The sequence below is a fragment of the Dipodomys spectabilis genome, unplaced genomic scaffold (assembly GCF_019054845.1).
Source record: "Dipodomys spectabilis isolate Male_0828 unplaced genomic scaffold, ASM1905484v1 ptg000095l, whole genome shotgun sequence".
Taxonomy (NCBI): domain Eukaryota; kingdom Metazoa; phylum Chordata; class Mammalia; order Rodentia; family Heteromyidae; genus Dipodomys; species Dipodomys spectabilis.
This window is the reverse complement of record NW_024870772.1, coordinates 42691398-42835576: the sequence shown is the minus strand read 5'-3', so window position 1 is coordinate 42835576 and position 144179 is coordinate 42691398. Positions and strand designations below refer to the sequence as shown.

General features: G+C 41.0%; 1 protein-coding gene and 2 pseudogenes across 4 annotated transcripts; 1 reads left to right on the top strand and 2 right to left on the bottom strand.

Annotated features, from left to right (window-relative positions):
- Positions 1–26174: 26174 nt before the first annotated feature.
- LOC122112511 lies at positions 26175–80817 on the bottom strand. 4 transcript variants are annotated; one of them, XM_042685311.1, is made up of 19 exons: positions 80535–80817; positions 75384–75478; positions 72364–72417; positions 71245–71301; positions 70180–70230; positions 68478–68531; positions 65744–65785; positions 64699–64749; positions 62218–62274; positions 53303–53347; positions 48016–48054; positions 45992–46033; positions 44166–44210; positions 41889–41942; positions 40168–40203; positions 39201–39271; positions 38080–38185; positions 28323–28361; positions 26175–27321 (listed from the first exon to the last, which is right to left on the bottom strand). In XM_042685311.1, exons 2-16 carry the CDS (start codon positions 75440–75442, stop codon positions 39214–39216), a joined length of 744 nt encoding a protein of 247 aa, XP_042541245.1. In that variant the 5' UTR covers positions 75443–75478; positions 80535–80817; the 3' UTR covers positions 26175–27321; positions 28323–28361; positions 38080–38185; positions 39201–39213. The 4 variants fall into 4 exon arrangements, with proteins under 4 accessions (XP_042541245.1, XP_042541244.1, XP_042541242.1 ...); XM_042685310.1 differs by lacking the exon at positions 28323–28361 and adding an exon at positions 28185–28294; XM_042685308.1 differs by lacking the exons at positions 26175–27321; positions 28323–28361 and adding exons at positions 34798–34992; positions 37198–37268.
- Positions 48957–49515, top strand: LOC122112515 (annotated as a pseudogene).
- A 14689-nt stretch (positions 80818–95506) lies between the features above and the next one.
- On the bottom strand, positions 95507–127147 carry LOC122112512 (annotated as a pseudogene).
- Positions 127148–144179: the final 17032 nt, after the last annotated feature.

Below are 144179 nucleotides of genomic sequence, written 5' to 3'. Positions count from 1 at the left end.
CAAGAGACCGACAACAACAAAAAGATGAACACTCAGAGAAAAACAGGAGGTGCAAAATAACAAAAAAGAAAGAGAGGAAAATAAGAATTTCAGAACAGATAAGAGCGAAGACCCCTCCCCCAACCTTTACTGGCCGCGCGGCAGTGCGCCAAGCTGCAGCCAGCCGGTCCGGCAGGGGTTGCGGAGCCACAGAGACACAGGGAGCGGCCTGCAGATCACCCGCACAGAAGCCGCCTGAGGTACCAGTTTGCAGACCAGTTGATCACCACGAACAGAGAAACCTACCAGCCGGGAATCTCCACGAAGATCCCACCCCCACCCCTCACTCTCCACCCGAGCAGAGAAGCTCCATCCTGCCAGAGCCTCCTAGCACCGGCAGCGTGAAAAAGGGAGCTGTTAGCAGACCACCCATGCAGAAGCCACCTGAGGCACATGACCTGCCCGATTGCGACGACCAGGCGGGGTCCTCCTGGGTCCCAGAGGCACAGGGGGCTGCCTGCAGTTCACCCGCACAGAAGCCTCCTGAAGCACCGGTGTCAGACCCACTGATCTCTACAACCCAGTGTCCCAGAGACACAGGGGGCTGCCTGCAGATCACCCGCGCAGAAGCTGCCTGAGCGTGGACACTGTGGACCTGACAGCTTCAATAGAGGCAGAGACAGAAAAGAATCACACAGAGCCACCACTGCCCAGCTCAGCCCGCAACCACCCCAACTGAACTCGGATTGCAACAGCAACTGACGACCTACACCACACAGAATCAACTAGCTCCAGGGTGAGTACCCCACAGGGGACAGTGTATCCCTCAAGGGAGACCAGAGCTGGAGGGAATCCCCAGACCCTGACCCAGACTTCCTACCCCAACACCCGGACCACAGGACCCACTAAAACTGGGAACTGTTCGAGAGCTCCACCAGCCCATGGAGCACACTTCGCTGGCCAGGCTAGAGCAAGAGCGCCCCTGGAAGGGAGCTTAAATGCCCAAGCCAGCAACAGCGCCCCTGGGTCAAGACTACCAACAGTAGAAGAAATTTGAACTGTGTCCTCCAGGCTGCATAACCTAGGTGGTATACACAGCAGCACAGGCCTAACGAGCACGTTCCAGGCAGGGGCCGGAACCAGGCCTGGGGATCTGGGGCCCGAAGAACACAACCAACTCCTCCCAACTGAAGTCAAAAGCTGAGCATACGCCTCAGCAGAGGGGAGAAAAACAGGGAACAGCACTCCCCGGGAAGCACGCCTGTGACAACAAAAGACCTGGAGGCTCAGGACAAGAGAAGCCCAAACCCCACCAAAACGCCACCCATATACTCTAGGCTGGGAATTGGGCAACACAGGCCACCAGCACCTGATAGTAAGCAGGAGCTCAGGCTGATAAGGCGGCTCAGCAGTAGAGTGATAGTCTTGGATGTATGAGGCCCTGGATCTGATTCCTCAGCATCACAAAAGCAAAAAGGGTCAGAAGTGGTGCTGTGGCTCAAATGGTAGGGTGCCAGCCTTGAGCTGAAGAGCTGAGGGACAGCACCCAAACCTAGAGTTCAAGCCCACAACCAGCCCAAAACAAACAAACAAAAACACATCAGGAGCCCATAGCAGACGCCATCATCTGGGAGAGTGCATCCAGAGCATCTGATCTTCCCAAGAGCACCCGTAGGAGCAAACACAAGCAGTCTAGGCTGCTCAACCCTTCCAAAGGCGGGAATTGCCAGCAATCTACAGCAGAGAGCCCAGAATCCTAAGTAGATCAGAACAGCAGCTGGAAATAGGCTCCCAACAGAACCCAGATCAGGCACAGACTCTCTCTACCAATACAGAATCAGCAACCAAGCAAAGACAGACACACCAAAACAAAATTGAAGAGCAGTCTCCTGAACCCCCATGCGAAAATCACAGAGAAAAATTACAAGGTTTACCACCACCCAGGACAGCAAGCTAACCTCAATAGCCAGCAGCCAGGCAGGCGAGAGCCCCAGTGGGAGCAAAGCAGGAATGGAAGACAAAAGCTACATCCAAGGGTTGCTGGAGGCAATGACTCAAGAAATAAAGTGAGAAATTGATCAGAAATTGAAAGAGCACAAGGATGAACTATCAAGAGATACAGGATATCAAACAAAAGTTGGATGCAAAAATAGAAGCTGCACAAACCTCAGTAAGAAGTGAGATAAACACCAAATTGGAGGTAATGCATACTGATCTCACCTCATTAAGAGATCAGTACTATGAGAACCAACATTGAATCCATAAAGGGATCCATTTCCTCCATGCAAACCACAATAGAAGCCACGGTCAACAGAGTGAATGAAATGAAAGGTAGAGTGTCAGATACAGAAGACAGAATACACCAACTGGACCAAAAAGTGACAGATATGGAAAAATCACTCAAATTAAACCAAAGAGAAATTCAAGAGCAAGCAGATAATGCCAAGAAATTTAACCTTCATATAATTGGAGTGGACGAAGGTGAGGAATTCCAGAGCAAGGGAATGCAACACCTATTCAACAAGATAATCTGTGAAAATTTTCCCCACCTCAAAAAGGAGCATCTTACCTACATAACAGAAGTATATAGAACACCCAACAAGCAAGATCCCAGGAGAAACACTTCTAAACACATTATAGTAAAAATGATAGATCTGAATAATAAGGAAACAATCCTGCATGCAGCAAAAATGAAGAAGGAGCTATACTACAAATGGGAAAAAATTACAATCACTGCAGATCTCTCCACACAAACAATGAACGCAAGAAAGGCCTGGGAAAGCACCATACAAGCCCTGAAAGCCAATAACTGCCAACCCAGACTAATATACCTGGCAAAGCTAGCATTCACATTCGATGGAGAACTAAAAACTTTTAATAGCAAAGAAAAACTAAATGAATACATAAACATTAGGCCAGCATTGCAAAGAATTCTAAGAGGGGGGGACACAACCTGAAGAAAGCAACCAGGAACTGGGACCTGCTCCAGACGGGCATTACTCAAAGTCTAACTGAGCAAGCACAGGAGGAAAGGAAAGAAGAAAAACTTAGGAAAACAGAACGACAGGGACAATGCATCTCTCTATACTTTCTCTTAATATAAATGGGCTGAATTTGCCAATTAAAAGAAAACGAACTGAGGACTGGATCAGAAAACAAGACCCATCCATCTGTTGCCTTCAGAAGACCCACCTCTCAGCCAAACATACAAACGAACTCAGAGTGAAGGGTTGGAAAAGGATCTACCAATCAAATGCCCCCAGTAAGAAAGCAAGTGTAGCTATCCTGATATCTGACAAAATAAACTTTTCATTAAAATCAGTACAGAAAGACAAGGACGGAAACTACATATTAATACAGGGAACAATCCAAGAGGAGGATATTACCATCATCAACTTATATGCCCCAAATATTGGTGCACCCAGATATGTTAAACAAATGCTCTCAAACTTACAGAATAAAATAGATCCCAATACGATAATACTAGGAGACTTTAACACACCACTCTCACCAAAGGACAGGTCTACCAACCAGAGGATTGGCAAAGAAGCTACCGAATTAAGTGAGGCCATACTTCAAGCGGAATTAACTGACATCTTCCCAGTATTTCACCCTAAAATAACACAGTACACATTCTTCTCAGCAAAATAGCAGGATACAAAATAAACCCACAAAAATCAGTTGCCTTCCTGAACACTGACAATGCACAGGAAGAGAGGGAAATAAAGGGAGCAACCCCATTCACAATAACCTCCCAAAAATATAATATTTAGGAATTAACCTAACCAAAGATGTAAAAGAACTATTTAATGAAAACTATAAAAAGTTAAAGAAAGAAATTGCAGAAGACACCAGGAAATGGAAAGACCTCCCATGCTCTTGGATAGGCAGACTTAATATAGTAAAGATGGTAATACTTCCAAAACTAATATACAAATTCAATGCAATTCCTATTAAAATCCCAATGACGTACATCACTGAAATACAGAAAACAGTCCAAAAATTCATATGGAACAACAAAAGACCTAGAATAGCCAAAACAATTCTAGGGGATAAAGACAATATGGGAGGGCTATCCATGCCGAACTTCAAACTCTACTACAGAGCTATAATAACAAAGACAGCATGGTACTGGCACAAAAACAGACCCGAAGACCAATGGAACAGAATAGAAGATCCAGAAATAAATCCACAGGCCTACAGCCAGCTGATATTCGACAAAGGAGCCAAAGACATACAATGGAAGAAACACAGCCTCTTCAACCGCTGGTGCTGGAAAAACTGGGCGGCCACATGCAGAAAACTAAAAGTGGACCCCAGCCTATCACCATGCACCAACATCAACTCAAAATGGATTAAAGACCTTAACATTAAACCTGAATCTCTGAAACTACTGCAGGACAGAGTAGGAGAGACACTTGAACTAATAGGCACAGGAAGGAACTTCCTGAACAGAGTCCCAGGGTCACAACAAGTTGGAGACTCGACAAATGGGACTACCTTAAAATAAAAAGCTTCTGCGCAGCTAAATCTATCGCAGCCAAGCTAGAAAGACAACCAACTAATTGGGAAAAAATATTTACCAGCAATATATCAGACAAGGGGTTAACATCCTGTATATACAGGGAACTCAAGAAACTAATCCCTCCCAAACCTAACAAACCAATTACTAAATGGACAAGGGAACTAAAGAGAGACGTCTCAGAAGAAGAGATAAAAATGGCAAAGAAACACAGGAAATGTTCACCATCCCTGGTTGCAAAGCAATGCAAATAAAGACAACCCTGAGATACCACCTTACCCCAGTCAGAATGGCCCACATCCTAAAGTCAGCCAACAACAAATGTTGGAGGGGATGTGGAGGGAGGAACCCTATTGCACTGCTGGTGGGAATGTACACTTATACAACCACTTTGGAAAGCTATCTGGAGGGTCCTTAGAAAGCTAAAGATTGACCTCCATTACGACCCAGTCATACCAGTTCTAGGCATCTACCCTGAACAACAGGAACCAATATACAAGGACACATGCACCTCCATGTTTATTGCAGCACTGTTCACCATAGCCAGGATATGGAAACAACCCAGATGCCCCACCACAGATGAATGGATCCAAAAATTGTGGTATCTATACACAATGGAATATTATGCAGCCATTAGAAATGACAAAATAATGGCATTTGCAGGGAAATGGATGGAGCTAGAAGGAATCATGTTGAGCGAGGTAAGCCAAGAGCAAAGAGACAAATGGTACATGGTCTCCCTGATAAGTGGATGCTAAATCCAAAATGTTAGGTGATACGACAAAACTAACAGGACTTAAGAAACAAAGAACTCCCACTCATCTGGTCGAACCACTACTAAATATCCCCATGCTGCTGATCACATGTATGGTGTATAACATGTGAACACTGTTATATGTTATAGACTGTGATAGACAATTTGCTCCAGGAAAGTTAGAATGAACTTGTGACTTTAAATGAGCATCATTATTCCACAATACTGTGAAATTCAGGAAATTATGTAATCAATCACAATCAAAAAAAAAAAAAAAAAGAACCTGGGGAAGGTAGGGAGGGAAGGGATGGTAGGGGGAAAACAATGGAGGGGGTAACAATGTTCAAGAGGAAGTGTACTCATTACCTCACTCATGTAACTGTAACTCTGTATAGTATCTTTACAATAATAAATAAATAAATAAAAATAAAAAGGCTTGTAACCGCTGCTCGGCACTCTCTCCCTTCCCGAGGCAGGGAGTCCGTTTGCGCAAACAACAAATAAACTCCTCTTGCTTGTTGCATCAATCGGCCTGGAGTCTGAGTTTCTGGGGCACCCTCCCACTGACGAAAGTATCCTAGGGTACTAGGGTCTTTCATTTGGTGCGTTGGCCGGGAAACCGGCGCCCCCAGACCCCAGATTCCAGGACCGGCAGGAGGTAAGATAGAGCTCTTGTTTTCCGTGTTTGTCACTTTCGTTTTGCATTCTGGGATCCAAAAGTGGCTGTACAGGCTTGTATCTGAATCTGAATTTGGGCCAGTGGGGAAGGCAGACGTGCCCAGACCCCTGGTCCTGCCCTGGAGTCCTTCTCTAGGGTCATCTGGAGGAAGGAAGAGATCCGAGTGTCTCTCTGTTCTGGGGAGTTAAGGCACGGCCGACCACTCCCATCTGTAATTTCCTTCCTCATCTGTACTCACTCAGTTGCCGCACGGCATTTGTCTGGTTCTGTCTGTCTCTGTTTAGTGTTACTCGTTTTTAGTATGTGTTTTGTATTCTCTATAGAGATGGGACAACAAGTGAGTCTACTCCGAGGACACCCCTAGACCTTGTCCTTGTTCGTTTAAAACAAAAACAAAAACTGCTGGTTCTGCTTTTGTAACTTGCTTGTTTGTCAATTATGAAGCTGCCACTGACCACCTGCGAGTGGCCCCAGTTAGATCTCAGCCTCAGGCCTTGGCTCCGGGGTCTGAGCGTGGGGGAGAACCGGTCAGTCTGAGGGGACAGCCGCTAGGGATTTTTTTCCCTTGCCCCAAGATGACTGGGAATTCTCCTCCACCTTGGAAGGCCCCTGAGTCAACATCTGCAGGAATCTAAAAGAAAAATCCTCCGGAGGTGAATAGGGGGTTGAGTCCCCTGGTAAGTAAATGGTGGTGAGATGTCGCCCCATTCACTGAGACCTGATTTTGTCTTTGTGGCCACTTGTCTGTCTTGTTTACTTCGGTGTGTTTTCTGTTCTGTTTCCAGAGATAGGGAAGTTTTGGGTGAGCATGGCAGGCTCATTCAGTAGACTCTGGATTCAGCTTGCTGAGTGGGAGCAGCACAGAGTTTCGGTAGGGATAAACTGGGGCCCATTAGTCCCCAACTCAACCTTCAGTTCTTGTCTAGTTCTGTTTTAGAATTGGTACCAGTTTTAAATGTGGATCCTTGGTTTTTGTGTTTATCTGTGTTTTTGTTATTTATTTGAACATCTCTGGGGGAATAAAAGTCCCAGCCTCCCACCGGGAGGTCACAGACCTGCTAAGTCCCCCCCTTGTGTTACAGCAGCCAAGAGGCGGGGCATGGACAAGCCTCAGGCTGCACCTTCTCCCAGTGGAGGCTGCTGGAGGAGAGGCGAGGGTGTAGATAGCAGTGAGCCTGGTCTGGACTTTCAGCTGCTCCAGACAGCTTAACAATTTGTAAAGTGCTCTTGTCAAAATTGGGTAAAAATCTGGTCAGTTTAGTTTTAGGTGACCCCTATCCCCAGCCCTCCTCCAACAGAAGGGATTCAAAAGACTAATTAGTGAATTGTCTTGCTAAACAAGCAAGCTCTGGGAAAATAAAGCCCAACAAAAGTGCCTAGTTAAAAAAAAACACTGTCTTAAATTTTTGTTTAAAAACTTTAAAAGGTGTACGTACAACTGATTTTGATTTTTGCGCGCTTTAAGATCTGTGTGAGTATTTTGTGTGTGTTTGTAAACATGTTCAAAGATAAGAATTGTCAGCATGCTGTAACAGTTGGCTGAGTTTAAATTTAAAATTCAAAAGGTTATGATGTTTGGACATTACCAAAAATTTTAAAGAATCTTCACATTGTTTTAAATGGCTTTTTAAAGTTTCTTTAGCTTGCAAATGAGAAAATCTGGTATTTTAAAAACTAATATTTTAAAATGCATAAGACTGTTTATACTGTAATCAAGTTATCTGGCTTAACAAAAATGCATTGGCTGTTTGGGATTTAGTTCCCTTGGCTAAAATTTGGGGATAAATATTAAAAATTTAAATGTAAAGGTTAGTTTAACATTGTCAAAGATGTTACTTGTTCTGTCTGTCTAAAACTGTGTATTTCATTCGAGAACCAAGAGAGAGAAAAAAAAAAACAAATTAGAAGGCAACAGAAGGCCTGTCTTTAGGGGTGAGGGGTGAACAGGCAGAAGTACAGTTCAGCTGGTCATGCATGGTGGGACAGGCCCTGGGAGGAGTCCACACATGGTAAAAGAGGGCAAGTTGGCACAAATGCAGTTCATCTAACCCTAAAGAGTTGGATTGGATGTGTGCTCATTCCATAGGAGGGGCCAAATGGCCCATCTTTGTTCTGTCCCTTTTTCCTATAGATAGACACTGAAAACATGATGGTTAAATTGAGTGATGTGATAACCTGATTAGTGTTGCTAAAACTATCCCTTGGATGTGTTAACATTAAAATTAGGAAGGCCTTAAAAAAAGGGTTAAAAAGTTATTTGTATAATGTGGCTTACTTTCAATTATGTTCTACAATTAGGATGTTTTAAAAAGTTATAAAGGTAGTATAGTGATGTGGTATTTATTTGAACATCTCTGGGGGAATAAAAGTTCCAGCCTCCCACCGGGAGGTCACAGACCTGCTAAGTCCCCCACCTTGTGTTATAAGAGGTGGGGCATGGTATAGTGATGGTGACTGTAATTCTTGCATTAAGGAAAAATTGTCATTTGAGTTTAAAAGTTTTAATGTATAAAAACAAGCAGCTAAGAGACAATGAGTGACACTTGGCCTCAAGATTTTAAGAGATTTAAAAAAACACAAATTAAAACTAAAGTATGAAATACTAAAAGAGATTAATAATAAGCTTAAAAATTAAAAATGGATTTTTGGATATAAGGTTTAAATATAAAATTGTTCTTAACATTGGCCTCAAAGTGCAGGGGAAAAAAATTAGGATTACTAAAATAATTACTATTCTAGTTTGCTCTTATAGGTTTTTTTTAAGTTTCCAGCAAAGTCCAGAGCAAAGCACAGAGGATTCTTAAAAGTTTGTCAGATGTAATTTTGACTCTTAATAAGTTTCAGGTAAGAGCATGCTTAAAAGCTACTTCTATGTTGACCACCTTGTTGCTTTTAATTGGAGTAAAATGGCCTTTTGTAAGACTCATTGATCTGAAACTGGTTCAAAGCCAGCCCGGGCACAAAAAGGTTCCTGTGAGACTGTCACCTCTATTCAGCCAGCAGAGTGCTAAAAGAATAAGCAGTTGCTTTGGGACTCACAGTAGCAGAGTATTAGCCCTGGACTGAAGAGTCAGGGGACAGTACTCAAGCTCCAAGCTCAAGACTCACAGTGGCAGAATACTAGCCCTGGACTGAAGAGTCAGGGGACAGCATTCAAGCCCAGAGTCCAGGACTCAAAATGGCAGGGTGCTGGCCCTGAGCTGGAGAGCTAAGGAACAGCACTCAGGCCCTGAGTTCAAGTCCAGCAACCAGCTAAGGGAAATGCCAATGAGGCATTTATCCAGTGTAGAGAAGACACTCCTGGGACAAGAAAAATGGAGAAGAATCCAGAGGCAGTAAGCCACTGCTTGGATGGCAGAAATGTCAGATCCTAGAGTCATTTGTGTGTGGCCCTTCAAAACTGGTCAGAGCCAGGAGGTCATGCAAAGAGTTTGTAAACATGCCTAATATCCATGACTATCTACCTTCTAAGGGACAGGAACTTGCCAGTCCTCTGTGATAGTAGTAAAAAGCTAATGTTATAAAATATGGGAAATAGTTTAAATCTCAACCCCTTTATGTGCCAAAAGCTTTAATTGGCAGTAACTATTGAGCTGACATCAACTACACGAAATTCATCTGCTCAGGAAAAAGTTTGTAAACCTGAGAGTCCATTGATCTCTTTCTAAAGGCCTGCAAAGGTAACTTAGGCATTGTTAGGGTCACTAGAGATCACATTCCTAAGCCATCTAAAAAGATGTTTTTGCAAACCAGAGTGCTAAACAAACTACACTGCTGTAGCTGGACAAAAGGTCTGTGCAGTTGTCAAAATATTGTTCTTAATGACATCTAACCCTGATAGCCTCTTTGTAAAATAGGCTAAGGTTATAGGTTCCTGGCTAGGTAGGATCAACGCCCCTGAAGTCAGCTTGAAGAAGTTACAGAATATGGACCTTCACTCATCAACCCCCTTTTAAGATCAAGAGTCTAGAGTCAGTTTTAGAAAAATGAGGCAAACTAAATAAAATAATATTTTTTTTTTAAAAAGGCATAAAAAATAGTGTTAACAGGTGTGCAAGTGTTGAGACTGCATCTGTCGGAGATGGTTACAAGACTAAGCCTTCTGTGTCTGTTTACAAAAATATCTGGTTAATAAAAAAGTTGTGATTTTGGTAAGTTGTCCTGGGCTATTGTTTAAAGGTCTTAAAAACCAGTGGGATCAAAACCTGCCAAGCCTACGTATTACTTGCATCCTTAACCAGTCTGTGTAGGAATTTACAGCCCAGAATGAGGTGTGACAGTCCTTTGGAGCCACTGAGAGATCCTGCTGCTGCTGCTGCTGCTGTACACCCTAATGGGTAAAGTTCAACAACGGCCTGACAGTCACCTGGAGGAACGCCTGCCTGGTTCCATCACCTGAGACTGCCTCCTGGTTAAAAGCTGCTAAATCTAAGATCTTGTGGGACATTCTTTTGGATGATACCCAGAAATCCTCTCTATTCCCACAGTGGATACTGGGGACAAGGATATCACTGGCTTGCTTGCCTTAGGCACTTCAGTGCATAGTGACTGGAAATCCACTCTATAGTAACAGCCTAGTTTGGCTCTGGTATGGTAATAACCCCAGTGCATCACAGTGGTGCCTTAAGGCTGTTCTAAGATAAAGGTTCCACAAGCCAAAGGAGGGAATGGCGCCCTGCAACTCATTCAAAATCAAGTGTGGAGACCCCTGGCAGCAGCCTACGCAGCCGGGAACTCCACCGTCCCACACCCCTTCCAGATTGGCGATGAGATGTATGTGAGGAGACATCAGTCCAGGACCCTCGAGCCTCGCTGAAAAGGCCCGTATACCGTACTACTGGCCACCCTCACAACATTAAAGGTGGACGGGATTGCGGCCTGGATTCACACCTCCCACGTTAGACGTGCACCACCCGAGGTCAACGAGAATCCCACAGCATCACCCAGATGGAAGCTGCAGAGTACTCAAAATCTTCTCAAGATAAGACTTAAAAACTGCTTAATGTTTTTTTCTATTGTGGCTTTGACCGTAACAGAAGGATGCAGTGTCCATCCCTTGGCAGGCATAAACCCACACTTTCCCCAAAACCAGACATGACAAGTAGTGACTGGGCAGGGGGCCGTAATATGGTCTACCTCTACCATAGCCCCCTGTGGACTTGGTGGCCAGATTTGTATTCAGACCTTTGCATGGCTACTGGGACCTAGGGCAGTATTTTGACCCGGTCAAACCCCCCTCAGGCCCTACCCCTAAAAACAAAATGGGGGGCTGCGGGGAAGCAGAAGGTAGGAGTGACCTAAGATCCCACTTAATATACGTTTGTCCCGGATATCATGGGTACCGCTCCACCAACCGCTGTGGGGGAAGGAGTGACTACTTTTATAAGGCTTGGGGCTACGAGACCACAGCTGACACCTAGTGGAAGCCTTCCTCCTCTTGGGATAACATAACTGTAAAGGCAAACTGCACACACCCTCCTCTGTGGGATGGGTCACTGGTTTTTCTTGGGACATCAGGTTGTACAAGGACTTACATGATGATGGGCTTCTCATAACCATCCGACTACGAGTAGAGACCCCCGCACCCCAATTTTTAGGGCCAAATCCGGTGCTGGGAGAACAAGGTTCCCTCAAAATGAGACCACAGGAAGATCCCCCGCATGCCCCCCATGCTATCACCAAACCCCTGGCTATAGGTTTTAAATCTCCCCCACCACCCCAAGCCAGCCCATTGCCTTCCTCCACAGGGCAGCATTTATTTAATCTGGTAAATGGTGCATATTTGACTCTAAATCAGACTCTGCCTTCGGGGACTGAGTCTTGCTGGTTATGCCTAGCTTCAAGCCCCCCTTACTATGAAGGCATTGCAGTCCCAGGGCCTTACACCAGCACTTCGGACCCCAGTAGGTGCCACAGCTCCCCACCTACGCTAACCTTGACTCAAATATCTGGCCAAGGAACTTGTATAGGACATCCACCCCTGCCATATAACAACTTTTGCAACTCCACCAGTCCCAGTCCTGGCACAGGTCCCTACTTGTTGCCGCACCCTGGAGCTTGGTGGGCCTGCAACAAAGGACTTTCCCCCTGCCTAGCCACCCACGTTTTAAATTTTACCAGTGATTTCTGCATTATGGTCCAGGTGCTCCCCAAAATCTTTTACCACCCAGCTGGAACCATGGAGGCCCGATACAAACAACACCCCCACCAGATACCGTAGGGAGCCGGTGTCCCTCACTGTAGCAGTTATGTTGGGGATAGGAATGGTAGCCGGGGTGGGTACCGGAACGGCTGCGTTAGTACAGGGAGACCGACAATACTCCGCCCTCCAAGCAGCGGTGGATGAGGACTTAGAGGCTTTAGAAAAGTCAGTAACAAAGCTTGAACAGTCCCTGACTTCCCTTTCTGAAGTAGTGTTGCAGAACTGGCGGGGTCTAGATTTGCTGTTCCTAAAGGAAGGGAAAATAAATGTGTGCTGCCTTGGGAGAAAAATGCTGTTTTTATGCAGATCATACAGGAGTAGTTAGAGACTCTATGGCAAAACTTAGAGACAGGCTTAACACGAGACACAAAGACCGTGAAGCCCAGCAGGGTTGGTTTAAAGGATGGTTTAACAAATCACCCTGGATGATTACCCTAATCTCCACTATAATGGGACCCCTGCTTATCCTTATTTTACTCCCCACCTTTGGCCACTGCATTTTTAACAAGCTATTACAATTTATCCGCAAAAGGCTTTCCGTTGTACAGGCCATGGTATTAACCCAGCAATATCAGGCATTAAAGATAACCCCCTAAATTTTAAGATTAAAATTAGTCAAAAAAAGGAGGGAATGAAAGATTAAAAATTAGAGTTATATTTTACCATTGCTAACTGATGATTTTGCTTTTGTAAACTTGCTTGCGCTAACACCAACCCTCTCCCTGGAAATAAGGAATTGGGTAAAGTCTCAGAGCCCAGATGTCGGCCCCAGGACAAGGTCAGTGGTCGTAGATAAAGAACAGACAGTATGTGTTTTTCAGTTCCCATTTAAAAATTCCCCAGATGGGACCTTGAGATAAGGACCACCTGGCAGGACCAGCAAACTAGGCCAAATGCCAACCAATCACAAGCCTGTAACTATGTGAACCCCCCTAACCCTTATTGTCCAAAGTATCCATGCCCCCCCCATGAGTCCCCCGCCCCGCCCCCCCCCACGCCAGTCATTTTACAAAGAGTGTTACAAAATTTCCCGCATAAAAAATGATTGCTAGGGTATATGGTGACCTTTAAATGAACCAATCACAGGACGCTTTGTGTTATGCGTTAATCTTGTGGTTTTTGCTTTTAAAAAGGCTTGTAACTGCTGCTCGGCACTCTCTCCCTTCCCGAGGCAGGGAGTCCGTTTGCGCAAACGCCAAATAAACTCCTCTTGCTTGTTGCATCAATCGGCCTGGAGTCTGAGTTTCTGGGGTGCCCTCCCGTTGACGAAAGTATCCTAGGGGACTAGGGTCTTTCATATTAAAAGAGATTAATAAGAGGCTTAAAAAATAGGAATAGATTTCTGGATATAAAGTTTAAAAGTAAAATTGTTCTTAACATTTGCCTCAAAGTGCAAAAAGGAAAAATTAGGATTACCAAAACAATTGCTATTCCAGTTTGCTCTTATAGGTTTTTTGTAACAGTTCCCAGCAGGCCCACAAAAAGGAGTGAGGATTCTTGCAAATTTGTCAGATATAACTTTGGCTCTTAATAAGTTCCAGGTAAGTGCATGTTTAAAAGCTACTTCTATGTTGACCACCCTGTTGCTTTTAATTGGAGTAAATGGACTTTTTATAAGTTTCATTGGTCTGCAAACTGGTTTGAAGCTAGCCCAGGCAGAAAAAGGTCCCTTTGATACTGTCACCTCTAGTCAGCCAGCAGACTATTGAAAGAGCAAGCAGAGTTGCTTTGGGACTCAAAGTGGCAGAGTGCTAGCCTTGAGTTGGAGAGCTGAGGGACAGCACTCAGGTTCCAAGTTCAAGTCCAGCGACCAACTAAGGAAAATGCCAGTGAGGTATTTATCCCAGTGTGGAGAAGATGCTCCTGGGATGAAATCAATGGTGGGGCATCCAGAGGCAGTAAGCCACTGCTTGGATGGCAGAAATAATGTCAGATCCTAGAGTTATTTGTGCATGGACCGTCAAAAATTGGTCAGAGCCAGGAAGTCATGGGAAGATAGTTTGTAAGCATGCCTAAAAGGGACAGGAACTTGCCAGTCATCTGTGATAGTAATAAAAAGCTAGTTATAAAATGTGGGGGATAGGGGCTGGGAAGGTGGCTCAATGGTATTGTGCTTGCCTTGCATGCTTGAGGCCCTGGGTTTGATTCCTCAGCAACACATAAGCAGAAAAAGCCAGAAGTGGTGCTGTGGCTCAAGTGGTAGAGTGCTAGCCTTGAGCTGAAGAGCTGAGGGACAGCGCCCAGGCTCAGAGTTCAGGCCCCACGACTGACAAAAAAAAAAAAAGAAAAAAACCCAAAAAACCAAAAACAAAAAAAACAAAAGTGGGGGATAGTTTAAATCCCAACCCCTGCATGTGCCAAAAGCCCTAATTGGCAGTAACTGAGCTGACACCAGCTACATGAAATTTATCTGTTAAAAAAAGGGGGGATTTATAAACTTGAGAGTATGTTTCTTTTTTTATATCATTCTTTTCTTTCTTTACTGACTTAAATCTGTTTTTTTATTGTGAAAATACTGTACAGAGGGATTACAATTACATGGGCAAGATAATGAGTACATTTCTTATCAAGCATTGAAGCCTCCTCCTTTGTTTCCCCTTCCCATCCTCCCCCGCCCCCCCCCACCCAATCCTTCCACTGCTCCCCCTCCCCCCCTGCACAAAAGTTGTAAAGTTTGTTTTCAACATAACGACTTGTACATCTCATTGTTGCAATGGGTCCACCTGTCTATTAACATCTATCTGAAGACCTGCACAAGTAACTTAGGCATTGTTAGGGTCACTAGGGATCACATTCCTAAGCCATCCAGAAAGATGCTTTTGCAAACCCGAGTGCTAAATGAGCTACACTGCTGTAGCCAGAGAAAAGGTCTGTGCATTTGTCAAAAGTTAAAATATTGTCCTTAATGACATCTAATCCTGGTAACCTCTTTGCAAAATAGGCTAAAGTTATAGGATCCTGGCTAGGTAGGATCAACACCCCTGAAGTCAGCTTGAAGAAGTTACAGAAGATGGACCTTCCCCTATCAACCTCCTTTTAAGATCAAGAGTCCAGAGTCATTTTTGGAAAAATGAGGCAAAATAGATATCTGGTTAGTAAAAAGTTGTCATCTTGGTAAATCATCCTGGGCTATTGTCTAAATGGTCTTAAAAACCAATGGGGCCACAGCCCCAAGTTTTTGTAATATATCCTTAGCCAGTCTGTGTAGGAATTTGCAGCCCAGCATGTGGTGTGACAGTCACCTAGAGGAAATCTACATCGTCACCCAGATCACCTCCACCATGGAAGAAGTAGACTCAACTTCTGACTGATTCCATCACCTGAGACTGCTTCCCGGTGGAAAGCTGCTTTGAGTCTGCTAAAAGTAAGATCTTGTGGGACATTCTTTTGGTGATATCCAGTTACCCTCTCTACTCCCACAATGGATATTGGAGGCAAGGACAACATCACTGGCTTGCCTTAGGCACTTCAGGGCATCGGGACCAGAAATCCACTCTATAGTCACAGCCTAGTTTGGCTCTGGTATGGCAATAACCTGCTCCCTCCTGGGTGTGTATTAAAGAGCAGTAACCCCACCAGATTAGTCCCTGTCTCATTGGATGTGGGTGACCTAAAATATCATACCCCTTACATGTCCTTCTACCTTGTGTTTCCTAAGGCATCTACCAACAATGGCTGTAGAGATTCTTATCAATGGAGGTAGTAAGAAGAATGAGACCCAGCCCTGCTCTTAGCCTTAAAATCTAACAAGCTTCTCCACCCCAGTGGTGCCTTGAGGTTGTTCTGAGATAACTAACTTGGTTCCACAAGCCAAAGGAAAAGAAAAAGGGAAACAAGGCCGTAGTAAAGAAAGCCTTGGGAAAGAAATTGGGAAAGAAAAATGGTCTCCTCTAGATAAGAAAAGATTTGAAAAGCAAGGATTATTTTAAAATGTTTGTATCAGTGAAAAAGGGAAGAAGACAAACCCCAGAAAGTTTAAGTATGTAGCAAAGAGTATGAGTGTGTCTTAGATTTGGAGCTTATGAGTAAAGCTGGTATAAAATTAAGTTAGCTGTGATATACACAGAATCAGGATTGAAACACTGATGTGGAACATTCGTTATGTCTATCTGTATGTTGGGGAGGAAGGATGGGCCTACTGCAATCTAGATGCTGGTTTAGTTAGAGCAGCCAGGTAGACTCACTGGCCGAGGTAGTTCTCTAAAATCATCGGGGACTGGACTTCCTTCTCATGAAGCAAGATAGCCTTTGTATGGCATTAGGAGAAATGTTGCTTTTACACAAATCAATTTAGAATTATTAGGAAAAGTTTGGCCTTGGTTAGAAGAGTTGGAGGGACTGAGTTGTGCTATCAGTCTCTCTCCTCATGGGCGACAATCCTAATAACTGCCCTGGCTGGCATAGTTCTCTTGCTTCTGACATTAATGGTTGGTCTTCGTGGATGATGACCCTGATTTCGGCCATTACTGCCCCTCTGGTTCTTATCCTCCTGATGTTACTGGTTGGCCCTTGTGTTATAAATGCATTAATGTCATTTGTGCAGAAAATAATTGGCACTGTAAAATGGTAATGGGGACCCAATAAAACTCTCTCCCTATGGAGGAACTGAGTCATTGATTCCACTCAAGAACAAGTCAAAGGGGGGAATTGAAGTGGACATTGAGATGGGGCCCAAGCTTGTATGATTCCATTTTGATATTTGCCTTTGTTTTAGGGATTTTAGACTCGATGGGCCTAGTTTCCTGAATAAAAATAATGCATCTGGTCCCCCTCCCCTTAACAACATAACCCACCCTTGATTGTTGAACTAAAGACTGACGGATAAAACAGATAGGGTGTAATCTGGCTTAAACTGGTGACACCACCTGCTTTTGGTAAACCCTGCCTTTTGCCCACCAAAAGGTAGACCCCTACCTTACTCGGTAAATTTGCATGCCATTTTAAACCAAGATGATAGGCTGGTTTAAACAGCCATTACAGACAAACAGTAACCTCATTGGCCACCTATGTATGGTCTGGTATGACTATGCAATCCTTTGTGTGTGGTACAATCCCATTGGTCACCTGCGCGTGACCAGGCTCAACCTCATGGATTTTGCCTTTAAAAACCAAAGTATGTGGGCCGGTTGGGGTCACAGTATCAGCTCCCGAGCCTGTGCTGTGGCCCTGACTGGTCACTGTAAGAACCTTCTCAATAAAGTTGCTTCTTTGTTAACAACTTACTAGGTGGGCTTGCCTGCCTGAGTACGGGTCTTCCTACAATTTAAATGTACAAAATAAAAAAGCTTAAGAAAATAAAAAATATTATCTCTCCACAATCATTAATATGTATACCTATTATCTTCAACTAACCTAACTTAAATTGAGTCAAATTATATAGAATTTCCCCTGAGAATTACATACTTATATTTAAACATTGATTGAAGCTTTGTTATTATTTTTTTTTTTCATTTGCTGATTTTTAAGGAGGATCTCATTATGTAGCCCAAGAGGGGCTAGGAACTGTTGATCTTTGACCCCAGACTTGCCAGTTCTGGTATTATAAGTGTGAACCACCAAACCTGGCTTTAAGTTTCTCAGCTTGAGTTACAAATCCATTTTCAAAATTATGTTAAAAACATCTTTTACTGACAAAATTATGACATTCATAATTTAGCAAGAAAACATAGGTGGACGAGTTTGTATCCAAGTTTTTCTTAAACATATATTTTAAGCTGATTTGCCAGATAAAAGCTGACATCGAATAATGCATAGCAATTTCCATATTGAAATATTTCGGATTAATATTACCTATGATAGCTATTTTGCAGTTGATGTTTCACATATGACGTATTCCTCCAGAGTTCAGAGTATGAATTATTTAATCAGAAAGCTGCTACCTACTTAATTAAAAAAAAAAAGTCGTATAATTATCTTTGGAGAAAAACAATTGCTTTTAAACTTACATTTTAGTCATATTCCAGAAAGTGAAGTGATTTCACTGTGTGCATGAGATTTTACTGTATGTGTGATGTGTGTTTGTGTGTATTTGTGTGTGTGTGTGTGTGTGTCCATAAGTGTGTTTTCTTTTAGGAACGGTGATGACAACTGAATTGCTGGCAGTTTTTCTTTCTCCCTTTGCATTCTGCAGAGGGGTGCCACCTGGTGGAAATGGGAGCAAATTTGAAAACTTACCTTCCTGAGAATAAAGGAATGCACTCCTAACAGACCTTGAGAATCTCAACATTATCAGAGACAAGTGAAACAAAGACACTTAAATTCATATTGTATGCAGAAGGATCTATCTCGATAATTTTATACTACTTAGATCTTAAAGGTGATATAAAGGTAACTTTAAAATGTCAAGCACTATTACAGTAGAAGCTTTAAACATATTTTTCATCCATTTTACACAGTGTCCTGTGCACACAGGTACAAAGCAACACTTGTGATTGTACCACATTTTTATAAAAGGAATGGGTTATATTGTTATGTGCATAATATAGGAAGAAAGCCTTAAGACAGATTTGATCTCCTGGCTAAGTCTCAAGTCTACCATTTCTATGACTTCTCAGGCAAGCTTGGTTAGGTTGCTTAACTTAATACTCTGTATCCTCGTCCCTACAAAGTGAAGAACAACAGGATATACCTCTAAAAAGTTGGTTTAAAAGTGGAAAGGACAAATGCATTTGATACAGGGTAGCTTATCAACCTCAAGCGCAGCCCACGGACCCTAGCAAACAAACATTCAGGAAGGGGTTGTTTTCAAGCAATTAATTGTATTTAGCCACTCAAGATTTGGGATCTGTCCATGGAAAATAAGACATTGATCGTGTTATATGTAAATGATTTTCTCTATTCATGTCAAATTATTTACATTTTTGACATTTTAAAAAGGTGGAAGGATACAGAAACAAAAATAACTGTTGCAAAGCATCAATGAAGCTTTAAAAGATCACTGATATAATTTAACTATTTTCAATGATAAAAATATTTTCAATGATTCAAAGAGTAAAGAAAATTATCCCAAAGCAGTATGGAGGTTCCTCAAAAGACTTCACATAGAACTCCCCTATGACCCAGCAATCCCACTTTTGGGCATTTACCCTAATGTTTACAAAAAAGACCACACTAAAGCTACCAGCACAACTATGTTTATTGCAGCATTATTTACTATAGCTAAGATATGGAACCAACCCAGATGCCCCTCAGTAGATGAATGGATCAAGAAAATGTGGTATATATACACAATGGAATTCTATGCCTCCATCAGAAAGAATGACATTTCCCCATTTGTTAGGAAATGGAAAGGCTTGGAAAAAATTATATTTAAGTGAAGTAAGCCAGGCCCAAAGAAACATAGGTCCCATGGTTTCCCTTATTTGCAATATCTAGTATAGGTATGAGTCAAGCGGAAAAAGTCAGAGAATGTGATGTTAGGAAAACGAGCCCTCAAATATGTATTTTAATGTTTTTGTTTCTTTCATGCATGTGTTTCTAACGCATTTATAAGATTATTTCTTTGTTGCTTTGTATGTCCCTCCCCCACAGTGTAACCCCCGCTTTCACTATATTTGATGTCAGTATAACATGTGGAGGAGACGGGGACAAACAAGTCATTTAAGGATTCAGGTGGACCTGTTGTAACAATGAGAAGTACAAAATGTCATGTCAAAACCAGCTTTACAATGTCGGTGTGGGGGGGGAGGGGGGGAAGGATTGGGTGGGGGGGAGGGGGGAGGCTGGGAAGGGAGGTGAAGGGTAAACAAAGGAGGAGGCTGCAATGCTTGGTAAGAAATGTATGCATTATCCTGCCCATGTAATTGTAACCCCTCTGTACAGTATGCTCTCAAATAAAATAAAATTAAATTAAAAAACAAAAAACAAAAAAAAAAAAGAAAGAAAATTATCCCAATCCTGCTCTTTCTGAAAGTGGGGATGTCTCTGGTCACAGCTCTTTGAGACAGAACAGTCACAGACAAGATGAAACACACACACACACACAAACCAAGCCCTGCACAGCATGACAACAGTAACCAAATTACATTGTTTCATATCATTTTTACTCCAAAGAAAGGCTGGGTTCTTTGACTGGCTAAATAGAAACAGGTACTTACTGGGTGGCTCAAGATAAGGTTAATAATGATCTCTATCGTGGAAAGTGAAAGACTTTTTTGGCAATCTTCAAAAGTTTAAGTCATTCAAAATCAATACAGATGAATGTTGTAACCTCAGGCAGAGTTTCATAAAGCTGAATTTATGAAAGTGAATTGAAGTGAATTTGTGATTCTTCTTTTTGAAATATCATGCAAGCTAGGATAATCAATAGCATCTTTATAGAGGTATAGTAGCTAGTATTGCATAAAAGTTGTGAGACCATGACAAAATTAAACCACAATGACTGAATCTATTCATAATCGCGCAGTCATGTATTGAAAGTATGCAAGCATCCACAGCAATCACCCACATTCCATGGCCATCAATTCAAAGTTAGTCCTTGGCCAAAGAATAAAATAGATATTGATATTTCACTCTTTCTTTCTCTTTTCATTCATCAGTCTCTTTAAACACATGTATAAAAATGCACACCAATGACATTTTAAAATCATGTAAGTGCTCAAGAAGTCACTTGAACCTACTAAATTAAAATGAGAGTTCTTCACATGTCCACTCCCTGAATATTTGAATTGGCCATAAAAATATGAATACTAGCAAGAAAAAATGGATTGGAGCTTGAATTAATCTTTCCCTTTGAATTTTAAGTACCAGATTAGTCCTGAAAGAGGGATCTGCTTTGCATATACAACATGTCCATTTATTTGCATAGACATTTTCAGTTTCTGCTTGTTCTGCCTTGCCTTTCCCTCCCTACCTCCCCTCACCATGGCTGTACTGTTTGCAGCACCTCAAGTAACCAGCTGGTGTCACAGGTTAGTGAGCAAGGATTTCATGTGGGAACTCTAACTTATTCTTATGGCAAGCATTATCGTTTCTTTTCTACAGTTTTTATTGTAAAATGTTGTACAGAGGGGTTACATTACATGGCTAGCATCATTCTAAGAGCAGCAAAGAGGCTAGGTGGCTTGTTAATGAAGTTTGAGGGCCGTCAGTCTGAAAGAGGATGTCACATCCATGCTCTTTTAGAAAAATTATTTTTATACATCTCCTAAGCAGTTTTTACATGGTGCTGTGTGCTGGGCAGTGGGAGGAGGTATAAAAAGGAAGGGAAACTTGGATATAATATCTTACTTGTGCCCTTACCTGTAGGTATGGAGCAAAGAGGCTGGTTTAAGGCTTTAATCCAAACAACATTGAGATACCACCTCACCCCAGTTAGAATGGCTATAATCAAGAACTCTAATAACAACAGATGCTGGAGGGGATATGGACACAAGGGAACCTTACTGCATTGTTGGTGGGAGTGTAAACTGTTCAACCACTTTGGAAAGCAGTATGGAGGTTCCTCAAAAGACTCCACATAGAGCTCCCCTACGACCCAGCAATCCCACTTTTGGGCATTTGCCCAAAGGTTCACAAACAAGACCACACTAAAGCTACCAGCACGACTATGTTTATTGCAGCCTTACTTACCATAGCTAAGATATAGAACCAACCCAGATGCTCCTCAGTAGATGAATGGATCAAGAAATGGAATGGAATTCTATGCCTCCATCAGAAAGAATGACATTGCCCCATTTGTTAGGAAATGGAAAGACTTGGAAAAAATTATATGAAGTGAAGTAAGCCAGGCCCAAAGAAACATAGGTACCATAGTTTCCTTTATTTGCAATAACTAGTATATGTCTGAGTCAAGCAGAAAAGGTCAGATAAGTTGATGTTAGGAAAATGAACTCTAAGATATGTATTCAAATGTTTTTTTTTCTTTCATGGGATTGTTTCTAACACATTTATAAGATTATTTCTTTATTGCTTTGTATGTCTCTCCCCCATGGTATAACCCCTGCTTTCACTATATTTGATGTCGGTATAATTTGTGGAGGGGAAGGGAAAAAACAAATGGTTTAAATGGAATACAGGTGGACCCATTTTAACAATGAAATGTATAAGTCGTTATGTCGAAAACGAACTTTACAACTTTGGTGGGGGTAGGGGAGGAGGGTTGGTTGGGGAAGGGAGAGGAGGAGGATGCCAAGGGATGGGAAGGGGAAACAAAGGAGGAGGCTACAATGCTTGATAAGAAATGTACTCATTATCTTGTCCATGTAACTGTAACCCCTCTGTACAGTATTTTCACAATAAGAGGGAAAAAAAACAATGCTTTGTAAAGCAGCATGTACCCCCATTAACAGGAAGGAAGCTTGAAGGGATTGAATAATCTCCACCACCCGTGTGAAACATATGTGAGGAAAATGAAAAGGGAAGGAAGGGGGCAGAAGCGACCACAAGCCAGCAGAGATGACCAAGACTGTTCTGTGGACTTGACCTGGGGGTAGCCCTGCTCACCTCTCACCACCGCTGTGGGACTCCCGCAAAAGACCCCCACCCCCTCCGGCCCCAAGGAAAGATGTTTCTGGAGACCCTGTGAAGTTCAGCCAGTGCGCTTGGACTTGAACCTGGGGACGGCGCCCCGCGCCCCTTCCTGGCAGGGCACAGGGCACAGGTGGGCTCTGGGCCTGACAGTGCTCTGAGCCATGCCACCGGTGCCCCTCCCTCCTCCCTCCCCAGGCTCCTGCTTCTCCTGCCACCGGCCTGACCTTTACCCTGCCGGGCACCCCAGGAATCACGCCGATCCCCTTACATCTCTATTCCAGTCCACGCACATTTACCCCGCTGCCAGCACTAAGGGACAATCCCTATCACCCCCATGTGATAAACAAACAGAAAGGTTGGGGGAGTGGAGCGCAGCGTCTCCATATTATGTGCACAGGCCCACGAGGGCCAGTAGACCTCTGGGACTTCCGGTGAGCGCCTGTGTCCTCACTTCCGTTTCTCCACTGGCACCGGCCCAACTGCCTGGCCGCCACCCATTGTACCGCCCTCATCCGGGGCTCCGCTCGCCTTCCAGGACCGTTAGGGCCTTCATCTGTCCTCGTGGCAGGGGGAGGTCTCCCTCTGAAGGGCAGGCAGGTCACGCCAGGCCCCGGATCAGCGGGCTCCAGGGCCTAAAATGCTGGCTAGCTCCCAAGGCCACCTGTGGTCTCCTCCTCCATGCTTCTCGGCTTGCTGAGCCATGCCTGCCACCACCCAGGAACACGGCATCCTAGGCAGCCGGCAAGGGGGAGCCCGGGTTCGGAGAGACCACCACCGCCATGGGGCGTGGGATGTGGGGAGCTGTCTCCTGCGAGAGCCCCTTGTCTACAGGACAAAGATGGCCTGTGCACACATAGATGTGCACATCTGACGGAAGCTAGGAGGAGGGCATAGAATCAGAGGGAAACAGGGGAAAACATACAAGAGAGCAGCCCATCAGCTGCGCTGGACATGGATGAAAACGAACTAAGCAACTCAACGGCAGCGATGGGAGGGAGGGAATGAGAGGGAAAGAGCAACAGGTTATACTACTAAGCAAAAGGAAAGAAACGCACATATCACCCGCTGTGGAAGAAAGAGTTGTATTGGCACAGCTCATAGAATTTACAAACTTTATAGACCAAGATAATGACAGAAAAAAAGATTACATATATACATATATATATATATATATATATATATATATATATATATATATATATATATATGTATAAAGGAATGAGGGTTATGGATTGGGAATGGACATACTTGATCTGAGAAAATATGAAAACAAACTTTTCTGTTCCTGGTTTGCTACTAAAAGTAGAGTGTTAGCTTTTTGTGTTTCTCCTCTAACCGTACTGTCTTTTGTATGTAAAAATCCCTTTTGGCCTATGTTCAGTTGCTGATTCTCCAGTCCTTGTGCCTACTTGTCATGTCCATCAACATATATATTTATCTTGCCTTAACATTAAGTCAGGCCTCAGATAGGATCAGTTTTCAGTGTATTACAGTCTTGGGATGGGAACCAGCCTTGCATAATGGTAGAGGTAGACATAATGACAATGTAATTAACATATTAATCTTTATAATTTGGAACATGATTTTATTATGAATCGTAGTCATTACATGTCAAAGCAGTTACAAACATGTCATAGTGCCAGGGATCAAGCCCTTTTCCAAGACAAATGATGTTAGAAACCTCGAAATCAGACTCATAAACTAGCATTAATAATACAATCTTCACCTCATAGATTTATCAACAAATAGCAAAATAGGGGAAAGAAATATGGAAAGATTCTTCACAGTTCTGAAAAAAGAGCCAATCCCACAGGCATTTTGACATGAAACTTCCATCCCCTAGGTCTGTGAGATAAATTGTTAGCGTATGAGCTACTTGGCTCCTGAGAATTTACTACAGTCATAGAAAAGGTACACTACCCATTCCAGTAGGGCCTCATACACAGGCTATATGACAGCTTTCTAAGAGTTTTCCTCACTGCTCACTGAAATAGCAAGAAATTTTTCTTCTAACTGGGTTCTCATTCATTCACCTAACTTGGAAATGGGAAGAGTGGTACAGACTTAAGCTGCATTGCCCATCTTTTTGATGTAGCTCCCAGAAAAATCTAGCTTAATACCTGTGTGGCTTAATATGCATGTGTGTGTATATACATATATACACATATATGCATGTATCAGACCTTTCATTGTTGATACCCTCCAATGTAGGATCTGCTAGTTCATTTCTCTCCATGCTAAAAGATTAAATTATACTCAGTCAATCCCCATGTGAATTCAAATTGGCTAAAATTTACATAAAACTAGGAAGTTAGTAGAACTTGAAACTTATACATAGTTATATGAAAAGGAAGTATTTCTGTTTTTCCCTAGAAATGAGGTTTCTTGTGGAAATTAAATGGTGACATCTGCAAAAGAAAGGTCTTTTGCAAGGTTCAAGATTGTTTTTCCTGCCGTGCGCTGGTGGCTCACGCCTGTAATCCTAGCTACTCAGGAGGCTGAGATCTGAGGATCGCGGTTCAAAGCCAGCCCAGGCAGGAGAGACCATGAGACTCCTATCTCCAATAAACCACCAGAAAACCGGAAGTGGCGCTGTAGCTCAAGTGGTAGAGCACTTGCCTTGAGCTGAAGAGCTGAGGGACAGCGCCCAGGCCCAGAGTTCAAGCCCCACGACCGACAAAAAAAAAAAAAAAGTTGTTTTTCCTATTAAACCTAACCCAATATTTAATGCCCTATTGTTGTTTAAATTCAAGTCGCTTCATAAGAACTTAAACTTTATATGCCATCTAATTTTCTGCTTCCTATTGCCATTATTCCCTCCTTCCTTTCACTAATCATAGCTATCTTTTCTGCCTATCAGATAGGGACAAGGAACAGCATGTTAGAAGCAGACTCCCATGCAATGTGGTGTTTGGCCTTTCAGTGTAGCACAAACCTGAAGAATGAAGGTTTGTTCCTGGGTTCTTAGGTTCTTTTTTTGAAAGGGATGATCACCTGCTTTAGATCATTGTGTGATGCATGCACGCACTTTTACATCTAAGGATATTAGTTGCTAGTATATGAATTCAGCAAAGATCTTGAACAAATTTCTCTTGACATGCTCTATCATTTTCTTTTTAGTTTCAAAGCAGAAAATGATCACATACAGATACTGATTAGAGGGCTAGGAATGTGGCTTAGTGGTAGAGTGCTTGCCCATAGTGCATGAAGTTTGGGTTTGATGGGTTTGATTCCTCAGTGGCACATAAAAAGGAAAAGCCAGAAGTAGTGCTGTCGCTTAAGTGGTAGAGTGGTAGCCTTGAGTAAAAGAAGCTCAGGGACATTGGCTAGGCCCTAAGTTCGAGCCCCAGGACTGGCAAAAAGAAAAAGAAAAGGAAAAAAAGGAGCAGAGAATTGGCTTTAGTATTAGAGTGCCTGCCTAGTATGCATGAAGCACTGGGTTTAATTTCGTAGTACTATATAAACAGAAAAGGCTGGAAGTAGCACTGTGGCTCAAATGGTAGAGTGCTAGACTTGAGTAAAAGAAGCTCAGGAACAGCGCCCAGGCCCTGAGTTCAAGCCCCAGGACTATAAAAAAGAGTTAGCACCCAACGTCCCTAAAGAGGTTTACATTCAAAATAAGGCAGAGCTGGGCATTTGGTGGCTTATGCCTGGAATCCTACCAACTCAGTGAGATCTGAGGAATATGGCTTGATGGGAAGGATATCCCAGGGTTTCTGGACTCCAAAACTTAGAAAAGGCCAGAAGTAAACCTATGGCTCAAAGGGAAGAGCACTATCCTTGAGCAAAGCAAATTCAAGGTTAGTGTCCAACTGCTGAGCTCAAGCCCAAGACTGGAACAAAATGATTAAAAAGGCAGAGAGCTAGAGAATGAGTCTATATGCCAACAAATAGGGAAATGGTAAAAAAAAAAGAATTATAGAAAGATTCTTTTTCATAGTTGATAAAGAGCTAATGACAGAAATTTTGACATGAGACTTCTTACAACCTTAGGGTTGTAAGATAAATTGTGAACAATTTTGCTTGTAATAATCTGTTACTGCAGTCATACAAAACATATATTCCCCAATTCAAATAGCTATCTGATAGTTTTCTAGAAGTTTTCTTTGCTGCTTACTGAAATGGCATAGTCTGTCTTCTCATTCATTCATTCATTCACTTAACTTGAAAAAGGAAGGAATGTTACACACATAGCTGTAATGCTCAAACTTTTGATACAATTGCCAGAAAATCTGGCTGAATATGTGTATCTTTATGTACATGCATATATACACATAGGAATGCATTTCACCTTTCAGTGACATATTGCACTATATACTCTGTTGGCTTATCTTCCAGTGTAAGCTCTGTTGGTTTAGCTTCCAAGGTGATCTCTGTTGGCTTATCTTCCAGTGTAAGTTTTGTTGGCTTATCTTCCAGGGTAAGCTCTGTTGGCCCATCTCACCTTTCACTGATATCTTCATGTACATACTCAGTTGGCTTATCTTCCAGTGTAAGCTCTGTTGGCTTACCTTCCTGTGTAAGATCTGTTGAAGCATCTCACCTTTCAGTAATGTCTTCATGTAAGATCTTCTGGCTTACCTTCCAGTGTAAGCTCTGTTGGTGCATCTCACCTTTTGATATCTTCCAGTATAAGGTCTTCTGGATTATCCTCCACTGTGAGCTCTGTTGGCTTATCTTCCAATGTAAGCTCCTTTGGCTCATTTTTCTCTGTGCTAAAGGATTAAAATATACAGAGTCAAATACCAGGTAACTTTCACCAATGTTATGTACAATTTACCTAAAAGTAATAAGTTGGTTAGTTGTATGAAAGGGGGGCATTTCTGTATTTTCCTAGGAATGAGGCTTCTAAGGAATTTTTATACTAAACAAAGGTTTCATGCAAAATTTAATAATTGCTCTTTACTAGGCCAGGAGTCTGGCTCAAACTTGTAATCTTAGCCTCTCAGGAGGTTGAGATCTAAGGGGCACAGTTTCTACCAGTGTGGACAGAAAAGTCTATGTATCTTCAATTAACTAACAAAAAAGCTGGAAGTAAAGCTGTGGGTCAAGTTGTAGAATGCCAGATATAATCAGGGACATTGCTCATGCCTTGAGCTCAAGCCTAAGGATGGCACATTTAGAAAGAATATTTGTTTCCTAGTAAACCTGACAAAATGTTTAATGCCCTTTTGCTGTTTAACTAATTTTAAATTCAGTTCAACTTCACAAGAACTCAAACCTCACTTACCATCTAATTTTCTGCTTCCTATCTGCTCTATCCCCTCCTTACTGAAGTAATCATGGCTGCCTTTCCTGGCCTGTCAGATACAGATGAGGAACAGCAGGCTAGAAGCAGGACTCTCATCCTGTGTGATGGTGGGCCTTCAGGATTACTGAGTTCTGGAGAATGAAACACTGATCCAGAGTCAATGATCTCCATTCTCCTGAGATCTACAGAATAGTAGGACTGCCTGTTTCTGAAAGGAACTCACATCCCTTGGCTCTTTATGAGTTGCATACATGCACTTGGATACTCCAAGGATTGTGGCTTCCAGTCCTTGAATTCACAGCAGACCATGTCCAAGTCTCTTCTGACCTGCTCTATCATTTTTCTAAGTAGTTTCAAAACTGAAAATCATCAGGTGCACTTTTTGATAGGTCATCATGTATTCTGTCAACTGTTGTCATACTCCAAAATGGTTTACCCTGCAGATGACAAAAGAAGACAACTTACCCAATATTCAGGTTTTTATCATAATGGACCAAAATGTCACTGTGAACAAATGAAAAAGAGAAAATTAAGTTGCACTATGTAGCTGAAATCCCATTGTTTTTCTACAGTCATGACCACTGAAACCATGGCCTTGTGCAGGCTATACAAGTGCTCAGTCACTTGACCTAAATCTCCAGCTCTTCTGTCTCTACCACCACCTCTCTCAAGTACTGAGGTTTGAACTCAGAATCCTGCTTGCTAGATGCACATTTGGAGTCATGCTTTAGTCTCTGCTGGCTTATTCAGTGATCTCCTTGTTTGTGTTTTCAGCATAATCTGGGATGGATGGGCATGCCTCGGTCTCACATCTATTACCCTAGCTACTCAGAGGCTGAGAACAGAGGATAACAATCTGAAGCTACCCAAATATCTTGGGGAGTTCATTTGCAATTAACGAGCAAAATGCTGGCCTGAAAACAGGTTAAAGAGTTAACACATCAGAATAAGTACTGTAAGCTTATTTACCCCCACTTTGGGTTGACAGCCCTCTCCCTGGGTCCTCCATAAGCCAGGCCCTGCCATAGTTGTCTATTCCCATGGCCCTGGCCATGTCAGCAATGGAGTCTGGATACTAGTTTTAAATGTGGATCCTTGTGTTTTTGTTATTTGGACATCTCTGGCGACTCAGTTCCAGCTTCTAGCTGAGCCCTGTCATAGACCTGCTATGTCTCCCTCCCTGTGTTGCTGCAGTCAAGAGATGGGGCATGGAAGGTTGCAAGCTGGCTTGGTCCTCTATAAGCCTTAGGCTGCATTTTTTCCTGTGGAGGCTGCCAGAGGAGAGGTGAGGGTTTAGATGGCTGTGAGCCTGGTGTGGACATTTGGCTGGTCCTGGCAGTGTAAAAGGCTGTAAAATGCTCTTGTCTAAAATTGGCTAAGAGACAGTGTCAGGCCAGTTTCAGGTGACCCCCACCCAGCCTTCCTCCAACTGAGCGTATTCAAAAGGCCAATGGTAATATGCCTGGCTAAACAAACAAGCCCAAAAAATATGTCCCACCAAGTGCTTTGTTAAAAATCTTGTCTTAAATCTTTGTCATCTGCAAGAATATAAGACTGGCAGTAAAAAAAGATCTCTTGCCACTAAAAATTTGACAAAATGTACGTACAACTGATTTTCCTTTTTTTGCGTGCTTTAAAATCTGTGTCAGTGAGTGTGTGTATGTGTGAACATTTTTAAGATAAAACTCAGAATATGAAAAATATTTTGGGTAAATTAAGTTTAAAATTCAAAAAGGTCATGAGTTTGTACACTTACCAAAGATCTTAAAGAATTACTGTGTTGTTTTAAAGAGGAACTTTAATTAAAAGGCTTTCTAAAGATTTTTTAACTTAAAATTAGAAAATCTGGTATTTTTAAAATACATAAGGTTGTTTACACTGTAATCAAGTTATCTGGCTTACAAAGAAAGGCATCAGGAATTTGGGATTTATTTCCCTTGGCTCAAATTTAGAAATAATTATTAGAAATTTAAATGTAAAGGTTTGATTACCACTGCTAAAGAGTTTACCTGTTCTGTCTGTCTAAAACTGCTTGAACTCAGGGCCTGGGCATTGTCCCTGAGTTTCTTTTGCTCAAGGCCAGCACTCTACCATTTGAGCCACAGTGCCACTTTTGACTTTTTCCTTGTATGTGGTACTGAAGAATCGAACTCAGGGCTTCATGCATGGTAGTCAAGCATTCTACCACTAAGACGCATTCCCAGCCTAAATCAAATTCTTATTGCATGACAAGAATGTTGGCTTAAGCCCTTGATTTTCCTCACAATTCAACAACTTTTAAGACACATAAATGTATTTTATCATTTAAAAAGAAGGAAGAAGGTGAAAATTTCCTGTCTCATCCTTTTTCTTTTACTTGTGTAGATCCTTAGCCCCAAAGAAATAATCTCTCTCACCATTTTTCTAGGCTAGCCTGGAAAAATGTGTGACCCTATCTCCAAAACAACTAGAGCAGCTAGGTATTGGTGGCTTTTGCCTTTAGTCTTACCTGCTTGGGAGGTTGAGATTGAGAGGATCACAGTGTGAGCTAGCCCAGAGGGAAAACTGTCAACATGGTCATGGGTGCCTATCATCCCAGCAAGGATAAGAAGCCAGACACAGGCAGTCTTATTTCTTTGGAAGTAGGCAGCATCTTGGTAGTAGCTAAAGGACTCTGGTAAAACACTACTTTTTCCTACACTTCACTCTTCATGGTGATTCAGGTGGAGGGGGGGAGAGTTTCCAAGCTGCTCTTCAGGAAGCTTCTCTGTAGTACCTATTCCTGTGTTCCAAAACTGTTTTCAGTTTTTTTCTTTCCTGGCACCAGAGTTTGAACTCAGAGCCTTGAGCTTGCTCAGCTTGCGTCGCTGACACTCATCACTTGAGTCATGCCTCCAACACTACAGTCTCTGGATATGTTGTACAGGGAGACTCAGATTTTTCTGCCTGGGCTGGCTTCAAACTGATTCTCCAGAGCTCAGCCTCCTGACTAGCTAGGATTTTAGGTGTGAGCCTTACCAACACCCAGCTTGGAGTTGGCTTTTTAAAAACCTATGCACTGATTTCTCTTTTCTGCTGACCACCCATGCTGAATGCTAGCATAAGGCCTATCCTGTCAGGGGACTCAGTTATGTGACAGCAAATAAAGCATCTGTGATCAGATGTTTAAGGCAGGTGCTGGGGATGTGATGCTTAGAAGGAGGAGGGAAGAGGGAAAAGAAAGATTGGTGTGATTAGGAAAAAAAGGACTAGATGAGAAAATGATACAGGGACACTGCTGCTGAGAGAAGTGGGTCCAGAAAAGTATCTCAAGGGTTCACGGGTCTCCTCACCTCTAAAGGCTCCAACCCTGAAAGGCCTACCCTGAGCTGAGACTGGGAGCCATGAGAACAGAAGGCAAGGGGATGGAGCCCTACCCTCAAGTGGAAATAGGCAAAGGAAGAAGAGAGACACCTAAGAGTTGCTGACATGGCTACACATTGCCTGCCCAGTGGGCAGCTCCAGAGAGGAGTTCCTGTGTGGGGAAACTTAGATGGCTAGGAGTTATGACCATCTATGTACATAACCATGAGAAAAACTCAGAGTGGGAAGACTTGCCCTCAGGTCCTATCTCTCAATTCTACAGCACTTACCTTAAATTGAATAAATTACAATCTTTGTAATTTTGAGGTTCTTTCAGGTGGTAAATTCCAATTATGTATGTTTTTCATTTCAAAATATGGAATGTAATGACTTTGTGGTAAAACAACAGAAGCCTCGATTTTAGTGGATTTAAAGGATTAAAGTTAGTATCTTAATCTTTCTTTTTTAACATGACAAAAGCAGTTAAAAATTAAGCAAACATCGAGTTCCATTGCATAATTAATAGTCTTATGTATTTGCCTCATGACTAATTATCTACCATGGGAAAAAGCGCTGACCTGAGACCTGCAGGGAGGAACATGGAAGGAGCAAGTCCTGCCGATGTCTTGCTTATGACTGAAAGGACAACTACGGGGATAAAAATGCTTTGGTAGTAGCTGCTGTAATGAGTTAGAGGAAGGACTGTGGTTTAATGGATGGTTCCTCATCATGGGAGAGAGAGACCTCCACTAGGTGCAGTAGATAATTATAGGTCATTTCTGGATGTCTCTAAGAGCTAGAGTTTCTTCATCTGCCCTTTTCCCAAATTTGTTTTTGTAAGGAAACCCTGGAATTCTCTAAGTCTCACATTCCTCCTCTACAGAAAGTTGCTCACAAGGGCTTTCCTGGGACCTCTCTTTGAGGAACTGAAGAGTTCTGGCACTGTGCATTAACTATCACATCTTCAATTAGTACAAGCAATATGCTGGGTGTGGGAGGCCCATGGCTATAATCCTGGCTACTCAGGAGGCTGTGTGGGGACTGAAAAGTCTGGGAGAATCCATCTCTAATTAGCAAAAATTTGGGCTAGAGGTGTGGCTCAACTGGTAGAGTGCCAGTTATAAGCAGGGAAAGCCTACTGAGTACACGGTCGCTGAGTTCAAGCCCCAGTACTGGCAAAAAAGGAAAGGGCAGTGGTGAGAAAGTCTCCTGACAGCTTTTAACTCTCAGGTAGCAAGGGGAATGGCCACAGGAAAGGGCAGAATGTGGCAGTGTGTAAGAAGGATCTCTGAGCAGAGAAGACTTGGTTCTGCAGCCTCTCTACCCTGCATTGCTCTCCCAGTGACAGCAGAGCTGGGTAGGACATAAACCAAGGCCATGGAATAACTTCAGCAGGGCCACCAGGAAAATCCTTCACTCTGGCATTAGTGCTTAAAGTGCCTTTTTACTCATTGCATGCTTCACACAGCCTGGGTAGGTAAGCACCAACAGATATGGAACACTGACCAAGTCCAGGCCTTCGGCCCAGCCACCCAACCAAGCCCTGGCAGATCTTGTAAAGCAGAGGATCCATGAACAGCAGACCATTGTCCATTGCTTATTCTGATTGCTCTATGGAGTTCCAGTAGAAAGCCAATCCAGACCTGTCAGCCTGAGCCTCCCCAGTGCTCTTGGTGGTGTGTCTATTTCCATGGCTTTCTGTCAATCCACAAACATAGGAGGTGCAAAAGTTTTGTTTGTGTGCAAACCAGAAAAAAAATGTGGCAACTTGTAACTGTCAGAAATGTGGATGAGTCTTAACATGGAAAGAAACCTCAACTATAACCTTATTTCTAAAAGAAGGTTTTTAAAAATGAGAGATTGCTTCCCTTATCACTAGTATTGAAAAAGACTTTACTAAACCAGCTATTCTACCGCCTGGTTGCTTAAGCTTGCCATGTTGTCTGACTGGATTACTGCTGCTTGAATTTTAAATGTTGAGCCACAGCACAATTCTGTTACTGGGATTAAAGGGAGTAATACTGTGGAAGGGTCTTGAGAGCATGCTCCTTTAGAGGAGTCAGATTCAGGGCGGGGAAGGAAAAGCCTTTATGTGGTGGCTCTACTGGCTGTTGGAACCCTTTTTTTGGATATTGGTGGTAGGGAGACCAAGGGACAGAGAGATGTAGGCTGCCTGATGTATTTTCAGGCTGCTGGCTCGTGCCCATCTTCCATCCCACAGGGCTCTGAGCTCTGTCTGTGTCACTTTGGCATCCATATTTCCATTACAAAAGTCCACATTGGCAATTGGCAGACTTCCCTGACCATTGTGCTCCAAGTGGTCAATGTGTTGATTATAAGGTTGCTAAATTGGAATGGTCTGCCCCAAATACTTCCCTTATCTTTATGAATTCTTTGTAGAGTGTGTTTTCTGCATTGTAGGGGCTTGAGAATTGAGTCAACCTTGCCTGCATGATGTTTCTGTCAGTGAAAAACCATGCATGATGGTGGTCCTGTGAGATTTTATTGCCTAGTGACACCACAGCTGTGGCCATTTGTGGAAACACATCCTGATATTTGCACAATGATTGTAATCACCTAGTGACTTGGTTCTTAGAAGGTGGCCCTGTGAAGCAATAAAGCAAAACCATTCAAGTAAGGACATCATTCCAGTCATGTTAAAATAGAATTCTTTTTAAAGGCAATCACGGCCTTAAAATAGTGTGGCAGTAAGTAAGGTACTTAAAGTACCAATCTGTACTAACGAGAAAGTAATGATGACTGTGTGTTCATGGGGTTAGCCAGTGTTTGGAAAGGTGTCTTTCCCTTCTCAGTGTTACCAAGGCTTAGGTGAAGTTGGTTATGAGCAAAGGTAGTGAATTTTCAAATAAGAACTCTAGAGTATTCATTTTTGATGTTACACAAAAGCAGAAGTTAATGAGATTTATAATTGTTTCTCAAAGTCCTTTTGTCCTCCCTCGTCTGTGTGTCTGTAATCAAAGATGGTTTGTTACATAAGCCTCTTGTGTCATGTGTGGTATTGAGGTGAGGGGTAAGTTGTAAAACACCTCTCCCCTTTAGCTTTAAAACTTTCCTGACAGTCTGACATAGGAATAGTTTGTGAATCAAGCAATCTGTTTTCTGTTTTCAGAAATGACAAATAAACGACTTGTGTAAAAACATGGGAGTCCATAGGTATTGGAAGGATTACAATTTTTAGATAGCTTTAAGCTATGTCAGAGTTCTTTCAAGTGATCCCCACTGCTCTTCTGTATGCTGTGTTCTCAAATTAAATACAAGAGGGAGACTATGTGAAGTATATGCTTTCAAGAAGACATCAGTGAAGCTGGGCCTCGCTGACTCACACCTATAATCCTAGCCACTCAGGAGGCTAAGATCTAGATGATTGAGTTCAATGCCATCCAGGGCAGACAAATCCTCAAGCCTCTTATTCCAATTAACCATCAGAAATCTGGAAGTAGAAGTATGGTTCAAGTGGTAGAGCATCAGCCAGGAGTAAGATGCAGAGTTCAAGCCCTAATGCTAGCACACCACACCAAAACAAAACAAAACAAAATCATTAATGATACTTTTATATAAAATTTATTTAGTGGGTTTCTTTTTTTTTTAGTGGGTTTTTTTTCTTAATATATACCGAAATATAAAGTATCATGAATTTAGACATCGGTGGTGTGGTGCCTCAGATAGTGTGCCAAAATAGAATAGTTTATGTAACTACTCTTCGAAGTAGATCTCTACAGCAAAATCAGTGGGATAAAACCCACATATTTTTGGTTTATGAAGATTATCCAGTTCATTACGCCTCAGGTAAAGCCTAAGGATAGGAAGAAAATCCATTACCTTTTATTTTAGGGCTAACAGAAAAGTCATACAATACAACACTCTTGTTTAGAAAGAGACTTGCTCCTGCAACCAGAAACTAAGCTCCATTTGCTTTCCTTACTTGGCTAATTCCACCTCTTGGAGGTGACATAGATACCTTAATTTTCAGATGCAAACACATTGGTCCCAACATGCTTCCAAGGGAATTAGTTACATCCAGTTTGAACAAACTATGAAAATGTCTATAATTGGTAGAAATTACCCACAAATATATTAGGTATGTAATGAAACTCAGTAATAAAATACTGTTTTGTTTCTTTTGTGTCAATAAGGGTCTTGTGATATCACTTAGCCTTTTCTGCTCAAGCTAAATCTATCACATCAGGCTATTTCACTGGCTAATTGAAGAGTCTCACAGACTTTTCTGCCTGGGCTGGCTTCAAACTGTGATCCTCAGATCTCAGCCTCCTATGTAGCTAGGATCAGAGGCCAGTGAGACACCAGTGCCTGTCTGTATCTCTTATTTCTTTTGTTTTTTTACATTAATTTACTTTATTGTTATTATAAAGGTAATGTACAGAGGGATTACAATTACAGGAATCAGGTAATGATTACATTTCCTGTTGTACAATGTCTCTGTTCCCTCATTCTCTTCCCAGTCCCTTCCTCTCTCTACACCCACAAGTTGTATAATTCACTTTCATCTGTGTCCAGTGAGCTCCACTGCTGCCCTTTTTCACCCTTTATCCCTCAAGTTCTGTACTCTTCCCACTCCCTCCTTGAGGTATAGATGTGAATACACCATACAAAACCAAGAAAGAATCATCACAAATTGATTTTTTTAAAAAGAGAGCTCTTATTTCTATATCATGAAGTACTAGCGCTCTCTCTCTCTCGCTCTCTCTCTCTCTCTCTCTTTCTCACACACACACACACACACACACACACACACACACGAGTTTTATATAAATATGAAGAGGCATGTAGGCATTGTGTCTTTGTATTTCTATCCTAGGAGTATCTTCTTTTGGTCTCACTGTGTGTAAGTATCTAGAATCCTGATAACTTCCCATATCCCAGCGTATTTTAGATCTAATTCTATCTCTCTCTCAAGTGACAAAGCTGTGTATTTGTCTCAATAACAACCTCATAACTCTTAAAGGAGCTTTACAAAAGCAAGGCATGAAACGATACCAATTCCTACAGAAATGTCTATGAAATGAGGATAAAACATCCCCACCATCTCTCATGTGACCCTGGTGACATAAAGGACAAAGCTGTGCTTTACAACAACCACTTGGAGAAGGAGCAACGAGTAAAGGCCCCTCGCCCCAAGCCCTGCCTTTGTTAAGAATTTTGCTCATGAGTCAAAGTTTGTTCATATACATCTAGAAAACTTGGTGAACATTTTGTCATTAAATAGTTTACTCTTTCCCAAACCAAATTGTGTGTGAATCACAAGTGTGTAGAACTGGTGTTTTCTTGGTGCTGTCTTACTAGACTAGAGGTATTAAGCTCAGTTCAGACTTGAAGAGAAGATTAACATTGGATATAACAAATACTATCAGTTCACACACACACACACACACACACACACAAACGATGACACAAGGACAATCTCTTCAACTCTGGTCTTGAGTAGTGTTCACCACCTCAGGAAAAATACTCCTAAAAAGTGGAGAACTTGTAGGATCAGGAATGTGTTTCTAGATATGGTACTAGGTTCTTAAGAACAATGAACTTCTTTTTAGAAGCTCAGTTCTTAGAAAACGTTTTTAAATGGGAGTCTATAAAATTAATGGGTTTCAGACTAATTAATACTTATCGAGCCTCGCCATTTCTGTCCTAGATGTAAATGTGCCAGTGTTAGCTTGAGGCCATCTAAAGCCTTCCTCGATGGATCACACCTTCCTTCAGTATTACCATAGTACATCCACACCCACTCAGGACCTGGCATATTCCAGGAACTGAGCAAATGTAGACTTCCCTGGGAGGAACTGTTCATCACTAAGATCTGAGTAACTGCATTTTAACTTACACACCATCCCATGACTGGGGTTTTGAAATGGTTGCTCAAGGGGTTCTTTGTATTTGTGGTAAATGTACTTAGGACAGTGGGCAAAAAGACCTGCCACTGTAGTTTATACACAGATGTGGAAGATGAAGCTGTTTCTATTGGATTACATCATATCCTTACCGATTATTCTTTACTAACGAGGTGTGGAAGCACAAAAAGAAAGCACAGCTCTGGTAGTATTTTGGAAGGTTCTAAAAACATAGGGTTAAAGAAAAAGGTTATTTTCATAATAAAATGGATACCAAGAACTAATGATCCCAAGAGATTAAAATTACTCCCTTATTTCTTTATGTATTTATCAGCTGCAGCCTTCTATACAAAGTACTCAGGGACTTTAGGAGAACACTGTTTCAATTAAACTGTAAAGGGTCAAGCTTAGTGCAGTAAAATAGTAAAAAAATTTTTTTTGTTTGCTACTTCTCTCTTTCGCTGACCACCCATGCTGAATACCGGCAAAGGCCTGCCCTGGTCAGGATGCTTGGTTGTTTGGCAGTAACTAAAGCATTTGTGATCAGGTATTTAAGGCAGGTGCTGGGGATGTGATGCTTAGAGGAGGAGGGAAGAGGGAAAAGAAAGATTGGTGAGATGAGGAAAAAAGGACTAGATGAGAAAGTGATACAGGGACACTGCTGCTGAGAGGAGCATGAAGGAGAAATGGGTCTGGGAAAGAAGCAGTGTCAATGGTTCATGGTTCACCTCTAAAGGCTCCAACCCTGAAAGGCCTACCCTGAGCTGAGATTGGTAGCCATGAGAACAGAAGGCAAGAGGAGGGAGCTCTCCCCTCAAGTAGAAATGGGCAAAGGAAGAGAGAGACATCTAAGGCTTGCTATCATGGCTATGAATCGCCTGCCCAGTGGGTAGCTCCAGAGAGGAGTTCATGTGTGGGGAAACTTAAGAGAGCTAGGAGTTATGATGATCTATATACATAACCGCGAGCAAAACCCTCTCAAAGAATGGGAGCACTCGTCCTCAGGTCCCATCCTTCAATTCCAAAGCACTTACCGTGAAGCGAATGGACTACAATTCTTTCAATTTTAAGCTTTCTTTTTGGCGGTAAATTCCTGTGAAACACATTTTTTACAATTTTGAAATATTCCACATAACGATGCTGTAAGGCAACAGAAGTCCCAATTTTAGCGAGAATGCAAAGTTTAGAGTCAGTATCCTAATCTCTCTTTTTCAGCTTAAGAGCAGGAAGAAATTAAGCAAACATTTATTGTGTTCCATTATATAATTAATATTCTTTAATATTCTTATGTATTTACCTCATGACTAATTATCTACCATGGGAAAAAGCACTGACCTCAGACCTGCAGGGAGGAACATGGAAGAAGTAAGTCCTGCCTATGGCTTGCTAATGACAACTAAGGACAACTAAGGGGCTAATACTGCTATGGCAGAAGCTGCTGTAATGAGTTAAAGGAAGGACTGTGGTTTAATGGATGGTTCTTCATCAGGGGAGAAAGAGACCTCCACTAGGTGCAGTAGATAATTATAGGTCATTTCTGGATGCCTCTGAGAGCTAGAGTTTCTTCATCTGCGCTTTTCCCAAATTTGTTTTTGTAAGGAAACCCTGGAATTCTCTAAGTCTCACATTCTTTCTCTAGGGAAAGTTGCTCACAGGGGCTTTCCTGGGACCTCTCTCTGAAGAACTGAAGAGTTCTGGCACTTTTTAGAAGCTCAGTTCTTAGAAAAACTTTTTAAAATGGGAGTCTATAAAATTAATGGTTTTCAGACTAATTAATACTTATCGGGCCTTGCCATTTCTGTCCTAGATGTAAATGTGCCAGTGTTAGCTTGAGGCCATCTAAAGCCTTCCTCGATGGATCACATCTTCCTTCAGTATTACCATAGTACATCCACACCCCCTCAGGACCTGGCATATTCCAGGAACTGAGCAAATGTAGACTTCCCTGGGAGGAACTGCTCATCACTAAGATCTGAGTAACTGCATTTTAACTTACACACCATCCCATGACTGGGGTTTTGAAATGGTTGCTCAAGGGGTTCTTTGTATTTGTGGTAAATGTACTTAGGACAGTGGGCAAAAAGACCTGCCACTGTAGTTTATACACAGACGTGGAAGATGAAGCTGTTTCTATTGGATTACATCAAATCCTTACCGATTATTCTTTACTAACGAGGTGTGGAAGCACAAAAAGAAAGCACAGCTCTGGTAGTATTTTGGAAGGTTCTAAAAACATAGGGTTAAAGAAAAAGGTTATTTTCATAATAAAATGGATACCAAGAACTAATGATCCCAAGAGATTAAAATTACTCCCTTATTTCTCCAAAAACTACAAGAGAGAAGAACAGTGACAGGTTAGGGGTTATGTATAGGGAAGTAGAGTGGGGATGGATAAGTAGAGACAGAATGCTCAGTGGAAACATCTATATAAAATTTCAAAGATACACTGTACTCTCAAGGTTCCTCAAAGGATAACTTTACAAATTCCAATCATGTTTCACCCTTTGTTTTATTAGTTGGTACTGCAGCTGGATGTCAGGCTAAGCAAGGGCTCTACCATCTGAGCTATGACCTAAGTTCTTTGGTGCTTTAGACATGTTTTCAGACGAGATCTTCATTTTAGGCTGGAAGTGACCTCAGATCACAATCTGATTTCTTATGCTGTTATAAGGAGTGGGGGAAACACACCAGTGAGCTCACATGTCAGGCTCATTGGTTTAGGAGAGGGTCTCAATAACTGTTCACAAAATGGCTTGTAATTGAGATTAATTGCAGGTTCCACTTTCCACATAGCTGGCATTAAAAGCATGGATGACAAGAACCACCTTCCTGATAGATAGGTCCTTAATTTTACTAGTGGTACTGCTGTTTGAACACAAGGTCTTTCATGTTCTTACACTCTATATATCTATATCACACATACCACCAGTCCTTGTTTGCTAGTATTGTTTGTGTCCAAGTATTTAGTTCAGGGTATAAGTATGTAAATATGTATGCATCTGTACATATATATGTATACAAACATATATATTTATACATAGGTATGTATATAATTGGCATAAACTTCTACATGTACACTTTTCTATCCATATATATATAAAACGGGTGTATTTGTATCTCACCTCTCACGACCCTTACAAATTTCGTATGGACATGGCCTATAGGGAAAAAAAAATACATAAAAGTCAGATATCACAGGACTTCCTAGAATTCACATTCTGGTACAAATTATTCTGCAGATCATACACTAGTGTAGTTTTATTTAAGTTTTACATATATCTGTTTCTCTTCTCACCCTTTATTTGGAACAAGGATAGCACTAAAGTTTCAGGTCATTAAAGAGGCATACTTGGTCATAAAATACTGACAATAACATGAACCACTTTTTCATAGAAATGAGTGTTATTGATTGGTAATGGACATATTTAGCCTGGGAGAATATAAAACTACTGAACACTTATGTTCTGTGTTTGCTACTAAACAAAAGCAGAGTGTGTTTCCCCATAAGTGCACAAATCTCTTCTACCCTATCTAAGTTCCTTATTGGCCAGTCCTTGTGCCCTCTTCTTATGTCCAGCATCATAAATACCTATCTGTCCTATTGCATGGTCAGGCTGAGGTAGGGTCTTGTATAGTGTCAGAGCTAGACAGAATGACTTCACATAGTGACAGAGTACTTTATTATAAGGGACACCTCTATGAGCTAGATCTTTTATGCACACGGTTCCGTTGTTCATTATCCTCTGTTTTTCTTTTTCTTTCTTGCAAACATGATTCCTCCTTTGATCCAATCCACCAGAGACTCAAAAGTAGGAAACCTGATATTTGCTAAAGGAATACATTACCAAAATGACCAACATAGTAGAAGCATACTTCTCATGACCTATTTCTTTCTTATCATCATTGATGTTATACTAACAGAAAATTATCCACAAATGTCTCGTGAAAGCACTTAGGACACCTTGTTAAAGAAAATAAGGGACTTTGGGGCTGGGAAGGTGGCTCAATGGTAGAGCGCTTGCCTTGCATGCTTGAGGCCCTGGGTTCAATTCCTCAGCACCACATAAGCAAAGGAAAAAAGCCGGAAGTGGTGCTGTGGCTCAAGTGGTAGAGCGCTAGCCTTGAGCTGAAGAGCTGAGGGACAGCGCCCAGGCCCAGAGTTCAGGCCCCACTACCAGACCCCCCCCCAAAAAAAAATAGAAAGAAAATAAGGGACTCTTTTCAGGGTGATTTCACACATCTTAACCCCTTTTTCCTTTCACTCCTAGTCTGAGTTGGGTTTTTTAAATTGGTTTCTTGTCTTTTCTTTTTCCTTCCATTCTCTCCTTTTCTTTCTTTTTTTCTTTTCTCTTTCCTTCCTTCCTTCCTTCCTTCCTTCCTTCCTTCCTTCCTTCCTTCCTTCCTTCCTTCCATCCATCCATCCTTTTCTTCCTTCCATCTTGGCTTCTTACTTCCTTCACTCCCTACTTCCTTCCTTATATCATTCTGTTTTGGGGGACAGCAATTGCTCTGGTTTGAATATAGATCCCTTATCTACTAGCCAGTTGCTCTAACACAGCATCACAGCTTTATTTTTGGTGCTAATCTAGGGAGTTTTTGATAAGGATTCCTGTTTGGATCAGGTCTAACACTAGATTAACATCTTCCTAAGATGTTTCCTAGTAGCTGAGATCTCAGGCCTGCAACACTCTTTTTTGTTCAATTATTTTAACATCTCTATGTCTGTGTTATGTGTATGTATGTTCCATCTCATACTGTCATATGTTTCATCTCTGACTGTCAAGAGACATGTATGTGTTGAGTATATAAACATATTTAATGGTCATATTGGTTTTGCACTCACTCATCAGTTAGGATTCCAAGGAGAGGTACTGGTAAAACTTCAGAAAGATCCACGCTAAGAGAAAATATATAGTTAGGCATGTCACAAAGTCTTAGCACATATTTTTAATCAAAGAACTAGCGACTCTAGACACGAACAGGTTGGGTTGTAGATACTCATGTTCATATTTCCATCTGTACATAGTTCATCATTTATTTACAACTGAATCTTTAGAAGATAATAATATATCCCAATGCCTGTGAAATTAGTAAACATTTCACCTTTTGAATAGTTCTCTCTAGTATTACCATAGACTGGCATGGGGAATTTATTTCACATTTCACTACAGGTTTTACATATGAGAACTCCACAGATATTAGCAATTCTAAGGTCAGTCTTTCATTTACTTTCATCTTCAAGTGCTTTTTACTGCCAGTCACATTGAGTGAGTCCATAGACCAGATAGGAAAAAGAGACAGGATTTAATCTATAACTGTAGAGACAGCCATAAAGCCATAAAGTTGAATGTGAAGGAACAAAGGACACATTAAAAAAACAAATAACATACGACTTGAGAAATACGTATTTAGTGAACAATAAGAGCCCTAACTCTATCTTAGTTACAGATTGTCTAAAGGATTAAACTAAAAAACCCTTGACCCAATGATACACTTCCTACTAGACATGTAATTTAACAGTAAAGTCTTAGAAAGACTGAAACTAAAGCAATAGGACTGCTTTACATTTCCTGAAAACATAAACCAGCAGCAATCATAAGTCACAGTATTTATACAAGAAAAAACAGCCTCTATCACAAAAAATCCCCTATATAATGATACAAAGAAAGACAGGACATTATTCAAAAAGTGTCAGTAGAAAATAATAATTTTAAATATACAGTCACTCACTGACAGACAATGCTACTATATAAAAACCAACATCATTCAATGTAAAAGTACATATCAACTCAAACACAATAAAAGTTGGCAGCATCAGTACCCACTGTTGCCAAAAAAAGGATCTTTCAGACAACAAATCAATCACAAAACATTATAGTATATTGAAAACCAAATTGACAAAAGATACTTAAAATATTTCATCTAAAGGGATGGGTTCAATCAAGTTGCATTGAATTCACTGAATGACTGCATTGAATGGATTGCAATTCTTTCATCTTTCTTCTGGAGTATTTTCCAGACTGTCTTTATCTGAAAAATCATTTTCCAATAAAGTACTAAAAGTTGAAATTATTTTCTATATCTTATTCACTAATGAAATGAAAGTATAAGGGCTGGGAATGTGGCTTAGTGGAGAGTGCTTGCCTAGTATGCAAGAGGCCCTGGGTTCAATTCCTCAGTAGCACATAAACAGAAAAAACTGGAAGTGGTGCTGTGGCTCAAGTTGTAGAGTGCTAGCCTTGAGCAAAGGAAGCTCAAAGACCATGCTCAGGCTCTGAGTTCAAGCCCCAGAAAAGTAGAAAACAAATACATTAAAAAATTTATAAGCACACATAATGTACATAATATTCATTTGAACTTTCAAAGGACTGATGAAATCATGAAGAAAATACAAACTTTCTCAGACTAATGAAAATGAAAACGTATTATTGTAAACACACTTCCATGTGGATCTTAAAGCAATACAAGCTGGTCTCAAAGTAATAATAGTCATGGCCTGAACAGGATATGCAAGAAGAATGGAGAGGGATATTACTATATAGAGATGTGTTTCTGAGAAGAAAGAATGACTCCTTCAAGAGCAAAGAAGAGTATCTATGCTAGAAAAAAATGAATTCAAAATTTTCTAAGTGCCATATGAAAATACTATTGAATAGTCTGGCAGAAACCAATTATAAATAAAATCACAGAAATGCCAATTATGTAAACTGATCACCTCAGTGTATTAAGTGTGTCAAACTCTTATACTACACACTACACAAATGGGTACCTACTACATGTCAATTCAAAAGATAAACATCTATTAAAGCTAAACTAGAAATGCCTAACATTTATGTAGTACAATGGTACAATACTGGGACCACAGGCCACAATGATAGCATAAAGAAACACAATGACATTCTGTACTACAATTCATCTCTCCATCAACTTCTCAAATTCATCACCTTTTTCGGTGTGTTGTTGTATGAGCCAGATTTCATATGTATGTATTGTAAGTGTATGTTCACGCATACACACACACACACACACACACACACACACATACATACACACTGGTATTTAAGATAACCATCCATCCATTTCACTGCATGTCTATTTTATGGACTCATTTATCTCTTACCTCTTGTTCAGTGCTGACAACTCAAGTGCCCATTCAGATGATGTCCTATGGGATTTAAAAAGAATATAGACTCAGATATCACATGATTGCTACACTTCACATCTGGTTCTACTTACTCTGCTACTTATATACTCTAATGGAAGTTCATCCCCATGGTTATCAGCTTTTTGAAATTTTACTACTTTTCAAGAGGTTAGTTTTTATTCATTAGCACATATTATTCAGGAAATAGTTCAATTCAAGCTTTCTGTTCTATATTTCACAAATATATTAAATAAAAATGTCACATTGCTATGGTTTTAGTTTCTTCCAGTTCAACTCAACGGCCTAGGTAAAAATCCCTTCTACTCTAGGCAATTCTCTGCTGCACAAGTCAATGCACACTCTTAAGTTTATGATCCTAAAAGTTTGTCTTGCTTTAACACAAAATAAAAATTGTATGTCTCTGTGAACAAAGTGTGCAGGATTTCAGTTGAAAACTAACTACCCATATGGAAAAGCTCTATGCTCCTCTTGGCTCCTCCTCCTCTAGGCTCCAAACAGGATCACCTCCTTTGGTCCAATCCATAAGAGATTCACAAATAGAAAACCTGGTATTTTCTAAAGGATTGCCTGATATTAGGAGTAACAAAACCACTGATTAAAAACAGATTACTTGGGCTGGGAAGGTGGCTCAGTGGTAGAGTGCTTGCCTTGCATGCATGAGGCCCTGGGTTCGATTCTCCAGCACCACATAAGCAAAAAGGAAAAAAGCCAGAAGTGGTGCTGTGGCTCAAGTGGTGAAGTGCTAGCCTTGAGCTGAAGAGCTGAGGGACAGCGCCCAGGCCTAGAGTTCAGGCCCACAACTGGACCCAAAAAACAAACAAACAAAAAAACCAGATTACTTTAATGACCTTTCCCTTTCTGACTCCATTTGATCAAAATATAGAGATCATCCACAATCTCTCAGTGAAACCTTTCAAAGACACACTGAAATCCCAAGTTTCTCTAGGAGACAACTTTACAAATTGCAATCTTGTTTCACCATTTTTTCATTACTTGGTACTATAGTTGGATGACAGTGTGTCCAGCCTGCTTACAAGACATGGGCTCAACCCCCGATTTATGGTCCTTTTGTACTTTGCCTGTGTTTTCAGATAGAGTCTCCTTTAAGGCCTGGAAGTGACCTCAGACCATATTCTGATTCCTATGCTGCTAGAAGGGGTGGAGGGCAATACAACACTAAGCTCAAAGGACAGATCCATTGTTTCAGATGAGGGTCTCAGTAACTGTTTACAATATGGCTTGTAAATGAGATTACTCCCAATTTCCAATTCCCACCCAGCTGGCATTAAAGGCATGTGCGACAAGCAAACCCTTCCTGAAAGACATGTCCTTAATATTTTTGAACTCTGGGCCCGGGCACTGTCCCTGAGCTTTTGTGCTCAACGCTAGTGCTCTATCACTTGGAGCCACAGTGCCACTACTGGTTTTCTGGTGGTTACTTGGTGATAAGGGTTTCACAGACTTTCCTGCCCAAGCTAGCTTTGAACCATCATCCTTAGATCTCACCTCCTGAGAGCCAGGATTACAGGTATGAGCCACTGGCTTCTGGTTGACATGTCCTTAATTTTACTAGTGGTACTGCTGTTTGAACACAGGGTCTTTCATGTTCTGACACACACTGCATTACACATACCACCAGTCCTTGCTTGTGATTTCTGTTTATGTCCAAGTATTCAGTTCCAGTCATATATTTATGAATACACATGTCCATATATACACACATAAACCTCTACATGTACACTTGTCTATCCATACACTTTATGGGTTTATTTGTATCTTACCTTCTGCCTTCAGGAAATGAACGTAACTCATAAGTAGATATACTATAGGAATTAAAAAGAATACGGTCAGTTATCACCTGACTTTCTAGAATTCATATTCTGATTTAAATTACTCCACAGGTCATACACCAGTGGACTTCAATTTTTTAAACCTATATTTTCCATTCTCTTCTCATCCTTTATTTGGAGCCTAAAATATCAGATCATTAAATAAATGTGCTTGCTCATAAAATACTGATAATAAACATGAACAAATTCTGAGAGTGAGTGGGTTTCCAGTTCACTGAGTTGGAAGAGATTCCTCTTCCAAGTACAAGATTCTCTCCAAAGGAGAAGAGAACCACATTACTCAGTGAGCCACAAAGTATTTGGGCTTCAACTCAGGGAAATGAATGTTGGTCAAACAATCATGTTCTTCATCACAGAAAATCAAATCCATCAAGTTTTCAACATCATTGTTGATAGCAGAGTACAAGTAACTACAGACTTACTCATTGATCTCTAAGATGATTACAGTGTCCTCCACTCATGTGGTGGGAAATCATCAGAGGGACTGGTGAAGCAAGGAGCCTTTCATGTGCTCCCACTCAGCAGTGCATTTATATTCTCCAGTAAATCAGTTATTCTGAAACTTGTGAACCACCTTCCCATAGAAGTGTTACTGAGTGGGAATGGACATATTTGGAATGGGAAAATATTAACCTACTGAACATTTTGTCCATGTTTGCTACTAAAAAAAGTAGAGTGTTAGCTTTTGATTTTTCCCCTGTGTGTTCTAAATTCAATCCCTCCTACCTATATAAGTTCCTGATTCTCCAGTCATTATGCCTGCTTCTTAGGTCCAGCATCATAAATGTCTATCTTGCTCTAACACAGGGTCAGGCCTAAAGTATGGTCTCTTTTAGGTATGTTACAGACTTGGGATGAGAACAAGCCTTGTAAAATGTCAGAGCTAGAGATAATAATATTTTGGACACTAGCTTCACACAGTGACAGGATTCTACATTAAAAGGGACACGTGCATGAGCTAGATCTTTTATGCACAGGGTTCTGTTGCTCACCATTATCTATTTCTCTTACTTTTTCATTTCTGTAAACAGGATTCTCTCCTTTGGCCCAATCCACTGAAGACTCAAAAGTAGGAAACCTGATACTTTCTAAAGGAATATGTTACTAAAATGACCAACACAGAAGAAGTATATGGGCTGGGAATGTGGCTTAGTGGTAGAGTGCTTGCCTAGCATGCATGAAGCCCTAGGTTCGATTCATTAGTACCACATAAACAGAATAGGCTGGAATGTGCTGTGGCTCAAGTGGTAGAGTGCTATCCTTGAGCAAAAGAAGCTCAGGGACAGTGCTCAGACCTTGAGTTCAAGCCCTAGGACGAGCAAAACAAAACCAAAAAGAAGTATACGTCTCATGACATATTGCTTTCTTATCCTCATTGATCTAATGATAATAAAGTCATCCACAAATCTCTCAGTGAAAGAATCTATACTCCTTGTCAGAGTGTGTATAATGTCCAGAGATTCTTGATGAACAATTCACACATCTCAACCTCCATTTTCCTTTTGCTCCCAGTTTTTAATTCCTTTCTTTTCTCTTCCTTCTTTCCTTCCAATTATTCATTCTTTCTTTCTTTTCCTTCCATTTTCCTTCTTTCTTTCCTACTGTCCCTTCTTTCCTGTTTTCCTTCTTTCTCTTTTTGGAGGCAGGGTGACTGTGGTCCCTTGTCTACTAGCCAGGTATGCTACAACAGCATCATTTCATCATTCTTAGGCATTGCTCAAGGAATGTTTTTCATAGGGTTTCCTTTTGGGGTCTGGTCTGGCAGCAGATCCCAATCTTTCCATGTTTTCTAATTCCTGAGATCTCAGACATGCACAACTATGGCTTTTGTTTTAGATACCTATATATGTATATTATGTGTGTGTGTCTATGTTTCAATTCATTCTATCTGACTCTCTAGAATCATGGATGTGTGTGCGTGTGTATTCAGTTGGCATATTGGTTTTGTTACTCACTTTTCACTTCCAATATGAGAAACTTCAGAAGGTTTCACACTAAGAAAAAATATATAGCAGATATAACACACATTTTACCACATTTATAGCTATAGATAATGCTTCTAGACATGAACTGGTTGGGCTTAAGCTACTCATGTTCATATTTGCATCTATTCTTTTCATATTTTAATAAAACTGTATATCTTTATAAGAAAACACATTTTCTACAGCCTGTGAAATCAGTAAACATTTCACACTTAGAATAGTTCTCTAGTGTTAACATAGATATTACCATTGGACATTGACTTCAAATGCCACTACATGTTGTACACATGAGAATTTCACAGACATTATCAATTCTAAAGTCATTCCATCATTTACTTTCATTCATCAAATGTTTTCACTGCCAATCACATAGGGTAAGTCCATAGACCAGCTAAGCAAAAGAGAAGAGACTCACTCATCAATACAGACAACCATAAAACCATAAAGATGAACAAAGGACACATGAAAAAAGATACAACAATGTGAGGAATATGTCTTCACTGAACAATCAGACCCCCAACTCCTATTCAGATGCAGATTGAAAAATAAGTTAAGTTTAAAAACCAATAATATACTTCCTACTAGACACATTTCACCAGTGAAGGCTTAAAGATCTGAAACTGAAGTAATGGAAGACTACTTTCTCTGCAAATGTAAACCAAACACAATCACGAGTAATCATGCTATATGAGAAAGAAATAGATTGTTTAGCCAAAAAAACTAGATAATGATACAAAGAAAGACAGCATATTATCCAAAATATCGTCAATTGGAAATAGTAACTGTCCTGCACTCACTGCAGGAAAATACTACTATAAAACTAACAACATTCATTATAAAAGGAAACATAGCCTCAAACAGCATAAAAGTTGGCAGCAGCTCTTCCTGTAAGCGCCCAGAGGTGACGTGTGAAAATGGCTTGCTACTCTCTAGACCCAGAAAACCCCACAAAATCATGCAAGCCAAGAGGTTCCAATCTTCATGTTCACTTTAAGAGAAACAGCACTTTAGAGAAACAGCACAGGCCATCAAGGGTATGCATATCTGAAAAGAGACTAAATATCTGACAGATGTCACGTTAAAGAAGCGTGTGCCATTCCGGCCTTACAATGGTGGAGTTGGCAGGTGTGCTCAGGCCAAACAGTGAGGCTGGAACAGGGTCAGTGGCCCAAAAAGAGTGCTGAATTTCTGCTGCAAATGCTTAAGAATTCAGAGAGTAATGCAGAACTGAAGGGTTTAGATGTAGACTCCCTGGTCATTGAACACATCCAGGTGAACAAAGCACCTAAGATGCGCCACTGAATTTACAGAGCCCATGGTAGGATTAACCCATCCATGAGCTCCCCCTGCCACATTGAGATGATCCTTACTGAGAAGGAGCAGATTGTTCCTAAACCAGAGGAGGAGGTTGCACAGAAGAAAAATGTATCCCAGAAGAAACTGAAGAAACAAAAACTTATGGCACGGAAATAAATTTAGCATAAAATAAACTCAAATAAATCGAAAAAAAAGTTGGCAGCATCAAAATCCACTGATAACAAGGAAGGATCACTCAGACAATAAATCAATCACAACATATTACAGTATACTGTAAGCCAAATTGGTCTAAGAGACTACAAAACATTCCATTTACACAGAAATGGAGACAAAAGGTGATCAAATGCAACAGTAATATTCACTAGACATTATGTTGAAAATGAATTATAACACCTGTGGGTGGAGACAGGAGGGAAAACCTGGGAGAGAGCAAAAGAAGGGGTAACATTGTCCAGAAAGAAATGTCCTCATTACCTGATCTATGAAGCTCTAACTCCTCTGTAGAACTCCCTTATAATAACAATTTTTAACAAAACATTTCACATAAATGGATGACATTGATCAAGATGCATTGTATTCATGAATGCGTTGGCTGAATGCTAACTACTTTGTACAGCTCTAACAAATGCACCTTGTTTATCTGGAGCAATCTCCAGGACAGATGGTACTTTATCCAACAAACCATTTTCCAACATACTTTTAAAAACTGAAATTATTCTCTACATCTTATTTGCTAATGAACTAAAAGTAGAAAATAACAACTTAAGGAATTATATAAATGCACACAAGGTACATGATAGTCACTTGAACTACCAAAGGACTGATGGAAGAAATCATGAAGGAAATACAAACTTTCTCAAACTGATGAAAATAAAACACATACTATCACAAACACTGTCCCTTCTACATATGGAAGCTATAAGCTGATCACAAAGAAATACAAGATAAAATAGCAGTCTCTGCATGACCAGGATGAGTGCGAATGAAGGATGTCATCCATACATTTTTGAGCAGAAGGAATAACTCCTTCAACAGCAAAGAATGATATCAAAGCTAGAAATCATGAATTAAAACTTTCAAAATGTCAAGTGAAAATGATATTGAAGCTCTGGCAGAAACCAATGACATATAACTAAGATGGTAGAAATGCCAATGATGTAATCCGATCGTCACAGTGTACTTGTGTCTAACTCTTACCCTATACACTATATGCATGTTCACCTGCTACTTATCAGTTAAAAGGGTATTTTTAAAAGCTTGACCAGGTCAACAGTGTGTAACATGTTACACACTTATACAAATTGGTACAAAGTTTACACCACATTCTTCAATGAGAGCATGCAGAAACACAATGACATTCTGTATTGCAATTGTCTGCACCATAAGCTTTCCACATTTATCTGCACTTTTCTATGTGTTTCTATATGTTCAAGATTTCATATATTGGTATTATAATAAAGGTATTTTATATACATATATACCTATTATAAATGTAGATTCAGGATATCTACCAATCCATCTATCTCACTGTGTATCTATTTTATGGGTTCATTTATCACTCACCTTCTCTTTGAAGTTCCCACCTCAAATACTGTTAACAATCCAGGTACAAGAGTATTTGACTGCTAGTCTATACACTCTTGTTCTAATTACTTTGAAGCTTATATATGGCTCATGGAATTTCATTCCAGTGTAAATCAGTTTTTTTTTAAACTTTGTTATTTTTCAGTAGAGGTTGATCCAAAGAAACAGTTTTAATTTAAGCTTTTGGTTCTTGAATCCACAAATACATAACAGCAGAGTGTTTAGCTTCTCCCAGTTCAAATCTTTGATCTGGGTTAAAAAAAATCCCTTCTATTCTTGGTAGCTCCCTGCTGTATTAATCCCTGCACACACTTTTTACATTTAGCATCCTAAGAGTCTGACTCACTTTAACATAAAATAGAGGAACTATAAGCCAGAGGTAGCGAACCTCAAAAAAAACACTGCAGGGTTTCAAATAAGAACCATTCACTCATGTGGCAGAGCTCTATATTAATACAGATTTGGGGATCAGCTTCACATAGTGACAGAGCCTGGGATAACCAAGGACACATGCATCATTTCTGCTATGCAATGCTCAGGTTGTACTACTCCGTATCTAACACTTCCTCCTCTGTGATCCCAACAGGATCCCCTCTCCTTTGGCTCAATCCATTAGAGACTCTTAAATAGAAAATTTGGTATTTCCTAAGAGATTGTCTGATATTAAGAGTAAAAAAAAAGACTGACTACAATAGCTTACTGCTAATGATCTTTCCCTTTCTGACTCCACTTGAGATATAGAAATCACCTGCAGAACTCACGGTGGAAACATCTAAATAGACATACTGTAATCTCAAGGTCCTTCAAAGGATAACTTTACAAATTCAATCTTCTTTCATTAGGTAGTACTGAAGCTGGATGACAGGGCATTCTCTCTGATGGCTAGGCAAGGGCTTGAGCACCTGAGCTATATGGCCTGAGTCCTTTTGTGCTATAGCACACACACAAAAAAAAGGTCTTCGTTTTATTCCTGGAAGTGACTTCACAACATATCTGATTACCTATGTCGCTGATGAGGAATTGGAGAAGTACAGATGTGGGCTCCAAAGATTAAGCAAATTGTTATTGAGATCCTCACCTGAACCTACCTTTCCATACAAATGAGTGGTATGGATTGGGAATGGACATATTTGGTCTAGGAAAATATCAAAACTACTGAACATTTATGTTCCATGTTTGCTATTAAACTAAAGTGTTAAGCTTTTTGTGTCTTCCCCATAAGTGCAATCAGTATGTGTTTTGATTACAAATCCCTTCTACCTTATTTAAGTTCCTTATTCTCCAGACCTTGAGCCTGCTTCGTATGTCCGGCATCATAAATATCTATCTTGCTCTAACATACCATCAGGCCTAAGGTAGGGTCTCTTTTCGGTGTTACAGACTTGAGATGAGTGGCAAAGTTAGGCATAAGGACATTGAACACTAGCTTCACACAGTAATAGGATTCTGCATTATAAGGGACACATGCATGAGCTTGATCTTTTTATGCACAGGGTTCTGCTGTTCACCATCCTCTATTTCTCTTACTTTCTCATTTCTGTAAACAGGATCCTCTCCTTTGGCCCGATCCACTGTAGACTCAAATGTAGAAAATGTGATCTTTTCCTCTAAGTACCGTGTGCTAACTGATTGTACCACTGGAGCTCCAAAACCTGATCTTTTCTAAAGGAATACGTTACTATAATGACCAATGTAGAAGAAACGTACTTCCCCTGACCTGTTTCTTTCTTATCCTCATTGATCTAATGACAATATATCTATCTGTGAAAACATTTAGTTAGGTACACATCCAAGATATGTGTAATGTCAAGGGATTATTTCATAAATCTCAACCTTTCTCTCCTTTTGCTCCTAGTCTGAGTTCTTTTGTTTATATATTTATTTCGTCTTCCTTCCCCTTGTTTTAGTCCTTCCTTCTTTTTTATCCTTCCTTTCTTTCATTCACACCATTATTCTTTTTCTACTTCTTTTCTTTTTTCTTTCCTTCTCTTTTCCTCCTCCTCCCCTCCTCTCTTCCTTCCTTCTTTGCCTTCTTTCTGTTTTGTGACAGGGTTACTCTGCTTTGATTATAGCATCCTTGTTTAATAGTAGGGTATGCTACCACAACAACATGACCTCATTTTTGGTGATGCTCTAGGAATGTTTTGCCCAGGGTAATTTTCTACTATCTGAAATCTCAGACTTGCACAACTCCTAATTTTTTTTAGATAAGTATGTCTGTGTTGAGTGTATATCTGTATTTCAACTCACATTCTATCTGACTCTAGAAACATACATATATTAAGCATGTGTCTGTAAACATATATACATATAAGAACATATATGTATGTTTACTTGTCATATTGGTTTTCATACTCACGATTGACTTGTGGTTCCAACATGAGGAACTTCAGAAGTGTTCACACTAAGAGAAAACATATAATCAGACATTACACACAGCTTTAGCACACATCTAAGGTCAATGAACTAGACATTAGACATGAACACATTGGGCTTTAGCTACTCATGTTCACATTTGCATCTGTACTTAGTTAATCATTTATTACAATTGCATCTTTAAATGACAATAACACATATTCTAATGTCTGTGAAGTTAGTCAACATTTCACACTTGGAATAGTTCTCTGGTACTACCACAGACATTACACTGGGCACTGATTTCCCATTGGACTACATCAACAGGTTGTACATATGAGAACTCCATGTTACCAATTCTACATCGGTACATTCTACAACTTTTACATTCATTCCTCTACTGTTTTTACTGCCTGGTCACATGGGGTAAGTCCACAGACCAAATAGGAAAAAGGGAAGAGATTCAATCCTAATCGATACAACCACAAAACAATAAAGATGAACAAGAAAGGAACAAAGGACACATGAAAAAAACACGAAAAAAGAGAAAAATGTGAGGAATGTGTCTTTATTGAACAATCACATGCTGAACCTTATGATGATACAAACTCTTTAATGGGTTTGAATTAAAAAGTATGACACAATGATACACTTCTTACTAGACATTTCACCTGAGAAAACTGAGAAAGACTGAAATTGAAGCGATGGAAGAATATTTTCTCTACAACCTGAATCAAATCATCGTGCTATACAAGAAAAAAAAAAGATTCTGTAACACAAAACTAGAAAATGATACAAAGAAAGATAGAATATTATCAAAGACCTGTCAATTTGAAATAATATTTGTAAATATATAGGCCCTTCACTGCAGGACAATACTACTCCATAAAGACAACATCACTCAGTGTAAATGGAAATATCAGCACAATAAAAGTTGGCACTTTCACTACCCACAGGTATCAAGGAAGGATCATTCCCTTAGTCAATAACCAACACATCACAGTATTCTGTAAGCTAAATCTGTCTAATAGACATTTAAGGGTTGGGAGATGAAGATGGCAGAGGAGAGTCTGGGGGCTAAGTAAGCTCTCCCATAGAAACCCGTATTAGTATTCCAGTGGAAAATCGAAAGCTAGAGAGACACACCAAGTATGTTATAGTACAGAGTTTGGCAAGCTAGGAAAAACTCAGGCAGCTTACTTAGGGAGACAGATTGGAGCAACCCCAGTCCCATGCCACAGCAGAGGTGGCGGCTGCCACTGGCTGCTATATTCAACACAGAGAGCTCAGAACAAAGGCGCCAGAGTGGATGCTACTCACCACCAGCAAGAACCGACAAGGAGTGGAAATTTTCATTTGGCTGACTGTGGATGTGGACTACAACATTAAGACATCCTCATTACTTCTCTCGGAGCAGCAGCAGGAAAGTTGCCCCTCCCCTACCACAGGAGAAAAACTCCATCTTTGATACTGACACAGACCCAGGCAGAGCAGCTAGCTTGATTTGGCCTGTGTGGGACAGACTCTCCTTAGTGTGTAAACAGAGCCAGAGGCTACCTACCCAGCTCCTGCACAGGAAGCAACTACAACCCTTGAGCAATTGAAAACTTGGTACACTAAATCCTGAGATTGGCCCCAGGCTCAGCTGAGTCTATCTGGAGCTAGCCCATCAGAGTAAAGCTGATAGGCCACAGCCCAACCTACAACCTAGCACCCCTCACAGCAACTAGAAGCTAGAGGAAACAACCTCCTCGCTTTTTAGTGATACTTAAAGTAGATCACTGCCCCACTGAACTAGCCTGGGAGGGGGGACATAAACTCCCTGGTGAGGCAGAGCTTCCTTCAGCCTGCTCAAACAGTCTGAGTTAAGAAACCAAGCAAGCCACAGGAAAACAAAACACAAGCAAACCAGAGACCCCAGCACCAAGAGACTGGCTATGGACACAGGGGAGACACAAGAACCGCCCCTGTCTTTCCCCCATTTTTTTTTGGAAGAATTTTGTTCTAAACTGTTGTCTATTTTTCTCATTTTTAATTTAGGTTTGTTTTTTGTTTTTGCTGTTGTTTCTTTTTAAAAATATTCTCTTTATACTCTTTTCCCTTTTGGTCCTTTGAGGTTTTTGTTTTTGTTGTTGATTTGCATTACTTATTTGCTGTTCTGTTCATCCCCAGATAGGTACTTGTCTTTATTAGACCTTATCCTTCACTGTGTGCATACTTAATTCATATATTGATTACTCAATTTACAAACTCCCAGCCTCAAGTCCATTAATTATAGAATTATTTCTTTATACTTACATAATTTTTTAAGTAGTTCATTTTAATTTTTTTATTTTTATCATTTCTTTTTCTTTATCTCTCTTCTCCTTTCCTGCTATCCCTGCCCTTTCTCTGAATCGCACTCTCACTTTGCCTCCATACATTCCTCCAATCTTAATTTCTCCTCACAATTCTCCCTAAACCTATTAATTTCTGGTCTGCTTATGCTTTTTTTTTAAATCCATTGATCCATATCTGTTTCTTGTTGAACTAGATTGTATCTGTACCCATTTTGACTAGATCAAACAATCTGTGTAACTACAGGTTGATGCTTGCCTTAAAATAGTGTTCTAGATCAGAATCAGTTTGGCTATCATACCCAAATGAGCAGAACAAGCAGAAACACAAGAAAAATGGCAAGTCCAGGTATTTCAATTCGCACTCATGACAAGCAGACAACAGAGCAATCAATGAATAACCCAGAGGAGAGTTCCCATAATGCTCTACAAACAATTCTGATAAACATGCTGAAACATGCTGAAAGCCTGCGAAGGTCTCACTGTGAGCATGATAAGGAAATGCATGAGCGTGATGAGGCAAACCAAAGATTGATACAGGAATATCGTGAGCATGATGAGGCTAATTTAAGATTAATAGAGGAATTGCATGAGTGGGATGAGAATAGACAAAGAATAATTGAGGCATTCATGGAATCCACAAACAGAGAGCTGGGGCAAGCTAGGGAGGCCACAAAAGGATGCTGAATGAAGCCCAGCAGAAGGAAAGAGTCCATAACCAATCAACTAAGGGATTTGAGAAAAAACACCGAAAACCAAATTAAGGAAATAAGGAAGTCCACACAAGATCTAAAACAAAGCTTCAACAAAGAATTTGAAGCTATCAAATCTGACCAATTAAAAGAAATAAAAAACAAAGTAGAGCCAGGCGTCAGTGGCTCACGCCTAGAGCTACTCAGGAGGCTGAGATCTGAAGATCATGGTTCAAATCTAGCCCAGGCAGGAAAGTCCGTGAGACTCTTATCTCCAATAAACCACTAGAAAACTGGAAGTGGTGTTGTGGCTCAAGCGGAAGAGTGCTCACCTTGAGCTGAAGAGCTGAGGGACAGGGCCCAAGCCGAGTTCAAGCCCCATGACCAAAAAAAAAAAAAGTAGAAAGTCTTGACAGTAGGTTAAACCATGAAGAAGATCAAATCTCTGGGATTGAAGACAGCCTAGATATTATATATAACAGACAACTATTCAAGACAAATCCAACAAATATGATGGATCTATTCAACATTTAGAAGACACCATCACACAGCCTAGTTTGAGGATAATGGGTGTACAGCAGCACCTAGAGGCAGAAGTTAATGGTCTAGGAAATTTGTTTAACAGGATCCTAGCAGAGAACTTCCCAAACATGAAAAAAGATGGGCTATTCAGATACAAGAAGCTTTTAGAACCCCAAATAGACCAGACCAGAACAGGACATCCCACAGTCACATTGTAATCACACAGGATCAATTCAGACCAAAGAAAGGATCCTTAAAGCTGTCAAGGAGAAAAGATCAATCACTTATAAAGGGAAACCAATTAGAGTCACCTCAGATTTCTCAGCAGAGACAATTAAAGCAAGAAGAGCCTGGAATGATGGATGCCATGCCCTAAAGACAAACAACTGTCAACCAAGAATACTGTATATCCAGGTCAAATAAAAACCTTCCACAACAAAGAAAAAGTTAAACAATATATCTCCACCAAACCAGCCCTACAAAAGATACTTAAAGATGTCCTACACATAGAAAACTAACAAGAGGACGATAAAGTCCAAGAAATAGCCCCAAACAGAGAATCTAAGAAGAACCTAATTGGCACAGACCCCAAGAAGGTGGATAACATGGCAGGAACTACCAAACACCTCTCAGTCCTAACTCTCAATATTAATGGACTTAACTCTCCAGTTAAGCAACATAGACTATCTAGTTGGATTAAAAAGCAAGATCCTTCTATCTGCTGCCTTCAAGAGACATGCCTTGCCCACAAAAACAAACATATTCTGAAAGTGAAAGGCTGGAATAAAATCTACCAAGCAAACGCCCCCCCTATAAACAGCCAAGAGTTGCAATTCTAATATCAGACAAAATAGATTTCAAATTAAAATTGGCAAGAAGAGATAAAGAAGTTCATTACATTCTAATTAAGGGATCTGTCCTTCAGGAGGATATTACTATTCTAAATATCTATTCACCAAATAATGGAGTACCCAAATGTATTTAACAAACACTACTTTCCCTAAAATCACATATTGATCCAAAGACATCAATTGTTGGGCACTTTAACACATCAATACCCATCTGGATAGATCAATCCAGTAAAAACTCAATAGAGAAACCTCAGACTTAAACAACTGCATAGATCAGCTAGACTTAACAGATATCCACAGAAGATTTTATCCAGCAGCATCAGAATACATATTCTTCTCAGCAACACAAGGAACATTTTCCAAAATAGACATTTTAGGTCACAAAGCAAATTTGTCCAAATACAGAAACATTGAAATTGGTCCTGCATTCTCTCAGACCACAAGGGAATAAAATTAGAATTCAAAACCAAAAGCCACCAAAGAAAATCCTAACAAACAAATCGTTTAACTAGGGATACAGGTGGACCCATTGCAACAATGAGATGTACAAGTCCTTATGTCGAAAAACGAACTTAACAACTTTGGTGGGGGGTGGGGAGAGGGTTGTGTGGGGAGAGGGGAAGTGGATGGGAAGGGTTGAGAAGGGGAAACAAGGAGGCAACAATGCTTGATAAGAAATGTACTCGTTATCTTGCCCATGTAGCTGTAACTCCTCTGTATGGTATTCTCACAATTATAAAATAATAGAAAAAAAAAGAAAACCCATCTGACCCATTTGGATTCATAATTCAAAAGTCTATGCATCCACTTCTGATGTTTGACATTGTAAGAGCTTTCATTTCCTTAACACAAGATCAAGAAACTGAAGGCCTGAAGTAGAAGCTCTGAATAATGTGTTCAAAGTTTGAGTTGATAGCCAGTCTTCATGTGACAGAGTTCTGTATTAGTAAGTGTTTGGGTCACCAGCCTCATATAATGCAGAGCTCCACATAATGATATTATACAAGCACACTGTACTGATCCCTATCTGCCATTCTTCCTTTCAGTTCTAAACAGGACTTTCCTCTTTGATCCAGTCCATTAGAGATTTACAAATAAAAAATCTAATTGTTTTCTAAGGGATTGCCTTTTATTATGAGTAACAAACATACCAACTACAAGAAGCATACTGCTTCTGATATAAAGATAGAAATTATCCATAGATCTATCAGTGACAAAACTTAAGACACAGTTTCAAAAATACTGCAATTCTAAAACCTCCCATGAGGTTTTCAAATCCCAATCCTGTTCCTTTTTCTCCTGGTGTCACCCTGCCTACTTCCAATTAAGTGCTCTAGCATCTAAGCTATGGCCCAAGTCCTGTGTGTTTGTGTGTGCTTAAGTTTCCATGTAAGTATGTATATGTACATATGTACCTATAAATGTACACTTCTGTTGATGTATATATATATGTGTGTGTAATTAACATAAATGACTTCTTCATTCCACATTCTTATAGAAATTGTTCTGCAGCTTATAAACTGTGAGAACCTTATTCCCATATAAATCAGTTGTTTGGAAGCTTGTATATCCCTTTTCCATGCAGTGAATTATTTATAATAGACATATTTGGTATGGTAAAATGTTTACCAACTCAACCTTTCTGTTCAGATGTTTACAACAAATTAAATACAAACATAATTTAAAACTAATTAAAAACAGGCATTTTGTGATTGGGGAGACTGTACTATCAGTATATATCCCTTCTATAATATTTAAGTTTTGGATTTTTTAATCCAAGAACCAATTCCCAAAGTTCATCGTCATATTTTAACACAAGTCCTAGAAACTGCAGGCTTAAGGCAGGGCTTTTGAACAATGTATGCTAGGTTTGAGTTGAGAGTCAGCCGGTTTCTAGCAGAAATCAATGTTATATGAGTAAGGTTACAGAATGACAATTATGCAACCTGATCACCACATTTAATATGCATGTGTCATACTATCACAATACATCCTGTATTTTAACAGGGTATACATTTATCCAAATGGATCAAAAAGATACAGAAGTGCACCCCATGCTACAATGAACATGAAGAAACACTGATAATGATACTGCAGTATCACTATAGGAACTTTCCAAATCCAGATCTCCACTTTCTCTGTGTATTGTGTGTATAAGAATCTCTACATGTATATATATATATAGATGTATATGCATCAATCTATATGCAGAGAAACATACAGAGATTATATGCACATGGATGTGTGCACTTATGTATGGGTATAAATGTGTGTATGTATTTTGTACCTGGTTTTAGCATAAATTACTATTTACCCATCCACTGTTATCCATGTATATTATGGATTCATTTATTTCTCACCTTTTTTTTACATTGGAGATGCAAAGATTTCTCTTAACATTTTACTGTTTTAAGAAATACAAATGCCCTAGTCCAAGATAAGGGCATTTATAATAAATTCAACTTTGCTTGTAGATCGCTCTACTGAAATTTCTGACATTCCAATCCCTGTTTCCTTTCCTCACCTTCACCCATCAGACAGACCTAGTTTGCTGAAGGCTTGCATTTGCAGACACTCAATACTGATGGCCATGTTTGGCTCTGGGTTTGAGGCAGTAGCCTCACCTGACTGCAGAGTTCTAGAAAGTAAGTATACATATTGTCTGCCTCAGCTCGAATCACTGCTGCTGAGGGATCTATGGCTTAGTCTACTGCTATCTTCTCTTTGCTAAAATAGAATAGCTGGCTGCAAAAACTCCTGAAGGTAGATTTTGCAAATCTCTACATCCCTTTATTTTCATTGTTTTATGTTCTGTGAAGGTAGGAGGGGTTTGAGTCTGTATATATGTGTATGTTTAAATATGTACTAAACAATAGTATATGCATGTATATAGATTGCTTTTTCATATATATGCATAGATAGGTTTGTTTTTAAATTAATTTATAAATTACTTTTCTCTGATGGCTCTATCACAGGTGTCTGATATCAGTCTTGGCAAAAGTACCTACAAGTAGATGTCATTCATAAATACAACTTGTGTGAAACCAATAACTACATTTCTTAAATGAGTCAGGTAGTAGTAGATTTTGTTCATGCATCAGTCCTTATTCAAATTTGGCATTTTGTACTAATAATGAGTATTCATATGGTGGTAACAAACATATTAGACTTCTGCAAAAAGAAAGTGATTAGTACAGATTTAAACAGCTATCATCTGTATCACAATGTGGAACTAATTTTTTTTTTTGGGGGTCCAGTTGTGGGGCCTGAACTCTGGGCCTGGGCGCTGTCCTTCAGCTCTTCAGCTCAAGGCTAGCACTCTACCACTTGAGCCACAGCGCCACTTCCGGCTTTATTTTTTCTGCTTATGTTATGCTGAGGAATTGAACCCAGGGCCTCAGGCATGCAAGGCAAGCACTCTACCACTGAGCCACCTTTCTCAGCCCTGGAACAAGTTTTTCTAAGTATAATTACACAGTTGAGGGGCTTATCCCCCCCTACCACTTCAAAGTAGTTCTGGATTAAGCCCCAAGATAACTCCGTAGAACTATGCATATCATGGCTATCTTCCTGTAAATTAGAGGAAGGGGTTGTAAACACATGATAATGACTGGGAACTTGTAGAACCAGCTTCACTTGGTGCTGAAGACTCTGTTCCCTACCTACTTCTGTATCTGTTCCTTGCTCCAAATAGGGTTCTTTTGTCCCCACAATCAATCTACATATTCTCACACAGGCAAAACAAAATGATCCTTAGGTTCTGCTGGGATTTAAACAGCATGTCAAACACATCAAAGGCATGAAATATTTACCTTATGACATGTGTCTGTTTTGTCCAAAGACACCCTAAAATATAGAAAGTTTCATTCATATGATATATGAATTTAGGGTGGAACCAGAGTCAAAGCCTTTGCTCCACTGACAATCTCAATGAACTTCAAAAAATCCAAATCTCAGTCTCCACATTCCTCTACTTATATGAGTATGATCAGTATCAACACAAGAATGGATATTCAAACAGGGCTTCTAGGAAAAATTAATATTTTATACCTGCAAAAGACTCTCATGCAGAAGCTAAGAAAAATATGTATGAAGAAAACATTAACAAATGTTTACTGGCATTTGTTGTGGATTTTAAATTCAAATCACTTCACAGGACTCAACCCTTACGCACCACCTTATTTGCTGCTTCCCATGTTCCCTCGATTCCTTCTTAACACTGATTGTGGTTTCACGTTCCTACTGGTCAGGTAGTGAACAGGAACAGCTTGCTAAAGCAGAACTCCCATCCAATGTGATGGTTGGACTTCTAGAGTAGCAGAGTTCTAGAGAATGAAGCATGGACCCAGGATCAATGATCCCCAATAACCTGGCCTCCACAGAACACTGAAACTAACCAAATGTCTTTTGAAGTCCTCTATAATTTTCTCTACTGTTTCAAAAAAATTATACATTCTGTGTATTGTCATCACATGACAAAATAGTTTATCATTCAGCCAACAAAAGAAAACAACTCACCCAGTGGTCATGAAGTTACCAGAACCAATGACTATATCCGGTATGGTATCAGTATCACTGTGAACAAATGAAAAACAAACAGAAAATTAAGTTGCACTATGTATAAGAAACCATACTTTCCTTACTACACACAGTGCTGACTTTAAATGTAACCATGGCTTTGTGAATGCTAGGCAAGTGATAAACCACTTAAGCTACATCTCTAGCTCTTCTGCCCACACCATGACCTCTCTCAAATACTCAAGTTTGAACTCAGATCACCATACTTGCACTAAGTGCTGAATTTAGAGTCATGCTTTTGTCTGTACTGGCTTACTCAATGATCTCCCTGTTTGGGTTCAGTATAATCGGGGAACCTGGTTCCTGCATGTTAAGTGCTCAATTTAGACTCAAACTTTTGTCTCTACTTGCTTGTTCAATGTTCTCCCTGTTTGTGCTTCCATCATAATCTGAGATGGATGGCATGCTATAGTCTGATATCTATAATCCTATCTACTCAGAGGCTGAGACTGAGGATAGTAATTTGAAACCACCAAGAGTAGGAATGCCTATGAGAGTCCATCTCGAATTAACCAGCAAAATGTTGGACTCAAAGAGTAGTTCAAGAGCAAGAAAGCAAAATAGGCACAAGGCTCGGAGTTTTAGCTGTAACAGACAGACAGACACACACACACACATATGCAGACACAAGTTAATAATTGTCATTTGGAAGGTACTTTGCTCATAAAAATCTTACTATAGTCAATCAAAACATATACTATTCAATCTCATAGGCTCTTATACAAAGGCTGATAGCTTTCTAACGGTTTTCTTCTGTGCTCACTAAAAAAGCAAGGAGTTTGTTTTCTGATTGGATTCTCATTCCTTCACCTAACTGAAAAAAGAGAGGAATATTGCAGATATAAGATACACTGCCCACCTTTTTTATATAGTTCCCAGAAATTCTGGCTTAATATCTGTGTATCTTTGTATTCATGCATGCATGTATGTATGTTTGTATACACACATATATGCACACACATATACATACCTGTATGCATGTGATTTTTGCTGACATCTTCCAGTCTGAGCTCTATTGGTTCATTTATATCCACATTAAACAATTAAGCAATTATATTATGCAAAATCAAATATGAGGTAAATTCCTACGCTTACTTCTTCACTCGTTAGCTACAATTCTCCCAAAATTAATAAACTGGTAGGACTTGAAAGTTTTATATGCCTAGTTATAAGAAAAGGTGTATTTCTGGTAATCTTGAGAAATGAAACAAAGTATCTAGGGCAAAGTACATGTACACATCTGCAAAAGAAATGCTTCACTGCAGATTTAAGACTATTTCTTTCCTAGGCCAGGTGCTTGTAGCTCAAACATATAATCATAGCTGATTCGGAGGCTGAGAAACGAGGGTCTCAGTTTGAAGTCAGCCCAGGGAGGCAAGTCCCTGAGACACACACACACACACACACACACACACACACACACACACACACACACACACACACACACACACACACACACACACACACACACACACACACACACACACACACACACACACACACACACACACACACACACACGAGTCCTGGGGTTAGAGTCCTGGACATTGTCCCTGAGTTTCTTTTGCTGCAGGCTAGATTTCTACCTCTTGAGCCACAAAGCTTTTTTCTGAATAGTTTATTGGAAACAAGAGACTCCTGTACTTTTCTGCCTGGGCTGACTAGCAATCATAACTCTCAGATCACAGACTCCTGAGAAGCTATGATTACAGGCATGAGCTACTAGCAACCAGTTCCTAAGACTTTTATTTCCTACAAACTATGCAGAAAACAACAGAAGTAGACCTGTGTCTCAAAGGGTAAGGCACTAGGCCTTGAGTAAAATACGCTCAAGGTCCACACACCAGCTCTGAGTTCAAGCCTAAAGACTGGAACAAAATGACAATAATAATAACAATGATAGTAATAGTGATGATGATGATGATGATGATGACGACGATGACAATGCAGAGAATTAGAGGATGAGTCCGCAGGTTATACAATTATGGACAATCAGCAAGATAGGTAAAAGAGGTATGAAAAGATTATTTTTACAGGCCAGAAAAAGAGCCAACACCAAAGGCAATTTGACTTAAGACTTCTACCCGCTAGAACTTTGGAATAGCTTGTAAGTGCATGAGCTATTTTGTTTGTGATAATTTGTTACTAAAGTCATCAAACACTTGTACTGTCCATTCAAATGGGGTCTCACACACAGGCTACCTGACAGCTTTCTAGGAGTTTCACTCACTGCTCACTAAAATATCACTAAGGCTATCTTCTGACTGGCTTCTCATTCATTCACAACTTGGAAAAGTGGGAACTTTCCAGACATAAGCGGTAATGCCCAATCTTTTGAGACATCTCCCAGAAATTCTGGCTTAATGCCTCTGTATCTTTATGTACATATATATATACATACATATAAGGAATGCATCTCACCTATCACTAATGTCTTCCAAGATTAGATCTCCTGTTTTAGTATCTTCCAGGCTAAAGGATTAAATTATACACAGTCAAATATCAGGCAAATATATTTACATTTTCTTCCAACTTAGCTACAATTTACTTAAAACTAATAAATTGGAAGTTGAAAGTTTTACATATTTAGTTATATACAAAGGAGTATTTGTCTTTCCTGACTAGGACAAGTATATGTGCTCACAGATATAATCCTAGCCTCTCAGGTGATTGAGATCGAAGGATCATGATTTTCAACCATACTGGACAGAAAATCCATGAGACGCAAGTCTCCAACTAGCTACCAAAAACACTGGAAGTGGAGTTGTGGGTCAGGGACTAGAATGCTAGACTTGAACAAACCACACTCAGACCCTAATCTCAAGCCCAATGACTGGCACATTGAAATAAACAATAATTCGATTCTTATAAACATAAGAAAAGTTTAATGTCCTATTGTTCTTGAAATAATTTTAAAATCAGCTTACTTCACAATAACTCAACCCTCACAATCTAATTTTCTATCTAATGTTCTGCTTCCTATGTCTTCTCTATTCCCTCCTTAATAAAGTAATCTTGGCAGTCTTTCCTGCCTGTCAGATAGGAACAAAGAATAGAAGGCTAGAAGCAGGACTCCCATCTAATGTGATGGTGGGCCTTTCAGGGTAATTGAGTTCTGGAGAATGAAGAATTGGTCTGAGGTAGATGGTTCTCCTATCTACTGAGATCTGCAGAACAGTGGGACTGCCTCTGTGTTTCTGAGAGGAATTCTTACATTCCTCGGATCTTTATGAGTCCCATACATGCATGTTGATACTCTGACTAAGGATTGTGCCTGCCAGTCCTTGAATTCACAGCAGACCATGACCAAGTCTCTTTTGACCTGCTCTATCATTTTCTATTTAGTTGCAAAACTGAATATGACTACATAGAGTTTTTGATAGGTAGTCATGTATTTTGTCGATTGTCATCATACTCCATCCACAAAAATGGTTTACCGTGTGAATGACAAAAGAAAACAACTCACCCAGTAGTATTGTTGACAACGGCCAGTACAGTATCTGAGTCACTGTGAACAAATAAAAAACAAACAGAAAATTAAGTTGCTCTATGTAATAGAAATCATACTTTTTTTAACCAAACTGCTAACTATTGACAGCAAGGTCTGTGCAGATAAAGCAGGTGCTCATTTACTTGAATTATATCTCTAGCTCTTCTGCCCACTACATGACCTCTCTCATATATTGAGGTTTGAACTCAAATCACCATATTTGCACTAAGGGCTCAATTTAGAGTCATGCTTTTTTCTGTACTGGTTTACTCAATGATCTCCTTGTTTGGGTTCAGTACAATCTGGGAACCCTGTTCCTCTAGGTAAGTGCTCAATTTAGACTCACAGTTTTTTCTCTATTTGCTTATTCAATGATCTCCCTGTTTGTGCTGGATGGGCATGCTACTGTCTCACAGCTATAATCCTATCTACTCAGAGACTGAGAGTGAGGATAGTATTTTGAAACCATCTAGAGTAGGAATGCCTATGAGAGTCCATCTCCAATTAACCAGAAAAAGGTTGGACTCAAAGAGTAGTTCATAAGTTCCATCAACCATAACAAGAAAGCAAAATAGGCACAAGGCTCAGAGTTTTGGCCATGACAGACAGACAGACAGACAGACAGACAGACAGACACACACACACACACACACACACACACACACACACACACGCAGACACATGTTAATCATTGTCATTTCAAAGGTACTTTGCTCATAAAATCTTAATACAGTCAATCAAAACATATATTACTCAATCTCAAAGGATCTCATACAAGGCTGATAGCTTTCTAAGGGTTTTCTTCTGTGCTCACTAAAATAGCAAGGAGTTTGTCTTCTGACTCGAATCTCATTCCTTCACCTAACTTGGAATAGAGAGGAATATTACAGATATAAAATATACTGCCCACCTCTTTTATATAGTTCCCAAAATTTCTGGCTTAATATCTGTGTATCTTTGTACTCATATATGTATGTATGTATGTATGTATGTATGTATGTATGTATATATGTATATATACACACATTCATACATATGCATATGCATCTGATTTTTGCTGACATCTTCTACTCTGAGCTCTATTGGTTCATTTATATCCACATTAAACAATTAAGCAATTATATTATGAAAGTCAAAGTTGAGGTAAATTCCTACCCTACGTCTTCACTCGTTAGCTACAATTCTCCTAAAAGTAATAAACTAGTAGAACTTGAACATTTTACATTTGCAATAACTATGTCTGAGTCAAACAGAAAATGTCAGATAAGTTGATGTTAGGCAAATGAACCCCAAGGAAAGTACTTAAATGATTTTTTCTTTCATGCAATTGTTTCTAACATATTTATAAGATGATTTCCTTGTTGCCTTGTATGTCCCTCCCCCACGGTATAACACCTGCTGTCACTGTATTTGATGTTGGTATTATTTGTGGAGGGAAAGGAAAAAACAAATCATTTAAATAGGGATACAGAGGGATTCATTGCAACAATGAGATGTACAAGATGTTATGCCAAAAAACGAACTTTACAACTTTTGGGGGGACAGAGTATCGGGTGTGGTGTGGGGGATGGAAAGGGATGGGAAGGGGAAACAAAGGAGGAAGCAACAGTGCTTGATAAGAAATGTACTCATTATCTTGCCCACGTAACTGTAACTCCTCTGTATGGTATTTTCACAATTTTAAAAAATGTAAAAAAAGAAAAAGGGTATTTTTGGTTATCTTGAGAAACAAGGTGTCTAGGGCAAAGTACATGTACACATCTGCAAAAGAATGTTTTAAATCTGCTTCATGGCAGATTTAAGACTATTTCTTTCCTACACCAGGTGCTTGTAGCTCAAACATATAATCATAGCTGATCAGGAGGCTGAGAAACAAGGGTCTAAATTTCCAGTCAGCCCAGGGAGGCAGTTCCTGAGCCTTTTGTGTTTTCATGGGTGCGTACGTGGGTGCTTATGTCCATGAGACTCATGTCTCCAACTAGCTACCAAACACACTGGAAGTGGAGTTGTGGGCCAGGGACTAGAGTGCTAGACTTGAGCAAACCACACTCACGAACATGGCTCAAACCCTAATCTCAAGCCCTATGACTGGCACATTGAAAAAAACAGTAATTCTATTCTTATAAACATAAGAAAAGTTTAATGTCATATTGTTGTTGAACTAATTTTAAATTCAGCTTACTTCACAATAACTCAACCCTCACAATCTAATTTTCTATCTAATTTTCTACTTCCTATATCTTCTCTATTCCCTCCTTAATAAAGTAACCATGGCAGTCTTTCCTGCCTATCAGGTAAGAACATAAGGCTAGAAGCAGGACTCCCATTCAATGTGATAGTGGGCCTTTCAGAGTAATTGAGATCTGGAGAATGAAGAATTGGTCTGAGGTAGATGATTCTCCTATCTACTGAGATCTGCAGAACAGTGGGACTGCCTCTGTGTTTCTGAGAGGAATTCTTACATTCCTCGAATCTTTATGAGTCCCATACATGCATGTTGATACTCTGACAGGATTGTGCCTGCCAGTCCTTGAATTCACAGCAGACCATGACCAAGTCTCTTTTGACCTGCTCTATCATTTTCTATTTAGTTGCAAAACTGAATATTACTACATAGAGTTTTTGATAGGTCATCATGTATTTTTTGATTGTCATCATACTCCAAAAAAAAAATGGTTTACCATGTGAATGACAAAAGAAAACAACTCACCCAGTAGTTGTGTTGTTACCAGAACTGATGACAATGTCTAGTAAATCTGTGTCACTGTGAACAAATGAAAAACAGAAAATTAAGTTGCACTATGTATAAGAAACCAAAAATTTTTTTTAACCAAAGTGCTGACTACTGACACCAAAGAATTTACAGACTAAGCAGATGCTCAGTGACTTGAGCTACATCGCCAATTCTTTTGCCTGTACTACTCAGTCTCTCAAATACTGAGGTTAAACTCACAACCTTATATTTAAGTGCTCAATTTAGAGTCACACTATTCTCTATGCTGTGTTTTTCAATTATCTTCTTGTTTGTTCTTTTATCATTATCTGCTAGAGATAGTTATGCCACTTTCTCACATTTATAATCCTATCTACTCAAGAGGCTGATGACAGAGGATAACAATTTGAAGCCACTGAGATTAGGTATATGTTGGGTGCAACATTTCTAGTTAACCAGTTAAGTGCTGAGCTGAAAGTATAGTGCTCAATTAACAAATCAGCCATAAATAAGAAAGCAGAATAGGTATAATATTCTAAGTTTTTTTGGGGGGGTCCAGTTGTAGGGCCTGAACTCTAGGCCTGGGCACTGTCCCTCACAGCTCTTCAGCTCAAGGCTAGCACTCTACCACTTGAGCCACAGTGCCACTTCCAGCTTTTTTCTTTTTCCTTTGTGTGCTGAGGAATCGAACCCAAGGCCTCATGTATGCAAAGCAAGCACTTTACCACTGAGCCACCTTCCCAGCCCCTAATTTTCTAAGTTTTATAAGTAACAACACACACACACACACACACACACACACACGCACGCACAAACATGCACACACACCCTAATCTTTGTCTTGTGGCAGAAGATATTTTATGGAAGTGCAGTCACAACACATTAAAGTAGTCACAAACCTGTCATAGTTCCAGCGATTAAGCCCTTTATCCAGCATTAATCATGTCCTTACTCTATTCATAGTGTCAGAAACTTTAAAATCACGCTTAAAAAAAATTAGAATTCAAAGAAGTTCACGTTCATAATAAAGTAGAGCTTGGCTCTGGTAACCCACACATATAATCCTAGCTAGTCAATAAATTAGATCTGAGGATCATGGTTTGAAGCCAGCCCAAAAAAGAAAGTTCCTGAGATTCTGATCTCCAACAAACTACTCAGAAATTCAAAAATTGACCTATGGCTCAAGGGGTAGAGCACTCTCCTTGAGCGCAACAACTCAAGAGTTGGTGCCCAAGATCTGAATTCAAGCCACAGGACCTGAGCTGAATAAATTAATAATTAAATAAATAGATAAGGCAGAGACCTAGAGGATGAGTATATATGTCATTAAATTGTCAACAAATAGCAGTTAGGGGGAAAGGGTGCAGAAAGATTCTTTATACCCTGTTATGAGACTTCTATTCCTAGGACTATGAGATAAATTGTGAATGCATGACATATTTGGTTTGTAGAAACTGATTACTACTGTCATAGAAAATGTATACTACCTTATATAGACTATCTAATTGCATTCTAAGAGTTTTCTTCAGAGTTCACTGAAAAAGCACAATGTTTTTCTTCTTGCTGGGTTCTTATTTTTTTGCATAACTGAGAAATGGGAGGAATGTAATAGACACAACTTGAATAACTAACCACTTCATATAGTTTCCATAATAACTAGCTTAATACCTCTATATCTTTAGTTACATATGCATCTCACCTTTTGTTAACATGTTTCGAGATTATCTCTTGTGGTTCAGTCTTTTCCGGGCTAAAGGGTTAAGTTATACACAGTCAAACACCAAGTGAATTCATAAATTTACTTTTTCATTCAAGTTAGCTACAATTAAGCCAAAACTAATAAATTGGTACAACGTCAAATTTTACATATTTAGTTACATGAAGAGCAGTATTTCTATCTTTCCCTACAAATGAGGCTTCTGGGGAAAATTACAAGAGTAAAGCTGGCTTAAACAGGTTGCATTCATGATTTAAAAATAATTTTGTCCTAGGCAAGTGCCTGTGCTTCAGGGTTATAATTCTAGCTGCTCAAGCAGCTGAATTCTGAGGATCACTTGTAACCACCATGGACCAAAAAGTCCATGAGACTCATATCTCCAATTAACTACCAAAAAAAACTGAATTTGGGCCTTTGGATCAAGTGGTAGTCTTGAGCACATAAAGCTCAGGGTCAGAGCTGAGGCCCTGACCCCCAGCTTAAAAATGGGAACAAAAATAAATAAGAAACAAGTGAATTTTCTATCATAGAACACATTAAAAAAACTTAATTCTCTGTTACTGTGGACTAATTTAAAATATTCTGCTTCCCATGTCCTCCCCATTCCCTCTTTAATTACATGAATTAAGGCTGACTTTTGTGCCTATCAGATAGGGATACCAGGCTAGAAGCATGACTCCCATCTAATGTGATGGTGGGTGGGCCTTTAAGGTTACTGAGTCCTAGCGAATGACGCATTGGTCCAGGGTTGATGAGTTCCATTCTCCTGGGTTCTACAGAAAACTGGGACTACCTGCTTGATTCTGAGAGGGATTCTCACCTCCCTTGGCTCTTCATGAGCTGCATGCATGCAGCTACTTTGATACTCTTAAGGATTGTGACTGCCAAAAGAGACCAAGTCTCTTTTGACCTGCTTTATCATTTTCTATTGAATTTCAAAAATGAAAATTATTCTATACAGTTTTTGATAGGTCCTCACGTATTCTGTCGATTGTCATCATATTTCAAAATGGTTTACCATACAGATGACAAAAGAAAACAACTCACCAAGTAATGTCATTTTCATTGGAACTGATGACAACCTCTGTAAGTATGTTGTCATCACTGTGAACAAATGAGAAACAAACAGAAAATTAAGTTGGACAGTGTCGATGAAATCACACTCTTTTACTATAGTGCTGACTACTGAAAACATGGCCTGAGCATGCTCGGCAGTTTTAAGTATGCTCAGTCTCTTGAGCTAAACCTCCAGCTCTTCTATTCCTAAACCACCTCTCTCAAGTACTTAGTCTGAACTCAGAGCCCTGTGATTGCTAGCTAGGTGCTCAATTTCGAGTCATACCTTTTCTCTGCTGGCTTACTCAGTGTTTGTGCTTTCAACATAATCTGGGATGGCTGGGCATGACTCTGTCTCCCATCTATAACCCTACATACTCAGAGGCTGAGAACAAAGGAAAATAATTTGAAGCTACCCAATTTGGGATATCTTAGAGAGTTCATCTGCAACTAACGAGCAAAATGCTGCATTGAAAAAGGGTTAAAAAATTAACACATCAGCCATTAATAATAAAGCAGAATCGGTACAAGGCTTGGCTTTGAACTTTAGGCCTAACAACAAAAAATACAAACATACCCTAATCTGCAACATGATTTTACTAGGAAATCCAGTCACCACACATTCAAGCAGATACAATCGTGTCACAAAGCAAGGGATTGAGCCCTTTTTCAAAAGTAAGCCACATCTTTACCCTGTTCCTGCTGTCTGGAAACACTGGAATCAGATTTATAAGAAATTATCTTTCTTGGTCTAGAAAAAAATATCTTCTACAAAATAAGGCAGACTTATAGGGTGAATATACACATTATAGAATTGTGGACAAACAGCAAAATAGGGGGAAAGGGTCTAGAAAATTCTTTAAAGGCCTGATAAAGAGCCTGCAGGCACTTTTATCTGACACTTCTATCCTCTAGAGCTGTGTGCAACTTCGTTTTTGCTTTTGCTAGTGGTCTATGCTTGAACTCGGGGTCTGGGGCTTTTCTTGAGCTTTTTTGCTGGAGGCTAATGCTCTACCACTTACCCACAGAAACCAGTGGTTTTTAAGGAAATCTGTCTGTCATCAAGTCCCAATTCCTTTTACAACTCATATTATTTTAAAGTCAACTTACGTTTTTTCAGTCTCTGGATACGTTCTAGTATCTGTTGTAGCATGTACAACTCTGCTACAAAGTAAAAGACACAAAAAAGCAGTCAGACATTTTGGAGGGCAGTGAGACCCTTGGTACTGTAGGATTTCAGGATAGAAAAGTAAAAAAGAAAAACAAAACAAAACAAATACAAACAAGGAATTTTGACAGAGCTAAAGAAACAACTCCAGAGCACAGAACTGAACCCTGAAACAATCTGATAGGTGCCCTTATAGGGGTGTGTGTTTGTGTGTGTGTGTAGGAAAGAGGAAGAAGGAAAAAAGGTAAATTTAGAATTCATGAGTCTCCTCTTCTTCTTCCTTATTTTGTGTACCATTCAGGCTAGCCTGCAATCCATTTGGTAAACGAAACACTGGGTAAGTCAGAAATGAAGGGATGGTTTCAGGTAATAGTTTATGAACAAAACCAAAAGTAAAAACACTAGCACAAATATTCTAATACCATGGACTAGTTCCTATTGAGTCTTTTTTTTTGAGGGGAGGGTCTGGTCGTGGGGCCTGAACTCTGGGCCTGGGTGCTGTCCCTCAGCTCTTCAGCTCAAGGCTAGCGCTCTACCACTTGAGCCACAGCGCGCCACTTCCGGCTTTTTTCTTTTAGCTTATGTGGTGCTGAGGAATCGAACCCAGGGCCTCATGCATGCAAGGCAAGCGCTCTACCACTGAGCCACCTTCCCAGCCCCTCTATTGAGTCTTGTGTAAGAAAAACAGTAAACAGGTCAAGAGTGGTCTAAATTATGGTACGGTATGGGATAGGATTTGGTATGGATTAAAGGAAGAGTTCAATTGTAGAGCACTTTATGAAACACTTATGAAGTAATCTCCTGGGTTCAAGCCCTCAAAACATTGTGAAAAGAAAAATTAGTTTATTGGAATGATTTTTTTCTTTTCTATGAATTCATTTTTAAAGGATATTTTGTTTAGACTATAAACAATCAAAATTTAGCTCAGTGGAAGAACATGAAAAGGACCCTGAGTTTGATCCTCAGCACTGGGAAAAAGAAAAAAGCTAAAAAGACAATTACACATACAAAATAATAATAATAATAATACTGGTACTAGTAGTAGTAGTAGTGGTAGTAGTAATAGTAACAAAAAAGACTGAATTTAACTAAAACAAAGTCATCTCTACATAGCTGCTGCTTGCCACCAGGAGTCCAACATGGAATTGTAACACCAAAAAGTATATAGACTATTAGAAAGAATGTACACTTCAGGTGGTTTCTACTGAGGAAGAAAACTGTCAGATACTGAGCAAACCGCAAATAGTGAACTAGTTGGGGCTCCAAAACAAAGCATCAGACATTTATGGATGCTACAAGAACTCTGAGTATACAATGATCAACCCCTGCGAGAGGTGAAAGTAGTAGTAAAATAGCAGCAGTATATTTTATTTTATATACACATATATATATGGAAATACATATATGTTTATATTTTAAGGCTTTGTAAACCTTTCCCACTTTCCTATAAACCATTCCCACTCTCTTTACCACACTCTTATAAATACCTCCTATGCTCTTAAATACTTTCTACACTCTTTATTTATTTATTTATTTTGCCAGTCCTGGGCTTGAACTCAGGGGATGGGCACTGTCCCTGGGCTTCTTTTGCTCAAAACTAGCACCCAACTCTTAAGCCACAGCGCCCCTTTCTGGCTTTTTCTCTTTATGTGGTACTGAGGACTCAAACCCAGAGCTTCATGTGTGCTAGGCAAGCGCTCTACCACTAGGCCACATGCCCGGAGCCCCACTTTCTACACTCTTAAATTTACATAATTTTATCAGCAAAATCCCATGATATAGCAAAAACTCTGCAATACAGATTTGGATTTTTTTTTTTTTTGGTTAGTCATGGGGCCTGAACTCTAGGCCTGGGCGCCATCCCAGAGTTCTTCAGCTCAAGGCTAGTGCTCTACCACTTGAGCCACAGCGCCACTTCTGGCTTTTTCTGCTTATGTGGTGCTCAGGAATCAAACCCAGGGACTCATGCATGCAAGGCAAGCACTCTACCACTGAGCCACCTTCCAGCCCCCTGGATTTTTTTTAACCCATGATACAATAAAGCTGCAAAAAGGGAACTGCAATATAGTGAGGGAAAACTGCACTCTATGAAGACTGAAAAACTACTTTAGTAAGCTGCTTGGGGGCACAGATACTGTCTTCTCCATGGGACATGAATAAACCAGCAGCTGAAGACAGGATCTGATAGGAATCAACCTTCTTCCAAGGGTACACACCACAGGCTTTATTCAGATTCTTACATCCTGTTTATACAATGTGAGCTACCTTTAAAATACTTTGGCTGAGTCACATCTTTCTTCCGTTTGGATTTTTTTCTGGTGCCAGATACTGGGGCTTCAATTCAATGTCTGGGCACACAAGGCTAGCACTCGATCACTTGGTGTACTCATAACTTCTAGGTTTTTGGTGGTTAATTAAGAGACAAAAATCTGATGGACTTACCTACCTGGGTTGACTTAGAACCACAATCCTGAGATCTCAGCCTCCTGAGTAGTTAGGATTGCAGCCATCCATGCCTATGTTTTCATATTCTATCATACATAATGCTGAATTATAAGGCACTAATATCACTAATAAAAACTAATTTTACCTTCACCATGGTAATGAAGTATGTTTCTGATGTTAATTAAAAAACTGAAGCTCTTGTGGTATCCTTGTGGAACAGATCTAGGCTGAATACCAGTTTCTCATCCCTAACACACTATCCACCTTTATTAGAACAACCAGCCACCCCCAGAGTGACTTAAAAGGGACTGGAACATGGCTATCCCAGTGCTTAAACTTCAGTATATTCTAGAACAGTAAAGGCATAGAACAAGGCCTTTAATCTGTGAACATGTTAAATAACATTTCCATATACTTTATATTTATTAAGAAAAAAGGCATAGCTGTGTTCCTGATTTTACTAAACAAGCCTAGGATTTTTGCTCAAAATTTAGCACATTTGAGTCCTATGACTTACTTGTGACGTCTGATGAATACAAACCAGTAGTACACGGATCTGCAAAAGGATCTGATCATTCTATCATCATACGAATATCTCAAATTCAAATAATCCTAAGAAAAGGAAAGCACATAAGAATTTTATATTCATTATTTCTAAAACAGACTTATAGTATCGCTAAAAATAGGGGGAAAGCCACACATACAAAGTTTTTATGTAGTGCTCAGCATTTCCAAATTTTTGGCCCACAAAATTCTATAGATTTTATCAATTCATTGAGACATACATTCTTCAATTGCCTTTCTTATTTTACTTCCAGATACAGAAAAACTTTTGAATCTTCAAAATATATTAAGTTTAGCTAAAGTACAAGACATTTCACAGATTAATCCAATTGCTACATAGGAGGTCTTAGAAAGTTAAATAAAAAGTTTCACTACATCATGATAACTTATGACTTTTCTATCTAGAAACATTGTGCAGTATAAATCAAAAGCATTAGAGAGAAAGTGGTATGCTCCTCAATATTTCATAGAGTGGATATATGTTATACAAGAAAATTAGAAGTCAACAGGAAATAAAAAGATATTGCCCAACCAGGGGCTGGTGACTCATACCTTTAAACCTAGCTACTTAGCGCTGAGGATCTTGGTTCAAAGCAAGCCAAGATAGGGCAAATCCATGAGACTCCAATTAACCAGGAAAAAAAGCTGAAAGTGGAGATGTGGCTCAAATGTTAAAGCATCAGCCTTGAGTGGAAAAAGTTTTGTAAGAGCTTGAGGATCTCAGTGAAAGCTCTACTATTATACTATTACTTCCCCGCCCAAAAAATTTCCAAATAAATGGCCAAGTTAATAAGTAATAATATAGTGTCTACACTGAGGCCACCAGAAATGTGCTGTAACTTTGTAAACCCTTGACAAGAAAGAAAAATAGAAACAAACAGGAAAATATTCTTTGTAAAATATAAATGGTTTCAGGCTAAAATACTGATTCTGACTTTTGAACCTAGAGCAGACACTTGTAAATTCCATCCCGTCCAGCCATACAGGTCATACACAAAGGTAGAATGCTCAAAGCTCTCAGTCTAGCATCTGGTGCCCCACCGATGTGAACCAGAAGAGGCAAGGCAAAGCAGAAGACCTGTAGCCAGCCCTGCTTCTGCTGTGGTTGATGTGGTTCAAAAGAGGGTGAGGGGCAGCAGGAAATGTTTGGACAAAATGATTGGACTCAGACCATCTCACATCTTTCAATTTATATACAACTGGACATAAAGGAAGATCTAACCCTATTCCAGATCTAGATGGTAGTTGATTCTCCCGCTACCCTTCAGGGTAAGAACTTTCCTGGATTTTTGTTTTGTTTTCAGCATTTTTAATTCCTAATTCCCCCTATTCAAGCTTGCTTGTTAAGACATTTCCTGGGTAGCAACACGGTAGCACTACTTGGCCCAACTAGATTTCACACTCAGGCTAAGTGGGCCCTGGGAGGTACCAGGAAAATCCTCCACTCAAAGTCAACAGAATTCCCAAGTACTCAGGAGCTGATATCTGAAGAGTGAAGTTCAAAGTCAGACCAGGCAGGCAAGTCCACTAGGACTTCAGAGTCCATTAGGATTCTAATCTCCTATGGTAGGGCATCAAAAAGCCAAAAGTGAAGTTGTAGCTCAAGTGGTGGAGTACTATCCTTGAGCAAAAACAGCTAAGGGACAGTGTCAAGGGCTGAGTCCAAGCCCCAGTACTAACAAACACTTCACTCAGCTGACCCCCAAAAACCCCAGCCAGCCTTCTCTCTCCCACATCCCCTCCCGTCAGCCCTCTGTCCTCCACATACCATCCCACAAGCCCTCCCTCAAAAAACTCATTAATTTTATTTTCATTCTATTGGTAGAGATGAGAAGTTGTGCCCAACTGACATATTGGGAAGATAGTAAGGCTACCCTTGCTCAGACCCTCACCCCATGGTCTTTACCTGTTGGGCATTCGCCAACAAATATAAGAGTAAGAATTTTGTTCCCATGGTAACCCCAAACAGAAGACTCTGATCAGCTTGATGTCACTGAAGGAGGAACGGAATGTAGTTCATTTCTAACTACAGAAAATTAAAGACACAGGCCCCTTAAAGACTGGGGGCCCAAGGAGGGGAGTATGTACCAAGGCCAAAGAGCCTAGGATAATAACTTCAGGACATCTACTATCTTGCCCATTTTTTTTTCTCCTGAATCTAATGGAGGGAATTTTTCTGTTAACCCAAACTGATAAAACTAGGAGATCTCTGAAACAAAAGGCTTTATTAAGCTGAGACATATGTTAGCTAAAAATAAAGAGTTGGTACTGGAACAAACTCCCAGAGGGAACATGACAGGTAACAGGAAAATTGTCACCAGATCAACAGAACCAGGGTATTTAACAAAGAAAATTCAGGAAGAATGATAAAATATTACACAGAGCGACATTAGCTACAAATAAAAGGGAAAGGACAACGCAAAGTGGAGAAGTCCTGGATGGGGATCTCCTCTCCTTTTTTCATCCTATGCAGAGTATCTCAGAATTATCATGTATTATGTATTCTGATTGATCTTTTGCCTTTCCCTATAGGTTGGACAGAATGAGCAAGGGCCTGGATGTTTTCTGAACGGTACCTAATCTGGTTCAAATAGGCAAAAGGGACAGAGAGGACTTAGAGAATTTTTTAATGACTATTCTATTGGTGCTGGGGCTTGAACTCAGGGCCTGCGTGCCATCCCTGAGCTCTACCACATGAGCCATGGCTCCACTTCCTGTGGAAAATGTTTTAATTACTCAAGCTATCATTTCACAGAATTGGGAGGAAACAGGGCTGAGTGGTGCCTGAAGCTTCCAATCCTATCTACTTGGGATGCAGAGAGGGAAGATTGTAAATCAAGGTCATCCCGGGAATAAAAAGCTCATGAAACTACATCTCAACCAATCACTGAGTAATATGTTACACACTTGTTATCCTAGCGTCAAGGGAAGCCTGCTGGGAATGAGTAGTGCACATCTATCATACCCAGCAATGTAAGAAAGTAGAAGTAGAAGGAGTACACAAAGCAATGTTGGGCCAGATTAAAAGCAAGTCCTGCTCCCACACACATAAAGAATTGAGAAAAAATAAATAATTGTAAATTAACATTATACCCCTTATTTATGATTGAATGAGTCTGAAAGAGGAAAATAAATGCCAGACAAATAAAACTTGTTAAATGCAGTAGAAATAACTCTGTGGTGATTTTCATATACAACTTACCATAAAAAATCAGCAACACATTGAATGGGCAAATAAACCAGACAGACAAATATATTTCGTAAGAAATACAAACGTGGAGAAATGCCCAAATCCCTTGCCATTGACAAATAAAAACACAGGGAGTTTTCCTGTCTTCAGACAAAATGGCTATCACCAAGAACACAAACGGCAGCAAATACTAGAAAGAATGCACTGAAGATAGGAATATAAATCAGTATAAGATCTAAGGAAATCTGTATGGAGATTTCTCAAAAAACTAACAGGTCTACCACACAATCCAGTGAAAATACTCTTTAGCATGTATCTGAAGGAATGTAAATCAGAATATAAGAGAGGCACCTATAAATTTCTTTGTAGCATTATTTACAATAGCCACGCTATGGAAATAGATGCTTTAGAAACTGTCAAGTGGCTTGAGAAATGTGATATGCACAATGAGAAATGTGAGATGCACAATAGAATAATATTCAGCCATAAAGATGAGTAAAGTTATATTGTTTTTAGCCCAGGTTCAGAAAAGCAAGTCATAATGTTTTCTCTCATATGTGGAAAAACACATATGTAAACAGATAAAGGAGATCATACGCTCAAACATACAACATTTTGTCACTGTGGGGCTGTTGTAGCATTAAGAGGAAGAGGAAAGGAAAATAATGTTGAAAATTACTTGAAAACATTGCATCTGTAACTGAAAATGACATAATGAAATCTCACTAGAATGGGGAAGGGGGGAGTAAGCAAAGGTCATCAATCTGATTAAAGGACACCATGTGTGAAATACCCTGAAGCCTCTAAAAAACTAAAAATAGCACATGTCAGGACACTGCCATACTGTCCTTGGGCATATATATCTGAAGGAATCTAATCAATATACAAGGAAGACACCCACACACCCATGTTTATTGCAGGTCTGTTTGCAATAGACAAATGGCAGAATCAGCGTAGGTGCCTGATAACTGATAGGTAAATATATACCATATAATATTACTCAGTCTTAAAGAAATACTTAACTATGTCATTTACAATAAAATGGAGGGGACTGGAGATCATCATTTTGAGTTAGACAAGCAAAGCTGAAAAAGCCAAATATCATGTTTTCTCTCACTTGTGGAATCGAGACTTTAAAGGCATACATATATATGTATATATACACATACATGGAGCTTATGGGACAGTCTGGGGAAGTAAAAAGGAGAGGAGAATGGAAGGTAAATGATAGCAAATTACACTGAAGCTATGTATGAGGTGGTAATCTCACTGAAGGCTGCTAACAATAGAGGGGTGGGAGATGGGAAAGAGCAAGAAGAGGAGATTCTCATTAAAGTGGAATGCATGTGCATGAGTAATATGGCTATATTACTTGTTATAGTTACTAGACAATACCAAGTTTAAATAGGAACTGCAATTACAATAGCTTCAAATAAAGATTTCCTAGGATAACCCTAAATAAGGACTAAATATTCTTCCTCACAAATATAACATCTCAAAAGAAACATGGATTAAGGCATTAGAAAATGGAAAGGTAGTCTGGAAGAGTTCATACTAATATTAATTAGTCATTGATACTAAGGGGATACCTATACAACAGAATATTATTTGACAATGAAAAGCAATGAAGTATAGATAGATAGATATGTACTTTAAGGTGGGTGAACTTTGAAAATACAAGCCATGTCATATCTACATGAAATGTCCAGAATAAGAACATAGGACAGAGAAAAATACTTCAGTGTTTGTCCTAAAATTCTAGTGGGAAGTCAGTAAGAGAATAAGAGAATGACTAGTATTGAGTATAGAGTTTCTTTCTGGAGTGAAGAAAGATACCTAAAATTATAGAATGGTAATGTTAAGTGGTAGCTTCCCAACTCTGTAAATGCAAATAAAGTGTATTGAATTGTATACCTCAAAAAGAGCGAATTGTAGGTTCTATGAACTGGATCTCAATACATAGGTTGAAAACCCCAGATGTCCCTCTACCTCTAGGAGAGGCAAATATAAACTACATTGCCATCTGAAGGTGCATGGGATGCATGATAGGCCCTCCATGAATGCAGAATTGTTCAATTCCTGAGGCTTTGAAGACACTGGTCTCAGATTCTCTGCGCTGGAACACCGCCAGCCTACAGGTGGAGTTGTCACGATGGCTCCGGAAATGAGGTCCTGAAGTCTGTGGAAGGTGATCCTGGCCCCGGCCTCCTGAGTTGGCTTGTCCTTTCACCTGCGCTCTACACACCTTTCCTGCTTGCTTCATTGAGGACATTAGGAACTTCATGGTCAAGCCCAAATCTTCTGGAAGCCAGTCCTGGCAGAAATGTGGGTCATCTCCACATTCTGGATACAGGTCCTGCAGTGAGAGAACTTGGTTGGTTTCTTGCTCTTCAATAGCAAAAGAGCTGGCACACATGGAATCATGATCCTACTAGACCAGGCCCGATGTTTCTAGAACACTGTGGCTCTTGGGGCTAGATAAGGTTGTGCACCAAAGCTATGGAAAAACGTCAGCAGGGTGACCAGGAAAATCCTCCGCTCTGGCACTAGCGCCTAAAGTGCCTTTTTTTTCACTGCATGGTTTGCATAGCTGGGTGAGGTAGGCACCCTCACGCAGCAAGTCGGGGCCCTCAGCTCCACCACTCGGCCAAGCCCCACAGATCACAGGACTCAAGAGGTAGATAAACAGCAGTAGAGATGACCCAAGGTGTATTGCTCCACCAAGCTCCAATGGAGAGTGCTCCGGGCCTGGCAGCTAAGATTCCCAGGCCGCGGCCTCTGGTCCTGAGGCTTCCCAGGCTGCTTAGAGGCCAGCGGGCTCCACAGATGAGCACAGCTGCAGAGCAACTCGGCAGGTCAAAAGGTCTCCCAGGCTTTCGGGAAGCTCTTTGCAAGGGACCCCACATCTTGCCCCAGGAGCTGGAGACAGAACTAAGTTGGAGATAACCGCTATCAAAGCTCTGTCCAGATACAGGATGACCCATTGTAACAAGGAGATGTACAAGACACTGTGGAAAACAAACTTCACAACTTTGTGGGGGGAGGAAGGGAGGGAGAGATACATGCACAGGATGGAGGGAAGCCATGAGTAGGACACAGAGTAAGTGGGAAACTGAATAACATACAACAAAGAAGCCCATCAGCTCTTCTGGACATAGAAGATAAAGAACTATCCAAAGGCAGCTATGGGAAGGGAGGAATGAGAGGGAAAGAGGGAACAGTCTACACTAAGCAAAAGGAAAGAAATGCAAACATCACCTGATGTGGAAGAAATAATTTGTATTGTCAAAGCTCATAGAATTCACAAACTATATAGACCATGATAATGACAATTTGCCTTGTGAAGTTTAAAATGTGTTTGTGACTTTTTTTTTTTTTTTTTGTCGGTCGTGGGGTTTGAACTCGGGCCTGGGCGCTGTCCCTCAGCTCTTCAGCTCAAGGCTAGCGCTCTACCACTTGAACTACAGCGCCACTTCCGGTTTTCTGGTGGTTTATTGGAGATAGGAGTCTCACGGTCTCTCCTGCCCTGGCTGGCTTTGAACCTCGATCCTCAGATCTCAGCCTCCTGAGTAGCTAGGATTACAGGCGTGAGCCACCAGCGCCCGGCTTGTGTTTGTGACTTTAACTATCACTATTCCAAAATACTGTGAAATATGTGAAATTTATGTAATCACCTAATCTCAATTTTTTAAAAAAGTGAGAGAAGGGATGGGTTAGGAGATATGGGTGACAATGTCGTCAGACACCTTCTATTTATATACTGTTTTGTAGAATGGGAACTTCTTTGTACAACTATTTAAAGATAATAAATATATATATTTTTAAAACACTGTAGAAAACAAACTTTACAACTTTTCAGGGAGTTGGGGGTGGGAAGGGAGGAGTTGGGGAGGTGGGGAGTAAAGGGATGGTAGGAGGAAAACGAAGGAGGGGGTAACAATGCTTGATATGAAATGGACTCATTACCTTGCTCATGTAACTGTAAGCTCTCTGTACACTATCTTTACAATTAAAAAAAATTAAAAAGCTGTCCTTCAGGCCACTCACCAGCGTAAGCTCCGCCCCAGCATAGCACCTGCCTCCTTCTTGGGCCAATCCCGGCAGAGGTCCCTCCCCCAGCACAAGCCTGCCCCAAGCATAGGTTGGTTGTGGCATAGGGCCCGCCCTCAGCATGGGGCCCACCCCTCAGCATAGGCCTGCTCCCAGTATAAGGCCTTCCCCAGCTTGCTCGCAGGTAGGCCCACCCTCAATGTTGCCCCGAGTCCAGCATTGGGACAGGCCCAGCATATGTGTCACCCTCAGCTTAGAGTCCACCCTCAGCCCACCCTCAACATAGGCATTGGATATATACATTCACCCTTGCATTAGTTCCACCCATGATACTGGCCCTGCCCCAGAGTGAGCTCCCAGAATTCCTCCCAGAATTCATTCACACAAATCCCAGGCAAAGCAGGGGGCACACCAGATCTGGAAGACCACAATGACCAGAGGTACCATGTGTGAAACTGCTGGAATGAAGAAAAAGACTACGTCAATCTCCAGAGAGATCATCTCTTTCAAAATAAAAGAAAGGAAAAGGGGGCTGTAATACAAGTCTCATGGAAGGCCTGCTGATGGAAAGCTCTCATCTGATGGCTTTGGGTCTTCTCCCAAGTGGGCCTCCACTCTTTGGCTAGGGGATCACAATTAGTCCTATGTATATGAGACACTGGGTAGTTTACATAGAACGTGATGTAAGCTCCACAGCCACAAAACTTGCTGTGTTTTTGTACAAATTATATAGCTAATAGATGGCAATTGGGTACTTATCACATATGGAATGAATGAAGTGGCAGAATAAATGACTTCCATATGGCCATGGAGCTAATACCACTGGTGTTTTCGCTTGTATGATTTTATTACTACCCATCATTTTAATATGTCCTAAAAGATAAGTCTGAAAGGAGGCAAAGTTTGTATTTGTGTGGAAGGGATGATGAAAAATAGGGTGAATATATTTAAATTATTAATGTTTTGTGGAGAATGAATGTGTGTATATATCTGTGTGTATGTATGTGTGTATGTCTTTTGTAGGAACTGGGCCTCTTGCTTATTTTTTTAATCAGTGGTGCTCTACCATTAATACCACTAGCTCTTTGCACTTAATTGGAGATAAGAGTCTTACTGGTTTGGTCTGCAGAGCTGGCTTTAAACCTCAGTTCTCAGACCTCAGACTCTTAAATACCTAGGATTACAGGTGAAGATATCAGGGTTTTCTTTTTTAATGTCAGTTAATACCAAACCATTCAACAAAATTATTCTTAGGAAGCCAAACCATCTTCTGAATGGAGGAAGAAAGGGTAGAAAATTCAATGTACATTATGTACATTATGAACTAAGGGATCTGAGGGTAGGGATGGGATGGGAAAAGAAGGGGAGACATTCATCAAGATGAATTGCACTCATAACCTGACTTTTAGAGTTGAAACCCCTTCGTACAACTACTTAATAACTAAATAAATAATTTTACAAGTCAGTTAAGTGACAGGTTATTTAATCTTCTACAGGCAGAAAGAAAATGCAGAAGAGATGGCCAATGGGTAGGAGGTAGTATGGAGATCAACAAGGTGAAGATCCTGAAAAATGTTGAAGAATTGGTATCCTGAAGATATAGGCTGGAAAGATGAGACAAAGATCAAAGGGATGGAATATTACTGTGGGATAATAGACTCTGTGTGTGTGTGCGTGCGTGCGCATGTGCACGCACAAGCACCTGTTCTGGGGCATGAAATCAGGGCTGGGGTGCTGTCCTTGAGCTATTTTGCTCAAGGCTAGTGCTCTACTTTCTGAGCTACAGCTCCTTTACAGCCTTTTTATTTGGGTGTCTACTACTTGGAGATAAGAGTCCCATGGACTCTCCTGTCTGGGCTGGCTTTGAACCATGATCCTTAGATCTCAGTAGCAAGTAGACAGTCATGAGCCACCCACACCAGGCTCTAGACCTTCTTTTCTTTTTCATTTTAGAAGACAGAGCTCTTTTAGATTATAAGATCTAGAAGTAGCTATAGTTGAGTTCAAGTATAGCTAAAGATCTAAGATTAAAAAGTCTATTAATTGAGAATCAAGCTTATTGAACCAAACAATATCATAGGTATTGAGTTCTGAGAAATTTTATTTCTCTTCAAGATCTTTACACTGGTACTCATCCCTCCCCCTCCCTCTTTCCCAAGATCTCCACAGAATGTGCCTTTCACACTTAAATATGGGCTTAAGAGCCCGAGAGAGACATGGAAAGGCTCTGCCCTCAGAAGACAAGCAGTAAGGAAAGGATGCAGTGATCTAGGCTTGGCTTTTATTTTGACACCCAGCATTCATTTTCCATTTTGAAAACAGTATCTCTACTGTCCTCTGAGAATAAGGACACTGAAAGTAACTCCCATTCTTCACTCTCAGTTTATGTATAAATATTATATACAGTCTTTCCCACTCTACTACATGCCAGACACAGACATGTGTTCCAAAGCTGGGAAAAGGAAACTTCTATTCCTCCAGCCTTAGTGACCCATGAACAGATGGACTCATGTGACTAAACTGGAGCTAGCCAGACTCTATGAAACTTTTGCATGGACTCTGGTAAATGAAGCACCATATTTTCAGATGCATTTCAAGCTGAGAAGATAATATACTGACCTTGCCAGTAGCCATCATATGAAGCTTCAGAATGAAGCTGGCACAGGAGATAAAACTGACAGGAAACAGGAAGATACCACATGTTGTCTGGCATGGAGCCCTAGAGGAATGCTATTTTCCAAAGCCAGATTACATCTCAACCTCTCAGTGACATGAGTCTACAGTACCCTTTTGTGTTTAGTTGGATTGTATTTTATATTGCTCACATAGAGATCTTTCCTCACAATACTAAGAGCTCTCCATTTCTGGTTCCTGTTTTGAGCTAGCTCACCAAATATCAGTTAATTTCTCTGTATCTTAGCTTCTCTAACTGTCATAGGGAAAGAATAATGCATAGAGGTGTAAGATTAAATAGCGATACATTTTAAGTGTGATTTTTTTCTCTCATAATATTGGAGTGCAGGAAATATCACATCAATGTTTCTGAATTAGAATTATCTCTGTATCTCTGTTGGTGAGAGTGGGAAGACAGCCTGTATCAGGAGTTACTGGAGAATTTCTTTCCCTTTTTAGCATGTTATTTATGCATGATAAGAAGGAAAGAGTCAGCTGGGCACTGGCAACTCACACTTGTAATCCAGCTACTCAGGAGGCTGAGATCAGAGTTCAAAGCCAAATAGAAAAGGTCAAGAGACTGTATCTCCAACTAACAAGCAGAATGGCAGACTGGTAGTGTGGCTCAAGTGGTAGAGCACCATCTAAGAGTAGAAAAGCCAAGCAAGAGTGTGAAGCACTGAGTTGAAACCCCAGGGACAACACAGATACAAAAAGGAGTCTCTTGTGTTTCATTCATTATACTTCCCCAGAGTTTTCAGCCACCTTGTCTGTTGCTATAAGAAAGAAAGCGGGGGGAGAGGGAGGGAGGGATGGAGGGAGGGAAGGAAGGAAGGAAGGAAAGAAGGAAGGAAGGTAGGAAGGAAGGAAGGAAAGAGAGAGAGAGAGAAAGAGAGAAAGAGAGAGAGAAAGGCAGAAGGAAGGAGGGAAGTAAGGAAGGAAGGAAGGAAGGAAGGAAGGAAGGAAGGAAGGAAGGAAGAAGGTAAGGAAGGAGGGAGAAAGGATAAGAAAACCTTGAAATTCTTATTGGTAATGTGTTGAGCTCATGAATTAGTTTTGGGAGACATCCCAGAAGATTAATTTACCTCTTTATAATTACACACAAATTATGTTGCTATTTTATATAGTATTTCTTGTGAAATTACATTGTCTAAATGGTTATTGCCAGTCAAAATAAGAATTGGGACTACATTTGAGAATTCTTTCATGTTCATACAGCTTTTATTAAAAGATCACAGTGCGCAGAGTCAAGCTATACACAACTCAATGTAAAGGCTATATTTGTTCTTACTCAAGGTTGGCACTCTACCACCTGAGCCACAACTCCACTTCTGGCTTTGTGCTGGTTCTAAGACAGCTCAGGTAGGAGCTGTCTTAGAACCAGCATAGCTCAGCCTCCTGAATAGCAAGGATTACAGGAATGAGGCACTGACACTTGACAAGCCAGATTTCATGAGGCCTGGAACTAAAACAACGTAAATGTCATTACTTGTTTTGAAAAGCAAGCATACTGAGTGCTATGACTAGGTGTATTACATTAATAAAAAAAAGTAGGTCAGCTATTGGCAAGGATGCTCTTCATAGGCTCATAAGTGCTGCACTAAAATTGTAGAATATTTTAGGCTCCCATCCACCATTAAAACAGAGTGTTAGAAAAAGTTGCCTGGGCCAACTGGATTTGAGGAGAAAATGTGAAACATTATTATATCCTGAATCCAAAAGAGACTCCAAGACATCCACTTAAAGGAGCTAGGAACTTTATTACCACCATGCGTGCAGGGACCGCTTCTTACCACCAGGAATGTAGGAGATTGGCCTTGAGCTCAGGGTAGGGTGCATTTTTATAGGGGTATATTACATAGAGTTACATAGATGAGCCATACAAGGCAGGTTTGGCACATTTTCATTGGTTATAGTTATATGATCTTTAAATTCACTTGTTCTTTATAGTAAATATCATACATAATAATTTGCAATAGGCCACTCATAGTGGGACCACTCAGCGGTGGTCTTCAATTGGTGGGCTTAAGGCCCTGTTACTGAGGCAAGCAAGCAAGCAAGGTTACAAAAGCAAAACATTGCAAAAACATAGCCTTGAGTCACAGGAGCATAGGCAAAACATAATCCTGGCTTGGTCAGCATGAACAATACTACCAATGCTATTGACGCTAATACAGACATTATTTTCATTATAAGCTCCTGACTAATACAGCAACTCAGTGCAGCTGGTGATAAGCCTTGAGGTTGTCAGTAGCTTTCTACAAAGCTTCCAGCTTGGTAAACTTGACTGAGGGAGAGATGTTCTTTTGCTTTTAGCAAGGATGGAGAAGGGACGAAGACTATCAGCCTTTGTCTGGGGTTTTTCTATACCAAAAGGTTTTTCTCTTTGTCAATAATTTTGTTCTGATTTCTGATTTCACATTTTTTGTTCCCATGGATATTCTTTTCCCAAGGAAAAGGGGTTGAGGGAAGAGAGTAACTTTCCAATAGCAGGAGGGACTGAGACTAGATAACAGGAAACTTTCTGCCATGAATAGCAACTCAGATATTACATTCCCCCCTTCTGTTATATACATTTCAAACCTTTGAAATATTTCATCTTTCTCTCTGGCCAGGGGTGTATGACAAGCCTGAGTATGTAGCATCATGAATTTAGAAACCTCAGGCAAGGGTAGGTGAGATCAGGCAAAAGAATGACAGATAAACGGGTAGATGAGCAATGTTTGAGGTCTCATCCACCTCAGTGTTAGTCAGAGACAAGGGCATCAGATGTGGCCTTGGTCTCCTCAGGCTCTCAGTAGGTCTTTTACAAAGATAAGCTCTATTTTAAAACTCAACCCAGGGGCTAGAAAGGTGGCTCAGTGGTAGAGTGCTTGCCTTGCATGCTCGAAGCCCTGGGTTCGATTCCTCAGCACCACATAAGCAGAAAGAAAAAAGCCGGAAGTGGCGCTGTGGCTCAAGTGGTAGAGTGCTAGCCTTGAGCTGAAGAGCTGAGGGACAGCGCCCAGGCCCAGAGTTCAGGCCCCACGACCGGACCAAAAAAAAAAAAAAAAACTCAACCCACACTCACACCAACTTGTACTTACACTCACCATCCGCAACTTACTTGAACATTCTGGGTTTGTCTTAATTTTCTTTCTTTAGTAAACATTTAAGACACCGCTTACTTTCCAAATCCTTTCTAATCTAATGGAAACCATTTTCATGTTTCCTCAATTCTCTTTCCAAAGTCTTCCTTTATACTGTTTTATAAGCTCTTGTCATATAAAATGCAACACACCCATCTCCTTTTCTCCCTGCTTCTTTAACTCATTAACAACTTGGCTCCTGCTCCTCCCCACTCCACCCCCCTTTTTACATTTTCTTGAGCTTTTTTGTGGCTTGAGTTTCCACTTTTTTGGGGGGGCCTATGAAACCAGGTTCACCCACAGGCTAACAATGAGAATGGCAGTCTAGAGGGATTGCTGCTCCTACTCACACACAGAAAGAAACAGATTACTGACTACCTAAGGCTGGCCAGTGATGTTGTCCTTGCCCTCAGTATCCACTGTGGGAGTAGAGAGCATTGCTGGATATCATGGAAAGAATGTCCCACAAAAATCTTACTTTTAGCAGATCTGAAGCAGTCTTCCCCTGGGAAGCAGTCATGGGTGATGGAGTCAGACAGGAATCCAGTCCACTTTTACCATCCTGAAGGTGGTCAGGATAACAGTGTAGATTTCCCTCCAGGTGACTGTTAGGCTTTTGTTGAACTTTACCCATTAGGGTGTGCAATAGCAGCAGCAGCAGAGTCTCAGTGGCCCCAAAGGACTGTCACACCTCATGCTAGGCTGCAAATTTCGACACACACTGATTAAGGATACATTATATAGTCTTGGCAGGCTGTAGCCCCACTGGTTTTTAAGACAGTTTAGACAATAGCCAGGCCAATTTACCAAGATGACAACTGTTTACTAACCAGATATTTTTGTAAAGACATAGGCTTGGTCTTGTAACCATCTCCAACAGGTGCAGTTTCCACACCTGCACATTTGTTATCACTATTTCTCATGCCTCTTTCTTTTATCTATCAGTTTTTCCAAAACTGACTCTGGACCCTTGATCTTAAAAGGGGGTTGATAGGTGAAGGTCCATCTTCTGTAACTTCAAGCTGACTCGGGGGCTTTGATCCTACCTAGCCAGGCTTTGATCCTAACCTTAGCTTATTTTACAAAGAGGTTACTAGGGTTAGAGGCACTAAGAACAATATTTTAACTTTTCACAACTGCACAGACCTTTTGGGGAGCTAGGAAAGTATAACCTGTTTAGCCCTTTGGTTTGCAAAAGCATTTTTCTGGCTGCCTGAGGAAACTAATCTTTGTGATTCTAACAATACTTAAATTACCTATGCAGGCCTTTACACAGATCTCAATAGGGACACACTCTCAGGTTTACAAACTTTCTTTCCTGAACAGATGAATTTTATGTAGCTGGTGTCAGCTCAAAAGTTACTCCCAATTAGGGTTTTTGGCATTAACAGAGGGTTGGAATTTTAAATTATCTCCTCTTTTATTACCCACTATTATAGATGACTGGAAAGTTCCTGTCCAGTTATGAAGTAGACAGACATGGATATGCTTACAAACTATTTTCCTATAACCTCCTGGCTCTGGTCAATTTTTGAAGGACCGAGCACAAACGATTCTAGGATCTGACATTATTTCTGGCATCCAAGCAGTGGCTTACTGCCTCTGGATGCTCCCTCATTGCTTTTGTCCCATGAGTGTCCTCTCCATGCTGGGATAAATGCCCAATTGGCATTTTCCTTGGTTGGTCGCTGGACTTGAACTCTGAGCCTGAATGCTGTCCCTCAGCTCTCCGGCTCAAGGCTAGCACTCTGACACTTTGAGCCCCAACTCTGCTTGCTCTTTTAGCACTCTGCTGGCTGATTACAAGTGACAGTCTCACAGGGACCTTTCTCTGCCCAGGCAAGCTTCGAACCACAGTTTCCAGATCAATGAGTCTTATAAAAGGCCACTTTACTCCAATTAAAAGAAATAAAGATGGTCATTAGAAATAGTTTTTTTAAAGCATGGTCTTACCTGGAACTGATTAGGGGCCAAAAGTTATATCTGACGAACTTTTAAAAATCCTCACTCCTTTTTGTGGCCCTGCTGGGAACTGTTACAAAAAACCTAAAAGAGCAAACTGAAACAACAATAAAACAATTATTTTGGTAATTCCAATTTTTCCTTTTTGCACTGAGACAAATGTTAAGAACAATTTTACTTCCAAACTTTATATCCAGGAATCCATTCCTAATTTTTTTCCTGGGGTTTGAACTTAGGGCACAGGCATTGTCCTTGAGCTTCTTTTGCTCAAAGCTAGCACTCTACTATTGAGCCCTAGCACCACTCCTGTTTTTTTCTGTATATGTGGTACTGAGTAATCTAACTCAGGGCTTCATGCATACTAGGCAAGCACTTTACCACTAAGCCACCTTCCTATCCCATCTATTCCTAATTTTTTAAGCCTTTTATTAATCTCTGCTTTTGTATTTAGTTTTCACTTTGAAAAACCCCTTGAAATCTTTTTTTTGGGGGGGGGGTCCGGTCATGGGGCCTGAACTCTGGGCCTGGGCACTGTCCCTCAGGTCTTCAGCTCAAGGCTAGCGCTCTACACACTTGAGCCAAAGCGCCACTTCCAGCTTTTTCTTTTTGCTTATGTGGTGCTGAGGAATCGAACCCAGGGCCTCATGCATGCAAGGCAAGCGCTCTACCACTGAGCCACCTTCCCAGCCCCTCTCTTTTCTTTTCTCTTGGTTCCTGAAAAAAAATACACTGTTTTAGACAGACAGAACAGGTAAAGCTTTTGACAGTGTTAAACAAACTGTTACATTTACGTTTCTAAGAGTTATCCCCAAATTTTAGTAGAGAGAACTATATCCCAAAAAGTCAATGTCTACAGAAAACAGTCCAAAAATTTATATGGAACAACAAAAGACCTAGAATAGCCAAAACAATTCTAGGGGATAAAGACAATATGGGAGGGCTATCCATGCCGAACTTCAAACTCTACTACAGAGCTATAATCACAAAGACAGCATGGTACTGGCACAAAAACAGACCCGAAGACCAATGGAACAGAATAGAAGATCCAGAAATAAATCCACAGGCCTACAGCCAGCTGATATTCGACAAAGGAGCCAAAGACATACAATGGAAGAAACACAGCCTCTTCAACCGCTGGTGCTGGGAAAACTGGGCAGCCACATGCAGAAAACTAAAAGTGGACCCCAGCCTATCACCATGCACCAACATCAACTCAAAATGGATTAAAGACCTTAAATTAAACCTGAATCTCTGAAACTACTGCAGGACAGAGTAGGAGAGACACTTGAACTAATAGGCACAGGAAGGAACTTCCTGAACAGAGTCCCAGGGTCACAACAAGTTGGAGAGAGACTCGACAAATGGGACTACCTTAAAATAAAAAGCTTCTGCACAGCTAAATCTATCGCAACTAAGCTAGAAAGACAACCAACTAATTGGGAAAAAATATTTACCAGCAATATATCAGACAAGGGGTTAACATCCTGTATATACAGGGAACTCAAGAAACTAATCCCTCCCAAACCTAACAAACCAATTACTAAATGGGCAAGGGAACTAAAGAGGGACTTCTCAAATGAAGAAATAAAAATGGCAAAGAAACACATGAGGAAATGTTCATCATCCCTGGTGGTGAAGGAAATGCAAATAAAGACAACCCTGAGATACCACCTTACCCCAGTCAGAATGTCCCACATCGACAAATCAGCCAACGACAAATGCTGGAGGGGATGTGGAGAAAGAGGAACCCTATTACACTGCTGGTGGGAGTGTACACTTATACAACCACTTTGGAAAGCAGTCTGGAGGGTCCTTAGAAAGCTAAAGATTGACCTCCCTTACGACCCAGTCATACCACTTCTAGGCATCTACCCTGAACAACAGGAACCAATATACAAGGACACGTGCACCTCCATGTTTATTGCAGCACTGTTCGCAATAGCTAGGATATGGAAACAACCTAGGTGCCCCACCACAGATGAATGGATCCAAAAATTGTGGTATCTATACACAATGGAATATTATGCAGCCATTAGAAATGACAAAATAATGGCATTTGCAGGGAAATGGATGGAGCTAGAAGGAATCATGTTGAGCGAGGTAAGCCAAGAACGAAGAGACAAACGGTACATGGTCTCCCTGATAAGTGGATGCTAAATCCAAAAGGTTAGGTGATATGACAAAACTAACAGGACTTAAGAAACAAAGAACTCCCGCTCATCTGGTTGAACCACTACTAAATATCCTCATGCTGCTGATCACAAATATGGTATATAACATGTGAACACTGTTATATATTACAGACTGTGGTAGACAATTTGCTCCAGGGAAGTTAGAATGAACTTGTGACTTTGAAATTATGTAATCATTTAATCACAATCAAAAAAAAAAAAAAAAGAACCTCGGGGAAGGGAGGGAGGGAGGGGATGGTAGGGGGAAAACAATGGAGGGGGTAACAATGTTCAAGAGGAAGTGTACTCATAACCTCACTCATGTAACTGTAACCCTCTGTATAGTAGCTTTACAATAAAAATAAATAAATAAATAAATAGGCCTCTTATAAAGGCATAAAAGGAGAGAGGTAATATTTATATTCTACACACACCTGTGAAGAAGGCAGGTTGCAGGTGAAGAAGGTTGTAGACTTCACCTGTGGCCTGAAGTCTTCAAAATTTTGAGCTGAAGGCAAAGAGAATACAGCTCCACAACTTTTCAGAACTGCCTAAAACCACACGATTGGAGGAGGCAAAACGGGGCGGGGCTCCCTCAATCATTTCAGGTCAGCATCACGTTTTCTTCTGCATGGCGCAAAGATGGAAGTGGCGCAGGACACCGAGCGAGACAGAGATGCATCTTTGGAGTCGTCACTTCTCTTCCCTGAAACCAGCAAGGGTCTGTAAAAGTCATGCTGTTAATTGTATTTATCACTCTTGGGGGGGGAAATGGTATTAAAACACATTTCAGCACCAAAAAAAAAAAAAAAAAAAAGTCAATGTCTTTTTGTTAAGCCAGATAACTTGATTACAGTGTAAACAGCCTTTGCATTTTAAAATACCAAGTTTTAAAATGCAGAATTTTTTTATTTTCAAATTAAAGACTTCTTAGAAAGTCTTTTAATTAAAGTTTCTCTTTAAAACAATACTATAGCATTATCCTGCCCATGTAATTGTAACCCCTCTGTACAGTATGTTAACAAATAAAATGAAATAAAAAATAAAACAATACTATAATCCTTTAACACATTTGGCATCCAAACCTGAACTCATTCATATTTTTTTATATCATGCTAACGATTTTCATCTTCAACACGTTCACACACACATTCACTCACACAAATCTTAAAGTGCACAAAAATGAAAATGTCTTACATTTTCCGTAATTTTTCGATAACAAAGATTTAAGACAAGATTTCTTCTAAACAAAGTACCTTTGTTGAGCTTCATTTTCTCAGGGCTTACCTGTTTAGCAAGGCATTTGACCAATTCACCTTGTGAATACCTTCTGTTGGAGGAAGGCTGGGTGAGGGTCAACTGAAACTGAACAAGCCTGACTGTCTTTTATCCAACTTTGTATACAAGAGCACTTTATAATTTTTTTTTTTTACTCTTAGGACCAGCCAAATGTCCAAGAGAGGCTCACAGCTGCCTATGCCCTCACCTCTGGCTGCCTCTGCTGTGAGACACAGCCTGAGGCTTGAAGGGAACCATACAAGTTCTGCAACCTTCCATGCCCTACCTCTTGACTGCTGCAACACAGGAACAAAACACAGCAGGTTTGTGACCAGGCCCAGGCAGAGCTGGAACTTTTATTCCCCCAGAGATGTCCAAATGAACAACAAAAATAACACAGATTCTAATAACTTGAATAATTGCCTGGGTTTTTTTCAGAGAATGGTGAGTTCTGGTGTTTAGGGGACCTGATTTGGGTGACTGGGAGTCCCCAAATAACTCTCCAAACCTAGAAGAGAAGGGTTAATTTAAAGGAGCTCTCCTGCAGCCAGTTTACATTAAGGGAGGGCCAATCTACTTAGCAGAGAGTACAGAGATGTCCTTGGGTAACAGAGTACTCTTATGCCCTGGCTTTTTCCTGAAAAGAAGAAAAGTGATCTAAAAGCATTTCCAAAAGGGATGGATAAATAAAGACACATTTCTGTAAAACAAAAGCAATCAGGTGGTCTCAGAATTAGTTTAAACACTTGTTTCCTACTTTTCCTGCTTGGACCAAATAAGCCTTCCCCTTGGAATTTTGTCAATACCACAATGGAGACCTTGGTTTAAGGGAATTCTCCACCTCATCCAGAGATTTTCCCAACATCTGGGGTTGAAGTTGGAGACATAGGTTTCACAGGACGTTCTCCACCTCATCCTGACATTTCTTCAAAGCTTGTGGTCCTCAGACATTTAGACAGAAATGACAAGCAAAACAGATACAGACAAGTGGCCACACAAACAAACCAAATGGTCAGACAGACATAAGCAAATGGTACAAGAAGATACCTCCAAAGACACATACAGAACAAATAAACAACGCAAGTGAGGCCAGGCTCCAGGTTAAGAACCCGAATCTGCTTCCCATGGGGCAGAGGCATCCCAATCTCCCCTGGGGCTGGGAGTTCTGCCACATACGGCCTCCCCTCTGCCCCTTCCACTACACCACGCCAGGCTTTCCCATTTCCCTCTAGAGGCTTTTAAGGCCAAAGATCCTGCCAGCGTTGACTCAGGGAAAGGACTTGAACAGTCACAGCTATGCTTGCCCAGAGCAGAAGAACAACTCTCTGCGGTCATCCCCGAGAGAGCGACCCGGCCTGATGCCAGTCCAAATTCCCTGAGCTCAAGGCCTGGGGTCCTGGATCTCGCTGGGGTCTCCATTTATTATATCCCAGATCCAAAAGAGACTCCAAGACATCCACTTAAAGGAGCTAGGAACTTTATTACCACCATGCGTGCAGGGACCGCTTCTTACCACCAGGAATGTAGGAGAATGGCCTTAGCTCGGGGTAGGATGCATTTTTATAGGGATACATTACATAGAGTTACATAGATGAGTCATGCAAGGCAGGTTTGACACATTTTTATTGGTTACAGTTATATGACCTTTAAATTCATTTGTTCTTTATAGTAAATATCATACATAATAATTTGCAATAAGCCACTCATAGTGGGACCACTCAGCGGTGGTCTTCAGTTGGTGGGCTTAAGGCCCTGTTACTGAGGCAAGCAAGCAAGCAAACAAGGTTACAGAAGCAAAACATTGCAAAAACAAATACCTTGAGTCACAGGAGCATAGGCAAAACATAATCCTGGCTTGGTCAGCATGAACAATACTACCAATGCTATTGACACTAATACAGACATTATTTTCATTATAAGCTCCTGACTAATACAGCAACCCAGTGCAGCTGGTGATGAGCCTCAAAGTTGTCAGTAGCCTTCTACAAAGCTACCAGCTTGGTTAACTTGACTGAAGGAGAGATGTTCTTTTCTTTTTACCAAGGATGGAGAAGGGACAAATGCTAACTAACTTCATCCTTGCTTTTACCTTTTCTTCACCAAGAGATTTTTTCCCTTTATCAATAATTTTGTTCTGATTTCTGATTTCACATTTTTGTTCCCATGTATATTCTTTTTCCAAGGAAAAGGAGGTTGAGGAGAGAGAATAAATTTCCAACAGCAGGAGGGACTGAGGCCAGACAATAGGAGGTCCAGCTTTCTGCCATGAATAGCAACTCAATTATGACAACATGAGGAAGAATTGGAAACTGGGGCAGCCATAGGTGAGCTCACATTTCTCTGGCTGAGTTTCTCTCCAATATTTGCTTTTGGCTCATGTGCCTTTGGCTCCTCAAAGTATTTATTACATGTATATGGAGACTTTGGAAACCATTAGGATGTATAGACATCTTCCTCTGAATACTGATTTTTTTTCATGCTCTCATATTGGGGTTGAACTCAGGGCCTCACATTGGTTTTTGTTGTTGTTGCTTTCTCTTTTGTTCTTAAAGCTGACCCTCTATCACATAAACCATAGCTCTAGTAACATCAATTTATTTTAAATGATTTACAATGAATACATCTGCTCTGTTCCTGCAAAAGGCAGTCTTGTTGGTTGTCCCAATAGGAATTGGAAGGCCAATGCAACTTGTAAGCCATCAGATTAAGAGAGCTCTGGGTTCAACCCTTAGTATTGGTACACACACACACACACACACACACACACACACATGAATTGTTTAATTCATGTCCCCAATAACACACTAAATCTATTTAATACTAGTAACCTCAACTTCCTTAAGTTTGCATGACACTTTATAGTTTTATAAAGTACGCATGCTTCCCTTATCCAATCCATCTTCAAAGCCTTCACTGTTGGTGCTCTTGCTGTCATCTATGGCTCCAGTTCCCTCCTTCTGGCCATAGCAGGCCTTCGTGTTGCGCCATCCATTTCCCAGGAGTTAGCCAGGCATGGAAATAATCTGTTTTGCCCCTAGCATGAACCACCTTTGTGAGAAAGCCTGATCCTTGTCTTGTTTTGACTATTTTCCTTAGGGATACCTGGAAACAAATTCTTTCTTCACTTGTTGGGTTTTATAGCATATGACTATCCCTAAGAAGGGGATTGTCACAGTCTTTGATCACCATTTTGTCTCCTAGGAATAACAGCCTTATATTCTGGATTGAAACCTACTATGATTCGAGCATTCCCTGCCAATGGCTCACTATTTTTGGCCTATGAATACAGCAGGAAGTTGATGATGAGCCAGTTGGAAGCCTACTGAAGTGTCCTGGTGGGTCTGGATCCAAGCACAGGCATTTAAGAACTACTGTTCATCTCAGGGTTTCATGGAGTATGGTAACAATGTGGAATTACTTTCATTTATGGATGATTTTGCTCATCACCTCCCTTCTTGTACCCTACATCTTAAAACTTTATGGCAGAGCCTCTATTTTACATAATATAACTTGTGCCCATGATTGTACTACAAGAGAAAACTTGCTGCTTTTGTTGTCCTTGATGAAATAAACATCTGGCTAGTAGCCTTATGCACTTAACTTGAAAGGCCAAATATACTTCTGCCAGGGCATGATTTTTGCAGTTCGTATGGTTATGTACTGATAGAAACACCATTTGCTCAGTGTTTCATTGCAAGTAAAAATAGCAGAAACAAAATGAACAAATGAACAGAACAAATAAACAAAAAATGTTATGATACACAGAGGGATTTTAAGATTAAGACTTTAATCACATCGAAGTCTAGAACTTCAAAGTTGCAGTTCCTACAGCAACAGTGACTGGGCTCCCACATGCAGCTTCAGTGTGAGCAGACATGTCATTCTCTGCTGAAAGAACTTGATATGTGTGTGGACAGCGTGCACCAGTCACAGGTGCTATGAGTTTGAATTTCCTGACTCGTACTTGGTTAAGCTTGGCAAATGGTTATGAGGTGCTGGCATCTGCTGTGTTTAAAGCTGGTGTCCAAAGAGGGGAGCACATTCAGGTGACATGAATAACCACAGTGGAGCACCTCACCAACTACATGGTACCCCCAGCTTTTCTATTATATATCATCCACAGGAGTAAAAGATCGGTCTCATCAGATTAAAATAGCTTCTTTTTCTAAAAAAAAAAAAAATGAAAAGGTTTAACAGGCAGAAGAGAAAGTAAATCTCTCTTCAACGAGAAAAAAAGGAGTTTAAAAACAAAACACAACAATTAGCATCTAATCCAGCACTTTTGCTGTTACCTTTTCTCTACCTTGCAACATACTAAGTTTCCAAAGGTATTTCCTGGCAGTCCTAGTTCCTGGTTTCAGTGGCCTTTCTGAACGAATAAGAACAGAGTTCAATATGTGGACAACTATTCCAAAAGTCCCAAGGAACTAAAGTGGTACTACTGGCTCTGTGCAAGTCCACCCAGTCTTGCACATTTTACTTGAAAAGCCAAAATCTTCTGTGTGCTTGGTCTACTGTCCCCAACTCCATCCAGTGCATGGAATTTTGAGGTTAGATAATCACCAGGATTGTGCCAATTGGAAGGCAGGGATTGGGATGCTCACTTACTCCTCATTTCAAAGCATGATCACACTACATCATAACCCCAAATTTAATCACTTGAACATACTACCCAGAGAGCAGTACACAACAAGGTTCCTGGAATTATAACTGGCAAGAAAATGTAATCAGCGCCTAACTCATTGTTGTTGACTCTTAGACACAGTGAAGAGTAAAGCACATGTCTTCATGTAGGTTTTGTTTTCAGAATGATACTAGAAGTTTCTTAATGCTGCACAGTGAGAGCCAGACTCTGTGTCTCACAGAGAAGCACAGCTCAGCAATACCTATCCTAGCTGGTGAGCAAGCATCCACCACCCCTGCCATTAAAGAAAACAAAGTCAAGACTGGGAGCAAGGAAAGCAGCACCAGAGAGCACAGGGCCCCTCTCAACTCCTTGTTAAGTTTGAACTGTATGTGAAATAAGGCCAGTTATTTAACATATTTTTCCTGGGAAGCTTGGCCTCTCCTGCCTTGAAATCCATGAGCACTCCCAGTGTGAAGTTGTCTCCTATACTCCAGAGACATGTATGGCTGGAAAATTTTTTTAAAAAGCTGATGTTTCAGTGACCTTCCTCCATCCTCCATCACCCCAGTCAGACCGAGAGGCTCACGGTGAACACAGGTGCAAGTAAAGTACATTCAAGGAACCACAGATCCTGAGGACGTACTCTGTCCTGAGTTGATGAAATGAACAGATGATGCTTGTCTTTGTGAAGACAAATATCAATGAACAAAACAAAAAATGAAGCAGAGAAGAAGATAGTACAGGCATACACTGAAGAGGAGGCAGTACAGTGTATAACCAACAGTGATCAGGGAAGACGGTACTGAAGGTGACATCTGAGTAAGGGAGGTGAGGTAAAGGAGGTCAGCCAAGCCATGTTCCAAATGGAAGTAAAGGATATTGTCAAAGTCCTGAGGCAGGAAGCTGCTTGGCCTGAAAAGAGATGAATGTGACAGGAAAGACACCTGTAGGCCAACAGAAGCACTCTTAGTTATGTTTGTAATCCAGGCACCAGGAACATGTCTAAAGCAGGGAATCTCTTTGGCCCTACTGAGGAAAGCCTGTAGGAAAGCCTGTCAAGAGATGCACCAATCACCAAGGTAGCAATTACAGAGGCAGGGAGCAAGGGCAGCTTGAGAAGAGGTAAGACATGGAGGAATCTAGACATACAGTCTGTGCCACATAATACTGCTTGGGTGAATGACACAAGGGTGGTCTCCCCTAAGGTTATATGACCCAGTGAGATCACAGTAGTATTAGCTTATGTTAAGTACATTCTGATGTTCCTACAATGATGAAACTGTCTAAAGATACCATATTGCAGAATATCACTTATTGCTATATTGAAAATGTAAGATGACTAAGAGTTTGTTGATTAATCAGATGTGGGAAAGAAAAAGGAAAAAATGAAAAATATTTCCAGTAATTTGACAAAACATTACTGACAAGCAAATTTCTTAAGATGAGACAAGAATACTGTACAAGCTTGCACAACAAAAAAATAAAAGAAGAGCAGCCTGCAGGAGGGCTAATGTTAAAAGAAGTATAAAAAGGACAGAAAAAAAAAAACAATAGAAAAAATAGAGCTAGGAGTGTAGCTCAGTAGTAGAGTACTTACCTAGCATGCAAGCAACAAAAGGAAATAAAAAAGTAAAGAACCAGGTACCTCTAGAAATTCTGTAGAGGAATATGAGTGTTAAAGATGAGTTCATGAGTCTACTAGAAGGGTGGAAAAGGACTTCACATGAAGAGGTGAAGCCATTGGCAAAACACACACTGTTTGTCTACCAGCAAACTTACAGAAAAGAATAACAGAGAAGGTAGGATGTGAAGGCATGCCAAGCAACAGTAAGTCTAAGATATGGAGCAGCCTAGCTCTCACATGCACTTCTGGCCAGCCTCCCTCCTTCACCAGTAAAACAGAAATCCACATGCAACATGCCTGCCAAAATGACAAATCTTCTGTTCTAGATATCCCTTCCACATCAGTTCAAGATTCATAAACATACTGTGTGTGTGTGTGTGTGTGTGTATATATATATATATATATATATATATATATATATAAAATAGAGAGAGAGAGAATATATAGACTATATAGAATACCAATTCAGAAAAAATATCTGCTCACATACTTCTTTCCAGATCCCAAAGACTATGTTTCATGATGTAGTAAGTGGGATTTAAGTGCATTAAGTATATTAAAGTGGTGTTTGGTCCCCAGCATCAAGAACAAACAACAAACCCCTACTGGCATTTATTCACCTTTTCTTCTAGTAAGTCTTCCTATAGTTAGTAGTTTTATTTCTTTTGGTTTGTTTGGAGTTTTTTTTGTGCTATTATTGTGGCTTGAACTCAGGGCCTGGACACTGTCCCTTCACTTTTTTGGCTTAAGGCTGATGCTCTACAACCTACCTTACCTACAGTTCCCCTCTTGACCTTTTGGTGGTTAACTGGAGATAAGAGACTCATAGATTTTTTTTCCTGCCCAAGCCAGCTTCAAACAGTAATCCTAAGGTTTAAGCCTCCTGAGTATCTAGGATACAGGTGTTAGATACTGTTGTCCAGCTCCTAACAGTATTTAAAAAACAAAAATATAGCTGGGTGCCAATGGTTCACACCTATAATCCTAACTGCTCAGGAGACTGAGATCTCAGGATCGTAATTCCAAGCCAACACAAGCAGAAAAGTCCATGAGACTTTTATCTACAACAAGCTACCAAAAAGCTGTGACTCAAGCCTTGAGCAAAAGACATTTAAGGACAGGGCCCAGGCACAGAGGTCAGGCACCAGAACTGGCACCAAACAATAAAAATTAAATTCTTAAAAAATAAACTACAGGGACTGGGAATGTGGCTCAGTGGTAGAGTGCATGAGGCCCTGTGTTGGATTCCTCAGTACCATGTGAACAGAAAAGCTGGATGTGGCACCATGTGTAAAGTGGTAGAGCGCTTGCCTGCACCTGAAGAGCTGAGGGACAGTGCCAAGGCCCAAAGTTCAAGCCCCACAACCAGCAAAAAAACTACATGGGCATGGCTCAGGTGGTAGAGCTCCTACATAACAAATATAAGGCCTTGAATTCATCCCCAGTATGCCTCCCTCCCAAAACAAGTAAGCTATAAAGGGAAGGAGGAAAAATAGAAGCAAAACCTTTTTCCTGAAAAATATTAGCCATTATATTGAGATGCATTTCTCCCATAAAAATAGGCAGGCATTGTGATGCACATGTATAATCACCAGCATGAGTTAGTGACAGCAGGAACTTGTTTGTGGCCAGCCTGAGCTGCATAATGACACTCTCTCTCAAAAACTCAAAGTGGGCAGGAGTAAACAATCACACAGAAATAACAGTTTATATATTTATTCATTGGTAGACTATTCTATAAACAAAAAATAATTTGCTCAAAAGTGATAAAGGGGGCCATGTGGGATATTAGCTATTATGGTTGCTGGCTCTTATATACCACTCATTCCTAGGAACATACAGTTATTGTGCTACAGGAACTTCATATTTAATAAACATTACTACAACACCCAAAAATGATTTACGACATCTCAAAATTGTGCCAAAGAACAACACCACCTGTCGGGTTTTCAGTGGCTCACGCCTGTAATCCTAGCTACTCAGGACACTGGGAGCTGAGGATCACAGTTCCAAGACACACCCAGGCAGAAAAGTCACCATGAAATTCATCTCCAATTAACCACCAGAAAACCGGAACTGGAGTTGCGGTACAAAATGGTAGAAAGCCAGCCTTGAGTGAAAAAGTTCAGGGACCAATGTGCAGGTCCAGAGTTCAAGCCCAACAATCCACCAAACAAAACACCACCAAACACCAAATATCAATTGCCAGGTATTTCAAACTTGAAATACCTATAACAGTTCTGATTCATATCATACTATGAGAATGGGACTAATGGGGACAAGAGAAAATCCTACAGTCAAGGTACCCATCTTATCATAAATTAAATGGTTATTAGACAAGCAACACTGCAAGGGAATTAATACACAGGAGTTTTGCTGGGTTTTTAAAAAATATTTACTTAAAACTTTTTTCAATATAAACCTATAGAAAGTTCCAAAAACATTACAGAACTCTACATACCCTTAACCAAGATAGTATCAATATAATACTAAGTAGATTACAGGCTTATAAAGACCTATACAGTCATAGCATAGGTATAGATTCACATCCTCAACACTACAATCAAGATACAAGACAATCCCATCTGCACAAATGAACTCCTTGTGTCTTACAAATGCTGCACCCTACCTAGTCACTGTACCTAGCAACCACTAATTTTGTTCATTTAACTTTGACATTTTAGTTATACAAATGTGATCACACAGTATATAACCTTTGAGACTTTTTTTGTTAAACTCACCAAAATACCCCCAAGGTCTCTCTAAGTTGTATTTATTAAGAGTCTCTTCCTTTTCCACACAGAGCAGTTGTCCATGAGAATGCTGATTTGTTTAGCCATTTACCCATTACAAGACATCTGGTTTGTTTCCAGTTTAGGACTTCTACAAATAAAGATGCCATGAAGCTGTACAGATTTTTAGTACCAAAACAGGTTTACATTTGTCTGGTATAATGTTCAGAAGTGCAACTGCTGGGTTGCAGAGTAACCATGTTTAACTTCATAGAGATATTTCCAAACTCTTCTCCAGTGTAGATATACTATTTTACATTACTATCATCAATAGATGAGAAACCATTGTGAATCCTCAATAACACTTGGTATTTTCATTATCTTCCCATTAACCATTCTGATAAATGTGTTAAGCCGTATTTCTTTGTGGTTTTAATTTGAATTCCCTATGACTTATGAAGTGCAGCATCTTTTCAGTCCTCACTTGCTATTCATATTTTCTTTTCAGTGACATATCTATTAAATTCTTGCACATTTTCTAATTAAAGCTTAATTAGAAAGTTTTCAACATGCTGTTTTCCATGCTGATGAGACACTACACTGTTCGCAAATAATTTCTAAATATGTAGCTTGTGTTTAAAATTGTTTTTGCAGAACAAAACATTTTGACTTTGATGAAGTCAAATACCAAGTTTTTCTTCTTATACACTGTGCTTTTGAAGTCCAAAAAACATTGAAAATAATTTCCCCAGGATCTTTTCCTAATTTTTTTTTTTTTTTTACAATTTTACATCTTGTACTTAAATCCATGATAAATTCTGAGAACTTTTATAGAGATGTAAAATTTAGGTTGAATATTTGAAGCTTTGACCTGTGGATACCAATTGCTTCAGCCTCTTTGTGTGTATCTTTCTCCTTCTAGTTCCACGTTACTGCCGATACAATTCCGATGACTTCTGGCTTTTTTGGGAAGTCTTTGAAAATGCGTCCTCCAAATGGTAATTGCATATTGGGTACCAACTTTTTTATTTTAGAGAAGAAAGTTTTTCCATAAGCTCTTTCTTCTCTTGGGTCAACTGCTGCAAAAACTCTTGGTTTTGCTCGACTCTGATCGCTGACAACAGACACCTGACCACACACATGATCCACATAAACAGAGATTGCAGGTCCTGGTTACTGAGACCTGATTAGGACAAAGGCACTTCCTCTTAGAGGAGGCCGGTTCTTCCTCCCGCAGGGTCTTGGGCAGGAGCATCAGCGATTCGAGGCACGAGGTTCCATATGAGTCAGAACATGGACTCTCTCATACTCTGAGCTCCTCGGGGCGAGGGCGGATTGGAAGCTATGGCCAGTAGTCGTGTGTTTATCCTCCACGAAACAGGAGACGATAATCCCAACGAAGCCTGGAGCCAGCACCTGGTGGGCAGCCTGGGCGCGCACGTCAACGTGGGACGGCCGGACAGCGAGGGGAGGGTGGGAGGGCACCAGCCCACCACTCGCGTGGGGCACGGCAGAGCACCGCCAAGGCCGCGGACAGCGGTTCGGGGAGGTCTCCACCCGGGCCTTCCTCCCATCCCACCCCGCAAGATGACGATGGGGAGAATGTGGACGGCTCGGCGACTGGGCCTTCACAGCCACTGCGCCCATCTCCTCTCCAGTACTTGCAACACGGGAGTTACTCCGCTCCTCCTCCTCCGGCACCCCAAAACACAGGCCCACCGCCTCCTCCTTATCGGTGCTCAGCGCATGGCTGAGACAAGCCAGGAAAACGCCGGAACCGCCATCTTGCCCACACTGCTCCTGTGCGTGCCTCCGCACCCTCTGACCAACCCCGAGCCGACCAGTCCCACATCCCGGCCTTCCCGTGCGTATGCGCACTTACGCAGGTACGCGTGCGTGCAGGCGCGCACTCAAGTCTTCTGGGACGCCGCTCCAGGCCCCACCCCCACTGACCCCCACCCAGGAAAGATTTATGCCTTACAGCTCTTGTCCAGTCAATTACAAAAGTTTCAAATACTGCTTGAAAATAAAGTCCAGGTGAAGAGCGTCAAGGGGTACATGACTATAATCCCAGGATGCCTATCACTGGCTTCCAGGCTAGCCTGAGCCACGTATAAGACTATTTCAAAAACATGACAGATACGGCCTGCGGCGGTGGTTCCCACCTGTAATCCTAGCTACCCAGAAAGCTGAGATCCAGAGCGTGGTTCAAAGCCAGACCAGGCAGACAAGTCCCCGTGAGATTCTTATCCATAATTATTCAAAAACTGGAGTAGGTGCTGTGCCTCAAGTGGTAGTGAGCTAGCCTTGAGCACAAAGATGCTCAGGGACAATGCTCATGCCTTGAATTCAAGCACACAACCGCCCCCAAAAAATAACAAAAAAGACAGGATAGTGAGAGGAGGTATGTGCATACAGTCTAGTACTTTGTTTTGTTTTGTCATTAACAAGGAAAGGAATGAATTATCTTTAAGTAGTCGTACAAAGGGGTTTCAATTCAACAAATCTGTTTATAAATACAATTCATCTTGATCAATGTCACCTCTTCCATTGTTCTTCATCTTTCATAACCCCACACATATCTTCAAGTTGTATGGTTCCATTATTTTCATGAATGTATCATTGAATATAATGAAGGTATCTACCCATTCTAGTACAGAGTTTTGACTGGCCCATTTCAGTGTGTAGTATGAATTTAGGATATTGATAGTTATTTATTACAAACTAGAACTAATATTCTCTCACATTTTTTAGTACAATAACCATTAGTATACTGTTGTATCACCAGCTAAAAAAATAATTCATGGAATCACTTTTCTCTAATATAGTATACACAACTTATACTGCATGCATGCAGTTTCCAATGCCAACAGACTGCTTTCCTAGAAAATTCTAAATACTTGTATTTAGTAATTATCCCAGTTTTTTTTTTTTTGCCACTGACACTGAAGATAGCAAGAACAAAAGACATGTATATGTAGCTTGGTGGGGGAAAAACAGATAGAAAACTGCTTTTTGTAAGTTTCAAGTCTCAACCAGCTTAAATGCAATTAAAGAGTCTAACTTATATAAAGGGAAGTGGCTATATGTTGTATGGAAATTTCACATAAAGCAACAGTCACTTCAACATATTTTAATATAAGAAAGTGAAAGACCTCTATAATGAAAACTAAAAGGTTGAAGGAATTAAAGAAAGCACCAGAAAATGAAAAGACTTCCCAGACTGGAAGATTATCATAAAAATACCTAAACTACCAAAAGCAATACACAAATTCAATGTAAATCCCATCCAAATCTTAATGCAGACACAAAATCCCTTGCAGAAACAAAAAGAAGCCCTAAGATTCATATGGAAACATCAAAAATCCCAAATAACAAAGTAATCCTGGGCAATGCTGGAGGAATCAAAGTATTTAACTTCAAATTATATTACAGGAACCATAAGTAACAAAAACAGCATGGTACCCAAAGACCAATGGAACAATTCAAAGACAGAAATAACTGCGCACACCTACTGCCTTGTAATTTTTGGCCAAATGAGGAAAAAAAAGTACTTCAAGAACATACAACCTTTAAACATATAGTGTCAGAAAACTATTACAAGAAAACACAGGGAAAAACCTGGAAGACATAGGTATAGGGAACTATTTTCTAAGCAGGACTCCAATGCCCAAGAACTTAAGAGCAAAACCTATGGGGCTGACTCCAATTAAACAGTTTTTGCATATCAAAGGAAACATTTACCACAACCAAGAGGCAGCAACCCTTGGAATGGGAGAGGTCTTCACAGATCCTGTTCAACAAATATCTTTAGCAGATGTTCTCTACTGAATATATTCAACAGATGGGAAGATTAATATCCAAAATATACAAAGAGCTAAAAAGTAAACACTAAACAAATAATCCAATTAATAAGTGAACAAATGAATTGAAGGGACAATTCTCAAAGGAAGAAACACAAGCAGCCAATAAATAAATACATGAAGGGATGTTTGACATCCTTACCCATAAAATAATACAAATGAAAACTATATTGAGATTCCATCTCACTCCAGTCATAAGGGCAATCATCAAGGAAACAATCAATATTGGTAATGACAAGGGAGATAGGAAGTATGGACGGCCCCTCTCCCATTGTTGATAGGAATGTAAACTAGTGTAACAACTATAGAAATCAGTATGGAGGTTCCTCAAAATACTAACAGAAGACGCTGTACAAAAGGAAATGTAGTCATTACCTGACTCATGTAATTGTAATCCCTCTGTACATCACCTCTATAACAATAAAGCAAATTAATTATTTTTTAAAAAATACTAAAAATTAGATCGACATTTGCCCTTGCTGTACTTGAGTAATCCAAAATATTGTAAATCAACACACAAGAGAGATACCTGCACACCCAAGTACATTGTGCCACTGTTCACAATAATAGCTGAGCTATACAATCAGCCTAGGTGACCCAAAAATCAATGAATGGGTAAATATAGACCATGAAGTATTATTCAGCCACAAAGAATGAAATTATGTCATTTGCAGAAAAATGGGTGGAACTGTAGACCATGTTCAAATAACCCAAACTCAGCTAAATATAACTATGTAAAAAATAAAATATGTAACTTGTGAGTGGGTGGATGGGTATGGAAATAGGGGAGGGATAACACTGGAAGGGGTAACATGGTCAAGAAGCTTTGTACTCATAACCTGATTTATGGAACTGTAATCTCTTTATACAGCTACTTAACAATAGCAAAATTTTTAAAATAAAACATTTTAAAGCTACATATAGCATGTGTTCATTCATATGTAGAATCTAGACCTAAAAAAATGATGATAATGATGATGATGATGATGATGATGATAATGCTTATGATGATTACCACATCAGTATAAAAGGAGTATTTGTCTGGGAAGGGGTGAGCAGGAGGGGTAAGAAGGTAAAAGGTATTTGGAGATAAAGAGAATCAAAGTACATAATAAAATGAAACCCAGTGAACACCCAGGGAACCCAGAGAGAAGAAGGAGGACAAAGAGAAGGGGTAAATTTGTTCCAAGTACACTGTACATACCTGTGCAGATTGAAACCCTTTAATACTATGCATGTAGTCTAGTAATACTAAAATATATCAAGGAAATAATTAAAGAAAATGCAAAAAAAAATTTTTTTAAGCAGCTGTGATTTAATTTAGCTACAGCTTACCCATTACCATTTGTAGATATACCTTAGGTACATATATTGTCAAAAGCAAGAATACGTGCTAATCCCTATTTTACAGATGTTGAAAATGACATAGCAAAGTTTACATAAAATATGTGTCCAAGAACACATATTTTAATTTTTGTTAACCTTAAAAAATTTTTAAGAAAAAAAATCTAAAAGAAAAAATGCCTGCTATGTGGCACATTCTATTAAGACAGAGTAAGATGAGAACAAATCCTAGCCAAGTGACATTTCAGGAAATGGACTATATTTCTGACTGATCCCATTTCTCAAAACACAGCAAAAAAAAATCTTTGAAGGATGTGATAGTCCCAAATCTCCTGACAAAGAAACCAAATAAGAGTACTGGTCTCAAGCATGTGACAACAATTATTAATGAACAGTTTACAAAACTGAAAACTTAATAGCACCTAACTCCATTCTACCTGTAAAAGAGCTTGTGTCCCAGACACACCCTGACATGTAAATGTTCTCTGCTCATTCTTAGCAAAAGAAAGTGAAAAGACACATTGCAGAACAGAATTCTATGCCAGTGGAAATCCCTACATTATCTTGCTCCTATAATCCTGTGTGGAAGTATTCAGAAGTGACCTTTTGCGGTTAGTGAACATAGAAACATCTAGACTAAAAAACAAAAATGAAAAACTCCTCCAATACCTCTCTTCAGGGCTTGTCCTCCAATGAAGGTTGCAGTTAGCCATGAACTTGCCTAAACTGCATCCACCAGACTATACCCTAGGATACCATCCTCAACTTTTCCAAGCAACAGGCAAAAACTTTCCTTCATCTAAGGCTAGTAAAATGTGATGCAGGGCGATTCCACAGGCACCTGCTTTCCATGTGAGAAATTTCAACCTGGCCACAAGATCCACAACAGAAATTCCCTCTTCTTATCTAAACATAGCACCAGTGCTGCCATACATAATATTCCTAGACATGAAAGAGCTTTCTCGCTTTTCTCTATATATCCTGCCCCTTTCTTCCTTCATTCCCTAATTCATGATCACCAGAGCCCTGCAATCACTATGGCTTCTGCAACTCAGCCACAGCCAAGCTATTTCAGCCAATGCTTCCTCCCATGCAGCTTCCACTGACCTAGGGCCTCTCAGGATCAAAGCACAAGGCCACTCCAAAGATTCTCCTCCCCACTGCTCAGATCTATCTCATTCAAACCAGCTCCTCCTCAAACCCAGGTGGATCATGTCCACAAGAGCCCACCTGAATTCTTCCAAGTTGTCATTGGCATGAAAAAATGGTTGAAAAGCTAACAACTGGTTCAAATCAAAGGCAATTCTAGAAAGGTAATGCTTAAATGTACTGTGTGATCCTCAGCTGGATTCTGTATCAGGAGAACAAAGCTGCTTTTAATCAAGGACATTACTGAGAAGCCAATGAAGTTGAAACATGAATAGCAATCCTATATTCACAATCAATTTCTTGAACGTGACAGAAATACTTTGGGTCCTGCTCCTGTGTTTTTGTATTTTTTAAAAAGGTTTTTATTGTGGAAATATCGTACAGAGGGGTTACAATTACATGAGCAAGGTAATAAGTATATTGCTTATCAAGCATTGTTGCCTTCTCCTTTGTTTTTCCACTACCATCCCTGCCCTCCCATCTCCACAACAACACTCCCCCTCCAACAAAGTTGTAAAGTTCGTTTTTCAACATAGCATTTTGTCCATCTCATTGTTGTTGCCATGGGTCCACCTGTATCCCTATTTAAACAATTTGGTCTTTTTTTTCCTTCTCCTCCCCAAATATACCAACATCAAATACAGTGAAAACAGGGGTTATACCATGGGAGGGATATACAAAGCAACAATACAATCACCTTATAAATATGTTAGAAATAATAGCAAGAAAGAAAAAAACACTTGTGTCCCTATCTTGGAGTTCATTTTGCCTAACATCATCTTATCAGACCTTTTCCGCTTGTCTCAGACATATACTAGATATTGCAAATAAGGGAAACCATAGGACCTATGTTTCTTTGGGCCTGGCTTACTTCACTTCATATAATTTTTTCCAAGTCTTTCCATTTCCTAACAAATGGGGCAATGTCATTCTTTCTGATGGAGGCACAGAATTCCATTGTGTACATATACCACATTTTCTTGATCCATTCATCTACTAAGGGGCATCTGGGTTGGTTCCCTATCTTAGCTATGGTAAATAACGCTGCAATAAACATAGCTGTGCTGCTAGCAAGCAATTCAGTCACACAGATTACAGAAAAGCCTCCCAGCAAAATAGTCCTCAGGAAGCTTCCCCATTGACTGTATGTAAATCTAATGATAGCCTGCATAGCCACCCACCCTAAGAGAAAACTTTCCCATTAGGTTTAGAGATGCATCATCTTAGTAATCTATTAATTCTACCAGATCCTCCCCTCACCCTCTTCCCTTTTCTTCCCTGTCCTGCTGCCTCACCAGGGACAACTGAAGCTGACACTAAGCCCCCACCACTGTACAAACTGATGATCCTGCACACACTGCCCCACAGCAAGTCAGGAATCCACACCATCTCTGACACAGAATTATAGCAACAATGTAAGTATCTAAATGTTGTTTATGCAATCCTACACTTAAGGTTACAAGAGAGTAACTTAAAATTCTTTTAATTAAAAAAAATGAAAGATACATTTTGACCATTCCTACCTCAAAGATCAGCTAAAATAAGGTCTAAATACCATATGCAAACTATCTTCCCTTGACCTTGCCTCTAAGCAACTAGAAGGTCTCAAGTATTTGACACTTACTTGTATAGCCCATTCCCAAATATTTATGTGGTTTTTGTTTGCAGGCTTGAAGGACACACAATATTTACAAGCCTGGGAATTAAGTAATTCAATTATCATTTTTCTCTCCAAATTAGAATTGAAGTCTAAATGCATTTCTTATCAGATACAGAATGCAGTGTCTTTTCTCTCTTACCCTCCTTTACCACCCAAGCAAAGACAAAAGACCCTCTGTGTGAGAGGATTTCTCATTTACACAAATCTTGCCTTGATCACTTGCATGGCAGGCTTTTGGTATTTCCAGGGGAAAGAAACAAAATTTTTCTATAGTCAAAAAGGGAAAGGAAAAGGAAAAAGAAAAGGGAATGGAAAAAGAAAAGAAAAACAAAAACACAAAAACAACTCTTGGAGTTAAAGGAAGGGCTCAGGTGGAGCACCAGCCAATGGGTGAAAGCATCCGATACTGTTCTGGACCAAAAAGGAGGAAGAAATTAACAAAGAAAGAAACAAGGAAACAAGAAAGGAAGGAAGGGAGGGAGGGAGGGAAGGAGGGAGAAAGGGAGGAAGAGGAAAGAAATGAAGAGAGAAGAGAGAAGAGAGAAGAGGGAAGAGAAGAGCAAAAAAGGAGAAAGTGCTGAGGAGGCAAAGCTCAGGGCCTCCAGGCCTGGCCTAACTCTTCAGAAGAAGATCTTTATCTTCCCACACAGTTCAAACCTCTTCTGTCTGTCCTTAGGCTCCTCTCTACTAACCCAAATAGGGTTAATTTTATACCCTGCTACTTTGCCAAAGTTGTGAATCAGCTCGAGTAATTTGGAAGTAGAGTCCGTGGGATTCTTTAAACACAAGATCATGTCATCTGCAAAGAGGGAGAGTTTTACTTCATCTTTCCCTATTTGGATCCCTTTTTGTTTGCATCTTGTCCTATTGCTGTAGCTAGGCATTCTAATACTAAATTGAAGAGAAGTGGAGAGAGTGGACATCCTTATCTCATTCCTGAGTTTAGTGGAAATGGCTTTAGTTTTTCACCATTAAGTATAATGCTGGCTGTAGATTTCTCACATACAGCCTTTATTGTATTGAGGAATGTTCCATGGATTCCTAATTTTTCCAGGACCTTCATCATAAAGGGGTGCTGGATCTTGCCAAATGCTTTTTCTGCATTTATTGAGATAACCATCTGGTTATTATCCTTACTCTTGTTCATGTAATGAATTATATTAATTGATTTGCGTATATTGAACCAGCTTTGCATCCCTGACAGGAGTCCTATGTGATCATGGTGTATGATTTTTTGGATGAATTGTTGAAGTCAATTGGCCAAAATTTTGTTGAGAAGTTTTGCATCTATGTTCATCAAAGAAATGGGTCTGTAGTTCTCTTTCTTTGATGAGTCCCTGCCTGGTTTTAAGATGAGGGTTATGATGGCTTCATAAAACGAGTTCAGCAGTGAACTTTCTCTTTCAACTTCATTGAAGAGTTGGAAGAGTATTGGTGTGAGCTCTGCTTTGAAGGCCTTGTAGAATTCCGCTGTAAATCCATCTGGTCCTGGGCTCTTCTTAGATAGGAGGTCTCTTATTGCTTGATATGGGCCTGTTAAGTTGGTTTAACTCATCTTGCTTTAGTTTGGGCATGTCAAGGAAAAGATCCATTTCTGCCAGTTTCTCAAAAATATTAGCATAAAGGTTTGAGCAGTATTCCTTTATAGTGTTCTGAATCCTGGTTGTTTCTGTGGTGATGTTTCCATTCTCATATCTGAGTTTGTTTATTTTGGTGTGTTCTCTTCTTTATGAAGAGGAAAGAAGGATGCCCAATAGACACATGAAGAAATGCTCAACCTACCTACCCATAAAAGAAATGCAAATCAAAACAACATTGAGATACCACCTCATCCCAGTTAGAATGACTATAATCAAGAACTCTAATAACAACAGACGCTGGAGGGGATGTGGACAGAAGGGAACCCTACTGCATTGTTGGTGGGAGTGTAAACTTGTTCAACCACTTTGGAAAGCAGTATGGAGGTTCCTCCAAAGACTCCACATAGAGCTCCCCTAAGACCCAGCAATCCCACTTTTGGACATTTACCCAAATGTTTACAAACAAGACCACACTAAAGTTACCAGCACAACTATGTTTATTGCAGCATTATTTACCATAGCTAAGATATGGAACCAACCCAGATGTCCCTCAGTAGATGAAAGGATCAAGAAAATGTGGTATATACACACAATGGAATTCTGTGCCTCCATCAGAAAGAATGACATTGCCCCATTTGTTAGGAAATGGAAAGACAAATTATATGAAGTGAAGTAAGCCAGGCCCAAAGAAACACAGGTCCCATGGTTTCCCTTATTTGCAATAACTAGTATATGTCTGAGTCAAGCAGAAAAGGTCAGATGTTAGGGAAATGAACCCTAAGATATGTATTCAAATGTTTTTTTTTTCGTTCATGCGATTGTTTCTAACACATTTATAAGATTATTTCTTTGTTGCTTTGTATGTCCCTCCCCCACAGTATAACCCCTGCTTTCACAGTATTTGATGCTGGTATAATTTGTGGAGGGAAAGGGAAAAAAACAAATTGTTTAAATAGGGATACAGGTGGTCCCACTGCAACAATGAGATATACAAGACTTTATGTTGAAAAATGAACTTTACAACTTTGGTTGGGGGAGGGGAGGAGATGAGAGGGCAGGAATGGTAAGGGGAAGCAAAGGAGGAGGCTACAATGCTTGATAAGAAATGTACTCATTCCCTTGCTCATGCAATTGTAACTCCTCTGTATGGTATTTTCACAATTTAAAAAACTTATTAATTAAAAAAAATAAACTTACAGGGTTAATTAAAGGTTTTTCCCCCCTACAGTTACAAAATACAATCACTGAAGATCCTTCCCTTTCCCAGTAAAGCCAGGATTATTTAGCTGCTTTCAAAACTTTAACTGAGCAAACCAGCAAGGAAATTTCCTCACAAGCAGAGCCAAGACAGTTCTGTAACAACTTCAAGATGGAGGGAATCATAGTTGTAAACAGAAAAACTTGAAGGTTTTTCCCCCCTCAAATAGGATGCATATCCAGGCGCCAGTGGCTCATGCCTGTAATCCTAGCTACTCAGGAAGCTGAGATCTGAGGATGGCGTTTCAAAACCAGCCCAGGCAGGGCTGGGAAGGTGGCTCGGTGGTACGTGCTCGTCTTGCATGCATGAGGCCCAGGGTTCCATTCCTCAGTACCACATAAGCAGAAAAAGCTGGAAGTAGCACTGTGGGTCAAGTGGTAAACTGCTAGCCTTGACCTGAAGAGCTGACAGACAGTGCCCAGGCCCAGAGTTCAAGCCCCATGTCCAACAAAACAAAAAACAAACGAAAAAAGAAAACCAGCCCAGGCAGAAAAGTCCCAATGAGACTCTTATCTCCAATTAACCACTCAAAAACCAGATGTGGTGGCTCAAGTGCCAAAGCACTGGCTTTGAGCACAAAAACACTCAAGGAAGAGTGCCCAGGCCCTGAGTTCAAGCCTCACAACTGACAAAAAGAGATACTTATCAAATTTCTGGTATAATAAAAGCAGAGGTTTGCAAAAGCATGACCCATTTTCCAGATTGGTTAGGAACAGCAACTGAGAAAAACCTCCTGAGCCATTATGTCTTTCATCAAAGAAAAGAGAACACAAGGAGAAATGGGCTACCTACCACTCTCCTCCTACCCTCCACTCAGCTTCACTGTGATCACATAGCAGCTGGGCAATGTCTCCATTGAAGTGAAGATCACAGGGTATGTCACCCTAATGACAGGAACTGTAAGTTAAGTCATACCAAGAATGACACTAATTAAAACATCAAGGCAGAAAAGAAGATTTTCTTTTTTGATCAGTCAAGGGGCTTGAACTCAGGGCCTGGGTGCTATCCCTGAGAACTTTTCCACTCAAGGCTAACACTCTACCACTTTCAGCCACAGTACTACTTCTGGCTTTTCTGGTGGTTAATTAGTAAGATTCTCACAGACTTTCCTTCCCAGGCTAGCTCTGAACCACAATCCTCAATTCTCACCTTCCTGAGTAGCTAGGATTACAGGTAAAAGCCACCAGCGCTGAGCTGAGATCTTTCTAGATCTCAAAGAACTATACATGGGCTGGGAATGTGGCTTGGTGGTACAGTGCTTACCTTCCATGCATGAAGCCCAGGGTTCTATTTCTCAGAACCACATACGCAGAAAAAGCCAGAAGTGCCACTGTGGCTCAAATGGTAGATCACTGGCCTTGAGCAAAAGAGAAGCTCAGGGACAGTGCCCAGGCCCTGAGTTCAAGCCCCAGGACTGGCAAAAAAAATCTATACAATTACTCTCGATAGACTTCTGGAGACAATAGCAGTTTACAAATGAAGGGGTCTGCAAGGAGGGCATGAGACCAAACACCAGAGGTAGCACTCTCCTCTGAACCCAGGGAAGAACCTACCTGACAAAGTCAGAAGTGACAGGGATATTTGAATCAATTCACTTCCATCTCTCCTCCCTGAGGAAATAAGATCCTATACTTTTCCCTCCCAATCAGAACCAAGATGAAACACAAGGTAAAAGATGATGTTTTATATGGGTCTCTCCACTTTCAGAGTGGAAAAAACAAAAACAAAAAAAACAGATGGGACATAACTTTGAACTTCGCCAGATCTAGTAATACTATTATCATTTCTATAAAATTATATTGGCTAATAATAACCTATTCTTTCTCTGTTGATTTATTAGCCTGGCATCATTAACATTTTTCCATGTGTGATGTCTGGGGTGTTCTGAAAGTTATTTTCTCCATGTGAAGGGTAGCACACACATCTAAAAAAACCTCACAGTAGTTGGGCATTTCAGTCTAGTAAGTCTCCCACTTCCCAGCAGGACACATATTAGCACCCATGCATGTGTACACACACACACACACACACACAATCAGCTAGGCATGGAGGCTCACACCTATAATCCTAGCTACTCAGAAAGCTAAAATATGAGGATTATCAAGGTTCCAAGCCAGCCTAGGCAGGAAAGTTTATGAGACTCTTATCTCCAATTAAGCACCAAAAAAGCCATTCATGGAGCTGTGGCTCAGGTGGGTGAGCACTAACCTTGAGAACAAAAGCCCCTGGACTGGCACAAAATAAAAATCAAATGAAGCATACTAACTTACACTGGAGTCCATTCCATGGACCATAAATCTATGCAGTTAGGTTTAGAGCCAAAGATGTAGGTCAATAGTGGAGTACTTGCTTAGGTGTGGATTTGGTCCCCAGAGGTACAAATCAAAGGAATAGTGTTTAATTTGGAAAACTGAAATTGCAACCCAATTTCAACAATTCCTCATATTATAAAAGCAAAGATATAATCTGATAGAAAAATGTGGTCTATAGCAATATTATACAATATTCATCTGTAACAATGTGCTACATGTATAGTGGTAGCTCAAATGACAACAAAAATCCTTCTGTCAGCCTTAGTGTGAAATCTACACAACCACCACTCAGAAAAATAGGTATTTCCCCTATTTTCATGCCTGAATGCCAAACTTTAGTCCCCACATGAGATAAACTGATGAAAAGAAGTTCAAGTGCAAATTCAGAAACATGACAGAATTTATTGAAACCACTAGGTATTTGGATAAATGTAAAATTATTTCATTGTTGCCAAAAGGTTGAACTTTTGCATAGGGTGGGGAGGGGGGATTCTTCTCCTTTTAAGGCCCAGTTCAATGACCAACACAGAACTTTATCCTTCTCTAAGCTACTTAATCCTTTCTGCTGTGTATCATAGTTTTTTTTGGTGGTTCTTTTGGGGGGCTTTGTTTTCTTTTTTTGTTTGGTGTGTCCACATCTACACTGGAGTCATCGTTTTAAATCTTTCAAAAGCAACAAGTACACTCTGTTAATAATAACCACTTAACAAATAAAAGATACTTTGATCAACTATTGAAATTAAATCATCACCGATCTTTGCTTATAATACTACTTAAAACTAATTTCACACAACTTAATACTCTGATAATTCTTAATATACAGGAAGCTGAAATATAAACCAAATTTGGTGGTATATACCTAAAATTCCAGCATTTTGGAGGCTAAGACAGGAGTATGACAACTTTGAGATCATATAGTTTCGTCTACCTAGCAAAGACTGAAAAAAGACAGAGATCAAAAGAGATGGGTAATGGGAGGAAGGGAAGGAAAAGGGTAAAAAGGGAGGGAGGGGGACAAGGAAGACCCAGTTTTCAAGGACAGTTTTTTTTCCTAACCATATATTTATAATTTAAGTAAGAAGCCAAAACAAACATGTTACAGCTAAATTATAATATACATCAGTGTGAAGTAAGAGACTACCAGGCATTCTCTCAGAGAAGAAAAAAATGTCTCTAAGCAAGACAGCCGAGGTTAGAACTTGAAGAACTAATTTGACCTTGCAGACCAAGGAAAATGTACACAATTTCCAGTAGGGGCAACGAGATGACCCAAATTTTTGGAAATAGTAGGGCCTATGCCTGAAATACATAATTTAGCCTAGGGGAATGGCTAAGGGCTAGGGAATTCCCAGCTAAGGGCTAGGAAGTCTCAAGAAACCCTGAGAAGGTAGAATTAACAAACTCGGGGACGGTAACAAACTAAGTGCTAGAAGTGAAAACCAGGGGTGAAAACTAGGGCAGGGACTAACCAGACCTTTGACTCAACTGGGGACTGAGGATGGGAACCTTATCTGAAGTAAGGGGGATTACAGTATGTTTAGATTTAAACATGTCTTATCTGAGGCCCAGGTGCCCTTCTACTAACAAGAGCACAGGGAGGTAGAATAAAACTGGAGAACAACAATCTACAATTAACCCAGAGATATACTTACAACTGCAAACAAGCCAAAGAAAAATAAGTGAACACAGGCAGACTGAATAAGGGAAGGACCACGACAGCAGGTACAAGATGAGAAAAGATGTCTCAAAGGTGCCAAAAGGGAAAGCTGAGACTCATTTCCTATTCCCACAATCTTCACCTCCCTCCAGACCTAGTGATTACTGACCACAGGGCCACTTTAGCAGTCACCAGAACCAAGACTGGACTGGATCTACAGAAGCTAATCACAGGCATAGTACTGACTCAATTCCTTTCCCCTATAATGAATATGTATTGAAATAAAGAACACATAAAAATTTGCACACCACTCTACACACACATATATAGACACCTTTTTTTAAAAACAGAATTTTGCTATATAGCAAAAGCTGGCCTTAATTCACCTGCTTCAGTTTTCCAAGTGCTTAGATTACAGGAATATACTACTACACACTGCTAAACTTAGCTGTTACATAAGTAATGTGTTAAGGTACAACTTGTTTAAATGACATGAAACTGACTTGGAGATTTAGCTTTCCAACTGCATTAGGCTTAATATCAAAAGCCTGGGGCCAGGATGATGCTCAGTGACAAAGCATTTTCTAGCAAGAATAACATCATGGGTTTGATCTCCATGATCCCCCCGAGCACCTCCCCCCAAAAAAAGTCTGCTTTCCTACTTTCAGGTGTTTTTTTTTTAGCTGTTATCAAACCTCAAAGAAAAAAAAAGATGGCTCAAGTCAAGACTCAATGTTTGCAGTAAAGTCAAAAGCTCATCAACTACACACACCTGATTGGCATAAACAGCGATGCCAGTGTTGTATTTTCTTTTTTTTTTTTTTTTTTGGGTCCGGTCATGGGCCCTGAACTCTGGGCCTGGGCGCTGTCCCTCAGCTCTTCAGCTCAAGGCTAGCGCTCTACGACTTGAGCCACAGCACCACTTCCGGCTTTTTTCTTTTTGCTTATGTGGTGCTGAGGAATCGAACCCAGGGCCTCGAGCATGCAAGGCAAGCGCTCTACCACTGAGCCACCTTCCCAGCCCCTGTTGTATTTTCTTAAAAGACTGAACCATAAAAATTACTCATATACAGAAGTGCATTTTCATGTTTCATGTATTCCTTAGAAGGCAAATAACAATTTTTTTCTTCCAAGCATTTCTGGCCACTGAATTGATTTTTGTTAGTCCTTGTCAGCAGAGCTCTTTCCCACCTAAATGTGTTTGTATGTAATTGCCCATCAGAAAACAAGCCTTCACGCTCAGAGACACCAAAATAAACATTTTTCAAAGTCCATCTTGGTGTTCTACTTCACAATAGAGGAATAACACCAACTTCAGAACTCTGCATGCACCAAGAAAGATATTTACTGCTGAGTGCTGGTGGCTCTTGCCTGAAAGCATAGCTACTTACAAGGCTGAGATGTAAGGATCCTGCTACACAGACAAATCTAAGACTCTTATCTCAATTAACCAGCAAAAAGATGGAAGTGAAGGTGTGGTGCTTCAGTGATACAGCACCATCACTGAGTGAAAAAGTCAAGTCAAAGGCACAAGGTCCTGCGTTCAACCCCCAATGCCAACACATATACACACACAAAAAGGTACTTATCTGGCACTAAGGGAAGTCCTGGGGGTTGGGGCAAGTCTCCACAGTTTGTTGCTATGAAAGACAAGTTGAGTCTTCAGCTGTAGGAAAAAAAAGGGACAAATCCCTGTCTTCCTTCCAAATGAAAACTCTGCTCTGCCCAATCACTATGAGGTTTACACTGCCTTCAAAAAGGATTCCTGGAAGCCCCAAAGCTATAGAAAGATAGCCAGCTAAATTTCCATGATGCCAGTGTCCTGGGTACTTTCCAAGGGCAGAGTGTTCCAGAAAAATGCAAATAGTTCAGGCTCTCCCAAAGAAATTCCAGGCAAATACTGAGCTGCTCTCTTAGAAAGTCTAAACAAAGGGGCTGGGAAGGTGGCTCAGTGGTAGAGTGCTTGCCTTGCATGCATGAGGCCCTCCCTGGGTTCCATTCCTCAGCACCACATAAGAAAAAAGAAAAAAGCCGGACTGTTCACAATAGCTAGGAAATGGAAACAACCCAGATGCCCCACCACAGATGAATGGATCCAAAAATTGTGGTATCTATACACAATGGAATATTATGCAGCCATTAGAAATGACAAAATAATGGCATTTGCAGGGAAATGGATGGAGCTCGAAGGAATCATGTTGAGCGAGGTAAGCCAAGAGGAAAGAAACAAACGGTACATGGTCTCCCTGATAAGTGGATGCTAAATCCAAAATGTTAGGTGATACGACAAAACTAACAGGACTTAAGAAACAAAGAACTCCCACTCATCTGGTCGAACCACTACTAAATATCCCCAGGCTGCTGATCACATGTATGGTGTATAACATGTGAACACCGTTATATGTTATAGACTGTGATAGACAATTTGCTCCAGGAAAGTTAGAATGAACTTGTGACTTTAAATGAGCATCATTATTCCACAATACTGTGAAGTTCGGGAAATTATGTAATCACTTAATCACAATCAAAAAAAATAAAAAAAGAACCTCAGGGAAGGTGGAGAGGGAAGGGATGGTAGGGTGAAAACAATGGAGGGGGTAACAATGTTCAATAGGAAGTGTACTCATTACCTCACTCATGTAACTGTAACCCTCTGTATAGTATCTTTACAATAAAAATTTAAAAAAAAAAAAAAAAAGAAAAAAGCCAGAAGTGGCACTGTGGCTCAAGTGGTAGAGCGCTAGCCTTGAGCTGAAGAGCTGAGGGACAGCCCCCAGGCCCAGAGTTCAGGCCCCATGACCGGAACCAAAAAAAAAGTCTAAACAAAAAAACTGTTGTTGAGGAGCCAAATGAAGTTAGATGCACAAGGACAGGAAAAACATGTGTGGCCTACCAAACATTCTTGGACCACTGAGTATTCTTTGCCCTCAGTCCCACTTCATAGAAGATATTTTTGTGACATTGTTGCCTGCTAGCAACTTATAGGCCCCAGGCAACTCTGACTACATGAAGATGAAAATGCCTTCCCTTTCAGTATTCAATTAGTTGTCACTTAAACAAACAAAGTGGAAAAGGGGGCATATGCTCACCTGTAACTCTAGCACTAAGCAGCACTAGTTGGAGACCCAAGCCAGATGCCCATGGCTCATGGCTGTAATCCTAGCTACTCAGGAGGCTGAGATCTGAGAATCATGGTTCGAAGCCAGCCTGGGCAGAAAAGTCCCCATGAGATGAGAGCATCTCCAATTGACCACTCAAGAACCAGAAGTGGCACTGTGGCTCAAGTGGTAGAGTGCTAGACTTGAGCCAAAGACGCTACGGGACAGAGCCTAGGCTCTGAACTGGTCCCACAACCAACAGTCCCTTCCCCGCCCCACCCCGCCCTACCCCCCCCAAAAGGAAGTTTGATACCAGCCTGGGCTATACAGCAAGACTCTGACCCTCCTCCACTCCCACCCCACTCCCTCAAAAAAGAAAACAAGTTTACAGTTACCCCTCCCACCATCTCCCAGCCAAAATTTGATACAAAGCTATGGTGTAAGACTAGGTATTTGTAATCCAACCTGGCCTGGAGAATAGCTGTTCAAAGTAAAGCCACGTAGAAAAATCTATAAGACTCCATCTCCAATTAACCAGAAAAAAAATCCATCTAGACTAGGTATGGCTCACCAGCAATAAAGTGCCAGCTGTGAGCTGGAAAACCACTGGAGAATGCAAAGTCTTGAGTTCAAGCCCCAGTATTGACTCGTGCCCACACATACACATACATACACACACACGCACACATACACACACGTAGGTAAAATATTTTGAAGTATTCACATCTAGTGTCTTTTTTCTTTTTTTTTTTTTTTTGGGGGGGGTCCTGTACTCTGGGCCTGGGCGCTGTCCCTCAGCTCTTCAGCTCAAGGCTAGCGCTCTACCACTGGAGCCACAGCACCACTTCCGGCTTTTTTTCTTTTTGTTTATGTGGTGCTGAGGAATCGAACCCAGGGCCTCAGGCATGCAAGGCAAGCGCTCTACCACTGAGCCACCTTCCCAGACCGTCTTTTTACTTTTAAATCAACCAGAACTCACTCTGTAGTCCTGGCTAGCCTCAAACACCATCCTCTGGCCTTACCTCCCTGAGTGTTGAGATTACAAGCATATACCAAAAGTTTCTAACAAAAACTTTCAGCCATAGGACATGTTCACAGCAACTCAGGTAACTTTCAACCTTTATTTACACTTTACAACCTTTATTCACACTTGCTTACCTGCATAACCCCCACCCCCCTCCATCTTTAATTTTCTTCATTCTCTCTTCCCAAAATATTATATTGAATTTTTTACCTGACTATATAAATGATTGTCTTTAAGGCAATTTCTGGGACAAATTATTAGTAGAAAAGATACCTCTGTCTTATAAAGGAATTTCTGCATGACTGTGTTAAGCCAAAAGTGATTGTGTACCAAAAAAAAAAAATGAACCCAGTATGGCTACTCATCTGCAGATTAAAAGCCCAATATCATGGAATTTGTAAACATAAAATGCACTGCAGTGACCAAATTAAGGCAACTTTATTCCAAATTAAAGAACACCTGCACTACCTCATAATAAAACAGTCTAAAATCTTAACTGTTATAATCAAGGCATTCTTTTTGACTAAGTGGTCCAAATTCAAATGATACCAAAACAAAAAGCAAGCATCGACTCCAATCTGCCATTTTTTTTAAAAATTGGAGTGCACAATACTACTTCTCAAGTTTTAGAAAGCTTTCCATGTGACAAAACAAGTCATGGAAATCTAACACTGAGTTAGATTTAAAACATTCCGAGTTTTCCAGGTCTGAGGTTCCACTTTGTGTGTAACTTATAATTCTACCAATATTAAAACAAGTGCAAACACAGGCCTACAAACATGAATTGTAGAAGACACATCCCTCATTGCTTAACTATGTAAGGAATTACATTAGAAGAGTTTTTAGACACTGCTTTCCAACTACTCCATCCTATGCAAATGACTCCCAAATAAACACTCAGGCAGTCCTCGGGAAGTTGAGCACAAGAAAGTGTGTTTAATTGTAAAGATTCAGTCTAATTCCCTGTACTGAATCACAGGTAATAGTCTGTTCCAAAGCAGCCTTCCTCCTCCCCCATCCTCAATCCTTAAAGCAGTTAAGTTTGGATTGGATTTTAGAACTTGATTTTTTTTCGTTAAAAGTCACCGTAAAAAATTATCCCATTTATTGGGATTGCTGAAATTGTAGAGCTTCTGCATGGCAAAGGACATAGCTAGCAAGATCAATAGAAAGCCCATGGATTGGGAGAAGATCTTCACTAGCCATACAACAGACAAGGGTCTCATATCTAAAATATTCTTGGAACTCAAAAAATTAAATCCCCCAACAACAAATCCTCAAAGAAACAACAGCCCAATAAATAAGTGGGCTAAAGACTTAAAGAGAAACTTCTCTGAAGAGGAAAGAAGGATAGCCAATAGACACATGAAGAAAAGCTCAACCTACCTACCCATAAAAGAAATGCAAATCAAAACAACATTGAGATACCACCTCACCCCAGTTAGAATGGCTAAAATCAAGAACTCTAATAACAACAGATGCTGGAGGGGATGTGGACACAAGGGAAACTTACTGCATTGTTGGTGGGAGTGTAAACTTGTTCAACCACTTTGGAAAGCAGTATGGAGGTTCCTCAAAAGACTCCACATAGAGCTCCCCTATGACCCAGCAATCCCACTTTTGGGCATTTACCCAAATGTTTACAAACAAGACCACACTAAAGCTACCAGCACGAATATGTTTACTGCAGCACTATTTACTATAGCTAAGATATGGAACCAACCCAGATGTCCCTTCATAGATGAATGGATCAAGAAAATGTGGTATATATACACAATGGAATTCTATGCCTCCATCAGAAAGAATGACATTGCCCCATTTGTTAGGAAATGGAAAGACTTGGAAAAAATTATATTAACTGAAGTAAGCCAGGCTCAAAGAAACATAGGCCCCAAGGTTTCCCTTATTTGCAATATCTAATATATGTCTGAGTCAAGCAGAAAAGGTCACATAAGTTGATGTTAGGGAAATGAACCCTAAGATATGTATTCAAATGTTTTTTCCTTTCATGTGATTGTTTCTAACACATTTATAAGATTATTTCTTTGTTGCTTTGTATGTCCCTCCCCCACAGTATAACCCCTGCTTTCATTGTATTTGATGTCGGTATAATTTGTGGAGGGGAAGGGGAAAAACAAATCGTTTAAATAGGGATACAGGCCGATCCATTGCAACAATGAGATGTACAAATCCTTATGTCGAAAACGAACTTTACAACTTTGGTGCTGGGGGGGGGGGAGCGGGGAGGATTGGGTGGGGGCATGGGGAGGATGGGAAGAGATGGGAAGGGGAAACAAAGGAGGAGGCTACAATGCTTGATAAGAAATATACTCAATATTTTACCCATGTAATTGTAACCCCTCTGTACAGTATTTTCACAATAAAAAGAAAGAAAACGAAATTTACAACTTTCATGGGGGGGTGAAGGGGGCAGGGAGGATGGGGGGGCGGCAGGGGGAGGATGGGAAGGGATGGGAAGGGGAAACAAAGGAGAAGGCTACAATGCTTGATAAGAAATGTACTCATTATCTTGCTCATGTAATTGTAACTCCTCTGTAAAGTATTTTCACAATAAAAAAAAGATACATCAAAAAATTATCCCATTTATGCATGTTCTAGGTAGAGGGAACCCATATGAGCTGAGAGTGAAACTTGGTTTTAACAAGTAACTCATTTTTATGAAAGCTCTAACCAGAAGACTGACTAGTTATGAGTTAGAATGGTTCAGGCTGTTTCTTCTTAAAATATCCTTTTAGGGGCTAGGAAGGTAGCTCAGTGGTAGAGTCCTTGCCTTGCATGTCTGAGGCCCTAGGTTCAATTCCTCAGCACCACATAAGCAGAAGAAGCCAGAAATGGCACTGTTGCTCAAGTGGTAGAGCGCTAGCTCTGAGCTGAAGAGCTGAGGGATAGCAGGCACAGAGTTTGGCCCCATGATCAAAAAAGAAAAAAAATTATCCTTTTAGTCAAACTGAAAACTTACTTGCTGTTTTGTAATTCGAACCAACTGACTTTCATTACACCAGAAACACCAACTCATTTAACAAAGGCAGTCCCTTCCCTCCCAAAGCCTTACTAAGGAAGGAAGGGCTTCAGGGCTTTGGGGAGCTTAGGCAGGTCCTCTAATTCCTGACACAGTCCTAACTTAATTCAGAGCACTCAGGGCTCTCTTAAGCAAAGTCTTAAATACAATTATATTTTCATTTCTTAAAAAGAATCAGTGGCCGGGCGCCAGTGGCTCACACCTGTAATCCTAACTACTCAGGAGGTTGAGATCTGAGGATGGCAGTTCAAAGCCAGCCGGGACAGGAAAGTCCATGAGACTCTAATCGCCAATAAACCACTAGAAAACCGGGAGTGGATCTGTGGTTCAAGTGATAGAGCACTAGCTTTGAGCTGAAGACCTGAGGGACAGTGCCCAGGCCGGCCCAGAGTTCAAGCCCCACGACCGACCATTAAAAAAAAAAATCAAGCAGATCAAGGACCTAATGATAGGATATAACCTTAAAGACTTTTTTTTTACAAAATTCTTGAAAAGAAAAAGAAAGCATATTCCCAGTTTAAGAAAAATACCTTGACAATGCCATTTGAGAAGCAAAACTACAAATAACCCCCAAACATTACCTTTACTTTTAGAGTAAGGCACAGTCCAGCATGCTAAAGGAGGTTCATTTCCAAGGACTTGGAAGAATGGTCGCCCAGATGGACCAGGCACCGGCGTTGGGCAGGCATTGGCCATCCTTTCAGCACGGGTCTCAGAAGCTCACCTTGAGTTTGGCACACCTGGCCACTTGGGGGTGGGAAACAAACCAAAGCAAAATGTGCATCATCCTCCAGAACCTGCATGGCTGGCCCAGACCGTCCCCCCAGCCGTCACGTGACGCCGCCGGCCTGTCCCTCCACTTGTGGGGCTCATGCTGCAGGTGGACGGTCTTCGAGGCCCTTCATTAAGCCCTTGTGGACCTGGCGCGGCAGAAAGGGCTCCATGTCTCAGGCTAGGGAGGAACGCACCATCGGTGGTCCGGGAGGGAAAGGGCACCCTCTCCGAATGAACCCCTCTATTTTTTTTTGACCTGGCAAACTTTGCTGTCCTCGCCGATGTCCCCTAACTTTGTTGGGGGACGGTCTGGGCCAAAAGAAAAAAGCCCTTTTCCCAGTCCCACTTTAACTCCTCTGCGCGCGCGCGTACACACACACACACACACACACACACACACACACACACGTAGTCCAGTGTCCCGCCTAATCCGGGCACGTCCCGCACTCCGGCCACTTCACGCCGCCGTCCCCGCAGACGCTGCTCCCTGGCCTTGCACGGCCCAGGCGGGACACACCTGCACAGCCGCCCCTCGCCCGCCCCACCGCGCGCCCCCGGGGCCACTCACCTTCCAGCCCGCCGAACTGTTGCTGTCGCCCTTATCCTTGGAAGAGGGCACGCTCTTGACCATCCACTCGTAGATCTGCGACAGCGTGAGTCTCTTCTCGGCCGAGCTCTCGATGGCCACAGGTTCCCCCAACTGCTCTTGCGCGGCTGTCCCGCGAGTGGCCCGCCGGCGGGTGGCACCGGCGGGTGCTGAGGCAGCGGCCCGGGCGGTGGGGGCTGTGGCGGCGCCGAGTGCAGGCAGCCCGCCTCCGGTCCCCGGAAGTCCCCTCACAAGCCCCCGAGGGAGACAGCGGCGGCCGCCACGGAGCCGGGCGCCTGCGGGAAGTCCTCGCTCTCCTCCAGCAAGCTCAGGTTGCTCATGAAGTCGGGGCCGACAGCGGCCGCGGAAGCCGACGGCAAGCCCGCTGGGGCGTCGGGGTTGGCGGCCGCCCCGCCCGACGGCGCCGGCCTGGAGGTGGCCGAGTTGGACTGGCTAAACTCCGGCCTGGGCAGCGGCCAGGTGCACGAGCGCGGCCGGGACAGCGGCTCGAAGTCCGGGTCGATCTCCACCACCTGGGGCGCTTCGGCCATGGTGACCCCCGCCCCTCCCCCCAGCCGCCGGAGAGCCAAGACGGGGGAGCAGCAGCCCGAAAAGAGATGGGTGGAGGGGAAGGGGTGGCTGAGGCGGTCCGAGATTTGGAGGGGAGCCGAGACGGGTGCCGCGAGCGGACGCAGGTCAGCAGCAGCAGGCTCGGCGGAGTGGAAGGACGAGCCCAGAACTTAACTTCGCGGCTCCATCAACATCCACGAACCTCCGGGTTCGCTGCGCCGACTGGACGGCAGGCCCGAGCCGCGGAGCCCGGCAGCGCGGGCGCGGCGTTCGGGCTGACAGGAACCTGCGGGTAGAAGGACGGACGGATGGCGCCGGCCGCTCGGGGCTCAGCGGCCGCGCGATCGCAGCACAGCTGCCTGTTGAATGTGGCGGCGGCGGCTGCAACAACTACGCGGCCGCCTGATTTACGGGATCTGCTGCCCCCCTGCTCCCCCCCACCCGCGGCGACTCGCGCGCGCCGGCCCGCCCCGGACCGACATTGATGTTGACCAATAGGCGCTCGGGTACCGCTGCCCATATAGCCAATAAGCGCTGACCTGGGCGGGGGCTGGTTTTCCTCCGGGAGGCGGCAGTAACTTGGTGGGGGGGGAGTAGTGGGGTGTTTTTCTCTTTTTTTTTGTCTCTTCTGCACGCACACTTTTTTTTTTCTGATCGCTTATTCTTTTCTGGTGATTCTCGAGTGTTTCTGTGAGTCTCTCGCCCTCTCAGTGTTTTGATTGCTAGGAGGCAAACCAGCGTGGAGGAGGCGGCGGCCACACTTTTTGTTTACTACGGAGGAGCAAAGCCCGAATACTCGCCGAGACCGAGGGGAACGGAACGCGAATGTGCCGCCGGCTTTGCCCCGAGCCTGGACGGGGCGGGAGGAGCCGCGCGCCGTGCGCTCCCGGGGCGCGGTGTGGGCCTCGCCGAATTCCACTCGGTCGCCCCCTCTTGGTGCCTCCCACCCTGTCTTTGCCGGACAACGTGGAGAAGTCTGTGGGTTTGTTTGTGCAGCGTGTTTTCCTCCCGCGGAGGTCGGTCCAGCCCGAGGGGCTGCGGTCAAGTCCGCGGGAGGGGGCGCCTTCCCCGCCCCCGCGACGGAGCCCCGCGGCGCGCACCCCCGCGCAGAGCCTCCGGCACTCCGTGTGGTCGAGGGCTGATTGCCCGGACCCCCCACCGCAGTCCAAGCCCACCACCTGCCAGGTGCTGCTCCCCCGCCAGGAAGCCGGGAGAAGGGGCTCGGCCCGGGGAGAAGATCCTCCTTTCGCACCGACACGTGCAGATCTGTTTGCCGAGAACAGGAACAAGGAGGGTGGGAGTCAGTGACACCACCTTGTTATTCTATTACCCCTAACTAAGCTGAACGGGTTGCTTGTCGTTTCTTTTAATTTTGAATGAAAGTGATGAGGTGTTGAGTTAAAAAAAAAAAAAACGCCAAAGGAGATGAGATGTCGTCGTGGGGCACAGTTCTGTTCCACGCCCAGGTGTCTTTAGGCTGCTGGCTACATACCTCAGCCCACCCCCACCCCACCTGGGCTCTCTGTGCAGAACGTCCTGTACACGATCTATGGGGCCAAAGGTAGGGTGACAATGTCCCTTGTGTCTCCTGGAGAAGAAGAAGACTTTACAGGTTTTGTTTTGTGTTCAGAGGGGAAATGTGGGAGACACGGTCTCCTATGCAGACAGTATCGTTTAAAAAATATCCTGAAACTAAAAGTGGACCCCAGCCTATCACCATGCACCAACATCAACTCAAAATGGATTAAAGACCTTAACATTAAACCTGAATCTCTGAAACTACTACAGGACAGAGTAGGAGAGACACTTGAACTAATAGGCACAGGAAGGAACTTCCTGAACAGAGTCCCAGGGTCACAACAAGTTGGAGAGAGACTCGACAAATGGGACTACCTTAAAATAAAAAGCTTCTGCACAGCTAAATCTGTGGCAACTAAGCTAGAAAGACAACCAACTAATTGGGAAAAAATATTTACCAGCAATATATCAGACAAGGGGTTAACATCCTGTATATACAGGGAACTCAAGAAACTAATCCCTCCCAAACCTAACAAACCAATGACTAAATGGGCAAGGGAACTAAAGAGGGACTTCTCAAATGAAGAAATAAAAATGGCAAAGAAACACATGTGGAAATGTTCATCATCCCTGGTGGTGAAGGAAATGCAAATAAAGACAACCCTGAGATACCACCTTACCCCAGTCAGAATGTCCCACATCCACAAATCAGCCAACAACAAATGCTGGAGGGGATGTGGAGAAAGAGGAACCCTATTACACTGCTGGTGGGAATGTACACTTATACAACCACTTTGGAAAGCAGTCTGGAGGGGCCTTAGAAAGCTAAAGATTGACCTCCCTTACGACCCAGTCATACCACTTCTAGGCATCTACCCTGAATAACAGGAACCAATATACAAGGACACGTGCACCTCCATGTTTATTGCAGCACTGTTCGCAATAGCTAGGATATGGAAACAACCTAGATGCCCCACCACAGATGAATGGATCCAAAAATTGTGGTATCTATACACAATGGAATATTATGCAGCCATTAGAAATGACAAAATAATGGCATTTGCAGGGAAATGGATGGAGCTAGAAGGAATCACGTTGAGCGAGGTAAGCCAAGAACGAAGAGACAAACGGTACATGGTCTCCCTCATAAGTGGATGCTAAATCCAAAATGTTAGGTGATACGACAAAACTAACAGGACTTAAGAAACAAAGAACTCCCGCTCATCTGGTTGAACCAATACTAAATATCCCCATGCTGCTGATCACAAATATGGTATATAACATGTGAACACTGTTATATATTACAGACTGTGGTAGACAATTTGCTCCAGGGAAGTTAGAATGAACTTGTGACTTTGAAATTATGTAATCATTTAATCACAATCAAAAAAAAAAAAAAAAGAACCTCGGGGAAGGGAGGGAGGGAGGGAATGGTAGGGGGAAAACAATGGAGGGGGTAACAATGTTCAAGAGGAAGTGTACTCATTACCTCACTCATGTAACTGTAACCCTCTGTATAGTAGCTTTACAATAAAAAAAAAATGAAAAAAAAAATATATCCTGGCCAAAAAGATAGCATTCCATTTTTTTAAATCCCCTTTCTTTCTGACAAATAAATCCTCATATTTAAAAGTGACTTACCAGTTGGGCACCAACTGGTTTATGCCTATAATCCTAGCTACTCGGGAGGCTGAGACTTGAGAATCAGGCTTGAAGCCACAGCCTACACAATAAAGTCTAAAGTCCGTTCATTTTAATCTCCAATTAACCATTAAAAATCTGGAAATGGAGCTGTGGCTTAAATTTGAGTGCCAGCCTTGAGAAAAAAGTTAAAGGTCAGCGGCCCCAGGCCCTGAGTTCAGGACCTACTACTGACACAAAAATAAATAAATAAAAATTGACTTACCAAGAAAGATAGGCCTCTTACTAAAGTTGTAAAGATTTTAGAGGGATTTATTTCTTCCTCTCCGAGCTCACCATCATCTGCATAGTCCTGGCTCCTAGTTCTTCATAATCCATTTATCACTACAGCTTCCTGCTGATGGGGGGAGGGGAGAAAAGGGGAAGAGGGGAGAAGAGAGAAGACTGGAGGAGAGGGGAGGGCAGGGAGGGGATCCTAAGCTGGACTGATACAGGGCAGATGCGGGGCTGAGCTACCACCTCTTCCTCTGGAGGTCTCTCACTTTTACTGTCAAACTTGTACAGGTTGGCCCTTCTTGCTAGCCACTAGGGGACTTCAGTAACAGATGATGAGCTTATAAGAAGGCTGCAGAGTTCAATTCTTGATTCTGCCTGTCTTTCCAGTTACACTCCCCACAAGTAGCCCTGCTTCAGTCAGCCCAACCTTATAAATAGGCAGTGCCCAATGGATCATTTTTTTGGCAAAGGGAGCTAGTTGTGAATTTAGCCTTGCATTCATTTTTATTGGTTTTTTTTTTACAGCCTCTATTGGAGGAGTGTTTTTGGTTCAGGGAGTTTTCCTGTAGACTTTTCCAGAATCTTTGCAGATTCCTAGGCCACCCTGCCAAGCTTTTCTTCAGATACCACAGTGTGGGCTACGGTTTAGGCTCGGTTGAATACATGCTTAGCATCCACAAAAAAAAAAAAAAAAGCAATTTTTTAATGACATATTGCATGTAAAATGGAGCCTGTACCATGAGTGTTCCTGACCTAGGTCAGATCATTCAAAATATATATTGAAACTCTTTTTCACATCTTCCCTATTACACTGTGACATCTAAATATCAGTGTATTGAATCTATTAACTTTGGGAGGGTTAATATGTACCATTGGAAGTGGGGAGGACTGACAGGGTGAGTGAGGTTAAAAAAAAAAGTACTTTATTTGCCTGTAAGAGAATAAAACTGAAAACCATTGCAATTGTGCTAAGAGGAGAGGCGAAAGTAAGGAAAGGAGAGAGAGAGATGGTGAGTTTGATTAAGATACATTGTATGCAAGTATGGAAATATCACAAAGCCCCTTTGCACAACTAATATGTGCTAATAAAAAGTATAAAGAGGGCTGGGAATGTGGATTAGTGGTAGCCTGCTTGCTAGAGCAAAAGAAGCTCAAGGACAGTATCCAGGCCCTCAGTTCAAGTTCAACTCCAGGACCGGAGGGAAAAAAAAAAAAAAAAAAAAAAATATATATATATATATATATATATATACACATAAAGATAATAAAAAAAACTAGCAATATATAACACTTCTGTAAGGAATAACAGTGTAGAACTGTCATGTCATATGTCATATGTATGAAAGTATACAGCAAGAATTTGTAGATCTAAGACAGCGGGTATATATTTTCATAAATTTCAAAGACATAGCCCTTTAGTTTTAGGCCACAAGGAATGTTAAAATTTAAAATATGACTTTATATCTGTATATCACCTTTATAATAATAATTAAAACAGATTTACAAAATTGAAAGTAAACTTAGACATTGCCTTGGTATTCTTTAACTTAGAGGTAGAAAAATAGGGAGAGAGACAGATGGGGGTTATGATTTGCACAAAGCTCCAGGCTAGAATTCTTTTTTTTCTTTGTTTTTGTTTTGTTTGTTTTGTTTTTGCCAGTCTTGGGGCTTGAACTCAAGGTCTGGACACTGTCCCTGAGTTTCTTTTGCTCACGTTTAGCACTCTACCACTTGAGCCAAATCGCCACTTCTGCTTTTTCTGTTCATGTGGTACTGAGGAATGGAACCCAGAGCTTCATACATGCTAGGAAAGCACTTAGTGGTAACTAAGCCACATTCCCAGCCCCTTGTTTTTTGCTTATTTATGAGTGTACTGGAGCTTGGATTGGGAACTAGGTCTTGAACCCAGGGCCTTGCACTCTTGCTTGGCTTTTTGCACCTAACTACTAAGCCAAGTAACCAGTTCAGGATTCTTGCTAGTTAATTGGAGATAAGTTTCTCAGATTTGTCTTCCCTGGCTGGCTTCCAACAGGAATCCTTTCATCTCAGCTCCAGGGTAGCTCAAATTATGAGCCAGGAGGTGGGCCCCCAGTTTAGAACTCCAGTTTTATACTTATATATCAATAACCTTGTCGATTACACAGATAGAAAATTTTAAGTATCCTATAACATGAATGTATTTTATCATCATTAACTATGTAATACATTTCCTTCCAATCAAGCCAGAGATTATAGTAATGCTAATTAGTTGACCACTGAACTGAATGAAGGCTTGATTTAAAAGATTTGGAAAGCAGCCAGGTTCTGATGACTCATACCTGTAATCCTAGCTACTCAAGAGGCTGAGATCTGAGGATTTGGGGTTTTAAAAGCCTGCATGGGGCAGAAAGTCCATGAGATTCTTTTTTTTTTTTTTTCGGGGGGGTGTCCGGTCTTTGGGCCTGAACTCTGGGCCTGGGCACTGTCCCTCAGCTCTTCAGCTCAAGGCTAACGCTCTACCACTTGAGCCACAGCGCCACTTCCGGCTTTTTTCTTTTTGCTTATGTGGTGCTGAGGAATCAAACCCAGGGCCTCAGGCATGTAAGGCAAGCACTCTACCACTGAGCCACCTTCCCAGCTCTCCATGAGATTCTTTTTTTTTTTTTGGTCGGTCGTGGGGCTTGAATTCTGGGCTTGGGCCCTGTCCCTCAGCTTTTCAGCTCAAGGTGAGCACTCTACCACTTGAGCTACAGCGCCACTTCCGGTTTTCTAGTGGTTTATTGGAGATAGGAGTCTCACGGTCTCTCCTGCCCAGGCTGGCTTTGAACCGCAATCCTCAGATCTCAGCCTCCTGAGTAGCTAGGTTTACAGGCGTGAGCCACCAGCGCCCGGCTCCATGAGATTCTTATCCCCAGTAAAAAGCTGGAAGTAGAGATATGGCTCAAATAGGAGAGTGCCAGCCTTGAGCAAAAAAAAAAAAAAAAGCTCAGGGACAGTGCCCAGGCCCCAAGTAAACCAAAAAGCCAGAAGTGGAGCTGTGGTTCAAGTCATTGAGAACCAGCCTTAGGTAAAAAAGCTAAGAAAAAGCCAGCACCTAAGCAGTGAGTTCAAGCCCCAGTACTGGCACATAAAAGAAAGAAGAAACAACTTGAAGATACTAGTATTAATTAAAAATGTTATTATTTTTACTGATCTAACCCAAACTCTTCATTTTACAGATGTGGAGACAAGGAGAAGTTAAGGGATTAGCCTAAAGGCTAGAGTTAGTAGAGCAGGAGTCAGATTCAAATCTTCTAGTGTTCTGGATAAAACTGTGCATCTCATTGGATTGCTTTTTGTTGTGCCTTTACTTTTCCTAAATGGAAGTTTTCAGTAATCTGATAAAATTCAGCCTTTTGCTAGTTTTTTTTTGTGCCAGCCCTGGGGCTTGAACTCAGGGACTGGGCAGTGCCTTTGAGCTTTTTTGCTCAGAGAGTGCTCTACCACTTGAGCCACAGCTCCACATGTGGCTTTTTTTTTTTAAGGTGGGGGGCAGTGATTAGTTGGAGATAAGAGTTTCATGGACTTTCCAGGCTGGCTTCAAATGGTGGTCCTCATAGCTCAGCCTTCTGAGTAGCTAGGATTACAGGCATGAGCCACAGGCCCCCAACTGAAATTCAACCAAGGTTAAACCCTATATCCTGAACTGGGAATGTGGCTTAGTAGCAGAGTGCTTGTCTAGTATATATAAAGCCCTAGATTCGATGTCTCAGTACCACATAAACAGAGAAGGCTGGAGGTGGTGCTGTGGCTCAAGTGGTTGAGTGTAGCCCTGAGCAAAGAACCTCAGGAACAGTGTGTAGGCCTGAGTTCAAGCCCAGAACTGGTAAATAAGTAAATAAGTCCAATCCAATAGTTCTCAAGCCTCAAACTGTATCCACAGTAGAATTACATTTCCCCCACTATTGAGGCCTCATAGCATTGCTATAAAATTAATGGATAGTATACGAAACTGAATCTTTTCTGAGTGTCACAAATATGAATCTTGAATTCATGTTTGAAACACAATGTGTTTTTACTCTTTTATTTCTGTTTCTTGTCATATTAAACCTCTCACCATGCTTCCCCCAAAAGGGGACATATGTATTAAATAAGAAAATGCTGCCATGTAGAACACAGATGGTAATGAATTTTTTTGGCCAACAGAAAGATTAACAGGTGTTTTACTGATTTACTTGGAAAACTAATACGCATGAACGGCAAAATTAAGCAATAAAAATTTAAATGCTGTTTTACAATGTTTCTTTCTTTTTTTTTTTGGTCAGTAGTGGGGCTTGAACTCTGGGCCTGAATGCTGTCCCTCAGCTCTTCAGCTCAAGGCTAGTGTTCTACCACTTGAGCTACAGTGCTACTTCTGGTTTTCTGGTAGTTTATTGGAGATTAGAGTTTCACAGACTTTCCTGCCCGGGCTGGCTTTGAACCGTGATCCTCAGATCTCAGCCTCCTGAGTAGCTAGGATTACAGGCTACAGGCGTGAGCCACCAGCACCTGGCTCTTTCTTTTGTTTTGTGCCAGTACTGGACCTTGAACTCAGGGCCTGAGCACTGTGCCTCAGCTTTTTCACTCAAGACTGGTGCTCTAACCACTTAATCCATGGATCTATTTCTGGCTTTTTGGTGGTTAATTAGAGATATGATTCTTACAGACTTTCCTGCCTGGGCTGGCTTCCAACCATGATCCTCAGATCTCAGCCTGAGTAGATAGGATTACAGGCTTGATCACCAATGCATAACTTTCATTTTCCTTTTCTTTTTTTTTTTTTTTTGGGTCCGGTCATGGGGCCTGAACTCTGGGCCTGGGCGCTGTCCCTCAGCTCTTCAGCTCAAGGCTAGCACTCTACCACTTGAGCCACAGCGCCACTTCCGGCTTTTTTCTTTTTGCTTATGTGGTGCTGAGGAATCGAACCCAGGGCCTCTGGCATGCAAGGCATGCGCTCTACCACTGAGCCACCTTCCCAGCCCCTTCTTTTTTTTTTTTCTTTCCCCTCCTCCCATCTTACCACCCTAGTTTATCTCATTACATCAGAGAAAGGGATTTGAATGTGATTGTAAACAGAACTAGGAGAATCAAGGATAGTACTGAAAGAACTAGAAAGAAGGTGCTGACATTTTGTAGTAACTAAGCATGTTGCTTGTTATCTGCTGATAAAAATCAATACAAAGTGGTTATGACTGTGTAGGGTGCATTTGGTTTTAATATGATCCATAGACTCACTAGCTGTGTCAGGTGTAAAACAACAGGAGGTAATAGCTACTCAGGAGGCTGAGAGCTGAGGATCACAGTTCAAAGCCAGCCTGGGCAGGAAAGTCCATGAGACTCTTATTTCCAATAAGCCACTAGAAAACTGAAAGCGCTGCTGTGGCTCAAGCAGTAGAGCATTCGCCTTGAGCTGAAGAGCTCAGAGACAATGCCCAAGCCCAGAGTTCAAGCCCCAGGACCGACAAAAACAAAAAACAGGAGGTAAAAGTTTATCGAATTTCAGAATTGGCTGATTCAGAGGGTCCACCCATAGGCAACATCTTCTGGACCAGAAAGTACACAGAGATGAACATGAGTATTTTATCAGAATATCAGATTTCTATTTTGTGATAAACAAGCCTTTAAATACATGAAAAATTCTGTATTCTAAAGCTTAACATTTAAAAATGGGAATTTCTAATTAGCTGATCACTGATACAGTGCTGAAAGAAAAATTGATTTGTCTCCTATGATGCCGTATGTACTTTAAATAGTTTTGTGTTTCAACAACAAACTGAAAAACAGAACATGTGACAGTTAGGTTGCACGCCTGAGTTATAGACAATTCCAACCTAAAAAAATTTTCCACAATCCAAGCAAGAGTCAGCTTTTTTCTTTTTTTCTTTCTAGTGCCAGTCCTGGGGCTTGAACCAAGAACTCGGATGCTGATCCTGAGCTTTTTGTGTATGTGTGTGTGTGTGAGTGTATGTGTGTGTATGTGTGTACTCAAGAGTAATGTTCTGTTCTACCACTTCCAGCTTTTTTAATAATTAACTGGAGAATAGAGTCTCACACTTTCCTGCCCCAGCTAGCTTTGAACCATGATATTCAGATCTCAGCCTCCTGAGTAGCTAGGATTACAGGCATGAGCCACTGGCACCTGGCCATGATTTTTTGTTTGTTCTTCATTCAGTCACAGGTTTTGAACTAAAGGCCTGGGCACTGTTCCTGAGCTTTTTCATTCAAGGCTAGGACTCTATCACTTTGAGCCACAGCACAACTTCTGGTTTTCTGGTTGTTAATTGGGGAACATTCAAGAATGTCTCAGGGACTTTTCTGGCCAGGCTGGCTTCAAACTGAAATCCTCAGATCTCAGCCTCCTGAGTAGCTAGCAGTACAGACATGATGCATCTGTGCCCAGCTCCCTGTCAACATGTGTGTGTCCTCCCAAACAAGAGGACATACAGGAAGCTCATTTCCTCTTCTGTTTAATTCTACACTTTCAACCTTCATAAAATGCTGGGATTTCTCCAAAAGATTAGAAATCAACCAGAGGCCAATTGGATGGTTCAAAAAGTTTTCCCAGGGGCTGGGAAGGTGGCTCAGTGGTAGAGCACTTGCCTTGCACGCCCGAGGCCCTGGGTTCGATTCCTCAGCACCACATAAGCAAAAAGAAAAAAGCCGGAAGTGGCACTGTGGCCCAAGTGGTAGAGCACTAGCCTTGAGCTGAAGAGCGGAGGGACAGTGCCCAGGCCCAGAGTTCAGGCCCAACGACTGGACCCCCCCAAAAAAAGGTTTTCCCAGAAAATTGACATTTAGAATTTTCTGAATCATTGTAAAAAAAGCTCTACAGGAAACCAGTTCAGTTTATGATAATGAAAGGAAGCCTAGAGACAACATACATAATAATAATGCTTGTCTGCTGGGTTTTTTTTGGTGGGGGGTGTATTCTGGGGTTTGAATTCTGGGCCTTCTAGGCAGGCTTTACAGTGAACCACACCTCCAGCCTGCTTCCTTTATATTTGCATAACAAGGAAGGAGTACTGGTGAGCCTTTAGCACTAACACAAGTAAAGGATCAGCTTCAGACTACTTACTCCAAGAGCAACCAGCTTTTGGGGAGTGGATGGCTTACCTAGAACTTTTTGTATCCTGAATAAAAGCACATCAAACTCAGCGCTACAGCCATCTTGAGCTCTGTCTGCACCAAAAAGAGTAATTCAGAAGCTTGGAGTTAGAACAAATAAACACAAATTTTTGCAGTTCAAATAGTGCACCTTATCCCAATAATATTTAAGCCAGCTCCATTGCCATACCTACTAGGACTGGTCAAACCACAGCTGGGGGAGGAGGGGTACAGGAGGAATGAAGGAGGGAGGATGATGGGGAAAGGGTGATTTGATCTGGGAACATTGTATGCATGTATGTTTTACAAGGAAGTGCCTTGTAAAACTAATATATGCTAATACAAATATTTTTGAAGGAACCAGAAGGCTTACTTTCATGAGGCAAATAAGCAAAATTAAAAAATACAACTGTATTTCTCTCTGTTTTGACATTGGCTTCGAGTAAATTGGAGAGTGTCCCCTTCTACTGCCCAGTGAGCAAAAACTATTACAGCAATTTTTTTCAGGCAATTTTAGAACAACTGCAGGAATGCAGTGGGATTAAGTATCCATGTCTCCTAAAAAGCATGAATAAAACATCATCTAGGAGTTCAGCTAGGGTGATGAGATTAGAAAAAGACAGCAAACTGGTAAAACAGCAATTAATTTCTTCCTGCTTCACTTGAATATACATATTCACTTTCTAAGTAAATGAGTGAGAGATCGTGTTAGACTTCCTTTCTGTTGAGACCATGTTCTCTTCCCTTCGACCTTGTATCACAAAGTTGAGGACACCAGTACCAGCCATATACTAAGGGCCAGTATGCATCAGGAGAAGATATCTTCCAAAACTTCCTATAGGCTAGAAAATGGATGTGGGATGCTGGAGATGGAACCCAGGGTCTGGATATGTTGGGTGCCCGACCATTGAGCTCCATCTCCACCCCTACATGTCCTCATTGTAATGATGCAAGTAGCTACCATAGGACATCAGTAGGTGTTGAAGATTAGTGCCAATTTCTGTATGATAACCAGTTAAAGTGAAATTAATTATGCAAAAAGATTGCCTCTCTTCTTTAATATCTGTATAGTTGATATTTGATTGACTTGTTCACCTTTCATTGCAGACACAGCCATACTGCAAGGCTAACGAAAGCCAAAGGTAGAGGAGAAATGGGACAGCACTGGCTATGACATGTTTCCAAGTCCTCAATGGCCCAGGAATGATAGGACAAGAAACCTGTGTTGTTGGTTTCTTGGGACTCATGACTGTAATGCTAACTACTCTGGAGGCTGAGATCTGAGGATTGCAGTTTAAAGCCAGCCTAGGCAGGAAAGTCTATGAGACTTTTATCTCCAATAAATAACTTAGAAAAAGCCAGAAGTGGTGCTGTGGCTCAAGTTGTAGAGTGCTAGCCTTAAGCACAAAGAAGCTCAAGGACAGTGCCAAGGTCCTGAGTTCAAGCCCCAGGACTGCCAGGAAAAGAAAAGGAAAGGAAGGAAGAAAGGAAGGGAGGGAGGGAGGGAAGGAGGGAGGAAGGAAGGAAGGAAGAAAGGAAGAAAGAATGAAAGAAAGAAAGAAAAGGAAGCTGTGTGAATGGATTCATTTGTCCTAACTCCAAATTCATGAAACTCATCTGAGTAGATTGCTGTGGCTCTTTCCAAATGATGATAATCCTGTACTGAGTATGCCACAATGGTGCCGGACCTGGTGACATATACCTGCCAGGACCTGGTGACATATACCTGCCAGGACCTGGTGACATATACCTGCCATCCCAGCACTGCAGAGGCAGAGTCAGGACAATCAACAGTTTGTAAAATAAGTCTTTAAAAAAATGCAAGGCCTTGGTGACTCATGCCTTTAATCTAGCTACTCAGGTAGCTGAGATCTGTGAATCATGGTTCAAAGCCAGCCTACGCAGGAAAGTTCTGGAGAACTCTTATCTATAATTAACAACAACAAGCCAGATAGAGTGTGGCTCATGTGGTAGTGTGTCAGTATTGAGTGAAAACGCTAAGGAACAGTTATGTGAAACAGAGTTTAAGCCCCAGTACCACCATAGAAAAGAAAAAAAATGTTATGTCACAATGTTGATCCTCTATGCAAAATACAAGAAATCAAAATCACAGTGGATCTTCCAAGAAAAGCCGAAAATCAACAAAGCTTGGTGGGCTAGTTCTTCATTTCCTCATCAGTGATCAGTGATTCTGCACTTGGAATGTTTATCTTGGTACAACTTGCCACCTACATACCACAAAGAGGTAGTGTGGGATTACAATAATGTCTTAAAGTGCTTTGAGACAGGCATGAAATGTTTGTTCTCTAACATAGGTACAACCTCATGGGTAGCATTTGCTACTCTCCAAATCACTTTAACTTGGGTAAATACACGATTTCCAAATCACAGCTATTTGTTCTCAGTCATACTATAGCTACTCCATCTCCACGTGCTATTCATGCTGGTTGCCAAAATCCAGTCTCAGGGATCTTCAGGGCTCTTACTGCCTATCCATGTAGTACAGGTAGGAGGGGATTTTGTTTCTTTTTGGTCCTGCTGGAATTAGAACCCCAGCCCTCCCAGTATGCTCTAGCATCTAGCACTGAGTGACAAAGGGTTTTGTTTGTTTAGGAGATAGACTCTCACTGGTTTGTTTGTTTAGGTGATAGAATCTCCCTGTTACTCTTTGGAATTATTTTATTTTTTATTTTAATTTTAATTTTATTTTATTTATTTATTTATTTTTGGTCAGTCATGGGGCTTGAATTTTCCGTCTGGACACTGTCCCTCAGCTCTTCAGCCAGCACTCTACTACTTGAGTCACAGCGCCACTTCCAGTTTTAAGAGTCTTATGGACTTTCCTGCCCAGGCTGGCTTTGAGCCTCAATCCTCAGATCTCAGCCTCCTTAGTAGCTAGGATTACAGGCGTGAGCCACTGGCACCTGGCTGATACCTGTTACTCTTTTTTTTTTTGTCGGTCGTGGGGCTTGAACTCTGGGCCTGGGCGCTGTCCCTCAGCTCTTCAGCTCAAGGCGAGCGCTCTACCACTTGAGCTACAGCGCCACTTCCGGTTTTCTGGTAGTTTATTGGAGATAGGAGTCCCACGGTCTCTCCTACCCGGGCTGGCTTTGAACCGCGATCCTCAGATCTCAGCCTCCTGAGTAGCGAGGATTACAGGCGTGAGCCACCAGCGCCCGGCACCTGTTACTCTTTGGGGCTCAATCAATCTTTTCATCTCAACCTCCAGGAATAGCTGGGATTATAGGCATACTTGGGCTGTTATAGACATATTTTATCATGCCTGGCCAAAAAGGAGTTTTCTAAAAAACATATGGGACTTAGCTGAGACTTCTGAATCTTTATTCCACATTCTTTGTGATCTGAGAGAGGAAAGCTTTTTTGCTAGAGGCTAGTACTCTATCTACCACATGAGCTATAGCTCCATTTCTGTCTTTTGGGTATTTAATTGGAGATAAGAGTTTCATGGACTTCCTGCCTTTTGGCTAGCTTTGAACTGTGATCCTCAGAACTCAGCCTTGAGAGTAGTTAGGCATAAAGTGCCTACTTCATTGTTCACTTTTTAAATTAGGAAGACTCTTATTGTAAACATTAATTTAAACAAAGCAGAGCACCTAGATGATGAGAGTGTACCCTTAGATTAGTTGTTCTTGGCAGCTGCACTGTAAAACCACGTGTCAGCTTGTGTGTGTATTTTATACACACCTGAATTCTGTTCAAAGATATACTGATTCTAGGCACTGGTGGCTCATGCCTGTAATTTTAGCTACTCATGAGGCAGAGATATGAGGATCTTGGTTCAAAGACAGCCTGGACAGGAAAATCTGTGAGACTTCTATGTCCCATCGACCACCATAAAAGCTAGAAGTGGAGCTGTGGCTTAAGTCTTAGAGCAATGGCCTTGAACAGAAAGTGCAGGGATAGCATACAGACCCTAAGTTCAAATCCTAGACATCCCCTTGCCCCCCCGACACACAAAGATATCCCAATGCCACCTTATTGTCACAGTGTAATTAAAATATACAACAAGTGTAGTCACTAATAAACCAAAAATGGAGAACCATGGAAACATTTTTTTTTTTTTTTTTGGTCAGTTGTGGGGTTTAAACTATGGGCCTGAACACTGTCCCTGGGCTCTTCAGCTCAAGGCGAGCGCTCTACCACTTGAGCTACAGCACGACTTCCGGTTTTCTAGTGGTTTATTGGAGATAGGAGTCTCACGGTCTTTCCTACCCAGGCTGGCTTTGAACTGTGAAACTCAGATCTCAGCCTCCTGGGTAGCTAGGATTACAGGCGTGAGCCACTAGTGCCCGGCCATGGAAACATATTAAATCAGAAACCTACAGGACCTGAGATTAAACCCAAACAAAAGAAGGTGTTAAATTATACCATCAAGGTAAGAGTTTGTATTCTTCCTGTTACTAAAACACACTGAAGTGTGAAAGATGATTTTTTATTCGTTAATTTGGGTTTGGCTTTGGGATTTGGTTAGCAACAGCCTTCTTAGCTACATTTGGTCATAGATTCTTTTTTTTTTTTTTTTTTTATTGTAAAGATACTATACAGAGGGTTACAGTTACATGAGTGAGGTAATGAGTACACTTCCTCTTGAACATTGTTACCCCCTCCATTGTTTTCCCCCTACCATCCCCTCCCTCCCTCCCTTCCCCGAGGTTCTTTTTTTTTTTTTGATTGTGATTAAGTGATTACATAATTTCAAAGTCACAAGTTCATTCTAACTTCCCTGGAGCAAATTGTCTACCACAGTCTGCAATATATAACAGTGTTCACATGTTATATACCATGTTTGTGATCAGCAGCATGGGGATATTTAGTAGTGGTTCAACCAGATGAGCGGGAGTTCTTTGTTTCTTAAGTCCTGTTAGTTTTGTCGTATCACCTAACCTTTTGGATTTAGCATCCACTTATGAGGGAGACCATGTACCGTTTGTCTCTTCGTTCTTGGCTTACCTCGCTCAACATGATTCCTTCTAGCTCCATCCATTTCCCTGCAAATGCCATTATTTTGTCATTTCTAATGGCTGCATAATATTCCATTGTGTATAGATACCACAATTTTTGGATCCATTCATCTGTGGTGGGGCATCTAGGTTGTTTCCATATCCTAGCTATTGCGAACAGTGCTGCAATAAACATGGAGGTGCACGTGTCCTTGTATATTGGTTCCTGTTGTTCAGGGTAGATGCCTAGAAGTGGTATGACTGGGTCGTAAGGGAGGTCAATCTTTAGCTTTCTAAGGACCCTCCAGACTGCTTTCCAAAGTGGTTGTATAAGTGTACATTCCCACCAGCAGTGTAATAGGGTTCCTCTTTCTCCACATCCCCTCCAGCATTTGTCGTTGGCTGATTTGTGGATGTGGGACATTCTGACTGGGGTAAGGTGGTATCTCAGGGTTGTCTTTATTTGCATTTCCTTCACCACCAGGGATGATGAACATTTCCTCTTGTGTTTCTTTGCCATATTTATTTCTTCATTTGAGAAGTCCCTCTTTAGTTCCCTTGCCCAGTTAGTAATTGGTTTGTTAGGTTTGGGAGGGATTAGTTTCTTGAGTTCCCTGTATATACAGGATGTTAACCCCTTGTCTGATATATTGCTGGTAAATATTTTTTCCCAATTAGTTGGTTGTCTTTCTAGCTTAGTTGCGATAGATTTAGCTGTGCAGAAGCTTTTTATTTTAAGGTAGTCCCATTTGTCGAGTCTCTCTCCAACTTGTTGTGACCCTGGGACTCTGTTCAGGAAGTTCCTTCCTGTGCTTATTAGTTCACGTGTCTCTCCTACTCTGTCCTGCAGTAGTTTCAGAGATTCAGGTTTAATTTAAGGTCTTTAATCCATTTTGAGTTGATGTTGGTGCATGGTGATAGGCTGGGGTCCACTTTTAGTTTTCTGCATGTGGCTGCCCAGTTTTCCCAGCACCAGCGGTTGAAGAGGCTGTGTTTCTTCCATTGTATGTCTTTGGCTCCTTTGTCGAATATCAGCTGGCTGTAGGCCTGTGGATTTATTTCTGGATCTTCTATTCTGTTCCATTGGTCTTCGGGTCTGTTTTTGTGTTAGTACCATGCTGTCTTTGTTATTATAGCTCTGTAGTAGTTTGAAGTTAGGCATGGATAGCCCTCCCATATTGTCTTTATCCCCTAGAATTGTTTTGGCTATTCTAGGTCTTTTGTTGTTCCATATAAATTTTTGGACTGTTTTCTGTATTTCAGTGATGTACGTCATTGGGATTTTAATAGGAACTGCATTGAATTTGTATATTAGTTTTGGAAGTATTACCATCTTTACTATATTAAGTCGGCCTATCCAGGAGCATGGGAGGTCTTTCCATTTCCTAGTGTCTTCTGCAATTTCTTTCTTTAACTTTTTATAGTTCTCATTAAATAGTTCTTTTACATCTTTGGTTAGGTTAATTCCTAAATATTTTATTTTTTGGGAGGTTATTGTGAATTGGGTTGTTCCCTTTATTTCCCTCTCTTCTTGTATATTGTGTGTGTACAGGAAGGCAACTGATTTTTGTGGGTTTATTTTGTATCCTGCTATTTTGCCGAAGTGATTTATGATTTCTAAGAGTTTGGGGATGGAGGTTTTGGGATCGTGAAGGTATAGTATCATGTTGTCTGCAAAAAGGGATAGTTTAACTTCTTCTTTCCCTATGCGGATCCCTTTAATGTCTTTTTCTTGCCTTATTGCCCTGGCTAAGGGTTCTAGGACTATGTTGAAGAGGAGTGGAGACAGTGGGCATCCTTGCCTTGTTCCTGATTTTAGGAGGATTGTTGTAGCTTTTCCCCATTAAGTATAATATTGGCTATTGGTCTGTCATAAATGGCTTTTATTGTTTTTAGAAATGT

Excerpts from the sequence above, each read along its gene's own strand:
- LOC122112511 (XM_042685311.1), bottom strand. The coding sequence starts at position 75,442 with ATGATCAGATCCTTTTGCAGATCCGTGTACTACTGGTTTGTATTCATC. Across the intron at positions 72,418-75,383 it reads GTATTCATCAGACGTCACAA|CAGAGTTGTACATGCTACAA; the intron begins GTAAGTCATAGG and ends TTTACTTTGTAG. Across the intron at positions 53,348-62,217 it reads GGTAACTTCATGACCACTGG|TGTGAACACTTCTGAAGTTC; the intron begins GTGAGTTGTTTT and ends GTTTTCTCTTAG.